This window comes from Alnus glutinosa, chromosome 13 (assembly GCF_958979055.1).
Source record: "Alnus glutinosa chromosome 13, dhAlnGlut1.1, whole genome shotgun sequence".
In the NCBI taxonomy this organism is placed as follows: Eukaryota; Viridiplantae; Streptophyta; class Magnoliopsida; order Fagales; family Betulaceae; genus Alnus; species Alnus glutinosa.
The window spans coordinates 5,411,785-5,555,164 of NC_084898.1; the positions used below are offsets into that span (position 1 = coordinate 5,411,785).

The 143,380-nt window shown below is 34.9% G+C and overlaps 11 protein-coding genes across 25 annotated transcripts; 4 read left to right on the top strand and 7 right to left on the bottom strand.

Annotated features, from left to right (window-relative positions):
* Positions 1-23,115: 23,115 nt before the first annotated feature.
* LOC133853829 (protein neprosin-like) lies at positions 23,116-24,732 on the top strand (the record flags this gene model as incomplete). Its single annotated transcript, XM_062289855.1, has 4 exons — positions 23,116-23,154; positions 23,269-23,322; positions 23,426-23,563; positions 24,361-24,732. Coding segments are annotated over 4 exons (603 nt in total), but the record flags the coding sequence as incomplete, so codon positions are not given.
* A 7,568-nt stretch (positions 24,733-32,300) lies between these two features.
* Positions 32,301-40,590, top strand: LOC133854120 (mitogen-activated protein kinase kinase kinase YODA). Of its 5 annotated transcripts, XR_009896777.1 has the most exons (13): positions 32,301-32,456; positions 33,987-34,823; positions 34,979-35,710; positions 36,267-36,354; positions 36,470-36,532; positions 36,836-36,996; positions 37,138-37,213; positions 37,598-37,657; positions 37,778-37,885; positions 38,050-38,289; positions 38,978-39,069; positions 39,321-40,042; positions 40,221-40,590. XR_009896777.1 is itself a non-coding variant. In XM_062290163.1 (12 exons), exons 2-12 carry the CDS (start codon positions 34,267-34,269, stop codon positions 39,820-39,822), a joined length of 2,679 nt encoding a protein of 892 aa, XP_062146147.1. In that variant the 5' UTR covers positions 32,301-32,456; positions 33,987-34,266; the 3' UTR covers positions 39,823-40,053. The 5 variants fall into 5 exon arrangements, 4 of the variants coding, with proteins under 4 accessions (XP_062146147.1, XP_062146151.1, XP_062146148.1 ...); XM_062290163.1 differs by lacking the exon at positions 40,221-40,590 and having other exon boundaries at positions 39,321-40,053; XM_062290167.1 differs by lacking the exon at positions 40,221-40,590 and having other exon boundaries at positions 38,050-38,220; positions 39,321-40,053.
* An 826-nt stretch (positions 40,591-41,416) lies between these two features.
* LOC133854187 (short-chain dehydrogenase TIC 32, chloroplastic-like) lies at positions 41,417-51,740 on the bottom strand. 3 transcript variants are annotated; one of them, XM_062290265.1, is made up of 9 exons: positions 51,383-51,739; positions 50,254-51,299; positions 46,790-47,021; positions 46,417-46,496; positions 44,281-44,434; positions 44,078-44,156; positions 42,417-42,501; positions 42,024-42,070; positions 41,417-41,873 (listed from the first exon to the last, which is right to left on the bottom strand). In XM_062290265.1, exons 2-9 carry the CDS (start codon positions 50,357-50,359, stop codon positions 41,688-41,690), a joined length of 969 nt encoding a protein of 322 aa, XP_062146249.1. In that variant the 5' UTR covers positions 50,360-51,299; positions 51,383-51,739; the 3' UTR covers positions 41,417-41,687. The 3 variants fall into 3 exon arrangements, with proteins under 3 accessions (XP_062146249.1, XP_062146250.1, XP_062146252.1); XM_062290268.1 differs by having other exon boundaries at positions 41,776-41,913; positions 51,383-51,740; XM_062290266.1 differs by having other exon boundaries at positions 50,254-51,739.
* Positions 51,741-54,067: 2,327 nt separating this feature from the next.
* LOC133854301 (short-chain dehydrogenase TIC 32, chloroplastic-like) lies at positions 54,068-60,118 on the bottom strand. The gene is made up of 8 exons (XM_062290431.1): positions 59,914-60,118; positions 58,740-58,971; positions 58,432-58,511; positions 57,023-57,176; positions 56,821-56,899; positions 55,011-55,095; positions 54,622-54,668; positions 54,068-54,471 (listed from the first exon to the last, which is right to left on the bottom strand). The coding sequence occupies exons 1-8, from the start codon at positions 60,017-60,019 to the stop codon at positions 54,307-54,309; spliced, it is 948 nt and encodes a 315-aa protein (XP_062146415.1). The 5' UTR covers positions 60,020-60,118; the 3' UTR covers positions 54,068-54,306.
* Positions 60,119-62,914: 2,796 nt separating this feature from the next.
* On the bottom strand, positions 62,915-67,145 carry LOC133853643 (aquaporin PIP1-3). Its single transcript, XM_062289637.1, has 4 exons — positions 66,698-67,145; positions 66,066-66,361; positions 63,299-63,439; positions 62,915-63,186 (listed from the first exon to the last, which is right to left on the bottom strand). The coding sequence occupies exons 1-4, from the start codon at positions 67,023-67,025 to the stop codon at positions 63,091-63,093; spliced, it is 861 nt and encodes a 286-aa protein (XP_062145621.1). The 5' UTR covers positions 67,026-67,145; the 3' UTR covers positions 62,915-63,090.
* Positions 67,146-74,500: 7,355 nt separating this feature from the next.
* On the bottom strand, positions 74,501-82,963 carry LOC133854285 (signal peptide peptidase-like 2). The gene is made up of 14 exons (XM_062290400.1): positions 82,704-82,963; positions 81,753-81,911; positions 81,531-81,642; positions 80,588-80,707; positions 80,193-80,344; positions 79,903-80,085; positions 79,591-79,625; positions 78,879-79,035; positions 78,425-78,478; positions 76,370-76,462; positions 76,125-76,267; positions 75,453-75,523; positions 75,213-75,296; positions 74,501-74,924 (listed from the first exon to the last, which is right to left on the bottom strand). Exons 1-14 carry the CDS (start codon positions 82,839-82,841, stop codon positions 74,800-74,802), a joined length of 1,626 nt encoding a protein of 541 aa, XP_062146384.1. The 5' UTR covers positions 82,842-82,963; the 3' UTR covers positions 74,501-74,799.
* Positions 82,964-87,187: 4,224 nt separating this feature from the next.
* Positions 87,188-90,520, bottom strand: LOC133854715 (uncharacterized). The gene is made up of 2 exons (XM_062290970.1): positions 90,267-90,520; positions 87,188-89,505 (listed from the first exon to the last, which is right to left on the bottom strand). Exon 2 carries the CDS (start codon positions 89,239-89,241, stop codon positions 87,724-87,726), a length of 1,518 nt encoding a protein of 505 aa, XP_062146954.1. The 5' UTR covers positions 89,242-89,505; positions 90,267-90,520; the 3' UTR covers positions 87,188-87,723.
* Positions 90,521-93,706: 3,186 nt separating this feature from the next.
* LOC133854355 (UDP-N-acetylmuramoyl-L-alanyl-D-glutamate--2,6-diaminopimelate ligase MurE homolog, chloroplastic) lies at positions 93,707-98,977 on the bottom strand. 2 transcript variants are annotated; one of them, XM_062290515.1, is made up of 6 exons: positions 97,026-98,977; positions 96,476-96,592; positions 96,082-96,144; positions 95,397-95,542; positions 94,797-95,028; positions 93,707-93,901 (listed from the first exon to the last, which is right to left on the bottom strand). In XM_062290515.1, exons 1-4 carry the CDS (start codon positions 98,890-98,892, stop codon positions 95,520-95,522), a joined length of 2,070 nt encoding a protein of 689 aa, XP_062146499.1. In that variant the 5' UTR covers positions 98,893-98,977; the 3' UTR covers positions 93,707-93,901; positions 94,797-95,028; positions 95,397-95,519. The 2 variants fall into 2 exon arrangements, with proteins under 2 accessions (XP_062146499.1, XP_062146498.1); XM_062290514.1 differs by having other exon boundaries at positions 95,969-96,144; positions 97,026-98,974.
* A 6,971-nt stretch (positions 98,978-105,948) lies between these two features.
* Positions 105,949-111,964, top strand: LOC133855059 (uncharacterized). 3 transcript variants are annotated; one of them, XM_062291353.1, is made up of 8 exons: positions 106,111-106,208; positions 106,458-106,572; positions 107,665-107,877; positions 108,311-108,378; positions 108,719-110,381; positions 110,505-110,617; positions 110,746-110,935; positions 111,031-111,964. In XM_062291353.1, the coding sequence occupies exons 3-8, from the start codon at positions 107,700-107,702 to the stop codon at positions 111,615-111,617; spliced, it is 2,799 nt and encodes a 932-aa protein (XP_062147337.1). In that variant the 5' UTR covers positions 106,111-106,208; positions 106,458-106,572; positions 107,665-107,699; the 3' UTR covers positions 111,618-111,964. The 3 variants fall into 3 exon arrangements, with proteins under 3 accessions (XP_062147336.1, XP_062147338.1, XP_062147337.1); XM_062291352.1 differs by having other exon boundaries at positions 105,949-106,572; XM_062291354.1 differs by lacking the exon at positions 106,458-106,572 and having other exon boundaries at positions 105,949-106,208.
* Positions 111,965-116,311: 4,347 nt separating this feature from the next.
* On the top strand, positions 116,312-120,814 carry LOC133854797 (uncharacterized). Its single transcript, XM_062291069.1, has 6 exons — positions 116,312-116,980; positions 118,213-118,463; positions 118,661-119,036; positions 119,129-119,260; positions 119,351-119,526; positions 120,571-120,814. The coding sequence occupies exons 1-6, from the start codon at positions 116,423-116,425 to the stop codon at positions 120,692-120,694; spliced, it is 1,617 nt and encodes a 538-aa protein (XP_062147053.1). The 5' UTR covers positions 116,312-116,422; the 3' UTR covers positions 120,695-120,814.
* Positions 120,815-130,598: 9,784 nt separating this feature from the next.
* On the bottom strand, positions 130,599-135,362 carry LOC133854274 (transcription factor EGL1-like). Of its 6 annotated transcripts, none has more exons than XM_062290386.1 (9): positions 135,220-135,362; positions 134,212-134,545; positions 133,424-133,678; positions 133,024-133,120; positions 132,853-132,867; positions 132,534-132,590; positions 131,562-132,419; positions 131,039-131,482; positions 130,599-130,818 (listed from the first exon to the last, which is right to left on the bottom strand). In XM_062290386.1, exons 2-9 carry the CDS (start codon positions 134,334-134,336, stop codon positions 130,747-130,749), a joined length of 1,923 nt encoding a protein of 640 aa, XP_062146370.1. In that variant the 5' UTR covers positions 134,337-134,545; positions 135,220-135,362; the 3' UTR covers positions 130,599-130,746. The 6 variants fall into 6 exon arrangements, with proteins under 6 accessions (XP_062146370.1, XP_062146373.1, XP_062146369.1 ...); XM_062290389.1 differs by having other exon boundaries at positions 133,469-133,678; positions 135,118-135,327; XM_062290385.1 differs by having other exon boundaries at positions 135,118-135,326.
* Between the last annotated feature and the right edge of the window lie 8,018 nt (positions 135,363-143,380).

Consider the following 143,380-nt stretch of genomic DNA (forward strand, 5'->3'; position numbering starts at 1 on the left):
GAGAGCTCTTATTACATTAGGGTTTCGTATTCCTTCTGTTGAGACCTAGGAGCGTCACTAGAGTCTCTCCTTGACCTGTAATTCTTTACCTATTAGGCCGAGATTCTTTCCTTAATAGTCTTAAAGCGAGATTCCCAGCCACAGATCTAGAATTAGCGTTAGTCCCGAATTTCTCGAGACTGGGCATGATTCCAATATATCCGGGATCGCGTGTAGCGGATCTCCAGTCTGTCATGCTGGCCCCAGGACAATATCTTTCTGGGACTCCTAGGTATTTGTACTTGTAGATTCATATATGGTGGGCCACAGGCCCATAATCACAAGTGAGCCAAAGTGGACTCAAAGGCTCGCAATTTCTGAAATGGGCCGGGCCAAGCGGGATTATTCCCAGCAAGTATAAAGAAAAGAAATAGCAAGAAGAATACATGGTTTAATCTAAATATCAAAACATTAATACAAAATTAGTAGGAATCTCTTAGTATGATACTAATTATATTTCAATACAAATAAAACGCAAATAATTCTGAACATTAGAAAAAAAAAAAAAAAAAAAATACCGAGAAAAATAGACTTCTTTTTTTTATATTAAAATGTATTCCCATAAGTATACATTGTTGAAAATGGAAAGTATAAAGAAAGAAAAAATGGTAAGAAGAATATCTGATTTCTAATTATAAAAATGCATAGAACACAAAGATACAAAAAATCAACAATGTTTTTGATTAAATAGAAACCCCAGATTGAATGAACACCAAATTAAACCTCCACAAAAAAGAAAAAAGAAAAAAAAAGAAGCTAAGTCCTTCAAAAAAAACAAAACAAAATAAAACTATATTCTTCAACACCCTGTTCTTCTTTTGAATGTCACTGCTGAATGCTCTTGATTTTACAATTTAAGATCTTTCAAACCCTAGAGAGAGAGAGGTAGAAATAACCAATCTAAGAGAGTAATATGACTTTTCAGCTTACTTATACGGTTTCTTTATTCATTGTTTTGTTATACGTTGAGACATTACTAATATGTCTAATTTTTTTAGAATTAATGCATGCAATACCTATATGGTCAATTATGAATAGTTAATGTAGTATGTTCTTAATTTTAAATTTTGTCTCTCTTTAGTTTTGGAGAGTAGTAAATTTTGAAACCATAATATTGTACATTAAAAATTTTGAACTTAATGAAATTCCATATAAGGAAAATTTTTGAAATAAAATTTTGGAGAAAATAAATTTCAACCACTTAGAATTGATGCATGCAATACATATTTGGTTGAATATGGGTAGTTAATGTAGTATGCTTTTAATTTTAATTGTTTTTTTTTTTAAAAAAAGAATAATGCGGCTATAATGACACTTAATTTTATAATGTGAAAAGTCCTTATTTTGGTCTCATGAAGATTCACACTTATGACCTTTCGTTAAAGCACAATAAATTTTTTAAAATTATGACAAAACCAGTTCAATATTTAAAATTCACCAGTTTTTGTACTTAAAAGACCGGTTTAGTGTTTAAAAATTATTAGTTCGCGCCATGTGTCATAATTTTATGCTAACTCTAAGTTAGAATTCAGCTTTTATATATATATATATATATATACCTATTACGACTGCAAAAGAGCTTGGAAGCCATAACAGAAAAAATAACATTGATAATGAGCCGTAGTGATGCATCATTGTGATATCCGATGAGGTAGGTGCTTGGTACGTAGAGGATGTTTGGTAGACATCGCAACTGGATTGTTATCTGGATCTAGAAGTCTCCATAGATATATATATAAGGAGGGCATCGGTTAAGAAGATCCATTTAGAGGAGAAGGTGCAAAGGAACCAAAGATTTGCAGCAAGAGCCAAAAAAGAGCATAGGCGTATGTAGCCCATGCATGCTATGGCGTCGTACGTGTGGGTTGCAGAGCGATTGATGGGGGCAATTGTGTATGGAGCGAAAGCTTGGCAAAGATGATGGAAAGGCGTGTGGACGGATGTGCAGTAGATCTGATCACTTTCAAGATGTAGACAAAACAAGAAACAAAAAACAAAAAGAGGATGAAGGAGAAAGAGTACTAGTGGGGTAGCTTTGATTAGTAGTTGGTCGGAGTTGGCTTGTAGGGCTAGGCTGATTTTTTTAATGGCCATGACACCATGCACCAAAAAATCAACAAAGAAATTTGAGAATGCTCACCTGAAAGCGAGACCAAAGCTGACTGAAAGAATCAAAGATATCACACCGGAAACAAGATACAAAAGAAGAAATGATACACATATTTTCACTTCCACACTCTCAAGCTCACTCTTTGATGTGGCAGTGAAAATTTCTATTAAATTTTAGATAGATTACTATTGAATTTTGGATCAAATGTTAATTTTTACTGCTACTTTAGAAAGTGTGTACATGGGAATGAGAATGTTTGTAGCATTCCTCTTACGGAAGAAGTAACATGAAAGTCGAAATTGAAGATGATAAAAGGTGACAAAATGGGAGAAAGGGAGAGAAAACGAGAGAAATGGAAAGAAATGAGAAAACTTACTTCAACAATGGTGAAAAAAAGAAAAAGAAAAAGGCACCGAAGGAAAAGCGGTGACGCGTGAGATTGAGAATGACAACCAAAAAACGATGGACTACGGAGAATGGCGTGTTTGATAATGAATTTGAAAGTGCTATTTTTCCTTTTTTTTGGAATGAAAAAAGTGTTTTTATGCGACATAAAAATGAGAGAAGTGATTTTTATGCGACATAAAAATGAGAAGTGTCCACTTAGGAAAATTGTTTGGTTCTGTGTTCAAATAAAAAAAATATTAAGCAAGCTTATCTTGAGAAAATACAAGCAAATGTAGAACTGACTTCTCACTTATAGAAAAAATGAGTGGCCATGTAGCCACCCTTAGTGAAGAAGAGGGGTGGAGGCACAGCCACTCCTATCTGGTCAGGGTGGTTGCACGACCACCTCTATTTGGTTGGAGTGGTTACATGCATGACAACCCTTGGCCTATTGTGGTGGTCAAACAACCACCTTTGACCAGAATAGAGGTGGCCGCACGACCAATACCCTAAGTGTATTGTGATGGACGTGTGGTCAGCTTTAACCAAGACAAAGGTGATGGTGAGACCATTCATCACCTACGTTGAGGTAGCCATATGGCCACTCGTTTTTCAGTTTTTAATTTTTTAAGTAATAGGTTAGCCACTGTACCTGCAGGAATTAAACACATGACAATTAATAAAATTAGGTTTTTTTTTTTTTTTTTTTCTTTTTTTAAATATTCTAATGTATAAAATATTTAACAGAACTCAAATAACTCCTTTAATATCATAGAAATACAAGTTATGTCCACCAGATAACTAAAAAATACATGGAAATCATGGAATTGCAAAATAACATGTTATGCGCATAGACTTCTCGCTCCTATAAAATGAATCTAATTTTCACTAGCAACGTATTATTATACCCTTTCAAATTTTCTCACCAACCATAAAGAACATCAAACGAAGTACATCAGAGATTACCAAACAAAACATGCCCACCTTAATCTCTACCACAAAATCAACAAGAACAGAAAACAGAATCCCTAGCTGGTTTACTAGGGAAATCATAAACAAAACCATAAACACAAACCCAAACTCTTTGAAAACAAGAAATTCTCATTATTCAAGCAAGCTTCGGATAAGGGAATTGGGGGGTAACTGTTGGGGATAAATTCCACTCAACCCGATCCAAAGAGGAGATAGACATTTAGCAATTACTTCAGGGAAATCAGGTATCAGTTATCTCAGTAAATTGGGATAGGACTCTAATTAGCCCAAGTATAGTTTGATCAATAGTCCTATCTCTGGTAGAATTGGGATAGGACTTATGGTCCAATCAGATAAGAAGAATGATCAGATCAGAAGTCCAAGAAGATATCAGATTAGAAGTCTAATAAAATATCAGAGTCCAATTAGAACTTTGACATCAATTCTAGATCTCGATTAGAACTCTGACAGAAGTTCTAGATCGACAAGGAGCAGGAATTCTAATCCAGCGTTGACTCTACCTCTTTGCCTATAAATAGGCCCATACCCCAGGTATAAACTAAGACTCAATTTCATACATAGAACATTATTTTCTCACAGAAGCTAACTTAGGCATCGGAGCGGGATCCCCGGAAGGGTCCCTAGTTTTTGTTGTATTGCAAAATTATTGAGAAACGCGAAGAACATTGGAGGAACGTGCAGATTCACACCATACCGAAAACTATACCAACAGAAGGTAAGTCCCATTTTGCCTTGTCAATGTGATGGAGTGCATATACATTCAGAATAAAGAGTAAATGAAGAATATATATACTCTGCTTCTTAGCATCACTTGACATATATACGTAATTGGCGTGCAATTATGACTGAATGTGAACAAAAAATGGTGTCATTATCATACCTGTTATCACTCTACGTGCCATGGTTTGATATGTTTCCTTAATTAATTAGTTTCATTACCATGTTTGTATATATGCAAATGATATTTGTACACATTTTTTTGTATACGTACTCACATTTAATGTGGAACCCACGTGGGAACAAGTATAAGTTGTTTTCAAATTTTTGTGTAAGTTGTTACTTGTTCCAACTGATGCTACATCTTTTGCATATCATGTTAGTCATTCTTTTATAATCATCATCATGCCTGCTTGGTTTATTTATTTGTTTCTTATTGTTAGAAACCAGCATGCATGGTTCCCTCGAAAATTTGGGCAATTGGCAATAAAGATTAAGGAAACACTACAAAAAACTCGGTTTTTAGTCACTTGCCGTTAGCCACGTGTATGGAAGTCATACACATAGCTAACTATTAGCCACGTGCACTTAACTACGTGGGTTATGCGTAGTGAATCCAGTTGTTGTTAAATGCACATTTAGCCACGTGGCCTTTTATATATGTGGCTATTTAGCCACGTGACGTTTAGCCACATGCCACCCCAAGTGGCTAAATGCAATTTATTTTCTAAAAAAATTGGGCACTTATAGCCACGTGGCTATAATTTTTTATTCTTTTTAAAAAAAAAGAGAGAAAAAAACAAAACAGAACAAATATTTGTTCTGTTTTTTTTTTTCTCCCAATATCGTATATATACGATATTTCCGGCGTACATCCACGGGACCAACAATCACCCAGTCACCGGCTGCAGAACCCATCAAACCGAAAATACAAAAACCGAAACAACAACAATCCAGTCGCCCACTCCACCACTCACCAGAAATCATCAAACCAAAACAACAAAAACCAAAAATCAGATTCAAAATCCGGCCGGTCCTCCGATCCCTGCATCACCGAAACTTCAAAGGATAAGAGAGAGAGATCAGCACAAGAGAGAGACAGAGAGAGAGTACTTGTGGTCGATGGAGATCCACGGCCGGCGAGCGTGAGTCGGCCGGATCTCCTCCATCTCTGAGAGTCGATCGACCACAAGCTCTACCTCTCGGGTCGTGACCCTCCGAACTCCAGCTCCGTCGTCGACCACGGATCTATCTCAGAATCTCTCTCTCCAGCTCTCTCGGTCTCCCTCTTCCATCTCCCTCTCTATGACTCTGTGTGAAGAAAATGAAGAAAAAAATGAGAAGAAGGAACGACGAGCGTGGGAAAAAGGGAAAGAAGGAAGAAAATATAACAAAATGAAAAAAGAATATTTAAAAAAGGGGGTGGGGGAACTGATAAAAAAAGGAGAAAATTTTTTTTAAAAAAAAAGTAAGGAGAGAGATAAAGAGGAGGAAAATTAGAAATGGGTTAGAGAGAAGTTTTAGCGATTAATGATAATTAGCCACGTGGCCAATAAATAAGTGGCTAAAATTCTAAATCTTAAAATAAATTAAAATAATGTTAATAAATTAGCCATGTGGCACATAAGCCACATGGCTTAAATTTTAAATATAAATATAGATTAAAAAAAAAGTTTAAATAATTTTAATAAATTAGCCATGTGGCTTATGTGCCACGTGGCCAACATGACTAAAATTTTAAATATAAATATAAAAAATAAAATAAAATAATTTTAGTAAATTAGCCATGTGGCTTATGTGCCACGTGGCCAATTGGCAACGTGGTAATTGGCCAAGTGGCACATAAGTCACATGGCTAAAATTTCAAACCTAAAAAAATTTGGAAAAAAAAAAAAAAAAAATCAATTTGGGAAAATTTTTAGCCACGTGGCTTCTCAGACATGTGGCTAATTAGCGACTTGGTAAAAATCCAAGTGGCTAATTACCTACACAAATTGGTGTGCTGTCGCAGGCACCCAAAAATAAAACCTTACTTGTGAAAATATATATATAGCAGTGGAAGTAAGGGTCGATCCCACGGAGAGTAATTAGCCGAGTTTTATGCTACGTGAACAAGGATGGGGGGGGTTTTGAGTATGAAAATAATTTTAAGAAAAATAACAAAGAAACAATTTAAAATATTAATCAAGTAAGAAAACATTGGTCTAAGTCAACTTCCACCATCGGAATCTAGCAACTAATCATCGATGCAAATATATATCAATTCATGCTTGAATATTCACCGTTGGAACTATTTTCCTATCTCTCCTTAGTCGTAGTTAATTAGAAGACAAGCGCTCTAATTAACCCTAACTACTAAACAACCTAAGACAAGCGCTATAGGTTTAATCTAGTAGCAGCCTTAAGAATTAGAGAGATCGATGAAGCGAAACAACACAAGCACAAGCGGTTGCATTTAATTTCGTCGGATGTTCTTCCTAAGATTTAATAATCACTGAGAAGCAGCAAATCATTAAATCTTAGTTACTTCACAGATTGGAGGAATCAAACAATTACGGATTTGATATCCAACCTAGCAATAGATTGCAACGAATAATAAACTAGTAGTACTCCTAGCAATTAAACGAGACAATCATGAAAATAAGTATAGAAGAACATCTGATACTCAAAGCATAAATCGAACAATAAAAACAAATTAGATCTCACAGTTTTATTGATTCCGAGGCTTCCGTTTCCTTCGACCAATTATGAAAGTTTAGCCACGCAGGGCCATGACTCAAAGAAGTTAGAGAAGAGGGGAGAAGATGGAAGATAGATGATGTGTGTTAGAAGGTGTGTGGTGTGTGTAATGGTTCCCCCCTTTTATACATGTTTCATCCCATATGCTAGAAACCTAGGAAATCTCCTAAAGAAAGATATTGTAAATACTATCCTAAAATAACAATACACAAATCTACTAATTAAGGAAAATATTAAACATAAAATAAAGGCTAGGATAACTAGGAAGGTGATGTTTTCAATGGGGACTTTTGTTGCCATATGCTTTCTCGATTCTTTCTTTGTTTAAGTCCCCACAAATCAGCCAAGTATGGAGAGAAAATCAATTTCCTTTGTCATGGAAAGAGATGCTCCTTTCATGTTGTCTTCTTCCACGTGGTCCCCACAAATCTCTTCTTTATTTTCTTGATCCTCTACACATCTTTTCCTTCCTTTTCTTCCTTTTGCTTGACTTTGTATTTATTGCTTGGCTTGGCTGGAATTGATTGGATGATTATGAAAAGTCTCAAAGTAAAGAAATTTCCATATCTGAAAACTTCCGCAATTAAACCGCATCAGAACGTCAACTTCAAGCCCGATTTCGACCTTGATTCATCCGGTATCTCTCAAAACGCAAAACATAAAGGTTGTAGATCTTTTTCTTGGTGTTCCACAGCATCTTGAATCATCTCAATCGGAGATTTTATGAGAGAGTGATGACCAGATTACGAATTGATATTGAAACTGTCCAAAATCGCCCAATTTGCTTTGTTTTGCATTTAATGCCTCAATTTGTATCCTAAATCAAAATATAAGAATAATGAGTACATTTAGGCATTAAATAAATATAAGAGATTAAATATTAAGGGAAAAAATACGACATTTTACATTCTTATCACAAATCATTTAGCCATGTGGCTAAAATCAAAGTTTTTTGTAGTGAAAAATGTAACCAAAATGAACTACATTCGGCTAAATAAAATGCTGAAACATTTGGTGGGGTGCTATAGAGCTCACCAAATGTGAAAAAAAAAAAAAAAAAAAAAAAAAAAAAAAAAAAAAAAAAAAAAAAACATTAAAAAATCTCTAACATTCTCTCTCCTGTCGAAAAGAAAAATTAAATTCTAAAAAAATAATATTTAAATAGATAAGTGAAAAATTGGATAGCTGGATGTAAGTGCTTTTGAAAAATGAATAGATAAAGTAGAGAAATGTGATTTTTTTTTTTTTTTTTTTAGCTGAAATGGAGAATAAATTCGTTGAGAGGAAAGTGAATGCTAAAATGGGCAGCTAAAATCTCTAATATTGCTTTCATCTTAACTCCCTTTAATTCCTTTGATGTTGTTTATAGTTTGCAACAAGAATATTATCAAGCAGTGCAGGCAGACATTATTTGGGAGCCGCCGCAAAAATCAACATACAAAATCCAAAAGCTACGAATAATCAATTCAGTCAAGCATTTGTACAGATCCGAAGTGGCCATGGTCTTCAAGTTAATACCATGCAATTTGGATGGATGGTAATTTTCTAATGTTATGTTAATGCATCTCTTTCTTCTGTATGAGTATTTCAGTGCAATTATTATTTCCATTATTCTTTTTAATTTTGATTTCCTTGGTAAAATTTTCAGTTATATCCAAAAATATTTGCTGATAATAAGACACGAACCTTTGCCTCATGGACTGCAGTAAGCCTAGAAGATTATTTTATCTTCAGCAATTCTTAATATCAAACCATCTCTTAATTTGTTCCACTCATTGTATACGTATCATGTGTATGTGTTTCTTCAGGCAGGTGGAAAGGGCTGTTTCAATATCTTCTGCTCGATCAGGTTTTGTTCAAGTTGACCAAACATATATATCCTCTTGGTTATGTTCTCGGTGATTCAGTCTACGGAGGTGAACAATTTTTCGTTCAATGTAACATATTCAAGGTATAGTCTTGTATAAGAGCAGAAATTCCTATCAGCTTAAGCTTTTAGGATAAGCGGTGTGATTAAACATCATTTATATATACTTGACAGAAGTAGTTTTAATTTCTGTTGTGATCATAGGATCCCAAATCAGGAAATTGGTGGCTTGCATATGACAACTTAGAGCAAACTATTGGGTATTGGCCAAATTCCTTATTTACTGGCCTATCGAGCTCGATCAGCCAGTGTGATAATTAACATGGGGAGGAGGAGTACTTTACAGTGACTGGAATGAAGATAGTCCTCCTATGGGAAACGGTCATTTTGCAGAAGAATGCTATAAGAAGGCTGCTTATTTTCGAGACATTCAAATTATTGATGAATCCAACAACATGGTATTTCCCGAAGAAAATTTACTGCACTATTTAACAGATAGCCCAAAATGTTACTCAATAGCTACATTCGATGCCGAGGACGGAGCATATATACAATGCTTTCTTATATGGTGGTCCTGGTGGAAATTGTGAAGAGTAATTCAACCTAGCTACCCAGTTTCGGAAATTATGTAACCTTATTTGAGGTACAAAGAATAAAACAACTCAATTTTTCCAATAGAAAATACTTAAAATGTAATAATGTGATCATTTTTTGTTAGCTCAATATGTTTTCGCATGACCATGCATGCGAAACACCATAAAAATTACTATGTAAAACGTGCATTTCAGCTGTAAACCACTTTCCAAAATAGACGGTTAAGATTTCACAAAAATAATTGGACGGCCAAAATTTTCCTCATAAAATGCATTTTTAATACGTTGGCTGTCAAGCTTTGGTATGCGCGCGTTGATAATCGAATGGTTGAGAGTTCACAAAATATGGCGTATTTTTAAAAAATGTTGTCAGCGGATTGGTCTGCATGAGTTGAAAGTCGTGTTCAGTTAATTTTGGAAATGTATCCCGTTTATATGCGTCTACTGTAAGATCAGCGTCACGTTTGTTTAAAAAGAAATAAAATATAAAGTCGAGGTTGAAAGTCAAAGTCATGAGCAATGTAATGAAATCATTAGTTATCTTAAAAGCTTAAATAACAATTATGACTGTGTAGTTGTCATATATTAGAGAATTTCAATTTCTAGCCGTGTGTGGTTGTGTAGTTCTCTGTTATGAGAATTAGAGGTGGATCGAGTAATTCTTCTTTCAACAGGAAAAGAAGCCTAATCAAACCTTTTCTTCTTGCCTATCTTTACTAACGAACGTAACGCTAGGAAATTTAGAGAATTCCTAAGCCTCTTTTAAACAATGAGTTTGAGGTAATTTTTTGCATACTGCTTTATTGATGTGTTTTCCTTTAAATAGAGTTCAATAATCTACTGAAACTTGGAATGCAAGTTAGACTTGTATTAGGAAAACAAATACGACTAGACTTAGCTAGGAAAATAAAATAGAATCCGACTCTTTCTGGTAATAAATCAGAATCTTACATGACTTGGAATATTTTCCTAATTAACTTTATAACCTAATGGAAGTAACTTCCTTATTGAAATAGCCACTCGTCTTCAACTCTCATAACATTCTCATATTAATTGCTACTAGCTCATAACACACTCTGTGCCAGATTCTTCATTCTCATTTAATTTCAAAATTTTAACGCATCTTCATCTTACTTTTTATTATAGGTTAAAAAAGGTGTGTGTAAAAAAATCTATAATGCCTTTTTCAATAAAAATGGAATAGTTATTACCGGAAATAAAAGATAGTATAATGGAATAGCTATTCTTACTCTTTAGTTTGGTAACAACTTAATTTTAATTGGAATCCAATCAAAATTATTAAAAAAAAAACCCCCACATTATTTAAAAAAATAAAAATAAAAAACTCAAATTATAAAAAATTAAATTAAATAAAAAAATTAGTCTCCAAGTATGGCTGCGACCACCCCCAGCTCTTTGGTGGGTGCCCAGGCCACCCTCGATGCTCATCTTGGGTGGCCTGGCCACCCTCGACCCTCATTTGGGGTGGCCTGACCACCCCCAAATACTCATCGGGGGTGGCCTGTGCCACCCCCAAATGCTCCAGAGGTGGTGCAACGACCCCCGACTCCATATATGGCTTACCTAAATGAGGATTTGAGGTTTTTTTTTTTTCAAATTATGTCCAAAAGACCTAATTTTTTAAAATTTTTGGTTACCGGTCCGGATAACCGAGTACCAATTAATAATCGCCGATTATTTAATAACCGATTAACCAACTACTTGGTTATCGAAGCCGGTTGGCGATTTTGGCCAACCAGCTTCCCCAGTTACGGTTATCGATTTTAACTAATAACCGGTAACCATAATCGGGTTTTCACTCCTATCCCTTTTATAGGATTTTGGTAGTTGATTCCTTGTAGAACTCTACGTTCAAGGTCGTGTCTCGCGTTGATATCAGTCCCATACATCTTGAGTTTGTATTCATCATTAAATGAGATTTTAATGGATATAGTTGTTATCCATTTAGCAATTTATTTTGTATGAGATTGTTTGGGTGGACATGGACCCATGATGAAATTTGTTCTCAACACTTCGTAATGTATTTTATCTAAAACTGAAAGAAAAGATAAACAAATAGAAAATAAAGACAATAGTGGAAATAATAAAATAAAAATACAAGAAATTTTACATGGTTCAGTCTATGACCTACATCGACAAGATAAAGCCCTAAGGCTACGTTATGCTTTTAATGCTTAATTATTTTACAATACAAAATACTTTTATTTATCGGAGAATTGAAATACGTAAGAATGATAGTTTGATTTGATTACCATCAAACCTAATTACAATCAACCTTATAAAAGGGAAGTAACGTACAATATTAATATAATATATTTCCTTTCAATATATGAAATATATTCAAAGGAAGTAATGTATAATATCAATATAATATATTTCAATATGGGAAATATATTCTCCAACATCTCCCAGCAAACTCAAGGTGGAAAATTTTGAAAGCTTTAGTTTGATTCTTCTTCTTTCTCTGAAGATGGCTGGCAGTGGCGAAGAATGAAAACTTGCTGGAGAGGGCAGCAACGATGACTAGATTTAGGCCTTTAATAACAATATATAGGCCAAGAATCTTCAAAATATGGCTAATGATGGGCCAAAAAAGAAAGTCAATTGTGGGCTAAATGGGCCTAGACCAAACACATAATGGGCTAAGAAAAAGGAGCCAACTGTGGGCTGAAATATGAATGGGTTTTAGGTAACACCTTAAATGCCAAAAGGTGGGCAACTTGGCCTCTTTTGATATGTTTTTTTTTCAACTTTTCTTTACTCGTCTTTTCTTTCAACCGAAGTTTCTCTACTTCTTCTTTCTTTTTCTTTTTCTTTTTTTAACTCCTGGGTCGAGTCTAACCCATATCCAAGAATAAAAACAAATACGACTAGGCCAGATCTAACCGAAAGACAAAGAAGAGTCTTCTTCTTCTTGTGCAATGATGAAATCAACAAAAAACAAGGAGTTGCAGGATCAAAGTAAGACCTGAAAATAGTCATGGGAGGCAGTTAGGAACAGAATCGACGGTGCTGAACCTGGCTGCCGCTAGGCTGGGTCATGGAAGGTGTTGTGGAGGCACTAGGCGGTGATGGAACCAGCCATCGATCGCAATGGGTCTGACAGCAAATCGGAGCGGGCATAGATGGTGGTGTTGGGTGCAAGGCTGGATTTGTCGAAGAAGGTCACCGGACCTCAAATGGCAAATTTGTGGACAACTAGAGGCCATGGGGACAGCGGCACTTTTTGCAGGTAGTTGGCAGATAGAGTTGCCTGAGTGGTTGGTAGAAGGCGCCCGAGAAGATGAAGTTGAAGGCCACGGCAAACCAAAAAACTGTGGTCTTTTTTTTTTCTCGATTGTAACTGAGAACACAGGGTTGAAGTATTTCACAAGCATGCGGAAATTCAGATAAACAAAACTGAGAATAAGAGAAAGTGAACAATGTGCAATTGCAAATTCTAGATGTTTGTTCACAACAAAAGAATCTTATGGTATTGTCACAAGAAGAGAACAGACTCTTTCATATTAGCTGACCGTATGATATAATGGATAAAATTATAGACAAAACCATGAAAGAAAAGATAAAGAAAAGAAAATAAAGCATATTGTCTTGTTGTATGATATAATGGGGAAAATCATAGACAAAACCATGAGAAAAAAATAGAAGCATAAGGAAATAAAGAAAACAGTGATGGTGAAAAAAAAAAAAAGGGTTTAGGATAGAGATAACAGAAGCGTGAAAAGACAGGAAAAAAATAGAAAAACAAAAGAAAAGATAAAAAGAATATTTCACAGGAGAATTAATTTTTGGATCGAACACTGACATTAGCCTATAGCTTTGATACTATGATAAATCATCATTTATCTAAAAAGCTTAAGCTGATAGGAAGAGGTAAATTTAATCATTTAATCAATATTTTAACATTCCCCCTCACGTATGGGTTCAGATTTCATTTTAATATGCGAGGCCCAACACGATGAATATTTAATTGAAATGAGAGGTAAATGATGGAGTCAATGTTCGAACTTAGGATCTTTGGCTCTGATACCATGTTAAATCAATATAAGATATTTCAATGTGGGAAATATATTCTCTAACAGAAACTAGCTCTTTATGCATAGAAGATGCTTACTGATAATTGAATTCATTCCCCATTGCCTTCTTAATAATTTGCAGGCCTCTTGTTGGATCAGGATCCCTTATAATTTAAAAGAAATTTTAGATTTTCAAATTACATAATTTTGACCCTTTTTAGTTATTTTTCAAACTTTTTGATGCTTGAAAATGGCCAAAATTACATACTTTGAGAATCTACCATTTCTTTGGTATATTAAGTTAATAACATTGATCATATATATGATCTTAGATCTTAGATCATGTGATCTAACGATTCCTAAATATCTACTTATAATACTTAGATCATATGATCATATACATATAATATAATGCTTGTATGATCATATGACACAATGTTAAATTATTATATGATCTTATTATATTATAGGAATAATATGATTAAGTATATGAATTATCATCAGATCATATGATTAAGTATTAATTTTTTTCACTTTTACTATTCAAGATACATATAACAAATTAATTATTGCTACATAATATATGTTGACTATTTTTATTTGTTACTTAATAAATAATGTACTATATAACCTATTTTATTCATATTTATGTTTTCGGGTTATACATAGTATACAACTTTTATATATGTAGTTTACTTATATGGGTTTAGGCTATATATAGTATACTAATATGCCCGAATTATTTAATTTATATGTACAGTAACTAAGGAATTCCAAGGAACATATCAAGCCATGGCACTTAGAGTGATAGCAGGTTGGATAATAACCACATTTTTAGTTTTGTTATCTCTATCAATCTGCAGCAGCAGTCGATTGAAAGGTAGAAATAATGTGGAAGCTAAGATCTTGAAATACACAGACAACTGAAGATTCTAAACAAGCCCTACGTCAAAAACATTGAGGTTTTTGTTTCACTTAATTTCCTTTTTCTTTAACTTTAAGCATATTCTTAATTTACTTCATAACCCAAGCAAAATACTTGGATTGCTTAAAGATTTTAAATAGTACTTTTAATAAATTTTAAAGCTGTGTCAAACAAAATTAATCTGTTTAGTAATAATCTTAAGAAAACCCAAAACTGTGTTTTAAGAAAAGCTTGAAAATAAAGCTTTTGTTTTAAAACGCTATTCCATTCCTCAACACAATCTTAAATACGCTAAAGGAAGTTTAGATATATACAAAGAGAAAAGTTAGACTGACTGCGTTATTTTTTTCCGAGAAAAGAAGGCGATATCTTTTACTGCATGCATTGATCATCCTTTGCTTAAGAATCATAGTGTTCAGGTAAAATCTCATAGTTATATGCTTAGAGTACAACATTAATATTACTTAACTATTAATTTCATATATATTGGAAACATACAACCTTTGCAGATGAAACCTAGTGCTTAATTTCCCGAAGAAAGTGGTGACTGCAACTTCACCTGCAGCCAGGCCTTCTGCAAAAGGGTTGAGTATAGGCTGCATGCCCATTCGGTACCGTTCCCATCAAGAGGGTTCGAAAGGAAGACTTGATAGGGGCTAAAATGTTCATGGAAAACACTCATCCAACAGAGATTGAGACCTTTGCTGCATATCATGTTAGTCTTTCTTTTCTAATTACCATCATGCCTGGTTGGTTTATTTATTTGTTTCTTATTATTAATTAGAAACCAGTAGGTTCCCTCGAAAATTTTGTCAGTTGTCAATAAAGATTAAGGAAAATACAATATCAACATTCTCATTCGGAGCCAAGATGCCTAAAATGGGATCAAAATGAACTACATTCGACTCGTTAAAAAGCTGAAACATTTGGTGAGCTGGTACTTAACTCACCAAATGTAGAAAAAAAAAACATTAAAAATCTCTTACATTCTCTATTCTCTCAAAGGAAGAATAATAAATCATTGAAAAATAAAATAGAAAACTTCACTTACAAACCTTGATCTTTCATCATTTTTGAAAAAAGATACCTAAACTTTTAAAAGTTTTAATTTAGAGTATCCATCTTTCAATTTTTTTCAATTTCAACCATCCATTAGAATTTTCTGTTAAATCTTGTCAAAATTCTCAAAATATATACCTCTTTTTTTTAAGAAAAAAATTTGCTAAGATTTAGGAATTTATCAGAATTTAACGGAATTTGCAAAAATAACCATGTTTGAATTTTTGAAAAATTTTATGATTTTTTTTTTAAAAAAAAAATACACAATGGTAGTTTGGAAATTTTGATAGGATTTAACGGAAAATTCTAATGGATGGTTGAAATTGAAAAAAATTGAAAAATTGATATTCTAAATTGACACTTTTAAAATTTGAGTACTTTTTTTTTCAAAAGTAATGAAACGCAATAGTGAAATTTGATAGTTAAAACAAAGAGCTCGATGAAAAGTGCATGGTTTGGAAAAGCAAGCAGCTTATAAAATAGAGAAATGTAATTTGTTAACTAAAATGGAGAGTAAATTTGTTGAGCCGAATTCGAATGCTAAAATCTCTAATATTGCTTTCATGATCTTTTCTCCATTTAATTCCTTTGATTTTGTTTGTAGTATGAAAAAAAAAATATTAGCAAGCAGTCCAGGCGAAAAATATTTGGGAGCCAGCGCGCGCAGACATCAATATACAAAATCCACAAGCAACGGATAATCAATTCAGTCAAGCATTTGTACAGATCAAAAGTGGCCCTGGTGTTGAAGTTAATACCATTCAATTTGGATGGATGGTAATTCTAATGTTATGTTAATATTGCATCTCGTGCTTCCATCGATCTGTATGAGTATTTCAGTGCAATATTATTTCCATTATTCTTTCTACTTCTGATTTTCTTGGTAAAATTTTCAGGTATATCCAAAAATATTTGGTTATAATAAGACACGAACCTTTGCCTCATGGACTGTAAGCCTCCAACTTTATTTATCTTCAACAATTATATATATATATATATATATCAAACCATCACTTTGTTCCACTCATGATTGCATACGTATCATATGTATTTTTTTCAGGCAGGTGGAAATGGTTGTTTCAATAGCTTGTGCTCAGGTTTTGTTCAAGTTAGCACAAAATTTCCTCTTGGTTATGTTCTCGGTAATTCCATTGATGGAGGCGAACAATTTGCAGTATCATGTATCGATCATATTCAAGGTATATATAGTCTTGTTTCAGATTTTTTAAGTGTTTTTTTTTTTTTTTTTTTTGATATGTCCACACAGAAGTAGTTTTTTGTGGTGATAGGATCTAAAATCAGGAAATTATTGGGTTGCATTTGCCAACTTGGAAACAACAGTTGGGTATTGGCCAAATTCCTTCTTCACTAGTCCATCGAGCTCAGATAGTGAGATATCATGGGGTGTGGAGGAGTTTACAGTGACAGCAGTGAAGCTAGTCCACCAAAGGGAAGCGGTCATATTGCAGAAGATGGCTTTACGAAGGCTGCTAATATTGTATACCTTCAAGTTCTTGATGAATCCAACAAGCGCGCTGGTACCTCCAGAAGAAAATTTACTGCACTTTTTCACAGATAACCCAAAATGTTACACCATATATAGCTCCATTTGATACCCATGATATACACCCTGCTATCTTATATGGTGGTCCTGGTGGAAATTGTGCAGACTAATTCCACTCAGTTTTGGAATTTATGTAACCTTATTTCAGGTCGATCTAAAGATCGAATAAAAAAAAAAATAATCAATTTTTCAATAGAAAATGCTTATAATATGATAATGTGATTTGTTTTAATTGTCAGCTCAATATCCTATATGATTGATAGCATATAGCAAGTATATGTTAGGATTGTTGGAACTGTACAATTTGAATTTGTGAAAAGTAAAGAAAATATGGGAGAGAAAAGAGAACTACACCTACATAATTTACATGATTCAGCAGTGTTCTTACGTATGACTAATTTTACTCTCTAAAATAAATGGGGTTATAATATATATATATATAAAAACAAACTAAAATTAAGCTGCAATGAGCTATGGGCTCTGCTCCGCCCGTATGGCTTTTATACTAGAGACGAGTTTCACTTCAAAATGTAAGACCCCGTCTCTAATTAACGCCATATAAATAACATCCCATCTAACTTTTACATATATATATCCTAGCTATCTATTATTTACATTTTATGTAAACAACTTGTAGGCATATCTTAATTGTAAATTGAGATTAAATTCATAAGATAAGGGATAAATCATGTTAGAGAGTATATTTTTCTGTATAATTGTGATTGGATTTGATAGAAGAGTATATGAGATTGATTTGATTACACTAATCAGATTATAGGAGAATTGTGGTAGATAATTAACTATGGTAGTCAAATGACTCAAATCAATGTACTTTGATTACCGTTGACAAATCTAATTACAATCAAATCAATCTCATATATTCTTCTGCCAATCAATTATACGGAGAATATATTGTCTAACAAATCATACCATATATATATATATATATATATAGTAGAGATAGTTGGGTTTAAATGTTTTATAACTACTATTTCAATATAATTAATGAAGTAATTCAATCCCTAGATAACAAACACATGCAGCGGCAGGTTAATTTATTGGATTGATTTCAAACATGGGTCATCATTAATTTTAAGTACTACAATTAATGAAACTAAAACACAATTAGATCATTAATTAACGTGCCGGCCTGCAGCAACATGCGCCCGGCCGGCAACAAGTCCTCGATCGGCGAGATGCCATGATTCCAAGACTACTGTACATCGGCTGCACCGAAGCAATGCTACAACAAGCCTGATAAATTAGAAACAGCTAAATTATATGTAAATGAAATGAATTAAGAGTCTTTTAAAGATGACAAATTAATACTGAGAAAACAAAATCTGAATAATCTAATTTAAAAATAATTATTAAAATTTTAAGAACTGTAATATAAAATTATTTTATAAAATCTAGAAGATCCTGATTCATAAAATGTCAGAAAATCACAAGCAATTAATCTTTAATTGTTCCTTTTTTTAAAAAAATAAATAAATAATAATAATAATAATAATAATAATAATAAGAAAAATTGTTACAATGGAGGATTCTTTCTACTCTTGATTTGAAAGAAAAAGAGAGTGGACGATCTTAAAACTTAAAAAGACTAAATGATTGATAAAACTGACAAATCGGAAATTGCATAGCAGAAGCAGTCAAGATTCTGAGGAAATTGATCAACACTGTCAATTCGAGTCTCGCTCGAACTTGAACCAAAAAATTTGAAATTTGAATCAAACCAAAAAGAATGATCAATCATGACAATGATGAAGAAGAATAAATTGTTAACTCAGTAGGCCAGGAGGGAGGATGTCGGTGTAGCAAAGCCGCAGGGATGTAATCGAGCCGAGCCGAGCCGAGCTGGGTTTGAAGATTTCAAGACTGGCTCGTTTATGAGTCGAGCCTAAATAGTCGAGCTCGAATTCGAGCCGAACTATAAATTGCATGCTCAAGCTCGGCTCATTTAAAACTCGGGCGAGCTCAAGCTCAAGTTCGAGTTCGTTGAAAATGACATTCGAGCCGAGCCGGGTTACTGGACAAGCTCGGCTCAACTAGAGCTCGATTTAGACTATTAAATTTTTCAATGAGTGATCAAAGCAAAATTCAAGCCCAAGTTTATAAACAACCTCTATGCATTTATATATAACATTAATATATAATATGTAACTATATAAGGCATATTATAAAATATAATACATAACTATAGTTTATAAGTAACAAATTAACAATATGTTATTATATATAACTAGAGAGCATAAACTATGGTTTATGTATAATGTGAACAAATAGTAAGTCTAATATATTCTATATAACTAAGTAACTATAATATAAGTATAATATATAACTATTGTTAACTATGTGTGATGTGATATATATATATATATATGCTAGCTATTTAATATTGTTATATTGTTATATGTTAACTATTAATAACTTAATATGTTAATTTAACATACTACATATTGTTATCAAAGTACTATAATTAATATGTAATACTATATATATTATATTATATTTACTATTTACTAATATATATGTAAGATATAAGCGAGTTAACGAGTCGAACTAACGAGCCGGGCGAGCGATCCGGTTGAGCTTTAAATGAGCTCATTTAAAGCTCAACCAGATCGCTCGCGAGCCCCTATCGAGTTTTGTCGAGCGAGTCGAGTATGTATCACTTACTAATCGAGCGGGTTTCTACAATAACGATCGAGTTTCTACAGTATCGAGCTCGAGTTCGGATTGGGTTAAACCGAGCGGGTATCGAGCGAGCTATCGAACGGACTGGTTTATTTACATCCCTAAGCAAAGGCTTTGATCAGAGAAGAACCGCATTGAAGATTCACGTATGTAGATCTTCCATTTTGTGGAGCGGACTGTACATGTTCTTGGAGAAATTTAAAATTTGTGATTGGCGCTCAAAGCCAAGGGAATTGATGAGTACCTCATATGTTGTATGCCATCAAGCCTTTAGAACATGTTTGGTATGCAAAATAGATTCTTGTACGTAATAGAATATGTAACTATTTATTATGTAATAACTATTAAGTTGTTTCGTTTGTTTTTTATTCTTGAGAATAACTATTTTATATGATTACCTATTCCGATCCTCAAAACGAATAATATTTTTCTAAAAAAGGAGAGGAGCAACTACTCATTTCCTGTGGGAATAACACATCATAATTCATATTATTCTTCCAACAAAACCCCCAACAGGAATGACTGAAACAATTGCAACTAACAAAACCCATCATCGTCAATTCTCTCTCTCTCTCTCTCTCTCTCTCTCAACCCCTCAAAACCACAATCTCTCACAAAGCAACTTGAAAACCTTTCCAGCATTTCCCTGGCTTCATAGTCACAATGCAAAAAGAATAGAGGTTGTTCATTGCAATTGATTAGCATATAAGGCTCTGTTTATTTCGACGTAAACACTACAAAAAAACCGGTATTTTGTGACTTTTGTTTTTGTGTCGTTTACAACAAGCAACATTAATTTTTTAGTTGGCGCCATTTATTTTAAAACGATGTAATTTTTATGTCCTTTATAAGTAAAGGACGCAAAATCTTGGTCAAATTGAAAACATTTTCAATTAACCAGGAAAACCTCATTTAAACTGTGTAAAATGGTTTCCCTTTATTATTTCCGTAAACCATTTTAATGATTTGTTTTGTTGTTTTTCTTTAAAAATATGAGAAGGAAATCACATGATCACAATTTCTTAGCATTACATGATTCTTTTATGTTTAAAAAGTATGATTTGATTACCTTAGTTATGTTGTAGTTTAGGGTTTAGCTAGGGTTTATGATTTAGGGTTTGAGATTTATAGTCCTAAGGTATGTATATTAGAGTTGTATACTAAAAGGACAAAAATTTCTTACAAACCGGTTTATAGGAAATTTCATACAACGTACCCACATATAAGATTGACATGTGTCCCTTAGCATTTGAGAAGCACATATTGTTTTAATAGAATGTGTTTCTCGTATGCTATTTTAAGAGCATGACTAGAAATTTCATATATGTGAATTGTATGAAATTTCGTATAAACCGGTTTGTAGGAAATTTTTGTTTATACTAAAATATAGTATTTATATATATATATGGTAACAATATTGGGGCTTATATAGTTAACCCTATTATATAGGGTTATATATAGAAATTTATATTTAGTACTTATATAGAGAAATGCTAGGTTGTACACCTATGTACTCTAGCTTGATGTCCAATACATCCTATGTGGATCTCTTTAAGTTATTATTCTTTCATTTATGTTTTTATTTGTTTAAAAAAAAAAAAACAAACAAACAAAGAGATCCACGTAGAATGGGTTGGATAACAAGAGTATAGAGTTATATAATCTAGCATTTCTCTTATATATATACTGTAACATTTTTAAGTTTTTGGGTTAGAGAAATAATTGTTGTACAACTTTTATACAACTCTAACAACTTTTTTTTTATGATTAACCATTGGATCTGTTTTTCTACATATGGGCCCTAAATATCCAATAGTTAATATTAAAAACAGTTGTTAGAGTTGTACAAAAGTTATACGAAAGTTATACAAGAAACATTAATTACTCTTCGGGTTATACATAATATACTATATATAACTTTTATATATATAGTTTACTTATATGGGTTTAGGGCTATATATAGTATACTATATTTAGTATTTATATATATAATAACATTATTAGGGTCCAAGGTTATATTTAGTGTTTAGATATATCGTAACATATATCTATATATATATATATATATGGGTTTAGGGCTATATATAGTATACTAATATGCCCTAATTATTTATTTTATATATATATATATATATATATATATATATATATATATATATATATATATATATATATTTTATAGTAAGGAAACTAAGGGACATATATATCAAGCCATGGCACCTAGAGTGATAGCAGGTTTGATAATGATCCCATTTTTAGTTTTGTTATCTCTGTCAATCTGCAGCAGCAGTCGATTGGAAGGTAGAAATAATGTGGAAGATCTTGAAATAAACAGACAACTCAAGATTCTGAACAAGCCCTACGTCAAAAGCATTGAGGTATTAATTTGCTTCACTTAACTTTTTCCTGTTTCTTTTAAGCGTACGTATTCTTTACTTCATAACCCAAGCAAACTACTTAGGATTAATTGCTTAAAGAGTTTAAACAGTACTACTTTTAATACATAAAAAGATGTGTCAAACAAAAATTGGCCGGTCTGTTGTGTTTTAAGATAAGCTTGAAAATAAAGCTTTTTTTTTTAAAACGCTATTCCATTAATTTCTCAACACAATCTCAAAAATGCTAAAAGATGTCTGGATACATATATATACAAACAGAAGAGTTAGCTAGACTGACTGTTTTTTTTCTCTTTTTCTTTTTTTTTTTTTTCAGACAGAAGAAGGAGATAAATTTGACTGCATTGATATCCATAAACAACCGGTCTTTGATCATCCTCTGCTTAAGAATCATAGAATTCAGGTAAAATCTCATAGTTATATGCTTAGAGTACAACATTAATATTACTTTAACTATTAATTTCATATATATTGGAAACATACAACCTTTGCAGATGAAACCTAGTGTTTTCCCGAAGAAACTAGTAAATGCACCTTCACCTGCAGCCAAGCATTCTGCAAAAGGGTTGAGTGAGGGCTGCCCATTCGGTACCGTTCCCATCAAGAGGGTTCGAAAGGAAGACTTGAGAGGGGCTAAAATGTTAATGGAAATCACTCATCCAACCGATGCTACCTCTGGTGTATATCATGTTAGTCATTCTTTTCTAATCAAACTTTTATTATTATTATTATTATTATTATTCAGTTTTCAATCAAGATTAAGGAGAATACATCATTCATTTGATATATATATATATATAATATCGATTTCATTATCTAATTTTCTCCCTTTAAATCCTTTAATGTTGTTTAATTTATAGTATGCAACAAGAATACTACCAAGCAATCCAGACAGAAAGTATTTGGGAGCTGCTGCAATACTCAATATACAAAATCCACAAGTTCTGAATGATCAATTCAGTCAAGCATTTGTACAGATCAAAAGTGGCCCTGGTGTTGAAGTTAATACCATTCAATTTGGATGGATGGTAATTAATTCTAACGTTATGTCAATGCATATATATGATCATAGGCATCTCTTTGCTTCTGAATGAGTATTTTAGAGCAATTAATATCTCCATTTTCCTTGGTTAAATTTTCAGGTAAATCCAAATTTATATGGTGATAAGCTTACGCGAACCTTTGCCTCAGTCACTGTAAGCCTGGAAGTTTATTTATCTTCAGCAATTCTTGAAATCAAACCATATATATATCACTTTATTCCACTCATTGGATACGCATCATATGTATTTTTTTCAGATTGGTGGCAATCGTTGTTTCAATCACCTCTGCTCAGGTTTTGTTCAAGTTAACCAAAAACTTCCTCTTGGTTATGCTCTCAAGAATATCTCCATCTTTGGAGCAGATAAATTTGCAGTTCGATCTATCATATTCAAGGTATTAATTTTTGGGATATATATGTTTGCATCACCACTACTATTACTACTACTACAAATTTTTATTTTTTTAAAAAAAAAAAAAAAAAGAAGAAAAAAAAAAAGCGCCGATGAAAAATTTTGGGGGAGAACTTCATTTAAGAGAACTTTCACCATTTTTGAAAAAAGAAACATGAATTTTAAACCGTCTCAATTTAGGGTATTCATTTTTTTTGGAAAGTATCAATTAGGACTCCTCCGTTAGGATTTTCCGTTAAATCCTATCAAAATTCTTAAAATACCCATCTTTTTTTTTAGAAAATAAAAAAGTTGCTAAGATTTAGGTATTGGTTAGAATTTACGGAATTTGCAAAAATACTCATGCCTGAATCTTTGAAACTTTTTTAAAAAAATAAAGATATGGATATTTTGAGAATTTTGATAGGATTTAACGAAAAATCTTAACAAATAACCCCTAATTGAGACTTTCCGAAAAATAGACACTATAAATTGAGACAGTTTGAAGTTCATTTATCTTCTTTAAAAAATAGTAAATGTTTGGTACCCTTAATCAAGCGAAGTTAATTATCCCAAATTGGGCTTTTTTTGACCAACGTATCAAAACGACATAAAATACTTTTCCTTTGATAGATCAACGTACTCTAGCTCCATAATTCACCCCATTTATGCCGATTGGCTTTCCTTTGATTTGAGTATATATATATATATATATATATATATATATATATATATATATATATATATATATATATATATATATTTAAAAGGTTTTTATATATATATATGTGGTGATAATAGGATCCAAAATCAGGAAATTGGTGGCTTGCACATGACGACGTAGAGCAAACTGTTGGGTATTGGCCAAATTCCTTATTTCCTAGTCTATCGAGCTCAGCCAGTGAGATAACATGGGGAGGAGGAGTTTACAGTGCTAACAGCAATGAAGCTAATCCTCCAATGGGAAGCGGCCATTTTGCAAATGAAGACAACAAGAAGGCTGCTTATTTTAAATTCCTTCGAATTATTGATGAATCCAACAACATAACATTTCCCCAAGACAATTTATTGCAATACTTCACAGATAGTCCAAAATGTTACACCATTGGTGAACTCAAAGGAGCAGGCCATGCTTTCCAATATGGTGGTCCTGGTGGGAATTGTGGAAAGTAATTCAACTCACTTTTGGAAATTTATATATATGTAATTACCTTATTTCAAGTCTAAAGAATAAAACAATTCAAGTATATAAATAAAAAGTACTTATAATATAACAATGTATTTTTTTTTTTTTTTTTTGTCAGCTCAGTATGTTATATATATGATTGATAGAACATAATAAATATATATTATGATTGTCGGTGTAATGATCCACCGTCACGATACAATATTGTTCGTTTTTTGCTTCTCTGAACTAAACTTTTGAGGAGATCACCTATCCTGGTACTACTCTCGTAAAAGTTTTCTCAACTGCGGATTCTGATAGGTTCGTGGTCATTATGGCTTTAAACGCTTTGTGTCAAAAAATGTGTGAATATATTTATACCAGGCGATGTGGGACGTCATAATCATCCCCTCTTGGAACCGAGCGTCCCTAGTGGTGACCCTCATGTGGTCACCCCATTATTAATTGGCGTCTCAGTAAGTGCCCGCTAGCGACCCTCATGCATGGTGTAACGCCCCGCCTTTTACAAAAAAGCGTAAGTGAAAATTTCGATTTTCACGTGACATTACGACATCATCAGAGTTATAAATTGACAGCGGAATATATATATTTTTTTTAATAACACATCAGAGCTTCTAACAAAATACTTCAAAATATATAGAAAAAGTATAACTGAATAATTACACATTAAAATAATATTTGTGCCATGTATGGCACAGATGATTTACAAACATTTTATACATACTAACAAAAATATAAATATTATTCTCCGAATATTATAATAATGGACTAAACATATAAGTCCACAAAAATGGGAGGCATCCTAGTCTCAGATACTGCCATCAAGATCACCTAGAGATCTATACAATCTTGATACTCCCCTTCTTCATAACCTGTATTAATATATAATATAGAGAGAAATAATAATAAAAGAATACCTAGTGAGTCCACTGTTTTCAATAATAATATGATTGCTGATTTATTAGAAATAAAGAACACAATGCAATGACATAATAAAATGACAGTTTTATATGCACAGTCTTATTATAAAATAAATCATGAGCTTCTTGCGTTCAATCTTTAGAGACGTAACTCTAACACATAGATTCAAGTAAACATAATTCCATTTAATAAAGTTTAGGAAACGTAATTCCTGTCAAACGTGTTATAAGAGACGTTACTCCCGTTTAGCGAATGATAGGAGACGTCACTCCCGTTTAGCGAGTTCTAAGGAGACGTCACTCTTCTAACAATTTATTATCTTTTTGGCACAGACAGACGTTACTCCCTGTTCCGTAGGCAGACGTAACTCCATACTCTGTTGTTTATTAATATTTTTGGCTCAGGCAGACGTCACTCCCTGATCCGTTGGCAGACGTCACTCCCAACTTTGTAGTAATTAAATTCATTAATTAAAATAACAAAATATACAAAATCCACATGCGCAAATAATTAAATAAAACAGAAACCACAACATTATGGAAATTCAGCATCACCCTCGGTGAGTAAGAAATACTCACAGTTTTCTGCTACAAAGAAAGATCCACAGGAATAATGACTGCACAGTTATATACATTTGATAATATATTAGTATAAAATACTAAGAACCTATTTTAACATTTTATCACTTTCGACTTATAAATCACTTATCTCGATTTCTAATGTCGCTTAAATATTATAACGGCATAAAATAGGTTAATTATATATTACCACATATTTCGTGTGGGCATTATTACGGCATTTATAAATAATAACCAAAACACTCATTTTAGTTAAAATGGCATTATAAAAGCTTTAACATTAAAAAGCATATATATTTATTTTTATATCAAACAAACATAATAACTTACCAAATGTAAATAATGAACTCTATTTCAAAACAAGTGAATAGAATAATAACATTATTTTATTCTTATAAAATCCGAGCAGAATAACAGCATTAGTATTAATAACGCCTAAAAATACTTTTAGAATTTTGGCGGCATAACAGCATTTTTTGTAAAATATTACTTTTTACTCGGGTATCACAATGACGTATTTTATAAATTGTTCGCACTACTTAAAAAGCCCTATTTAAAATACAACACAAAATATTAGATAAATAAAGCTCATGGATTTATCAATATTAAAATAACATTTTATATAAAACTAAATATCCCATTTTTGCATCTTTTCTTCCTTCTTTTTCTTCTACTTTTCTACCAACCAACTACACACACGTGCACCCCTTCCTTTTTGTTTTATCATTTTCTTTTGTTTTTCTTTTCATTTCTACTCTTGCTTTCCCCTGTTCTTTTCTCCTTCCCCGACGCGCGCGCACACACACACAGTAGAAAAAAAAAAAAAAAAGAGAGAGTTAGAGAGGCTTACTACAAAAAGGAGAGGATCCCTGCTGGACCGAGAGAAGAGGGAAGAGATTGGGTAATTTTCCAGAGTTTGGTTTCTTGATTAAGGGCATCCACCGAGAGATAATAGCGAGGAAAATCAGAGTTTTATGCTCTGTTTTTCTGCCTGTCCGTAATACACAAAGGGAAGGGAAGAAAGTGATTTTCCTGAGTTCTCTTTAGGTTCAGTGTGATGAAGAGTTGAGGGAATAGAGTGCACTTCTCTGATTTTCTGCACTATCAAAGGGAAGAAGAGGTTTGAAGAAAGTTGCAGAGATATCAAGCAAGAGAGATGGAGAGCTTCTATTGGGTTTTCTATTCCTCTTTCCTTTTCTTTTCTGTTTAAGGAAGGAGAAACTGCAGGGATGAATTTGCCCAGAGTTTCTGCCACCGTTCAGAAGAAGAGAAGAAGAAAGCTATAGAGGAAAAGAGAGAAACCGAGAGATATATGCAAAGAATCATAAAGAAAGCAGAGATGGTAGTGTGCGTGAAAACGAAGGGCTGCAACTCAATATATAGTAACAGGAAGGGTCCGGATCACTTGGGGCAGAAATGATCTAATGGCTGAAGTGTAAACTTGCTCAGCAAGTTGGTGCGCTGGAGGGGGAATGAATGTAGGCATTAAAATATCTTCAATCTTTAACAAACTAGAGATTGGATTCCAACTAAACTGACGTTAATATGCTAACTAAGTTTTTGCTTAGTTATATTTTTTTGTCTTCTAGTGTCTCAAGAATGATGGGTTAGGATTCAACGTGAAAATGGGAATGCTACACCTAGATCTGGGCTAGCTTGGTTCATGTGCTGGGTTTATGGAGAATTAAAATGGCCCATTAATAACATAATTGAATTTTTGTCCTATTCATAGGTATAGTTTTTAGCGGATGTTTTTAGATAATAAATGGAGTCCAAAGATTATGAAATTTGTTGGGTAGTTAGAGAACTTCGAGACGAGCGTTCTGACTTTTGAATCAATGAAAACGGAGTTCGTTTGACCCTATTATTCCAAAGTTTAAGGTCCGTTTGAGTTTTTATCAAATTAAAACTATAAAGGCTTCTAATTGAATATTTATTTCTATAAATATTCATATTTATTCTTTTTCATTATTATTAGGTCTTAAATTATATTTTAAGATATTTTATTTAATATCTTAAAATACAGGGCATTACACATGGACTTGTGCACGCTCCTCCATCTCAGGCTGGGTAATGACTCTTATACCATTTGTAACGACCCACTTCCACCGTCATGATATTGTCCGCTTTTGGCTCTCCCGAACCAGACTTCCAAGGAGGTCACCGATCCTGGTACTACTATCGCAGAAACACGTTTAACTGCGAAGTTTTAACCACTAAGTTGATAACACATGACTTGTGTTGATACGTCATGTGTTAATTGTATATTTCACGTAACAAATTTAGCTTACATTACTAATTTATTTTGAATAATAATAATAATAATAATAAAATAAATGAATAAATAAATAAAGTAACGGCTATGAGGGGAGGCCAATCACCCCTCATCTAGTGAGAAGCGAACCAGTGAGGGAGAGCTGCACCCCTTTTTTAATAAATTATTTTTTATTCATGATAGATTTGTAATTTAAAATAAATTTGTCACGTATATATATATAACATATGATTGTCACATAATGTGTTAGGCATAAGCCGATTAGTATCAACAACTTAATGGTAGGACATGACAACGCCATTAATTAATTAGATGGGAGGTTGGCGAAAAGTCATATTTGAAGCTAAATTAAAACTTAAGAACTTAATTGTTGAAGTTAAAAATTGAAGAATTAAATTAAAATCTGAAAAAAAAAAAATCTAAAAATTAAAAGAGCTATTTTTGAATTTTTTATTGTGCAATGGTCCAAAACCAACCATTAAACATATTTAACCAACACATGCAAGAGTTCGTTTTGTTTAGTGGTTTCAAATGTACAATTAAAAAAATAACGATTTTAAAATGCAGTTAATAAAAATGTGATTTTTAAAAACGTAGTTAGTATTTGATAAAATTGCAATTTGACTTTAAAAGTCATGCGTTTTTTTAAAAAATGCACCCCTTATCCAATATGAAAACATGAATTTTCTCAGATTTTCAAATTGCGTTGTTTTTTTTTTTTTCTTTTTTTTTCTTTTTTTTCCAAATTCACTCCAAACAAAATATTTTTGCCATTTTAGTTAAAAATATGTCTTTACCCAGCAGAACCAAATAGATAGTTTTTAAACGCTATAACCAACATGGTTGGGTCATAATTTACTCTCTCCTCTCTTTTCGTAGGAGTGAAATAGCAGTCCTCTAATAATCGCTCGCTAATCGCTAACCGCCTATAACTGCTAAAACCGCTTTAAAAACCGCAAACCGCCCTACAGGGGTGGTTAACGGTTTTTACAAAGGCGGTTAATGGTTGTACCGCTAACCGTCTTTATATTATTATTATTATTATTATTATTATATAACTCTAACTCTCTCACTCCCAATGTGCCGCACTCCCTTCCCTCTCTCTCGACTCTCACTCTTTCAATCTGCTCTCATCCCTCTCTCTCTCTCTCTCTCTCTCTCTGCAACATGATTGGGTCGTCGATGAGATCATTGCCAACGACCAGGGTGACAAAACGAAGCCATCATATGTCACATTCACCGATGGTCCAATATGTAGCGATTGGCGATGCGACCAGTGGCCACGAATCAGGTCGCCATGAACCCCATCAACACCGTCTTCAGTGATATATGAGCTCCTACGAACATGTTTTCTTTTATTGCTTCTTAGATATGAATATTTGTGCCTTGATTTGTTATTCTAGGTTTTAGATTTGAATATTTGTGCTTTGATTTGTTATTCTAAGCCTTGATTTGTTATTATAGGTCTTAGATCTGAATCTTTGTGGTAGACGATCTGAATATTTGTTGTATGATCGACGATCGGCGTTGGACACCAACAACAAAAAGTCCCCAAAAAAAATAATAAAATAAAAATAAAACCGTTTGTCGGTTGGCGGAAGTGGTTTGCAGATTTCTGATAATTGCTAGGCGGTTGCAGTTAGCGGTTTTAGCCAATAACCGCTAACTGCAACCGCCTTTTCACCCCTACTCTTTCGAACACAACTTATGGTTCGTTTGAATTAATGATTTCAAAATGTGCGATTTGAAAAAATGATTTTTAAAAACATAGTTAAACGTTTGACAAAATCGCATTTGGCCTTTAAAATCGCCTGTTAGTCTTTAGAATTTTACGTTTTCAAAAAAGCACAATCTTCCATGCGATTTGAAAAAATAGATTTTCTGCGTTTTTAAATTTTAATTTTTTAAAAACACAATTCTCAAAAAATTCATTTTCTACAATTTAGTTTAAAATCGCACTTTTAGTCCTATGAAATTGTTATTTCAAATGCACCCTTACAAGTCAAGGGATTCACACCCCATAACCCAAAGAGACCGAAACCAAATAACAATTAACTCAAAAATAAGTAGCTTAAAAAAAAAAAAAAAAAAATTGGTGAGATAACATTTAAGGAGGATGGTTGCTAGCTAGGGGTGAAAAGGCGATTGCGGTTAACGATTATTGGCTAAAACTGCTAACCGCAACCGCCTAGCGATTATCAGAAACCTGCAAACCACCTCCGACAACCGGCAACCGGTTTTATGTTTTTTTTTTGTTCGACCTTTTTGCTGTAGGTGTCCAACGCCGATCGCCAATTATACAACAAAGATTCAGATCGTCAATCACAAAAATTCAAATCTAAGACCTAGAATAAAAAATCAAGGCATAAATATTCAAATCTAAGAAGCAATAAAAGAAAATATGTTCGTAGGAGCTCATATCTCACCGAAAACGGTGTTGATGGGGTTCATGGCAACCTGGTTTGTGGCGACTAGCTGCATTGTCAAACGCTACATATCGGACCATCAATGAAGGCGACACAGGATGGCTTTGTTTTGTCACTCTGGTCGTTGGCAATGATCTCATTGACGACACGATCGTGTTGTAGAGAGAGAGAGATGAGAGCAGACTGAGAGAGTGAGAGTCGAGAGAGAGGGGAGGATGAGAGCATATTGATTGATTTTTATTTTTATTATTATTATTATTTTAAAACCCTATACCTCCGAACGACGTTGTTTTATATATATATATATATAGGCAGTTAGCTAACTGCCTTTGTAAAAATTATAACTATCCTTATAGGGCAGTTAGCGGTTTTAACGGTTTTACAGTTGTACCGTTAGTGGTTAGCGGACGGTTATTATAGGAAGATTATTTCACCCTTATTACCAGCAAGGCTTAGAAAATTATTACACTTTCAGTTCTGGTTTCAGTAGCAATAAAATATTGAGTCTAAATGTGTGATAATTATTGGGATTGGCTGCAATCACCTGTTCGGATTGTAGTCCGACAATTTATTTATCCAAACAGGCGTTTAAGTTTAAGTAGTTCAAAATCTATTCAGACACGTGATTCTTATAAGAACTTTTTTGTATTATCCGGCTAGTTGCATTGCAATATGGACAGATAATTACAAAAATAAATCTCAATCTGTCTGAATAATGAGCTCTTGGTAAAATATTTCTACAATTTGTCCATCGAAAATAACCACAACCCACTTCAACATTATTATCAAAATAAAAAGTAGTTGATCTATTTTTGAAAAATATGGTGGTATTTAACTAATTTTACACATAATTTTTTTTTAAAATTAATAAATTTAATTATTTTTCTCCTCCTCCATAGTCAGCCATGACGTTTCTTTTTTCAAGAAGGTTCTAATATAATTTCTTAGTATGTGAAACGAAGAGTACTCCAAGACCAAGAAAAAGAACCACAATTGCTTAAAGCATAATGATAATAATATTAATATATAATTTTGGAAGTTGCCGTTAAAGAACACAGCAAAAACAAATATCCCATGCGCCTCGGAACACGTTACGACCGTGTTCCTCCACGCCACTCGTTGACAAAACACGAACACTAACATCATCGTAGTCAGACTGACGGTCGGGATGACCCAGTCCCACGTTGTTAGTATACATCAAGCGTCTCAGGTGGGTCTTCCTGTTTTCAATAATTTTTTTTTTTTTTTTTTGAAGAGTCTTGTTTTCAATAATTAATCACTCAAAAGGTTTCAGACAAACCCAAAAAAAATATATATAAAAAAATAAAAAATAAAAAATCTCTCTCTATCTGAAAAGTGTTTCCTATCTATGAATCTCTCTCTCTCTCTCTCTCTCTCTCTGTCTTTTCAGCTTCTCTGCTTTTTCTTCTTTGGTGTTTGGGACATTCTGAGCTGCTGCTGGTGCAAGACGGTCTTGGTTTTTGGGGCTGTACATATTACACTGTAGTACTGTAAGTGTTTGTTAGGGCTTTGGTTTTGGTGCTTTGAGCTGACTTTAGCTGCAAAGTTTGATCATTTTAATCTGGGTTCTTTTGTTATGCGTGGTTCTGTTGGGGTTTTCAACTGGGGAGGTGTTGCTCACTGTGTTTGAAGGAATCTCTCTGTGCTTTTGTTGCTTGAATTGTGAGTGGTTTTGGTGTTTCCAAGTTGGAAATTTTCAATTTGAGCTGAAGTTGGAGATGGGTTTTGATTTTTGTCATGCTTCGTGATTTAATTTGTGTGAATGAGTTTTTTATTTTTTTTATTTTTTTATTTTATTTTATGGGTACTAATTTTGGTGAATTGTGGGATTGATATTTGTTGACATAAATGGTTGAATAGTTAGATCTGTGTTGAAAGACTCTGATTTGGGTTCTTGAGCTTGAGTGCAATATATCAATATCGTCAAAGTGCCAAGTAGTAAAGGATGGATCTGTTTCGATAATGATATAGGAGTGTCAATGTATAATGTGCTAGAGCAAATTGTATTGCTGAGTGTATATGCATTTTTTTTAATATTTAAAAACTGACATGGAATGAGCTATTGATGTTGAAGAGCTGGTTTGGTTCTCATTGGGAAATGCTTTCTGAATACGGATTAGGCATTGCAAGCCTAAGTTTGCCAATGAAACAGAAATTAGATGACTAAAAATTTAAAGCCGATGAATTTGGGTTGAATGGTTTACAAGGGTTTCATTGGTTTAGCTACTGAGTTTAATTAGAGAAATGTGGGTTCCTTTACACAAACTGATAATTTTAACATCAATGTAACTTTATCCCGAGAATATGGGGTTTTTTAGGGTAGACTGTTAGTGTGATCCATCTTGGTTAGAAAGTATTACTGACTGTTCTGTTAGCTTGATGCCAATCCATTTTGAAATGATGTGTGATTTCTAGCTGAGCATTTGGTGGCAGAGAATGGTTTGCCATGATATTTCAATCTTAGTTGAGATCTGTTAGCAAGTGAAGAAACCTACTAGATAGATTAAGCTCTTTAAATTCATATAACCAAGTAGAAATCCTTGGCGGTTTGCCTTTCATAAGGTACGGTCTAGACAAAGTGGATGGAAAACCCATTTCAATATAGGAATTGCATTCATCCCTGTGGTATTTTGATTGACATGCATCTGATAATCATTATAGACTTTGCAAAGTGCCAAAAATAACTCCAGCTGCCTCCCGAAAACCATGGCAAATCTAACCTCTTTCTACCTTTAGGGTTAACAAACCATGTGTTTGGAAGATGCTGGAAAAAAAAATTCAAAAAGTGCGGGTTTGATAGATTTCACTTCCAGACAAGGGATCCGAGCACATGGGTCTATAGTGGGGCATAGTGGGAATTATCCTCGAGACATTCCATTGTTGCTGCTCATTTGTTGAGTTCTCCAACTATTGTTCATGTATACTTAATTTTATAGGTTTAATATTTGAAGATGTAATATTCGTATCCATTTCTTTGGTATTGTTTTGGGTGAAATCTGACAAGAAATCCTTCTGTACAGGTCCTTATAGAGTACAATGTCTTTTGAGCCACCCTACTCTGGTTGATGCTCCAGAAAAGAGCTGGATGGTTGTCTGTGCTCTGTTTATGTGGAGATTTTTTGGATAAGGCTATTGAATTAGATCTCATAATTGCTGACATATCAGGTCCAAATCTGGTTGTTGACTTGGTGTACATTTTATGGCTTATCTATAACCAAGGAGTGTATTGTAACTCAGAAGTTGGCCTTCATTTCTGTATTTTTTTTTTCCTTCGCTTTTCTGTAAGTTTGTTGCATAACCATGCCTCCATGGTGGGGAAAGTCTTCATCCAAAGATGCAAGGAAGAAAGCAAACAAGGAAAGCTTCATTGATACAATTACCCGAAAATTTATGAGTGCATCTGAAGAAAAGTGCAACAGTAGATCAGGAGGCTCTCAGGGACGCAGTAGTGACACTGTTTCAGAAAGAGGATTTCGATCCAGGCTGCCTTCAAGATCACCGTCGCCCTCAACACAAGTGCCACGCTGTCAAAGTTTTGCAGAAAGATCTCATGCCCAACCACTTCCACTTCCTGGGGTACACCTTCCTAGTATTGGGCGTACTAACTCTGGAATTATTGCATCATCAACGCCAGGATTTGACAGAGGCTCTAAGCCGCTATTTTTGCCCCTTCCAAGACCTGGATGTGTCTCAAACAACAGGGCGGATCCTGCAGATACTGAGGCTGATATAGCCACTGCTTCTGTTTCTAGTGATAGCACAACTGATAGCGACGATCCATCCGATTCACGACTTCTTAGCCCCCTGGCTTCTGACTATGAAAATGGAAACAAAACCACTGCCAACAGCCCTTCGAGGTTAGTCTGCTCTTATGTCATTTAAAGTAATGGTTTTTGTTTTGGGCTACGATGATCGCATAATTGACTATGGTGATGGATGCATCATACTTATATATCAATTCTCTCTCTCCCCTGTTCCATTCCTGACTATTTTTTCTTTACCTTTGCTGAAGTGTAATGCACAAGGATCAATACCCTGTTGCCAATCAAAAGAACTCAAGAGAGATGTTGAAACCAGCTAATCTTTTATTCAACAATCAAATTCCCTCTACATCACCTAAACGGAGACCTTTAAGTGCGCATGTGCAAAATTTACAGATTCCTCCCCACAGTGCTTTCTGTAGTGCTCCAGACAGCTCGATGTCAAGTCCTTCTAGAAGTCCGATGAGAGTGTTTGGGCCTGAGCAAGTTATGAGCTATGGTTACTGGACAGGAAAATCTTATCCAGAGATAGCTTCTGGCCAGTGCTCTAGTCCAGGTTCAGGTTATAATTCTGGGCATAATTCAGTAGGGGGGGATATGACGGGACAGCTGTTTTGGCCACACAGCAGGTGTAGTCCTGAGTGTTCTCCAATTCCTAGTCCCAGAATGACAAGTCCAGGTCCCAGCTCCAGAATACACAGTGGTGCTGTCACCCCTCTGCATCCACGAGCTGGAGGAGCTGCCACTGATTCGCCTACAACCCGGCCTGATGATGGGAAACAACAAAGCCACCGTTTGCCCCTTCCTCCATTAACAATTTCAAATTCTTGTTCTTTTTCTCCCACATATACATCAGCTACAACTTCCCCGGTTCCACGCAGTCCTGGCAGGGCAGAAAATCCTACAAGCCCTGGTTCTCGCTGGAAGAAGGGACGTCTGCTGGGGAGGGGTACATTTGGACATGTATATCTTGGTTTTAACAGGTCCGTAGCCAAAGGAGATGTATGCCTAACTGTTATTTTTAAGAGTAATTCTATATGCAAGACTCTTATCATCCTTTTATCCCCCCAAATGTGACATGGCTTTTGAAATCACCATTGAATTTGAGATGGATCACTATTAAATTTTGATCCAATGATGATTTTAAAAATCATGTCACATTTGGGGGATAAGAGTCTTGTATATAGCATTACTCAATTTTTAATGTATATTTATATATATTGCTCTGCTTGTTTCTCACCATTGCATGTATGACATTAATGATGTTGTCCGCCACAACTTTAGCAATCTAGTATGAGATTGAAATCGGTGGTTATTCTTAGGTATCATGCATCAGGGAATTACACTTATATTTATTTTACTTTATTATTGAATCTTAGATTGATGGTGTCTTCAGACTCAAAATTGAGTTCTATGATTGTTTACATGCCATAGAATTGAAGTTAATTCATTATTTATTGTGTACAATTTCTTTTTACTTATCAAAAAAAAAAAAAAAACTTTTTGCATGTCTCATTTGATTTAATTTTTGGGCCTTAGTGAAAGTGGCGAGATGTGTGCTATGAAAGAGGTAACTCTGTTTTCAGACGATGCAAAATCAAAGGAAAGCGCACAGCAGCTGGGGCAAGTAGGTTTTCTTTGGTAGATTTGGCAGAAATTTTATAGCATAACAACAAGAATATATACTTTTCCTTTTTTGAGAAGTTTGAGGTGATTTCATACTTATCAGTGGCATCTAACAGGAAATTGCGCTGCTAAGTCGCTTGAGGCACCCAAATATAGTACAGTATTATGGATCTGAGAGTGTAAGTTGTTTGTGCCTTTTGGCTTCATTTTAAATATGACTATTCTTACAAGCTTGCTGTGATCCATGTCAAGGAGCTTGTCATTATGAAAAATGATTGGTTATCATTATTGTTTGAACTTCCAAACTACTGAGCCTTTTTGGATGTTGCAGTACTTTATTTTAAGTCAGTAAACCTTGACTATTTACTTATTTAATGCATACCTTTTTAAGGTTTTGTCCACTTAAAGTAATGTTTGACCAATTGAGGCAATTGATGCTTCAGATTGTTTTTAACTTTCTTTTTTCTCGTTTTATTGTGCAGGTAGATGACAAACTATACATATATCTAGAGTATGTATCTGGTGGTTCCATCTATAAACTGCTTCAAGACTATGGTCAGTTTGGTGAAATTGCTATTCGCAGTTATACTCAACAAATTTTGTCAGGGCTTGCATATCTACATAATAAACACACTGTCCATAGGTGAGTTTGGTTAATATGGTTCCTAAGTTTGATTGTTCTCTGAACATTATCTATTGGTTAATCTTGTTGGCCTTTGTGTTTTCATCATTTTGGAACGTCATTTGTGGTAATTGGTAATTTGTAATTTGTAACTCTGATTAGGGACATCAAAGGAGCAAATATTCTGGTAGACCCCAGTGGCAGGGTGAAATTGGCAGATTTTGGGATGGCAAAGCATGTAAGAGCATTCATATGCAGTTTTTTGTAGTTTCTTTGTAAATCCTATCACACCAACAAACAATAACATGTTACACTTAAGCTGATATAATTTCTTTTGTCAGTACAGTTGGTTTCAAAAAAGATGGTAACATTGATATGTTATGCTATAGATGAGAAGAAATGCTGCAAAAGCTTTATCAGTTACTTAGATCTTTAGACTTTCTCAGAGAAGAGCGGAAAGAATCTGGTTAAAAAAATAATAAAAAATTTTACTTATCAAAAAAAGAATCTGGTTAAAAATGGACTTGCCAAGTGGGCACTAAGTAACCTGGTTTAGGTCAGATTTGAATACTTAAACCATGACTTCGGGTTCTGATCTAGCTTTTCTGAAAATAATTTGCAGATTACTGGGCAGTCTTGTCCTTTGTCATTCAAGGGAAGCCCCTACTGGATGGCACCTGAGGTCAGCATTGTTTTCTTGTCACACTCGTGTCACCCTATTTTATGTGCTTCCTAGTAATAGTTTTTAGTTTCATCAATTTACCTATCAAAAAAAAGTTTTTTAGTTTCATCAATTGTGTAGGTTATCAAGAATTCAAATGGTTGTAATCTTGCTGTTGATATATGGAGTCTTGGGTGCACTGTTATAGAGATGGCTACAACAAAACCACCGTGGAGCCAGTATGAAGGGGTTAGTGAAAACTGGATACTAAGGCTTAAATATTATGATTTCTAGTATATTGCATTCAAAGTATGCAAGTCCTTAATAGTAATAAAATCCATTTGTCAGTGAAAGCTGCATGGCAGACATGGATTGTTTTAACATGTTTTCTTGTGTTGTGTGCTTCTTCAAAGGTTGCTGCTTTGTTTAAGATTGGAAACAGCAGGGAACTTCCTCCAATTCCTGATCATCTATCAGAGGATGGAAAGGATTTTGTGAGGCTGTGTTTACAGCGCAATCCAATACAGCGTCCTAATGCTGCTCAGCTTTTGGAGCATGCTTTTGTTAAGAATGCTGCGCCACTGGTAAGACCCGTTTTGAGTGCTGATCCTTCTGATGCACCACCTGTGGTTACAAATTCAGTGAGATTTCTGGTACAAGCATAATTTTTTTTCCTCTCAGAAGTCATGATCAATATATTATTGATGCCATCAGCTGCATATATGTAAAGCATTGTTGTTTATTATTAGTCTGTTTTTGAGAGGGTTTCCAAATTTACTTGATCTAATGATGGAGTATCACAAAGCAGTCATACTTTGAGAACTTGGCTGAATGGAATTTTAGAATTTTCATTTGGCAGAAGGGTAAGTGAATTGTTGCATCATTGTTTTCTGATCTGTTACATAATGATTGCATAGATGTTGTGTATCTATTTCAATGTTTGTTCACGGAATCAGTTTATAAGTTGACACTTCCAATGCTTCCAATCTTCTTCATATATTAGTTTGTGACTATTATGTGGAAACAAACACTTATATTATGTTACTAACGCTGACGCGGTTAGCTTGTCAACTTCCATAACTTAGATGCAGAAACACGATTATGTGTGTGTTATGTGATTTCTAGATATTATACTAGTGGTTGAAGTTGTATGATACTTTGGTGCCTTTCAATTGTAGTTAATCTGTAATTCCTGAAATAAAGAATTGGCTAGTTAACTTAATGCTGGTAAACTTGTCCGGATCTTTAATTAGTTCCGTTTGTTCTCTTATCTGTCTGTTGCAGTTTCTGTTGGTCTGCCTTCAGTTAACAGTTGGTTTACACACTAAAATCTTCTTTCAGGGCATTGGAAATGCACGAAGTCCTTCATGCGTAGACTCAGAAGGAGTGGGTATCCATCAGTCTAGAGGCTCAAAAGCTGGTTCAGGATCCAGGTCTTCTCTCTGCCTCTGCTCATAGACGCATACACTTGCATAAAGTGAAGCCTAGGATGCATTATTAATGTAGTAACAAGTTAAGAACTAATGGCACCTGAGTGGTCTCCTGATGCTTGTACTTTCTATGAAGACTGAGTCACTTCAGGCATTTTTGTTGACATCACATAAGGCCGTCATTATGTGGGCCTTTCATGACCTTAATAGTCATTTCCTCCACTAAATTTTTCTCTTTTTCCTTCTGTTTCCAGTGATGCCCATGCGTTAAGGAATAAATCATGCCCAGTTTCTCCCAGGAGCCCTCTTCTACATTCAAGGTCACCACAACATACAAGCGGAAGGACATCTCCGTCTCCCATTTCTAGCCCTCGCACTGCATCTGGTTCATCCACACCCCGTGCTGGTGGTAGTGGTGCCATCCCATTTCATCACCCACAGCAACCAGCAACCTACGTGCATGAGGGTGTAGCAATGATACAAAGAAGCCAAAACAGTTTCTATGCTAATGGCAGCACCCCCTATGTCGAGCCAAACCCTGACCTATCAAGGGGGATGTCACAAGCTTCTTATGCCTTCCGTGATATAATTTCATCTGATAATGGTGCTCTTGGAAACCTACCAGGACGGCCTCTCCGAGGGGACACCAGGGAATTGTACGATAAGCAGGTCTTAACAATGGAACACTTAAAGCAAAATTCTTCCTTGGAACTTAAGCCCAGCTCACCAATGCTTGGTCGTAACAATGGAATCTGATTTACATGTGAATACCTGACAAGAGCAAGATTCCGGGCCATGTAAGATTCTTTCCAATGCTTGAAGGGCATCATATTCATGGCCGATATCACAAATTTGTACTTTAGCAATTCAAGTTGGGGAAGTAATTGAATAAGTTTGGATCTTTTGGAAGCCTAAATGATGGGGGAGAGACATGATATTCTAATTCCCTCAGTACTCAGGTTGATTAGTTCAGATGGTAAGCAATAATTGTAGCAAACAAGGCTATGATTTCTATGTTGGCATTGATTGAAGCGTTCACCCTCATTTTCAGTATTCCACTGTTATTGACAACTTTGTGTATTTTCCAGTTATCAACTTTAATCACTTCATAGGACTCAAAAGCTGATTGCAAAATGAAATCTTTGATTTTGCAGGAAAAAAAAAAAAAAAAAAGATGGTCTCTGAAGATCCAACAGTCGGCAGTTCCTTACAATGAAGAACATTTCTGCATGTGTAAAGAAATGTACATTTTTACCACACCTGAAAAACAGAAAAGGTATAACAGCAATTATGATATGGACCATGAATATTTTTTGCATTGTTCTCTTTTGGAAGGGGTGATTGGTGGTGGCAGCAGCAAAGAATCTTTTGTACAGAAGGATGGGGGATTAAATTAGTCAAGATTTTGTAAAGATGGCAGGTGAGAAATTTGCCAGGCTTGTATCAGCTAATGGGCTGTAATGCTGATACTGTTGTAACTACATTATACCTACATCTAATTGAAGAAATCTAGTTCATATTCTATGTCTTGCTTTCAAGATGCTAGAGACAAGGTAAATGATGGGATTAGCCCCAATGACAATTTTGGTTTAATAAGTTGAAGGAAAAAAAAAATTGATCAATTGAAAAACCAACCTGAAAACAAAGAATGCTATAAATAAAAGCTAAAAAGCTAGAGTAATAATCATTTAGGAATTTCTGTGGTTTAATTTTTAAAATGATGTATTCATGCAAATACTGATAGTCCTGTATTTAGTGTTGAGTATACAAGTATGAGTGTAGAAATGTTAAATCTCACATTGAAAAGATGGTAGTAGTTGTGTTCAAACCTACAAAGTTTAAACTTTTGGGAGCACTACCTTAAGCTTAAACTTTAGGGTTGAGCAGCATTTGAGCGAAGTCTCTCAGGGTTGATTGTGGCCTGGCCACCTTCGATTGGCTTTGGAGTGGTTGCGGTTACCCACAATATTCACGTTTACTGCCTTTCTTTCAAAAGAAAAATTCAGGGAAAAAAAAAGAGAAGGATAAATAATATAAGAGTTTTTAGTAATTTTTTATTCAATTTCAATTAGAGCATATATGTTGTCACCAAATTAAGGAGTAGGAATAGCTATTTCATTCCACAATCTTCTATTCCCAATAATAACTATTTATTTTTGTAATGGAATACTTATTCCGCATAACAAACGAGGCCAAGGGCTTCAAGGATCAACCAGAGTTCTATTAACTAGGTAAGGGAATCAACTCTCTTAATTCAAAAAAATACAACAATTAAGCATTAATCAAGTGTAAAGTAGATTGAGCATGGATTTGTCGAAAATTTGATTTCGATAACACATTACGAGATTAATTAAGCATTCAAGACAGATTTGCCATTATTAAGAATGCACTTTAACAAGGTATTAACGAGTCCAAAGTAGATAAGACTGGTACTGCTACATTCCAAACAAGGATTTGAACCAACGAACACATCTGTTCACAGGGTAGTGTGCTGTGCTTCTTCTATTCAAACTGTTTTTAGAGCACAAACACTGAACTACTGTAACTTCTTGTTCAACTGAAAAACTGTCAATCTATTCTAGTTTTATCAGTTCTTATTAAAAGGACAGAGAGAGTACAACTCAAGCGAACGCCTTAAATCCCAACTGGTTTTGCGTCAAGCTCAAGCTGAAGTCCCATAACTTCTTTGCCAATTCTGCATCATTAGCCAGAGAGCTGGCTTTCGCTTTATTACTGTCCATGAAATATTCACCACTTACTCCTTTAACTTGTGGATGCAATGCCACATAGCATTGAGTTGCTGCTCCCTGGAACCATGGAAATGAATCAAATAAGCGACCATGCATGCTGCAAGGGAACATTTGAGTTCAAGTGAAGCTGTTCGAGTGTATTTTGTTAGGATTTACAGGTACACTTTCAAGAGTAGAACGTATTAATATATATACCAGGATACGTACCTCATGAACACTTTTAAGCACATATTTACCAAGTATACTACCAATAACTGCATTGAGCCAAAACAGTAAAATATTAACATAAAACGGGACAATTTCACATTCTGTGAAAGCAGTTAAAAACTCACGGTCTCATTATATTGGTATGGCAAAGTTCCATATGATTTCTATGTGGAAACCCGTAATAAGCCAATGTGTAGAAGAGAACCTTTTTCCTAGTGAGAAGGTGCAATAACTAGATGTTTTTCACTATCGTCAAAATAGCCTAGTTCCATAATTAGACGTATGATCCAAGCATACTAAGACAGAATTGTGCAGGTATGAATTAGAATACTTGGAACCTGATCCTTAACAAAAGGAGTATCGAAATATAAGTCAAATGGCTAAGAGGTTTACCAATAATGAAACGGGGGACACGCAGAATATTTGTAACAATTGCACCTGGATGAACGGAATTAGCAGTTATCTCCACCCCTTCTTCCTGTTTAAAAGAGAGAAGAAACCAACAATTGCGGATTACATTCTGCCTCACATGATAAAATGACTAGATGGACTTACTATTAAAATATAAATTAAATTATTAAATTCATCATTTCCTATTAATTTAAATTTTTGGAACAACCGGTAATTTAACATGGTATCAAAAGAGAAGTCCTGAGTTTGAACCATGTCTTCGTCATTCACCTCTAATTTCAATTAAATATTCCACGTGTTGAGCTTCATTTATTAAGGAGAAATTCGAGCCCACGCGTGAGGGGGAGTGTTAGAATATAAATTAAATGATTAAATTCATCCATTCCTATCAACTTAAACTTTTGAGATAACTGATGATTTAACACTTACTAACTGAAACAACAGTTAAACGGGATGTCCAAAGAGTTATTATCATTACTGCCATGAAGAAAATATTTTGATCTTACATCATGATCTCTATATTACATCAAATGGTGGCAATCTTCAGTATGTAGGTCAGCATAGCAACTAGGTTTCATTTTCATTCATCAAGACTAGGTAAATAATTATCGATACTTCTATTACTGTGTATGTATAATTTCTTTGACCTGATACTATGCGCAAGTATTCAAACTTGGTAAAAGACCCTAAGTTTTACAAGAGCAGGTGAGTTCAATCATATGTACCTAGGTGACAGTTTCCCTAGCCCGACACCCAGGTGCCTTCAGGAAGTTTATGGCAGGCAAGGCAATGGCAGTGAAACAGCTACCTGTTTGAGCTTGAGGATATTATGCACACCAAGGATGTGTTGCTAGCCCAGAGTCAAAATGTACAAATTATCTTTATCATTTATAAATGAAGCTAACAATTCACTGCTAATAATAGTTAAGATATAATATTATACTATACATAGAATGCATTCAATTGGCTTACCAGTAAATTCAAAAAAAAAAACAGTATAAGAGACATCAAAAGAGAAAAATACAGTGCTTAGCTGCTGAAGATGAGAGAAAAGGGAAAAGAACAGTGAGAAAAGCTCTATAAGATACAGTCCTCATTTGGCATATTATGATTACGAGCATTTAAGTAACATTCCTGCACTTTCTCTGGGGGATGAATTTTTTTAACACTTCAATTTATTTATCTCTACTCCTCTACTTTTTATAAGTTTAATCATTTGGATCACAATTTAAGAAAATGAAAAATTTAGACTGCAGTATGATTTCATGTGCACCACTTGTGAATCACCGCACCTGGAAGGACAAGGTGTTACCAAGAAATTATTATGACAGCACCCAAATTGGCAAACAGACGACTATATAAGCAGATGCGTCTTAAAGAAAATTATTTCCATGACTCCCCACATGTTTAGTGACATTTCTTTGTCTTTGCAAGCTATTTATTATTTTACTGACAAAAGACATGAACAATGTGTGGCTTTGCAAAAGCTTTCCTTGTCAGTTAATTCAGGAACCAAACATATTTTAGGCTATTGAAGAAAACATGAAATTAAAAAAGAATCTTAATAAGGAGGATAATACATGATCAGATACAATTGCCTCCATATATGGGTTAATAATTGATGGCTTATATGCTTTAAGTACCTTCAAGCGCCTCGCAAGCTCATTAGCATGCAAAATGTTGGCAAGCTTTGATTGCCCATAAGCAAACCACATGTTGTATCTGTTATTGTCAAGTAAACATAAAGACTTAGGAGAAGAGACATTGCTATTTATGAGCAGCTCAAGCCATAAAACATATGCTACTTAGAGGTAAGAGTCACCACATTGTCCAGTAAAAGTTTTACCCTGATTCATCATTGATTTTATCAAAACGAATCCCTTCACCAAACACAAATCGGTGACCCATGGATGATACATTAATAATCCTCCCCTCTTTGTTGCTTTCACGAGCAGTTTTTTTCATGGTCTCCAATAGAAGGTTGGTCAAAAGAAAATGACCTGCAATATGGTATTAAGACCTCAAGCACTCATATCCACTCATTTGAAGAGTAAGTAACAAGTATATAATTCACAAAATCTTTCTTAAAAATGTAATAATAAGTATTTCCCTCCCCCCCCCCCCCCCCCCCCCCCCCAAAAAAAAAAAAAAAAAAACTACCACCCAATTTTCACTTGCACGTCTAAACTTTAAATCGCTGCAACTTAGACCTTAAATCGAAGTTTCAGTTACAGTTTGCCACTTCGTCAAATTTTGCCATTATTTTGGATGGAAAACATTCCCACGTGCACTTGAATCCTTTGAAATGACCATTTTGCCCTTACCATGACAATGGATGGAAACACTTGGTACAAATTGCATTCACAGTTCTATCGTCGAACTACACCTTTCTCCAGTGCAGCTTGCACAGCATTATGAGCGAATATCTTATCGAAATATCCGTAATTCTATTGACCTCAAAAACATTTTTTTCCTCTAAATTCTTAAACTATAAAGGAAACATATTTCTATTCTCACTAGCAGAATTTCGGTTATAGATATATTGTTGTTTTGAGAGATGAGTTCTATCTATAGGGAGCAACTCAACTCTAATTTATTTTGCTCTCATCTCTTTCAATATGCGATCTAGATTTTGCCACATCACTTAAATGCAATTTAAGGGTCCATAAAAATTTTGGGTATGAATTAGTTCTTTCTCTGTAACAAAATAAGTTTCATGAACAAAGAACTGAGGAATTCGTTTACATCTGATTCATTCAATTAAATTGAAAACAAAATTGAACCTGCCTAATCAATAGGGAGAATGAAAGCTAAGGAATTCGGTTTACATTGAATCGGTGAATGTTGGACTTGAAGTGAGAGTGCTGGTCCTAGAGGGACTCGAACTTGGCCTTACAGACGTTGCAGGTCCTAGGTGTTGCTACGACATTGTTTGGGGAGCCTTTCTCGTCGTTCTCAGGGACATCTAGGGTATCGGCAGTGGAATCTTCAGACTTATTGAGCGGCTTGGAGATCAAAGTTAGCGAGGAATACAAGGTCGAGAAAATGTGGCAGGAGTTGAAGAAGCTGTGTAGGAGGTCGAAGATGGAATGGTTCTGTTTCTCTTGCTGAGCGTTGGTTGAAGTGTTGTTGTCTTTGGTGTGTGGTAGTGGAAGTAGGAGGATCAGTTGCCATGGTAATCGATCATGGGTTCCTGTTACAACTTGAACTTCTAGTATTTGGTGAAAATGATGACAATTATTAGACGGGTTTTGTGGGTATGGAAACTGGGTTTTTGAATCCCGACCCAGTTGAAAATCTCAGAAGGAAAGAACATTGTCCTTTCGAATCTTGTTTTTTTTTTTTTTTGTAAGTTGTCCTTTTGAATCTTGAGCAGCATATGTTTCACTCTAAGGGGTTCTTAGACCGGCTGATAACAAACTGAAAAATTCAATGATTTTTGAGGCCTGTGCACAGACCCCCTAGCAAGGATGATGTTTTCTATTCAGATCAGCCCAAGGGCAACATGGTCCTTTCATGATCTGAAATAGGGATAAAATGGTCATTTAATAAGAGCACAGATCCATGTGGCACGTGTAACGGTTTCCCTCCAAATTAATGACAAAATTTCATGAAAGGGGAAAACTAGAACTGAGATTTCGATTTTGGTTCTGAGTTGCAACATTTTAAAGTTTCGAGTTGCAAGTGCATGAGAATGAAGTGGCACTTTGAGAAGGTAAAATACAATTTACCCTTTTTGTTTATTTACCAAAGAAAACTGTGAAAACTCTATAGATAATATAAGGGAACAATGCAACTTATTGGATCTTGGGACAAGCTTTATTTCTGATTAAAAAAAAAAAAACTATTCTGATTTACCAGAGGAATAAATAAAAATGGAAATTCTGTAACTAAAATTTCCCTGATCACTGTCAACACTGCTCCCCATGTAAAAGATTGTTGTAGCCTTAAGACATATCAAAGAAACTTATGAGTAACATACCTAAATGATTAGTTGCAAATTGCAGTTCAATGTTGTCTTGGGAAAGCATGAATGGACTCACGATCACCCCTGCATTGTTACTTTCAAACATAGAATAGGGAATTTCACTCCTTATTGTCACTTTCAAACATATATAGCTTTTTTAGCAAGTTCAATGAAAGAGCAAACTGAAACAAAGAAGGAAGCAACAAAAACTACTATGGTCAAATATGCATGTCAGCATTCATGCACCACGCAGAGACATGATTGCATGCAATCCCATGCACCGTCTCAAGAAAGGGGGGGGGGGGGGGGGGGGGGGGGGGGGGGGGGGTGGGGGGGGACTGGGGGAGGAGAGAGAGAGAGAGAGAGAGATTCAGCTTACTGTGCTTACATGAGGAGATTCAGTGGACGACCCAATTCATTATAATCTGATGCAAATTTCCTCACCGATCCCATTGAGCTAAGATCTAACTTCATGACATCAATTTTGGCATCGGGGATTTCCTTAAGAATTTGTTCTTTGATGTTCCTACCAGCATCCATGTTCCTTACAGCCATAATGACATGGACACCGCGCAGTGCAAGAACACGCGTCGTCTCTACACCAATGCCACTTGATGATCCTGAAATTCAAATCAACGTAAGAAGTAAAAATACCCCAATAACGAAGGCTCATAAGATCATAGCTGTTATTAATATATGCTAAGGTGCCAGCGCGAAAGAAATCTTTTGAGGTAAAGTCTTACTATAAGGTTTTGTCTAGTCCTATTCAGTCTTCATTTCCGTGGAAAAGTATTTGGAAAGTTAATGTTCCCCCGAGAGTGGCTTTCTTTGTTTGGACGGCAACTTTAGGGAAAACTTTAACTCTGGATAACTTACGAAAGAGAAACATTATCGTGATGGAATGGTGCTCTATGTGTAAGACCTCTGGAGAATCCATTGACCATTCGTTTCTGCATTGTATGATTGCTACAGAATTGTGGAGGACGATTCTGCAATTGTTTGGGGTGGAGTGGGTAATGCCGAGGTCGGTGAAAGATATGTTGGGGAGTTGGAGGGGTCAAAAGGGTAATCGGACTTTGATACCGATTTGGCGCATGGCTCCATTGTGTTTGATGTGGTACGTTTGGAGGGAACGGAATGCACGCTGTTTTGAAGATTGTGAGTGGTTTGTTGAATTTGAAGAGAAAGATGCTACAAATGTTGTTTTTGTGGAGAGAAAAAATTCAGTTAATGCATGAATGTTCTTATTTTGAATTTTTAGATAGTTGTTCTCCTGTTCTTTATATTAGGGGTTTCTTGTATACGTCCTGTGTACTATGGGTTGCGCCCCTTTGCGCCTTTTCAATATATTTTACTTATAAAAAAAAAATATATGCTAAGGTGCCAATTATGAGACCTTAGCATAACATTTTTCAGAAATCCCGCATGATACTAAAACTAGACCAGGACTGAAATCAATCAATAATTATTTCCAAAGAAGCAGATTACCAATCAATGATAAACACCATATTGTACCTGTCTAGACCAACTCGCCATGCATCATGTATTAGCTCGGTTTCCATAACTCCGACAACTCCATAAAAACTCACACAACCATGATTTATCACAAAAATATCATAGCAAAAGCACCAAAAGTTATCATCTATCAGGACTTTTTCCTGAATCTCACATGAAAGAACTATCTTGTAGAAATATTAAATTGTATCTTGCAGTGGAGAGTTGCGGTGGATTCCAAATTTGGTAGTTTGTTGGGTGAGTGGTACTCCAACGAGCCTGTAGGTGCCTATGAGGTGGGGCTGTGGAAGAATATCAGGAAAGGGTGGGGGATTTTCTCTGGTTTTACTAGATTTGAGGTGGGGGATGGGGTTAGGACAAAACTTTGCCATGATCTGTGGTGCGGAGATATGGTGCTGAAGGAAACTTTTCCTGTTCTTTATTGTATTGCTCAAATGAAGGATGCTTATGTTGCGGATAATATGGAGGTTTTGGGCGGCTCTATTCAATGGAACGTGAACTTTGTTAGAGAGGCGCATGATTGGGAAGTGGGTGTCTTTGCCTCCTTCTTTCAGGCGCTACATTCAGCCAAGGTGAGTAGAGATCGTGCAGATAGGATCAGATGGGTCCCTTCCAATAAAGGTGTGTTCAAAGTTAAGTCCTATTTCAGCTCCTTGGTGGGCGGTGAAGGTAAACATTTCCCTTAGAAGAGTGTGTGGCGGACTCAGGCTCGAGGGCGGCTTTCTTTGCGTGGTTGGCAGCCCTAGGAAAGATTCTTACAATGGATAATCTCAGGAAGCGGAAAATCATCATTGCAGATAGATGCTACTTGTGCAAGAGAGTGAGGAATCTGTGGACCACCTTCTTCTTCACTATGATGTGGCTTCCACTTTGTGGAATCATGTTTTTTCTCGGTTTGGTATGTCTTGGGTTATGCCTAGAAGAGTTATCGATTTATTTGCATGTTGGTGGGAGGCGGGAAGGTCAAGGAGTGCGGCGGTTTGGAAGATGGTGCCAATTTGCATTCTTTGGTGTGTTTGGAAGGAGAGAAATCTTAGGTATTTCGAAAACTTTGAGAATTCTTTGGAGGATATTGTAGCCTCGTTTTTTCATATGTTGTATCTTTGGACGGTTGCCTTTTTGTCACCCGTGTCAATTAGCTATTCTGATTTTCTTGTTCGTTTTTCTATGCCTTCTTAGGCGTTTCCTTGTGTATACTTCCAGTGTACTTAGAGGGGCACCTTACACTTTTGATAAAAATTCATTTACTTATCAAAAAAAAATTGTATCTTGCACACCAACCCCCAAGGATGATCACAAATGGAAACAGAAAACTAAATGATTCAAATTTCATCAAAACAATAAAATCATTTTGAACGTAGTCATATCTTTTTGCTTCACCAATTCCCTTGTAAATACTTCTAGTAGGAACTAATACCATTAGATAGTAAGCTGAAAATAACAACAATAGCAACTACATGGCATAAAGAACAAATATTTTAACGATTTATTCCTAGGGCTGGCAATTTTTGACACGACCCGCGAACCCAACACAAAGTTAAAGGGTTAGGGTTAAGCTTAAAAAGGTTTTGGTCATAAAAGGGTTGACCCGTTAGACCCGTTTAATAAAAGGGTCGTTACAGGGTCAACCTGCTTGACCCGTGGGTCAACCTATTTGGCATGTATACTTAAAAACATTTTTTTCAATATTAAAAATTAAATATAAACAATCATGTTACCTCTCTCTTTCTCTCACTGTCTAAAGAGTAAAAACTAAACTAAAAAAAAATATCACAAAAAACAAAACTAGTCTTTTTCTTTTATTAAGTTAGAACTTGAACAAAAAAGGCAAAAACTAAAAAAAATTAGCGAAATTTTTTTTTTCTTTCAAGTTTTCGAACTTAGAAGTTGAATCAAAACAAGTAAACAATAAAACAACTCAATACTTTATATTTCAACTATGAAATAATATAATTATTCAAATAATATAATTTTTTTTTAGTTTAAATTTGTAATTTTATTTTTATTTTTATAAACTTTATTAATAAACATGTCAATCGGGTTGGGTCAACCCGTTATTTAGTAAGGTCGCGTTAGGGTTTAAGAATTTGACCCTTTTATCTAAACGAGTCGTATCAGGATTGACCCTTAACATGTTGGCGGGTCAAAAGGGTCGGGTCAACCCGTTTTGACAGCCCTATTTATTCCCCCCAAAAAAAAGGAAAAAGAAAGAACTCACAGTCCTGAATGAGATTTCCCATTACCTGAAACCACAAATTCCCAAAGAAAAAAATATATATGCAATAGCTGAAATCAGAATAAGCCAAGACTAGTTAGATCCAGATGAAAAGAAAAGACCTGTAACAATGGCGGTGAGACCAGTTCCATCAATTCCTTGGGTAACTTCCTCTGCTGTTGAACGGCTTGAGAACCCAGATGGCCCTTTCCAGCCAAAAATCCACATCTTTTGCAGAGACAATACCAAACAAAACAATCTCACAAACTTACAACTGGCTCTATGACTATACTTTTATACAGGCATACAGCCAAGACCCAACATAGCTGTGGCAGCATAGTAATCCTCAGACTCTTAGCCCGAGTTTTATTTTTATTTTTTATTTGGAATAAATGCAAAATTGGTCCAACTGGACCTAGACCCCATAATTCTTATCCTTTATTCCTATCAACTTATCCCAACTACATTTATCACTGCCCATCGGATGACCCTAATCCAAGAACTTTAGATTAGGCTTCCTGCCCCTACAGTTATCATCAACTCCCCCCTTGGAAACAACCCTTGTCCTCAAGGTCGAGCTCAAGAAATTGTTGATGCAGAGAATCAACCACTTCCCAGGTGACATCTTCAAGGGGCAGATTCTTCCACTGGACCAAAGCCCAATAACATATTTAGCACCTTGTTTGACCCATCTGTAGTCGCGGATAGAAAGGGGTTCGAGCTATGGCGTATGAGAGTCTGAAAAGGGTGGAAGTTCAATGGAGATTCTGGAGAGTCCCCAATTTTTTTCTTAAGAACGAAAATATGGAATACCGGATGAATCTTTGCGGTGTCCAGCAAGGCCAATTTGCAGGCTACTGCTACAATTCTTTCAATAATTTGGTACGGCCCAAAGAATCGACCGGCCAACTTTTGATGGGCTCGCCGAAAAGGATGCTCTGTCTATTATAGGGTTGCAGTGTCAAATAAACACAATCGCCATTTTCTAGTTCATAATCCTGCCGCCTGTTATCTGCCTGATACTTCATACGATTACCAGCCTTATTCAAGTTCTCCTTCAATGCCTCATTAATTCCTCTCTTTCTTGCGACTCTTTTTCCACTTCCTCCACAACAGAAGCTCGACTCAAATAATTGATGACAGTAGGCGGTGGTATGCCATAGAGAGCCTGAAATGGTACATAGAAATCATATTGAGCTTGGTGCGCTGAAGCTTGAAATATTCTTTCCAAAAATTGAATCTGTCACTTACCATAGCTTTGGGAATTCCATGGAGGCGAACAATATTGGCCGCAAACAATTCTGAAATCTTCTTCACCGACTATGGATGTGTCAGGGAGATGAAATGGGTGTATTTGAATAATCGGTCAATCACTATCATGGTTGCCTTCTTCCCGGCCTATGGGGGTAGGCCATCCACAAAATCAAGGGTTACTTCCTCTCATACCTGCGATAGAACCGACAAGGGATTCATGCAGTAGGTCGCCGGAGAACATTTGCCAGCGCCAGCACCCCTCGTTAGCCTCACCATCCTCCGCGGTGCCACCACCACCCTTTCATGGCGCCACCACCCTCTTTTGCCCCCACCATCCTCTGTTGTTCTTGTCACCCTCCTCTATACTCTGCCACCCTTCATCGGCACTACCCATCCATAGTCTGTTAGAATATAATCTCATTTTTTTTATTGCTAATTAATTATGATTATACATAATTAGTAATTGATTGTTAAATTTTTTTTTTGTTTTTGAACAAATAATTAATTGTCATGAATCTAATTGTGTATGCGTATAATTGATATAATTTATGATTATAAGATCTAATTGTGTCCATCAAATCATTACAAGTATTTGGATCAAATTAACTCATTTATATTTAACATGACATACGAGTTGAAAATGGTCGTGTTCGGGTCATCCCAACACAATATGTATATTAAACGGATTGTGCGTGTCGAGTCACCCGTTTATTTAAACGGGACATGATAAGGTTAGGATATTGGACTTGTTTAATTAAATGGGTTGGATTATAATTAATTCGTACAACAATATACAGTATACTTATGGTTCGATACAACATGAACCCAATACATAAACCCAAATTGCCACCCCTAATTATATGCTTATTGATATGATGTGTATTAAGCAAGTAGGAAGGAGTCCTCTAGTGCCATCCGGGCTAAATGACTCTTGATAAAGCCTATCCAAATGCTGCCAAGACTAAAGTTGACAATTTTTTATACGACTCGCAAACTCGACACGAAATTAAAAAGTTATGGTTAAAAAGTATGACTCCTTTAATTAAATGAATTGGATTAGAGTTTACCTATATAGTTTTATACCTATACTTCGACACAACTCGAATCCGACGCACAATATAATGACGTTTAATAGAATCTGTCAAAATTTTTAACGGAATTTGACTCTATGGATCAATTTGTAAATTAAGCCAACCACAGGGATCTCTGAATTTATGTTGATACCACAGGGAGTAATTTGTAATTTAAGCCAACCACAAGGACCAATAGTGCAATTATTCCTAATTATTAAGATTGTACTTTAACTAACTATTAACAAGTCCCCGGTAGTTTAATTAGATAAGACTAAGGTCAGTTGACAATTTTTCATACAACTCGCAAGCCCAACACAAACTTAGCAAGAAATTATCGAGTTAGAGTTGAAAAAGTAGTCTAATTAGATAAAACTAAGGCCGGCTGGCAATTTTTCATACAATCCGCAAGCCCAACACAAACTTAACACGAAATTATCAAATCAGAGTTAAAAAAGTAGTCTAATTAGGATAAGACTAAGGTCAGCTGACAATTTTTCATACAACCCGCAAGCCCAACACAAACTTAGCAAGAAATTATCAAGTAAGAGTTGAAAAAGTAGTCTAATTAGATAAAACTAAGGCCGGCTGGCAATTTTTCATACAACCAGCAAACCCAACACAAACTTAACACGAAATTATCAAATCAGAGTTAAAAAAGTAGTCTAATTAGATAAAACTAAGGCCGGCTGACAATTTTTCATACAACCCGTAAGCCCAACACAAACTTAACACGAAATTATCAAGTTAAAGTTGAAAAGTCTGACCTATTTAACTAAATAGATCGAGTTAGCGTTGACGTGTACAATTTTATACCCATGTCACGAAACGTGACATTTAGGGTTAGTAATTTTTACACGACCTACAAACCAAACACGAACCTAACACAAAATAGCAAGTTAAAATTTAGGGATGGGAGCTATTAGCGCTAGCACTGTTCAGGTGGGCTGATTAATAACCAAGTCGCACCCACCTTGGTACGGGTGGGCGCTTGGCCTCAAAGGTAAGGTAGGCGAAAGATGTACATCGTTTCCACTAAGGTTCAGACCTTCAGTATAGGATTTCATACTTTGCTTTCATTTCTCATTCCATTTGACAAAGCTCCTCTCCATGCCCCAACTCAGCTGCTATAGATCTCCCATCTCACTGTTGCTACTCATCGTCGTTGTGCTGTTTACACTAGTACCATACCTGAGAAGCAGACGGTTAGGGGAGAAATAATTGCCTGCCCGCAGGTGAGAACGAGCGGTGCCTCAAAACTGCACACCGTCTAGGGTGATGAAAAAGGACAGCCATGAGACAAAAACCACCCATTCAAGGCATATACATTATAAACATCATGTTTAATTAAATGAACCGAGTTAAAATTGAGACATACTCTTATACACATGCATCGATATGACCTGAACCTGACATGCGACCATGAATTGCTACTCCTAATTAAGACTGATGCTGCTACATTCCAAACAAGGATTTGAATCATGGATATCTCATTCAAAAAATGGTTTGAATCAACGAACACATCTATTCACAGGGCAGCGTGCTTACCTTCTATTCAAACTGTTTTAAGAGCACAAACATTGTACGACTGTAACTTCTTGTTCAACTGATATACTATCTATACATTCTAGTTTTATTCGAAATATCATTAAAAACGTAAGGCAGTCTGCCTACCTTCTATTCAAACTGTTTTACGAGCACAAACATTGTACGACTGTAACTTCTTGTTCGACTGATATACTATTTATACAATCTAGTTTTACTCGAAATATCATTAAAAGCGTAAAGTACTTCCAAGTGTACATGAAGAGTTTCATCGGTTCCTAAAAGGACGAACGCCTTAAATCCCAGCTAGTTTTGGCTAGTCAAGCTCAAGCTGAACTCCCATAATTTCTTTGCCAATTCTGCATCCGTAGCCTGAGAGCTGGCTTTCGCTTTATTACTGTCCATGAAATATTCACCACTTACTCCTTTAACTTGTGGATGCAATGCCACATAGCATTGAGTTGCTGCTCCCTGCAACCATGGAAATGAATCAAATAAGCAACCATGCATGCTGCCAGGGAACATTTGAGTTCAAGTGAAGCTGTTTGAGTATATTTTGTTAGGATTTGCAGGTACACTTTCTAGAGTAGAACGTATTAATATATATACCAGGATACGTACCTGATGAACATTTTTAAGCACATATTTACCGAGTGTACTAGCAATAACTGCATTGAGGCAAAACAGTAAAAATATTAACATAAAACGGGACAATTTCACATTCTGCGAAAGCAGTTAAAAACTCATGATCTCATTATATTGGTATGGCAAAGTTCCATATGATTTCTATATGGAAACCCATAACCCAATGTGCCGTAGAGAACCTTGTCCTAGTGAGAAGGTGCAATAACTAGATGTCTTCAGTATCATCAAAATAGCCTAGTTCCATAATTAGTAGTATGATACAAGCATACTAAGACAGATTTGTGCATATAGGAATTAGAATACCTGGAACCTGATCCTAAACAAAAGGAGTATCGGAATATAAGTCAAATGGCTCAGAGGTTTACCATTAATGAAACTGTGGTGACGCAGAAGATTTGTAATAATTGCACCCGGATGAAGGGAATTAACAGTTATCTCCACGCCTTCTTCCTGTTCATAAGAGCGAAGAAACCAACAATTGCGGATTACATTCCGCCTCACATGATAAAAATGACTAGTTGGACTTACTAACTGAAAGAGCAGTTAAACGGATGTCCAATGACTTATTATCATTATTACTTCCATGAAGAAAATATTTTGACCTTGCATCATGATCTCTAAATTGCATCAAATGGCGGCATTCTTCAGTATGTAGGTCGGCATAGCAACTATGCTTCATTTTCATACATCAAGACTAGGTAAATAATTATCGGTTATACAATTATATTACTGTGTATCTTAATTTCTTTGACCTGATACTATGCGCACTTATTCAAACTTGGTAAAAGACCCCAAGTTCTTTAATTCAAAGTTTCAAACTAGCTGCTACAAGAGCAGGTGAATTCAATCAACTTCATAATTTATTTCTAGTGCTAACCGAACAACCGATAATGTATTAATTTTCCATTAAATCAAGTCTCACTCAGACACTGTATCAAGTAATTTTATTAAATGGATGACTTCAAACTACCACTGTGCTTCTTAATAGTCCGTGGCAGCACATGCACCTAAGTGACAGTTTTCCTAGCCTGACTCCCACCCAGGTACCTTCAGGAAGTTTATGGCAGGCAAGGCAATGGCAGTGAGACAGTTACCTATTTGAGCTTGAATATCATGCAAACCAAGGATGAGATGCCAGCCCAGAGTCGCAAACTACAAACTATATATATCATTTACATATTTTCGAGAGTAATGCTAAAAGTCCATCTTTTGTCACTCTTGTATCCCTCCAAAAATGAGATGGCTTTTAAAATTACCATTGGGCGTGTGATTAATTACTATTGAATTTTGATTAAATTATGATTTTAAAAGCCACTCCATTTTTTAAGGGATACAAGAATAACACGAGTGAATTCTAAAATTACACAATTTTCGATGAATAATAATTTATTGAAGAAGAAGAAAACCTTGCGTAGACGAAAAGTATACAAGAGAAGCAACGACACTAATGGGGTCGAAAATATAAAAAAAAATAAAAAAAAATAAAAAAATAACAAGATATACAAGACCAGAGGAAGAGGAATTAGAAACAAAAGCTACAGCCTAAGAGAGAAATACAGTGCTTAGCTGCTGAAGATGAGAAAAGGGAAATGAACAGTGATCTAAAAGATACAGTCCCCATCTGGCATGTTATGATTACCAGAGAACTTAAGTAACACACTCCTGCACTTTCTCTGGGGCATGAATATTTTTAAAACTTCATTTTATTTATCTCTACTCCTCTACTTTTTATAAGTTTATACATTTGGATCACAATTTAAGAAAATAAAAAATTTAGACTGCAGTATGATTTCATGTGCACCACTTGCGAATCACCCGACCTGGAAGGGCCAGGTGATGCCAAGAAATTATTATGACAGCACCCAAATAGGCAAACAGACAACTATATAAGCAGATACATCTTAAAGAAAAATATTTCAGCGACTCTCCACATTTTAGTGACATTTCTTTGTCTTTGGAAGCAATTTATTATTTTAATGACAAAAGACATGAATAATGAGTGCCTTTCATAAGCATTTCCTCGTCAGTTAATTCAGGAACCAAACATATTTTAGGCTATTAAAGAAAACATAAAAATAAAAACAAAAAGAATCTTAATAAGGAGGATAACACATGATCATATACAATTGCCTCCATATCTGGGTTAATAATTGATGGCTTATATGCTTTAAGTACCTTCATGCGCCTCGCAAGCTCATTAGCATGCAATATGTTCGCAAGCTTTGATTGCCCATAAGCAAACAACATGCTGTATCTGTTATCATCAAGTAAACATAAAAATTAGGAGAAGAGACATTGCTATTTATGAGCACCTCAAGCCATAAAACATATGCTACTTAGAGGCAAGAGTCATCATATTGTCCAGTCAAAGTTTTACCCTGATTCATCATTGATCTTATCAAAACGAATCCCTTCACGATACACAAATCGGTGACCCTCAGATGCTACAATAACAATTCTCCCCTCTTTGTTGCTTTCACGAGCAGTTTTTTTCATGGTCTCCAATAGAAGGTTTGTCAAAAGAAAATGACCTGCAAAATGGTATTAAGACCTCGGCCACTCATCCACCCACTTGAACAGTAAGTAACAAGCATATAATACACAAAATCTTTTTTAAAAATTTCGGTTATAGATATATTGTTGTTTTGAGAGATGATGTAAACGGATCTATCTATAGGGAGCAACTCACCTCTAATTTATTTTATTCTCATTTCTTTCAATATGCGGTCTAGATTTTGCCACGTCACTTGAATGCAATTTAAGGGTTCAAAAAAAAAAATTGGGTATGAATTAGTTCTTTCTCTGAAAAAAAAAATTAAATGAACTTCATACACAAGGAGCTGAGGAATTCGGTTTACATCCAATTAATTCAATTAAATTTTCTTAATTCAATCGAGTTGAAAATAAAATTAAACTTGTCTAATCAATAGGGAGAATGAAAGTTGAGGAATTTGGTTTACATTAAATCCGTGAATGTTGGACTTGAAGTGAGAGTGCTGGTCCTAGAGGGACTCGAACTTGGTCTTGCAGGTGTTGCTACGACATTGTTTTGGGTGGCTTTCACATCCTTCTCGGGGACATCTAGGGTTTCGGCAGTGGAGTCTTCAGACTTATTGAGCGGCTTGGAGATCCAAGCTAGAGAGGAATATGAGGATGAGAAACTTTGGCAGTAGTTGAAGAAGCTGGATAGGGGGTCGAAGATGGAATGGTTATGTTTCTCTTGCTGAGCATTGGTTGAAGCGTTGTTGACTTTGGTGTGAGTGGTAGTGGAAGTAGAAGGATCAGTCACCATGTTCATTGATCATGGGTTCCTGTTACTACTTGAATTTATAGTATTTGGTCATTTATAAGAGCACATATCCACATGATTGGCACGTGTAACGGTTTCCATCCAAATTGACAACAAAATTTCATGAAAGGGGAAAACTAGAACAGAAATTTCAATTTAGGGTCTAAGTTGCAACAATATAAAGTTTAGAGTTGCAAGTGAGAATGAATTGGCAGCTTGAGGAGGTAAAATGTAATTTACCCCTTTTTCTTTATTTACCAAAGAAAAATGTGGAAACTCTATAGCTAATATAAGGGAACAATGCAATTTATTGGATCTTGGTACAAGCTTTATTTCTGATTAAAAAAATAAAAAATCTATTCTGATTTACCAGAGGAACAAATAAAAATGGGAATTCTGTAACTAAAATTTCCCTGATCACTGTTCAACACTGCTCCCCATGCGTAAGAGATTGTTGCAGCCTTAAGACATATAAAAAAAACTTATGAGTAACATACCTAAATGATTAGTTGCAAATTGCAGTTCGATGTTGTCTTGGGAAAGCATGAATGGACTCGCCATCACCCCTGCATTGTTACTTTCAAACATACAATAGAGAATTTAACTCATTGTTACTTTCAAACATATATAGCTTTTTAGCGAGTTCAATGAAAGAGCAAACTGAAACAAAGAAGAAAGCAACAAAAACTACTATGGTCAAATATGCATGTAAGCATTCATGCAGCAAGCAGAGACATGATTGCATGCAGGCCCATGCATCGTCTGATGGAGAGAGATAAAGAGAGATTCAGCTTACTGTGCTTACATGAGGAGATTCAGTGGACGACCCGATTCATTATAATCTGATGCAAATTTCCTCACCGATCCCATTGAGCAAAGATCTAATTGCATGACATCAATTTTGGCATTGGGGATTTCCTTAAGAATTTGTTCTTTGACGTTCCTACCAGCATCCATATTCCTTACAGCCATAATGACATGGACACCACGCAACGCGAGAACACGCGTCGTCTCCACACCAATGCCACTTGATGATCCTGAAATTCAAATCAACCTAAGAAGTAAAATATGCCCAAATGTGCAGAACTCACCAATTACTCCAGCCAATACCAGGGATATAAACAGAACCAACCTAGTCCAGAACCAGAACCATCTATTTGCATCACCCTCGTTTTTCCTAAACAGGAGTTGAAAGCTTTTTCCCCCTTTTTCTGTTTGTGTGTGTGTGTTTTATGCTAAGGTGCCAATTCTTAAAGAGCTAAATGTAACATTTTCAGAAATCACGCATGATACAAAAACTAAATCTCTTCCAATTAGACCAGGACTGAAATCAATCAAGAATTATTTCCAAAAAAGCAGATTACCAATCAATGATAACCACCATATCGTACCTATATAGACCAACTCATCATGCATCATGTATTTGCTCAGTTTCCATAACTCCCACAACTCCATAAAAACTCACACAACCAATGATTTATCACAAAAAATATCAGAGCAAAAGCAACAAATTTATCATCTACCAGACTTTCTCCTGAATCTCAGATGAAAGAATTATCTTCTGGAAATATTAAATTGCATCTTGCACACCAAAACCCGAGGATGATCACAAATGGAAACAGACAGCTAAATGATTCATATTTCATCAAAACAATTAATTTGTTTTAGGCGTTGACATTTCTTTTTGCCTCACCAATTCCCTTGTAAATACTTCTATTAAGAACTAATACCATTAGATAATAAGCTGTAAAGAACAACAATAGCAACTACATGGTATAAAGAACAAATATTTTAGCGATTTATTCTTTCTCCCCCCACCCCCCCAAAAAAATAAATAAATAAATAAATAAATAAAAGAACTCACAGTCTTGAATGAGATTTCCCATTAGCTTGAAAAACCACAAATTAAAAAAAAAAAAAAAAAAAAAAAAAAAAAAAAAGAGTCAAAACTAGTTAGACCCAGATGAAAAAGGAAAGACCTGTAACAATGGCAGTGAGAGCAGTTCCATCAATTCCTTGGGTAACTTCCTCTGCTGTTGAACGGGCTGAGAACCCAGATGGCCCTTTCCAGCCAAAAATCCACATCTTTTGCAGAGATAAAATACCAAACAAAACAATAATCTATAATTTCTACACAGCCAAGACCCAACATAGAACTAGACTCTTATAGGTTGTGAGTCGTGACCCACCACCCGGCGCAATAGCCGTTGCATTTATGCGTTATTTTTTTAATTTTTTATTTATTAATATTTTATGCGATATTGTGTTATTAATGTGATGTGATGTAATGTGATGTGATGTGGATCAGCCGGGTCGGGTGGAATCCTCTGGTGCCATCCGGGCTAAATGGACTCATGATAAGCCCACCCAAATGCTTCGGTAAGCCAAAGCCAAAGCCAATGCCCACCTACAATGGAAAGGTCTGGGTTGCTACAACGTCCTTCAAAATAAGAATAATTTTTTTTATTTAAATAACTTTATAAAAGGTATTGAATTATGCGTCGTTTTGAAATAAAGATACTGAATTAGCAAACGTCTCAAATTAGGGTATATAATTTGACCTATAAAAAAAGTAAAAAATGACCTTACAATTTTTTCAATAAAACAAAAATACCCCTATAAATTAAAAAAAGAAAAAAAATTATTACGAAATTTTTTATTTAAAAAAGAACTAAATTTTTTATTTTTTATTTTATAAATAAAAAAACGAAATTTCTTTAATTTCTTTATTAAAAAAATATTTTTTTAAAATTAAAAAAAAAATGTTTTTTTTTTTAATTTTTAAATTTGGCCACCCTTGGTTTTTATGTATTTAGTTTTAGTTTTTTTTTTTTTTTTAAAGAAAATATATATATTTTTTGTTAAGGGTATTTTTGTCATTGGATGAACATTAACAATTTTTAGAAGTTTAGGAGAGGAGGGGGACATTGTCCAAATTAAAAGTTTGGAGGGACCTTGTCATTAATACATACAAACATGTAGGGAACATGGACATTAAAAGTACATCAACAGGGAATAATACAAGAATGAAAATTGATGATGCAGTTGATCACACAACTAAGTTTAGTCAACGGATGCCTGCATTAAGGGTAACAATAGTCGAAGACTTATCGGCAATGAAACTCCGTCTTAAATGCTTAAGTTAGCAAAGGAAAAAGTATGACGTGATAAGAGAGTTAGGATGATGGACACCCACAACGATAATGTAAATATTATAGATAATGAATTTATTTTGAGTATGAGAGACCACAAGTAAATCTAATAAGGGTAAGAAACATACAACAAAATAACATTTGTCAGTTCTCAATACCCATCCCTTACATTTGTCCCCCCATTTGTACTACTACTTGTTTATGAAATCAACACATAAAGGATTTAGACTACAACTAGATTACTACCGATAAGCTAAAGTCAAAAGAAGATAGATAGATAGATAAAGTGATAGAGTTCTGCTACTGCAACTCAAAAGACCTATTTCTTCAAGTACTATATGTAACACTTCGGTCCTATATTGGAAAGATGAGTAGCCCACATAGAGTGGGTAGCTTATAAATGTAATCATGAGTGCTAAATCTCGCATTGCCTAATTACTAAGTGAAACTGGGCTTTATAAGAAATTCTAAGAAAATTTCAAATTGACTAGTCCTTTTGGAGTGATACCACAGATGTGGCAAGCGTTTTTTCCTAGGTCATTAAAATGGTATCAGAGCCATCTAGTAATGCCAGGTCATGTGGTACTGGAGCATCGCATGACGTGGCCAAGTTTAAGGAGTGGAGTTTGTAACACTCCGGTCCCATATAAAAAAAATATGAATAGCTCACATAGAGTGAATGGTTTATAAAAATACTCATGGGTGCTAAGTCTCACATTGCCTAGTTACTAGGTGAAACTGGACTTTATAAGGGATTCTAAGAAAGCTCCAAATTGACTAGTCTTTTTAAAATGATAACGCAGATCTGGCTAGCGCTTTTCCGTGAACTGTTACACTATGTCTTTAAACTCGTTAGAGAATTGGAAACTTTTTATATTGCTTCACTTGCATCGCGTTTCTGTGGCACTCTATTATAGAGCATTCACAATCACAGATTTTCTGTATGGGAATGGAACTATGGTTGTGATTATTTGCTTAATTGGAGTGGTGATATGACTTTTCCTAATGCATAGTCTTCACTGGTGGGTTGTTGGCCTTCTTAGCCAGATTATGAGCCTGAAACCATGGTTGGCCATTCTTGCTTTCTTTGTAGTGGAAGTTATATCCTCTATCCAAGTAGCCACTTTGCTGACATGGCTGATTGAGCTATGTGGTTTTGTTTTGAGTCTTATCATTTTCTCTCAGTCTACAACAAACAATATTATTCTATCAAATATGTAGGAATCTGTCAATTCGAGCTTCCAATGGACTAGTGGGGGTTCATCCCATTAGGATAAGGATTGCATCTTGGAGTAATTTAAGGGGCCAATTCTCATCTTTTGGAACGGTAGGTGCACATCATCTTTCATTTCAACATCTCAACCACCTTAAATGCCTTGCTCTTTTTCACATCCTAGATCATTAGTATTTGATCTTACTTCCGTAACAAAGTCTTTGATCATCATCAAGTAGGATAAAAATAACGTAGATTCTGTTTACCTTTTTTCTGAGTCCATTAAGTATGTTCCCAAAGTCCATTAAGAAAGTTATGGCAACACAGGAAGCATACGGCTTGCTTGTTTGTACAGTAGATGAAAACCTTTGAACATTTTTCTTAAAACCCACTTCAAAGTTTCTAAGGTAACTTAGAAGAGGGACATGTCATCTAATGGATGTTTAAAATGCAAAACATTTCAACATCTGGTTTACTTAGAAATGAGTGGCATTCCCCCTCCTCTGAAAAGGACAAGCCCTTCTCAACCAATTAACATGCCTCTCCCTTGGTCACACAGCTCACATGCTAAGAACACAACAGTGTATTTATATATACAAGCAAACTGGGGAAATGTAGCATAAAAGATTAAAGAATTCTCCATTAAAAGCTGTCACAAACTTAAAATATAATTTACACACATAGTTAACATCTCAACACCAAACACAGGAAAGGAATGGCTCTGAAAATACACCACAAAGTAAAAAAGAAGAAACAGAGAGATAGTTTGACATCCAAGGAGGGAAAGAATCTTAAGCCCTGCTCTTGAAAGGAATGGCTCTGATGACTATCTGGTGATACAAAGCAGCAAGAGCAGCTCCGATGAAGGGTCCCACCCAGAAGATCCACTGCTCAAGCAGAGAGAGAGAGAGAGAGAGAGAGTATTATAAATCTCATCCACTTAAGAGCACAAAAAATAAAATAAAAAGGTTCTATAAGGTTTTTCATCAAAATTCTTACATGGTCATCCCATGCGTGGTCTTTGTTGTAGATAATGGCAGCTCCTAGACTCCTGGCTGGGTTAATACCAGTTCCTGTGATGGGGATGGTGGCCAAATGAACCAAGAACACTGCGAACCCAATGGGAAGTGGAGCCAAAATCTGCAGATATGATGAGACACTACAACATCAGAATAAGAATATTTGATTTAATGCATGTTGATTTTCTGTTTTGAACTTTTCAAATCACACATACATATGGTAGTTTGAAGAACTTGTGAGGAAACAAAAGAGAGTAGGAACATGAGGGAGGGAAGGGCTCATACAATTCAAGTTCCAATCATAAACCATCCACATGTCATGTGATTGACAAAGATAGATGGACAAATAAGTTGATATATATATGTGTCCACGATTGGAATATGAAATTGTAAAGAAGCCATGCTCACCAAAAGAGAGACTCCCACAAGAGACTCCCACAAGGGTAGCTCAACTGCTAAAATATTATCATAATTGTGACAGAATATTTTCATTGTGTAATGATATTTGCACATCCATATGGTTAATGATGTTTGAAATATCATTACACATAAGGATTGTTGTGCAGAAATTGTGCACCTAACACCCCTCATTTTCATTATATTTTTAGCATATTATGAAGGGAAATGATATTTACCCAACACAATTTACACAACACATATCCACATATCCCCTTCAATGTCGGTGGGTTGTGTAAATGTTGTATTAATTATGTTGTGTATCACTTTCCTATTATGAGAGGAAAGGAGGATTTTGTACAATACTTTGGTGCACAGCATTTGCACAACAAGACTCATACCAAAGTATTACATCATTTGAGAATCAACTTTTGAAAGAAACCCCCCCTCCCTCTTGATTAAATTAAGAGTTTTTAATCAAAAAGTGTCTCTTGATGTGACATCAAAAAGTGTCTTCTGATGTCAAAAGAATTATCTGATGTGACATCAGAAGACACTTTTTGATTAAAAACCATTTTTTTTAATTAAAGGGGGTGTTGGGGGACGGGAAAACCGTTACCCATTTTCCCAAAAAACCAACTTGACTTGATCCTTTGACTAGTTGATTCTGACCAAAGTGAATATTTGCATCATAAAAACCTTGTTTGATTCCCACCTTCCCCCTCCCCCCAAATTTTCCCCCCACCCCCGGGCCCACACTCAGCAGACCAAAGAACAAGGCAAATGACCAAAAAGGACCCCAAATTTTAAAAGCCCCTGCATCGTTCATCACTTCATCCAGCTTTTCTTGAAGACTTGGGGTCCTTTTTGGTCATTTGCCTTGTCCTTTGGTCTGCTGAGTGTGGGCCCGGGGGTGGGGGGAAAATTTGGGGGGAGGGGGAAGGTGGGAATCAAACAAGGCCAAAGTTATCAGTGGGAAACATCAGACAATTAGTTCGAATCCTTTTTCACATTGAAATGGCAGGAATTAAGTACTATAAGGATAAAGCTAATGATATTTGTACACACATTGTGTATACACATATTGTACACACACTCACATTTAGTGTGGGTGTAGAACCCATGTATGTGGGTAGGTCCCACACCAAACGTGAGTGTGTGTACAATGTATGTAGACACGATGCGTATACAAATAACACATCTCTAAGGACAAAGTTAGCAGGCTAACATTTCTACTTTCTACTAAAATCCCTGCCACGTCAGCATGAAAAAGGATTCAAACACATTGTCTTATGAATCTCATATGATATATATATTGCGTAAATAATCACTTTGATACAAGAAAATTGACCCCATGACTTAAACAAAAACCAAGCTCATTTTTATACTAGCAGCCTAAGAGAAATGATTCATTTCTCGGTATTTCTTTTATCTTTTTACTTTTCAAAATTATCGTTGAATTCCACGCATGAACCTCTCATATCTAATGATGATTTTGAAAAATAATTAAAAAAGAAAAAGAAAGGATCAGGAGCAGGATGCATATTACATCTCTTTCCTAATCCAAAGTGGTGGAGAGAAGCAGAGGATAAGGGTCTCAAAAGAAAGTAGAGAGGAAACTAAAGAATTCCTGAAGGAGCCACGACAAATTGCTTTATACTACTTTAACATGATGTGGGTCTCACACCCACGAGGTCTCACCTAAAAGAATTCTCGGAAAAATAAAGACAACCTACCGGTACCCACCACAGCATATATATATATATCAGGAAGAGAGAGAGAGAGAGAGAGAGAGAGAGAAACCCTAGCAGGAAGAAAAAGAAAAAGAACAGAAATCCAAAACAATCAGAAAAAAAAAAAACTATAAAGATGCATACTATATAAGCGGATATCCATGTATAGCTTACTTTGATAAACAGAAACCTTTTCTTGGTTTTTTTTTAAAAGAAAAAAAAAATTATTTTGTTAAGTTTGTAAAATAAAAAACCAGCTTATTTTGGAAAACAAATATCAAGGGAAAGGGAGAGCTAGGAAATCAAATACTCAACTTTTAGCAACAGGTCCCAAAAATAACCCAGAATACCCACTTAAGGTAGTAGTAAATACAACCAAACTAGCAAGCAAACAAGAGGAAAACCTGGAGAAAACGAGTACTTTTTTTACAGAGGCTAGGAAGTAGAACAAGAGATCATGAAAAATCAACCCACAATTGCAAAAAGCTTCAAAAGCAATATAAAGTTACAAAACATCAAAAGCAGTCTAGAAGCTCTCAAGCGAAAAAATTAAGACAGAAGAGACATCATGAAGTTTAAACTCAACAAAGACATTAATTAAGAGCAGAGAATACATACAGGGACGTGAGAGTCTCTGGCGCTTCTCTTGGCATCAGTGGCAGAGAAGACAGTGTAGACAAGAACAAAGGTGCCAACGATCTCAGCACCAAGGCCATCGCCCTTGGTGTAGCCATGGTTCACAACGTTGGCTCCACCATTGTTGATCTCGTATAGGTTGCTCTCGAAGCCCTTCACGACACCAGCTCCACAGATGGCCCCAAGGCACTGCATGACCATGTAGAATACAGCTCTTGTGAGGGAGAGCTTCCTTGCCAGAAGGAGTCCAAAGGTCACAGCTGGGTTGATGTGTCCCCCTGTTTCAAGAAAGCACAAATATTTGATCTTTTTAGCATCATAGCCTTTTTACAAGAAGAAATCAATTCCAGAGTGAAAAAAAAAAAGAAAAAAGAAAAAAGAAAGTCCCATCAAAAGTTTAAACAAGCAGTGATTTAACGTCACAAATATGTGTTAAATCCCTAGAGCCGAAAGCTTAAAAATAATTTTAGCTGATAAGAAAAAGTATCAGCAAAAGTTTGAGGCAAAAATAGTACAAAAATATAAATTAAATGAATTTAAACTGGGAATAAATGATGATTTAACGTATCAAAACAAGAAAAACCATAAAAAGAAGAGAAGTGAAGGAAGCTAACCTGAAATACCAGCAGTGCAGTAGACAAGAGCAAAGATCATACCACCAAAAGCCCAAGCAATCCCTTGGATACCCACAGAAGCACACATGTTGCCAGAGCGCTTAACACCCATCACAGTCAAGATGGTGATGTAGAGGAACAAAAAGGTGGCCACGAACTCTGCAATCCCAGCCCTGTAGAAGGACCATGAGGAGAGCTCACCTGGCTCAAACAGAGGAGCTGGAGGTGGCTCCTTGTAGTCCTTGTCTGTCTGAGCTGCTGTGCCCAAGGGCTGCCTCTCTGCGTACTTGTTTGCTCCAAGCTTAACATCCTCTTCCTTGCCCTCCATGGTTTTACTGATCACTACCTCACTGAGCTCTCTCTCTCTCAAAAAGATGCTATTTTTACTACGCACACTCAAAAACAAAGGCTGTGAAGTGGGGAGAAGGGAGAAGGGAAGGTGGCTTTATAGATGGGAGGGGGGTGGGAGTCTATTATTTAGCTGAAAGCAGAAATGGGTTGTCTTTTTCTATTTTTCAATTAAATTTTGATCATTATTGTTTTGCTTTTAGTTAAGTGATTTTAAATTAATCTTTTTCTTAAGGAGGGTAGTATTAGGGGATAGTTCTGGAAAGAGCAGAGGGATGTTGACAGGTTCTGGTTGAGGGTTGGTGCCTTTCTTTTGTTCTTATCCTCCACAGGGTGTCATCATTTTTTATTATTTTTATCTCTCAATGGATTTTGAAATTCTGATGCACTTGATTAGCTGTTCTGGGCCATTTGATCATTCACCTAATCTTTTAATTAAAAAGAATGCCTTTGAATAAAGGTGTTGGTTGTGGTCACATGTGGTCAAGCTCAGTGAATTCCAGCACTTGTGTAAAGTGTATTTGCTTAAAGGAAGTGGAAGCTTACTTCTTCCTCCTGCCTTTTTCTCAAAGTCACTCATTTAAGGGGGGGAAAAAAATGAAAGCTTACTTCTTAGATTCTTTCTTTTATCTTCTTTCTTTTTCTTTTCTTTTCTTTTTTTTCTTTTTGGTATTTTTGGATTGAAGGTCAATACTTTGTTTTTAACACAAAATAGAATTGTGTACTCAACCCATGGCATCCATAATGGGTTCAATAATATTTACAAGGAAAAAAAAAAAAAAAAAAAAGAAAGAAAATGGATTGAACTTTTAAATATGGGGTTAGGCTTCATCTTCTTGTTATTTCTAAGCTGAATTCATTTTCTGCTCTGGGAATGTTAGCAGTTTTCTATGTTTTTTTTCAGCCCCAACTCCTAACAATTAGTTAAATGGTTTGCTATATCTGAAAGTATTCTCTTTTATTAAGCCTTTTATTTGCTGGTGAAATTTTATTGTTAGATGGTTTTCACACTCATTTTATAGTAGCGTATTTTAAATGACTGACATAAAAAAATCACTTAAAATACATCATGTCGGTCGGTACATTATTTTATTATTTTTCTTGTATAATTTTTTTTAAAAAAATGATAATTGCATCACTGGTTCTTGGGGTTGGTCTAAATTACGAATCACTCCTTTAAACCCGTTTTTCGTCTACCAAGTTAACAGAATTCGTTAGTTTGTCACGTCATATAAATAGTGAGACAACCTCTAAATATCATTTGTATCGTAATCCACTCACGGACTCTGTTAATTTGATGGACGAAAAATAAATTCAAAGAGTGATTTGTAATTATAATTTATCATAAAAATTTTATAAATATTGTTATAATTATGAACCCGTGGTTCAATTATCTTAAAATAAAAAATAAAAAAAATAAAAATAAAAAGAAAAAAAACATGTGCCCTCGGGTGAAGGGAAAAGGTGAAGAGTTGTGATTGCGTGAAGCAATTGAAGGCTTGCCCAAATCTTTTGTTTTTCCTATTTTGTCCTTTTTTGGCCAAAGTAACGGGAGTACTTTGAAGTTTCAACGGTAGAGACTTGGAGCAATCAGAGCCACAGAATAACGAGTAATGGAAAGCGAATCCTGTGGCCGAGAGAAAGTGGCCGTTTTGTGACCGTTAGGAAAGCGACACCCTTGTGCAAGCACGTGGCAACGGCTATGTATGACATAATGAATAGTAATTACTTTTGCACTTCCATTGAGTTTTAGGGTCCATTTCCAGAGAAGTTGGCCATCATGGCATTGCATTCAAATATTTTATAACCCAATTTGGCATAATGTTCTAAAGAGAAAGAGGAGAAATTGGTGAATAAATATTATTGTGCATAATATTTATACAACTATTTATATTGGTAAAATATACATAAATTGTATCGATGTGAGTTGTTGTGTAAATATTGAGCAAATATCATTTTTTAAAAAGAAAATGAGAAATTTCATCCTACTTTTATCGTACCAATATCCATCAATTTTATGTTCATATGGTTAACATTTTTTTTTTTTTAAAAAAAAAAAAAAAGTTAATTATAGAACGTATTTGTTCAAGCAAGTGAGCGGGTGGAAAGTCCATAATTTACTTGAGCAAGTAAGTTTCATACGAACATTTTCATATTTGTTGTTCGGAGTGCTAAAATTCATTATCCATTTTCCTTTCATTTTGGGGTTTTCTTTTTCGTAAACTAACTTACACAACATGACCATTTTTCCCTTTTATTTATTCGCACAACAAAAAAAAAAAAGTGTTGTTAGGGACACTACAACTTTAATTACAGGTACATTATAAAATTACGTCAGTTTATAAATTCACGTGATACTTATTACATCAACTGCTTAACAATTAAATTTGATTATGACTAACATGAGAGTGACACATAAGTTATCACATCAGTTTGTAAATTTAAGTAATATATATCACAATCAACTACTAAATAATTAAATTTAATTTCAACGGACGTGACAGTAGCACGGATTACGTGGGGGCATGTAACTTCAATTTGTGAACAAAATTATAGCATGATGATAAACATTTTTCTAAAATCTAATCCCATACATACAAGATGACAAGATGTGATACAACTAGTAGAAGTCTATATAAATTTAGGTTAATTTTCTTTTAGGAAGACCTAACATGATTGACAAAGAGTGGATATGGGACCACATGGGTTTTCTTTTGTATTTCTATTTTGTCCTCCATTATTATTATTATTATTATAGTAGTAGGCTTGTGGGGCTCATTGCAACCATCTTTTTCAGCTTTTTTGTATGGAAAAAAAATGAGTAGGCAGATGTGGGAGACAACTCATGGTTTCTTGTGCCACCCTAGGCTCACATGCAGCCCTCAATGGCTCTGCCCCACCCCCAACCATTTGGACAAACACTATGGAAAAGGAGAAGGAGCAGAAATCAGGAGGGATTCATTTCATGTCACCATGTCAGTGTCTTGTATTTTTCCTGTTTTCGTATTGTCACCATGCTCGATGCTCACTGCCCCCACCCTTTCACCTTTTGTAATTTCTCAAGTGGCTCTCATGCAAAATGACCTTTTACACCATCTCCAACAGAATTTTTTTAAGGCAAATGATTCATAACAGTTGAAAAAAAATTATATTTTAGCCTTTTAAATTACTATATATTTTACAACTAGTCTCACAAATTGCCAACATACTTCCTAAAACCTTGAAAAAATGTTTCATTTGACAACGTATTTCCATATTACCCCTGTCACGTGTCATTTTTTAATTTTTTTTAAAATGAAAGTTAAAAACTTAAAAGACTAAATTTTATTTTTAAATTCTTTTAAGAAAATAGAAAATAGGGTGTTCAAGATGGCCCCTTCTTGGAGAGGGGGGTGGCTGCGCGCCACCTCCCCAACCCCATAGGAATGCCTTTCGGGCCACCCCAAAATTTATTTGGGCCTAAATTTTGGGGTGGACCAAAAGACATTCCTAGGGGGTGGGGGGTGGCGCGGCCGCCACCAGGGGCCAAGGGTGGCCGCATGGCTACCCTCGATGGCCTGGGGGTGGCTTTTGGGCCACCTTAAATGAATTTCAGGCTCATTTAGGGTGGCCTGAAAAGCCACCCCTAGGGGGTCCCCGGGGGGGGGGGGGGGGGGGGGGGTGGCGTGCTGCCACCCCATTTTTCTTTTTCTTTTTCTTCTTTTTTTTTTCTTTTTTTTTTGTACTTTTTTAGTTTTTTTTTTTAAAAAAAAAAAAATTATTATTATTTTTTAATTGAAAAATGACACGTGACAAGAGTAATATAGGGATATTTCACCAAATATGGCATTTGTTTGGGTAGTTTGAGAGGCCGGAGTCGGAGTGTTGGCAGTTTATAGGGTTAGTTGCAAAACAAGTGGTAATTTGGAGGGCTAAAATATAATTTTCCCTCATAGTTATGAGTCATTTTTCATCTCCAGTAGAATAGGCAAAATAGATTTTTTCTTTCTAGTATAAATAGTAGTTAAACATTTAAAGAGTTTGTTATTTATGAGTCATTTTTCATCTCCAGTAGAATAGGCAAAATAGATTTTTTTTTCTTTCTAGTATAAATAGTAGATAAACATTTAAAGAGTTTGTTATTTAAAGCATTCCTAGGAGCCATTTTTCATCTAGGAATGCTCTTATGAGTCATTTTTCATCTCCAGTAGAATAAGCAAAATAGATTTTTTTTTCTTTCTAGTATAAATAGTAGATAAACATTTAAAGAGTTTGTTATTTAAAGCATTCCTAGTAATCTCACCAAAATAGTTTTTTAGATATTTTGGTGAGCCAATTTGATGAAAATTCTGAAAAACCAGTCCCAGCAGCCTCACATTTTAACCAAAAAAATTTGTTGACTGAAATTACTAACCAAATTAGATAAGGCATTTTCACTCAACAACCCACTCACCAAATTTTGTTTCATCTTTCTCTCTCACATGATTAACACACTTTTTTCCTTTTTTCTCTCATTTTCTTCTCTCATCTCCCATCTCTCACACGATAATGTCTTTATTTTATGGATATGAATGATTTTTTGTAAAAAGATTATATAGAGAAAAAATAAATAAATATGAAAAAATTATTATTTAAATGGAATAGTGAATATTGACTAGTTAAAATGGTGAGGCTGCTGGGGGAATTTTAATAAAGTGTCTCACCAGAATAGAAAAAAGCGATTTTTAGTTATTTTGGTGAGTAAAATTTGATAAAGCTACTAGGAATGCTTAGCTTTAAAAATTGACTAGCTAAATCAACAAAAGTATATTTTTAGAGTTAAATTTAGAGAAATTTTAAAGAGCACATTGTGATTGCTTTTACAATTTTAAAAAAATTATAAATTCTCAAATTACGAAATTTAGGCCGTTTCTAAACATCGAAACGCTTGAAAAATGTCATCTTTTAAAAATGATGCATATTACAATTAAGAATTGAGTATATTTTCATTAGATACTTGCTTTCTACGTTATAAAAACGTTTTGAGCTAAAAATTGTCTTTTAGATTTAAGAATAAAAAGGGTCTATGCAAAAGTATTAAAAAAAAAAAAAAATCTCAAGTAGATGGGAAATGCTAGGCTTACAAAATATTTTATTAAAAAAACTCTTACAAAGTGACGTGGCACAACATGATTGATAAGAAGATAGAATTTAAATTTTGAGAAATTCAACATGTTTGTGCCACGTCACTTTGTGAGATTTTTTTTTTGTAAAATATTTTGTAAGCCTAGTATTTCTCCAACTAGAGTATGCTTTTGACTTTTTACCGATTTGTGATGCTCACTTTTTACTCATTTGTATCTACTCTTAATTTTTGGCAAGTGCTTATTTTAGAATATAAGATTTTTTATATTAGACACAATTTGTTTTTACATAAAATATTTTCAATGAAATTAATTTTTTTTTTATTCAGTTAAAAATATTTTTTAGGGTTCGGTTAGTATGAAAAATCAACGGCGGTTGAAAACAGCCGATGACTTTCGACAGTGGCAGAGAATGAACAACGCTAGAAAGTGCGTGCGAGAAGAAGAAGTTTAAACTCGTAAAATGGTTTACAGAAATAAAAAAGAAAGGGAAATGATTAATGTACTCGTGCATTGTGGTAGTGCACTTGTTGTGCACCATGAGTATTTTGAGCATTTCCCAAAAAGAAAACCCATTTTATGCTACTTAAAGTAAGTTTTTCTAGTTAACTAAAAAATATTTTCAAGAATCATTAAATGATTATCTAGAAAAATATTTTTCTAGATAAAAATGTTTATGAATATTGTTAGAGCATTACAAGTTCCCTTATAATTGTGGTACTTATTACGTCGGTCATTAAAAAATTAATTTTTTTTCATCTTTAAAATATTGTCATATGATTTTATAATGAAATTGTAGTAAAATATGTAATACACAAACATTTTTCTTTATATTTTGAAGTTCTCACAGGCTCCATAGTCCTGCACTATGGCCAATAAAAATGGCTAACATGCTACACCTAAGCAGGCAATCTACATTTAATCCATTTTAATTAGTGGGAAGCAATCAATTGCCATGACTACCTTAGTTACTGATATTTTAAACACATCTGTGCTTGGAATATTATGAACTGCCTGGTTACTGCTATAAATCATGATGGCTTAATCATGGCATATGATGAACTAACAATCTTTTTTTCTTTTTTTTTTTTTCTATTAAGTAATGCTATTTTTTATATTTTTTTTTATTCAAATGATTTCTCATATTAGTCATTTAAAACAAGTCACGTCAACTTAAATTTTGTGATTTCTCTTTGATTATGTGCTCTCTTAGACCCTCTTTGAAGACGTGACCTCACATGGACTACTAGTTTTTATTGTCGTTTTTTTTCATCAATGCTAGCCTAGTTGTGGCTCGTCAATTTATTGAGTAATACTATTTTTCACACCCATTTATCACATTCATTTTACACCAAATTACGTAACGTGTTTTATATGACTTATCTTGTCCGTCACTTAAAAAAAAATAAAACTACTTAAAAAAAGTCACATCAACCTAAATTTGTTTATTTCTCTTTGTTTCATGTGCTCTTTCGAACCCTCGTTGAAGATCTAGCCTCGCATGGATTGCAAGTTTTTATTTTGTCAATTTTTCATCAATGTTGGCCCAATCGGGGCTCGACCTTTTCGATGTGAAAACGACATTTTTGATAAAAATGGGATAAATGTGTGGTATATCTTGTTTTCTTTAACATTTGCTAGAAAAATAACATGTCATTATCTTCTATTATAATCAAGAGTATAATAATGATGCATCATTCTCAAGAATTTGTTTATATATAATTAGAATTTGTTTATCTTCTATTATAATCAAGAGTATAATAATGTGTCATAAACCTGGATACATGCAAGTTATGCCCGAATTATTCTGGTATAGTTCAAAATACCCTTGTATATTCTTGTTGGCTAAAGTTACTAAAATACCCCCATTGAAATTATTGGCTAACTAATTATTATGAAATTGACAATTTAGATGGCCTTTCACAATCAGGCTAAGCATTTGCTCAGCTTGATTGATTTGATTTCAAATTATTGCAATTGGGATTTCTTCACCACCATGCACAATTTTTAAATTTGGCTTTTCTCTAAATTTTTAACAAAACCCACAAAAATTACCATTTGACAATCGCTCGATCAAAAGTTAAATTTAAGATTTCTTAGAATCTCTAAATCTAGAGAGCTAAAAAGTGAATGTTAAAAAAAATTTAATATTAATTTTTTACATTAAATGCTTCAAAAGGTTTAGCTTGAGTTGAATTCAATGCAATGAATGCTTTTAGTAGTTAAGTTTATTAATAAATAAAAAATAGTATTTATTTAAATCAGAGAAACATTAACGAGTTTGTTATTTAACAGCTTTAAAAAGTGACTAGCTAAAACAACAAAAGTAGATTTTTAGAGTTAAATTTAGAAAAATTTTAAAGAGCTTATTATGAATGCTCTGGCAGAGGTAATGTGGAGTTAAACACCATGGAAACCACCTCCAACACCAACATTCTTCCAGTAGTTATTAAAGCAGAAGAGGAGAATTCAAAATGTTAAATGCATACCATTCTTAATTGATCATAAGCCCATGGGTTTTTTTTTTTTTTAAGGGGAGATGAAGAAAAATACAACATTTCTATCTTATGCTAAGGGTGGTGAGTTATTTACCAGATTCCTAATGATCAGCAATAGGCTACAAGCACTACAATATGATACAAGCTCATCATCTTATTTTTCTTCGTTGGATTCTTGACAGTGATGGAGTTGGATATGTGGACAGGGTCTTACTGGTTCTCCTCTGCTCCACAGGACTTTGAGATCACCCCTCTTCTTCCCCAATGTTAGGAAGGTCCCTGCATATGTATAAATTGATCAGGTAACTGTACTATATTAAGGGTTTGTTTGAATTTGTAGTTTCCAAACGTGCGTAAGTGTATAATAAAATCGCAATTTGGCCTTTAAAATCGTGCATTTTTAAAAATACACCCCCTTGCATGCGGTTTGAAAACACACTCCAATAGATAAACTTTCTGTGATTTTGCTTAAAATTGTACTTCTGGCTTGCAAATCGTAAGGCCAAACAGACTTTAAGCCACTCTGAAATCCAACATGGTTCACAGTGGTTGCTGCTGCAAAATTACCTAGTGTGAATGGAACGATGTAAAGTAGTGCTGGTTGGCCATGCCCATCCATCAAGTTTAATGCCACATATGTAATAAGAAGACCTGCCATAAATGCCAAAAAATTGAATGTATTATGTTCACAAAGAAGGGAAAATAAAAAAAAATCCCTGCTATATGAAAGACATGAAGATAGACGACAGGAAACGATATGTATAGTTAACAAAAGAAAGGAGATATATTAAGTTAATTATTTCTTACCTAATCCATATGCAAACATTGCCCACAAGAAGTATCCAGCTCGTAGAGTTTTATTTGCCAGCCAATCATACCTGCAAGGACACCCCAAGGTATTGACTACTTTTCTTTTATAAAAGTATTGATTAATTTTTTTTGATAAGTAAAAGTATTGATTAATTTAAGAGCCCAATGATTGGAAAAGAATCACAAGCAGAGAAGTAATGAGGATTCCTCATTGTTCTTCCACTAGTTTAAAGCATGTTACTATGGGACAATTATGACCCTTTGGTGAATGAAGAAAAGATGAAGAAATTTTGGAATCTCACAACTATTGTACTTAGAATTGCTTTTACAAGAACTCAAATTTCTCTCTCTTTTCTTGCATCTTCTAGGTCAAACGAGGGAGCGTTTTGAGCATCAAAAACAGAAAGGAAGAAAAAGAATCAACGCCCAAGGAAGAACAAGGAATTTCTAAGATAAAGAAGTCAATTGCAGTATCTTATTATTATGGTTCTAACTCTCTTAGAATTAACCAACTTTATCACTCAAATCAATAGCTCTTTGAATAAAATTATTATGCCTGAACTCCATAAAAGCTAGAAATTCAAACAATTTGATTAAAGCTGCCCAATGTGAAAATAAAAAATGCTAATTATATATATATATATTGCAAAGGAGAAGAGGAGCTTTAACCTAAGAGAGAACGCTATCAGCAATCCAGGTAAAAGGATGTCACCAAATCCTATGATGCTGTAACCACCCCAAGGATCAAACATGCGTGGGATCTTCAGTAGCATTGGGATTCCATCCTCTCCACTTCTATCACCACGAGCCACCTGTTAAAAAGATATATTTATTGGTACACTCTTCAGTGTTTGAAGCCCTAGTGGTCCATTTGTGGGGATCTAGCAAAGAGTAAGATTATATTGATTACTTACCACAATCATCACACTTTCATGGAAAAACTTCGTAGAAACAAACACCCAAAAGATGTCATACAAGAAGGCACAACTGAGTAGAACTGTACCCACCTGATTAACAAATTATTCAGAAGCATGTCAGAAGAATAGTTACTCAATTGTCAGGCATATTGATGTTTGTCAAAACCATTCCATCTAGACCTCTTGACATGAAGTAAACTAATCAATTAACAAAATATTTACAAATTACAATCGTCAAGGATTATTTATATACTCCCACCATATCAAAAATAGATGGTGTGCTTTCTTTTTTGGATTGTTCCAAAGTAGAAGAAAGTTTCCAAAACGAAAGCATTCATCCATTTAACTTCCCATATAAGCCTTAAATCTGAACTCATCTTTCTTGGGACATCTAAGGACATGTTAGGAAGAGTATTTGTTTTATTAAAATGTGTAGAACCATACATATCTAAGCTTACGCAAATGTGACCACCTTCATATACTAGGTTCACACTTTCAACATCCTTTAGTCATTAAACAATAAAATCATGAAACTTCCAAAACGATGCAAAACTATACTGCAACATAAATTCATGGCTTTGAACTTAGCTTGTGCCACCAATAGCCCCATCTAACCAACCCAACCAGTTCACTAGCCAATTCAACCAAGTTAAAAGAAAACAGCTCATAACCACCAAACACGAAATGGAAATGTGGAATGGAAACTTATACAAAAACATTGATAATAAGAAATACACAAAAAGAAATTCTCTATATCCTTTTCCAACTTCAGCAAGTTAGATGATAGGTAGCATGCCTCCCAAACTTAAAAACCATTTGTAATGGTGCTCTGTTAAGCAAACTTTAAGGGTTTCATGCAATACAGCAGCACATAAGATAAATGCTCACATGATTTTTAAGTATCCCACACCTAATAGAAAAATGCAAGGTGTTCTGTTATCCGGTTCGTATTGTAGCCAAACTTGAAACCCAACTTGTTCAGGTTAGAGATGAGCTCAATCGAGCTGGCTGACAAACTGAACTTCAGTTGTTCACAAGCAGTTTGCTTGCTTGCCAATTTTAGCTATTAGCATCATGCACAAAGACAACAAAAACAAAAGAGTAAAAGTGAACATTATTTCTTTCCCTAGAAGCTGTACTCTGGTTTTAACATCATTAATAATATTAAAAAGAAAGGTTGCCTTATCTATTTAAGATTTCAAAATCGTTTAGTGTATAAAAATATCTTCTGCATGGATGGCAATGATCACAACTTCTAGAGTCTCATAGCTCTTTCCATTCTTTGGATATTTTTACTTTTTCAGTAATTATAGGCCTCACTTCTAAGATGTATACCAGCTATCAACAGCAAAATTTGTAAAAATTCAACACCACTACTACATTCGTGATGATTATATACAATGCCGTAAAAGATCTCAGCAAAAAGTTACTCTCCACATCAGCGGACTAGGAGCGTCAAACACATTCAACAAAGCCAATTTGCTCTCTAATGTGCAAAAATCTGAAGGGTCACCTGCTCAAATTTTCTGTAGAAGTTTCAAAAAGATGAATCTGGATTTGTTCATACACGGTCTCATACTCCTTAATAATGTAACATTATTGTTACACAAACACATCAGAATAGTTTACGCTAGCTTACCTTTGCATTTGCATTCTTTGTATCATTGAAAAATTTATCAGTGGATATTTAATAAAAATAAGTTATGGGATGTTTGGGTGCATTGTTTTTCAAAAACAAATTCTATTGGTATTCGCAAATTTTCAAAAACAAATCAGATTTTATCCAACATTTTCTAATTTTGTCTCAAGAAGTCAAACCATCCAAACATCTTTTTCAACTTTATTTTGCCTCGGAATTCACGCAATAAATTATAGTTGAATTTAGATTTCAAAAAATCAAACACCAAACGTGCCATTAAAATTTAAGTTAACCTTATTTTTCTCATGGCATCACTATAATTGCAAATTACTGGTTTATATATTTATTTATAAAAAATGTTAGCCTCCCATAGAGCTATTAACCACCAATAAAATGACATTCTGAATAATTACCTTGAGATTGGGTACATGGACAATTTGAAGAACTGTGATTATCAGCGCAATTCCCTGATGGAATAACAAATAAATGAAAAGCAAGTATTAGTTGAATTCTGCCCTTATTAGTACTTGTAGCATAACAATATCCTAAAAATGAATAAGATAACTTGGAACAGTTCTCATGCCACTTGTCTACATCTGTTTGAATTAGGAGTAATTAGCGTGCCATCTAACAACATATATGAATAACTACAGCAACAAGCAGAAGATGCAAAAGTGAGCATTACTTGACAAGCGACACTAATCCTGTAGATTGGGTGATCTCTTTTGGCATCTAATGGCGATGATACAAAATAAATTTTGCATATGTACCATCAATAATTGAAAAATATATATATATATATATATATATATATATATATATATATAATCATTGAAAAAAAAACAACATAGTGAAGTTTATCCTTACAAGTATATCTTGACCTATCCAGGCAAAGGAGACATTTCGATAAACTGCCCAAACAACAGCAAATGCTATGCATAATGGAGAAACAGCCAAAGTTAGGTATGACACGGCTCCAAAGACAGGTACTTTAATGTATGATTCTCCACTGCGTTTGAACCACCTGTGCAAGCAATAGTAGATTTAGTTCTAGACCTTGGAAAAATAAGAAACAAAACCTCTCATCTAAATGGACACTAAATCCTCTATATAAGTAACCTAATAAGAAAACATATACAAACACGAGAATGAATACAAAGGCAACTGAGTATTCTTTGTCAAAACTACAAAACCTTTACAGCATTTTTTGAGTTATGATTTCAAAATCTGGTACATTCTTTCTTGCATATACTTAGAAGATTGGTAAATGGTCATAACATCTACTTTCACAACAAAAGAGCTTTATTATTTGTTGGCATATTTAAGCTTTTACCAATCACGTAATGTAACAGTATTCAGGTAAGGAAAACATGAAATTTTAGCCACTGCCAGTTGGGGTTTATCAATTGTGCCAACCCACTAACAAATAACAAGACCTAATCTGAGCCTCCCAGGCGATGCAATAATTGTACCAACAAGCAGCAAGTGCCCATGTGGCTGGTTAGTTTCTCAGATGCAGATTTGTGTAACATATTGAAGGCCATTTGAGTCGTTTCTCAGTAAAAGATACTAATTGTACCTTGACAATAAAGCAACCAAGCAAGTTTGCAAGCCCTGCATGTACAAGGAACTACATAGTTAAAATTGACTCAGAAACAACAGAAAGAACAAAATGTAAACTAAAAAGAGGAGAAAGCAACAAAGACAAACTAAGTCTCATATGTTCAGATTCCAAATACTACAATCATAACATAGAGAAGAAATTTTACTCAAGGCACATATTACATTTGTGTCTATGTGTGTAATGCTTTCAGAGTGCTTATATATATGTGCAAGTATTTACACAAGCATGCAGACAAATATGACATTAAGAGGTAGTAAAATATATTACCTCTACACCACCTATGCAGAAAAGAACAACCAAAAGCTCAATGAACCAGAGTGACATAAGTTTGTATAGTATAACCAAGAAGCATGAAGCAATAACAACAAACAGGACAGCAGATGTTATGTTGATGTCCACAACACCACTAGTAACAATGGCTTTGGTACGTGGGATTTCGTCTGCAGCATCCTACAAGAACGAGTTAAACTTGCAACCCAATCAGTATTTATAGCTGGAAGAAGAACAATAGGTTATAGAAGGTTAAATCTATTTAGCTAAGAATAGCAAATGGTGACCTTTAGCAGCTTCTCCTGTTCAATAGCTGCTTCTCTAGCACCCCATGCGGACCAATAAGATGCACACAAGATGGTACCAACTGCCATCAACCATAAAAATACTTCTGCTATGTCGACTACCGGTCGGAGTGGAGAGTATAGCTGCACAGACACTGCAGAAAGACTAAAATTTTAAGTAAGCTATATAAAAGCAAGAGTGATAATCTATATATATATATATATGCACACACATATATATCTGCAAAGATGCTAGAAATTTAGTCCCCACAGAAATGAGAACCAAATAATAATTAGATATTCAAAGCAACAAAAAAACTATGCTGAACAAAAGATCACTTTTGCACAACAGATTTTAGTATTTGCTTTGTGGTTATGAAGAACGAGGAAATGCTTACCTGATGTACTATTCATAAGCATTTTTTCCAAGCTTGCACCAGCATCTTGCGGGAGCATGACGACGGGAATGCGTATATCTAGATCAGTTTCATTTGGCTCACAAACCATCTTGTAAAGTTCTGCAGGAAAAAGAAACAAGTTAAAATACAAATTGAAAAATGGTGGCAATATTGACCTCTAGCTTTCTAACACATCTCTTCCATGCTGCTTCAGAATTTCATTTGGACCAACATCTAAAAAGTTTACCCCATCATAGATAATCAGTATAAGACCCTAATACACGTTTATGAAAAATGGGATAATCTGATTTGTGATATACATATCAATTTTCACAGGCAGTATAAACATTTATTTTAGGGTAAATTACATTTTCCCCCTAAAATACCGTCCCAATTGCACTTACACCTCCAAACTATGACTTATTGCAACACGGACCTATAAACTTCCAAAATATTTCAAGTTGCCCCCCATGTCAAATTTGGATGTTATTTTGAATGAAAAACGTCACACATGACTAACACGTGGATTTGAAAATTTTCCAAGTGACTAATTTGCCACCATTTTGTGTGAAAGCGTACGGTTTAAGTAATAGTGATAAAACAAAATTAACGCAAAAGCCCTAACATAATAGGGGGGATGACCGTGTGGCCAACCCCCAGCAGACAGATGTGCAGCCACCCCTCAGAACTGATGGGGGTGAACACGTGGCCACCCCTTTGCGTTAACTTTTTATTTTATTTTTTTTATCGACATTATTAAAAATAATGTGTTTCCACACAAAATGGAGACAAATTAGTCACTTCAAAATGTCTCCAACGCACAGGCTGGTCACATGTGACATTTTCCATCCAAAATAACGACCAAGTTTGACACGAGGAAAAAAAAATAAAAAAAAAAAGAAAGAAAGAAAGAAGAAGAAGAAAAAGAAGATATTGTGATTACCTTTTTGGTTATTTATAATGAGTACAGCTTTAGCACCAGCAGCTTCTGCAAAATTTGCCTTGGCTGTGAATTTGCAGAGGCCTCGATCCACCATTACAACATTTCCAGTGAGCTAACAGAATCCATATCAAAGTACCACACACACATTGGTATTAATAAATACATTTTCTTAATGGGCATGATCATATACAAATGTCTATTGTATGAAGAAGAAAAAAAAACCTTATTCTTTGGTGCACTACAACAATCACGAGGGTCTGAAAGTGTAAGACGTCTTTGGTTTGCATTTTTCTCCTTTGACACAATGGCAGTGCCAAATCGAGCACCCACGCCAACAAATTCGGCGTCCTCTATGTCATTAACCCAAGTTTGAACTTTTACCTAACAACAGCAATTTTCAATCAATGGATGAGAAAATGGGCCGAACTGAATTAAGGAAGGATACTAACATCAAACTATTAGTAAATAACCTTCACGTTATAGCTAAACAAAAGCATGTGCATTCTATGTCAATCTACAAAGCAAACAAAGAAAGAAATGGAGAAGGTTCTCAATTATGGCACAAAAAGGTAGACAAGTTTTGGCTTAATTCTCACTTCAACTTTATAAGATTCATAAAGCTAAATCGCCTAAAACATTATCATAATCCATTACCAATTCAAAAGCTATTACCCACTATATAAAAAAATACAAACCCACCGACTGCAAAATGCATAGATAAAACATTAACTAAAAAAATACCAAAGCCCACCCTAATTTGTGTGTGATAAGAATGAGCACAAGTTTTGGAGGAGGCAAAAAATGGAAATATACTTTCACTCACTAAACGAAACTAAAACTAGATCCCTACCAACTTTGAGTCTTACAAAGCTAATCAATAAATAGAGGAAAAAAAAAAAAAACACCAACCAAAAGGAAAGTAGAAAAGAAAACCAAAAAAAAAAAAAAAAGTTACAATTATAAGCTGATCTCCATTTGTGGGTAATCTCCAAATCAAAACAAAAAGAAAAGGAAATTTGATATAATTATACTCACCATAATTGTAGTTTTCCAGATAACTAAACCAAACAAAGAACCCAGAATATTCAATTAAAAAAAAAAAACACAAATTAAGCAAGACCCAGTTGTTAAATCACGGAAATAAGAAATGGGTATCAGAGAAAAAGCTCTAACCAGAACAAAATCGTTCGCGCAACCGGGCTTTTTGGGAGCCAAATCGTCTTCGTGAACTATATCCCCTGCTCTCACACTACAGAACAGTGAAATCACACCCAGAACAAAGACCACCCAGCAAGGCCTCCACAAATCCATAGATTCTTCAGCTCCCTCCACGCAATTCACCAACCCTCTTGGATCCTCTTCCTCTGCATCACAAGCTCAGAACACAGAGACGCAGAAGAAAGTAGGCTTTGGGGGTTGGTTTTTCTCTCTTTGTTAAAAATAAAAATAAATTAATTAAATAGTAATACTATTTAATAAAATATAAAATTGTTCATTTACAAACTAATATAAATAAATATGTATAAAAATTAAATAATATAAAAATAAATTAAATACTCAAAAATTGTTTTTGGATCTACTGGATTAGCATTTTGCAGAAACGTTATCGTTTGTTTTGTTTTTTGTTTTTGTTTTTTTTTTTTAATTTTATTGTTAATTATGATTAAAATAAATATTATGGCGAAAATGATTGTATCAAGGTTTGACTCAAATACTTATCAAATTTTCCGTACACATCCTCATCACGTGGTTGGAGACGGCGGCAAAATACGTTAACAACATAATTAATCATGGTTAATTGTCGGTGTTGTGAACTTTTTTGTATTTTTGTGCTTTTAATTTAAAAATAAAAAATAAAATGTTTTAATATGATATATATAGGTGAAAATATGTTTTATTGTTTGTTAATGTATTTATTTTAAAAATAAAAAATAAAAAATTTAACGGACCATAGACACATGGTGTTATGGGCAAGAATGAAAAATCAAATAAATCAAATTTTTAAAAGAAAAAAGAGTAACGTTGCTTTTTATACCGATTTCACATTAGCTGACGTGATGCATTTTAAGTAAATTTTTTTTTTTTTTTATGTAACTGATATTAAAAACTACTTAAAACGCGTTACGTAGGTAAAATGAATATAATAAATAAATGTAAAAAATAGTATTACTAAAAAAATAAATGACCTGAAATGGATGTGAGAAATTAGTAGGCTCGGCAACCCATTACAGATTCAAAGCAACTCAAGCAACAAAAATTAAGGAAAACTTTACTTATAACTCTTGATCTTTTATCACTTTTGAACAAATGTACCTGAACTTTAAAACTTGTCAATTAAGGATATTCATCTTTCAATTTTTTTAAATTTCAATCGTTCGTTAGATTTTTCCATTAAATCATATCAAAATTTTCAAAATACCCATTTGTTTATTTTTTAAAAAAAAATTATAAAAATTTTCAAAGACTCAGACATGGGTATTTTTGCAAATTCCGTTAAATTATGAACAGCACCTAAATCCTAACAATTTTTTTTCTTTTTTCTTTTTCTAAAAAAATGAAGGGTATTTTGAGAGTTTTAACACGATTTAACGAAAAATTTGAACGAATTGTTGAAATTGAAAAAAATTGAAAGATTGATACCTTAAATTGACACTTTTTTAAAAAATTTGGGTATATTTTCTCAAAAGTAATGAAATATCAGGGGTTATAAGTAAAGTGCTCTCAAATATAAAATGTAGCCTAAGAAAAAGTTTAAGTATTTTTATAAAGAATAATGATTCAATGCCACCTAAATATACAACTTTTTACCACCTTGCCACATAGGCAAGGTGGTAAAAAGTTGTATATTTAGGTGGTAGTGAATGACTACTCTTTTATAAAATAAGAGTATTCTTGTATGAAAGTAAAGTTATTTTTCAGATATGCATAGATTAGATGCCTCACAGCAATATATTTTTCAGCAAAATTTGTTTGTGTTTTATTTCCTATTTTATACTTAATTCTATTTTATTTTATTTTTTCTAATAAAACAAATCCGTAACATTATCATAAAAGAAAGATATTGAGCCAAAAAAGAGTTCGTCTTTTCTTAATTTCAAACTCAAAGACAAAACTAATCCGGCCAAGGAATATGATTCTCTCCCAAAAGTGAAATGGAGAATATTTATTTTATAGTTTAAATTAAATTTTATTGTATTTAATGGTAAATAATATCATGCCATTTAACATTTTAAAATGTTGTGGCAACATATATGTCATGTAACAAAATATACAAATATAAATTTAATTCGAACCATAAAACAAAGTTTTAAATTTCACTTGAAAACGAGAGGATCCTCATCCTCTCATCTAGTCATTACAAGTGTGTTCGGGACAGGGATTCTCTCCATTTGAATCGGAGAGGATCCCGTTAATTTTATTTGAGGGGTAAAATTATTATTTTTTATTTTTATGGACAATTTTATCTTTCAAATAACACTAACCGGATGTAGTTCAAATGAACTAAACATGATCCAAATGCGTGTTTTTGGGTGTTTTTCTTGTTTTTAATTTAAAAATGTGTTTTGATGGGAGTGAAAGTTGTTTTTTTATTTCTAGAAGTATTTTGTATTTGAATTATTTGTTAATATTTTTATTTTAAATAAAAATAAAAAAATAAAAAAATAAAATAAAAGGGGCCCAAGCCATAATCAATTTATTTGTGTTTTTTTGCCGTGAAGTCCTCGACATACAACGTTGAAGATGGACATTGTGTTCTTTGTTGGTGGACCAGAGCACGTGGCAATAACCCAACGAATACGGAATACCAGTCCCCAATAAGAAATTGACAAAAACAATATATATATATATATATATATATATATATATTTTGGTCAAATACAAATACAAAAACAATATCATATATTAGTTAATATTTTTAAAAATGATACTTTTTTTTTTTTATTTGAAAAAATGTTTTAATGTAACATAAAAATAAAATAGTTTTAGATATTTTGTATTTCAAATATTGTTAATATTTTGTTTTTATTTTTAAAAAAAGTATTATCAAACAAAGACGATAAGCAGCCGAGCACAATAAAAACAAGAAGAATCATAGTAATTTGTTTACGTTTCTTTTTACCTTAATTAGGTTGTTTTATACTAATTTAAGAATATATTCTTTTTCAATCATAAAGTTTCTTAAATCATGTCTCTAATTTTATGAAAAGAGAATAAGTAATCACTAAAAAGTTACTGACGTTAAATTTACCGAATTGGGTGGCGCCAATTAAGGTGTAAGTAGCTCGAAAGTATCTCACATTACTAGGTGGGTAAATTATAAAAGTGTTTATGAATAATTTTTTATTATGTAAAATTAAACTTTATAAATAATTTTAAGAAGATTTAATTGCAACTTGGCTAGCTCTTTTAGATTAAATATTGACGGGCGTTTTTCAAGTCATTGTCTAATCAATAATATTTTGGTGAGATATAATTACCTATAGAGAAATGCTAGAGCATCTACTGTGATCTTTCTTGAGTCGTTCTGTGCTGACCTGACAATCTTTTTTTAATAATAATAATAAATAAATAAAGAAAAACTACAGTTTGAAACCAGTTATTTCTCTTTCCTCTTTTCTCTTTCTAAAAAAAAGGGTGTCGGTGTCGGGACAGAGAAACTCTAACATTTATTTTATTTATAACCCTTCTCATTACCCATGTCACATCACTTGGTAACTTTAAATGATTAAATTCATGGTGTAAACTCATAGCATAGCATGATACTAAGTAATAATCCCATTGGGCCATTAGGACATAGGTCAACAACCACCCAGATAGAATAATTGAAAACTGGTTTAGAATTCTCCATAAGAAAACAAGGCTTCTGATTTTATTTTATTTTTGCTTTTTTTTTTTTTTTAAATCTCATTTTGACTTGTGGAAATGCTTGCCTCCAGGAACTTCCAAATGCAATCTAGAAGCAGCAATTAAAAAGTAAACCAGAATATGAGACCAAGACCAAAAATTCAATTGGAAAACGTCAATTTGTTAATGCTTTTCAAAGGGTATTTTTTATTTTTTGTTTAAAAAGTGTTCTCACGTGAAATAAAAGATGAAAATAGTTTTGAATGTTTCGTATTTTTTTTTTTTTGTTAATATTTTTGCTTTGAAAAAAAAAAAAGAAAAAACCAAACAAAAGGGAAAAAGAAAAAGTGTTATCCAGCAAAGCCATGATCTCAGCAGCAATCTGACTAGCAAAAATCATTCAAGCCTATGGTTGATTGATTCAGATGGACAACTTAAAGACAAATGCAAATGTTCCACTTCACCCATGTGAGTGATCAGGGAAGGGCCTTGAAGTCAACCTTTTAACAGTCTAACTTGGCAAAGATTCGAGCAAATCTTTCTTCAATCACATCTCAATCAGTGGAAGGCAAGATTTAGCTTAGTGGAGAATTTTACCAGAGGGTATAGATTATGTCTTCTTCTTGTTCTTCTGTTCTTTTCTTTTCTTTTTCTTCTTGTTTCAAGTAACTTTAAAAGCTTCAGTGGGAAACACCATGACCCGATTCGTTCCATTCACATTCAACAATATAAACTATTAGCACTCAACATTAATGTCACTAATGGATCAATCCCAAATCAATAAAGAAATAAATATTCCACTTAACCAAGTCTTGTAACACAGTTGAGGCATATATCCAGCTGCAAAGGCTTTCTTATGTTGTTGGATTTTAGTTACAATCTCATGGGTACTTTAATAGGAAGATATTTAGGCACATACCTGAACCAGGACAGAAAAGTAGACCTTCAAAATTTAGATTCAGATACCCCCACTAAGGATTAAAAAGCAGATGCTAGACAATTGAATGAACATTCCACCTCTCTCACACACCATTCTTCATACAATCAATCCCATCATGATCTAAAGAGAGAATTTATAGTCACTTTTCCTGGTACAGAATAACCCCCTTTAACATTCCCTCCCAAATGAGGAACTGTTCAAGTTCCCAAACCTTTTCCTCTTTCTACTGATAGAGAAACCTCAATCTGAGTTGAAGCAAATCAAGGAATAAGACTTTTTTAGTCAGCAGGGTATTGGAAAGAATGATCAGACAAGTCATCATAGGCTCTATATTCATGGAAACAAATGGAGATGTTTTTTTTTTTTTTTTTTTTTTTTTTTTTCTGTTTAGTGTCCATTCCCTTCAAACTACTTTGGAAACAAACGACTTTCTTGTAAGTCTGAGATTTGATACCCCGTGAGTCCTGTATCAGGAATACAATTGGAATGCCTGTGAAAGTTGTTGGCAGCATATTGTTCTGATAATGCATGGTTTCCCCCAGAAAATCTTATTGCTCCTCCATTCATTGTTAGACCTATTATGTTGTGATTTTCTTTGGGTACATTTTTCCTAGTCTGATGAAGTGGTGCTTGGAGTCCAGCGCCAATGCTTCTTGAGGCTGGGATGATGCTTTGGTTTAGAGCAAAGCTTCCTAGTCTTTCTTCTTGCTGCATGGCAGAAAACCATCCGCGATTAGCACTTGAATTAATCATCACATTTGCATCTTCTGAATACACATCCCTTTTGTTTACATCAGTTCTTGGGTGAACATAATTGCATGAAGAAGTCTCAAGCCTGTAATTCTCTACACAGGGCTGTGGTAGGACAGTTGGTAATGTCAAATACATAGAAGAAGCCACCTGATTAGAGGAATTAGAAAAAGAATTTGGGTTAGCAGTTAATCCCAACCTTTCTCCTTTCGCCTTTTCAGCTGATGGCAAAAATCCAAGTCCTTTTGAGCAATTGTTAAATTCAGCAGTCCTTTTGCCTTTTACAGATCTCTCTGAAGACCCATCATTGCAGTTTTGAGCTCTTAAGCCTAAAACAACATTCTTCTGATGTTGCACTTGTACTGAGTGACCTGACTGAAAATTTTGAATGATAGATGGCACCAACCTAGTTTCTCCTTTTTCATTCGCTATTGATGCCATAGATCCAGTAGTTTTGCCATACTCAACTTGATCTTCAAGGGCCTGACAGTGATTCTTCGAACCAGCTGCCTCATTGCTATCAATACACCTATTCAGAGATCCATGATTGGAAGTTCGATCTCTCGTGCCGGACTTCAAATCTTTTTGAGGTTGTACAATGTCCTCCTCAAAGTTGTTTTGGTGTTGCATTTGGTTTTTCCCCCTTCCATACCTGCCTTTTCTACTTTCTGCTTTTGGAGCAGTATCATCTGCCACCATTTTTTGCATTTCCTCCCTCATCCATCTAAACAAGTTTTCTCTTGTACTTTTAAGATCCTCCAACAAGGACTCCATGAAGATTTTAACATCATCCAGTGCAGCAGCAGGATCATAAGCATTAGTATTATTCTTCTTTTTACCAAGTTCTCCATGAGAATCCCTCTCCATCACATTATTAACTAAATTGTCATTTCTTCTCCTTTCAACATGCATTTTTTTAGCTTTCCTAAATTTAACTTTTCCCCGGCCGGTGCCAGGAACATACTTGCCCTTCTGATGAACTCTATCAGTACCTATGGCCTCATCATTTTCATCAGAAGCAAAGCTGGAAACTAGTTTAAGCTTCTTGAGAACCGGCTGGCTACTTGAACTTGATTTGGACTCCTCGCTTGAAGAGTCAAACTCATTTTCTCTCCTCCTAATCTCCCACCGCTGCTGAAATTTCAGTTCATCATCCATATTAGAGCTTGGGAGCATCGTTAAAATCAAAGCTTTACAGGTTGGAACTATACAATCAGTGAAAGAAACAAATAGCTACTGCAGGATGGATTTAACCCCCTAAAAACTTCTTCAATTGGTTTCTTGAAGTATGAAAACTGTTGGATAAAAGTACTGCCACCAAAATTGGAGCTTAAACAAGTCACGATCCAATCAGTGATGTGTAGAACACCACCTCTCAACCAAAAAAGTTCATTGAATTGTGCCTGCAAGGATATCAATTTGGCTTCATCTTTCTTCCATCTTGCAAAGAAAGAACAATCAAAGATTGATCAGAATGATTGAAGGGGACAGAAACATAGCAGTCATCAAAACTTTCTCACCAAAAATTATATAAAATATAAATGAACCAGTGGGGGTAAGGACTTAGAGCAAGATAACACACTTCTTCTCCAAGTTTTGATCTTGGAGAAGAAAATTCAGATGGTTTTGCAAAACCTACTACAGGATAGAAAACCAATATAATCAGATTTTAGTTTTCTAGTTGTTCAAACCAGCAAAGAATCAGCAACCAGAAATTAACACATAGAAAATACAAGATGTAAATGCCAAAGCTCATTTGGTAAACAAGAACACCTACTCTTACAAGTTTTAAAATCCCAATTTTTATGCTCTGACCCACCATGCAAACAATGAAGAAAAAGAAATCCAAATTATGAATTTTCAAAAAGTCACTGCTTCTCAAACAGCAAAGTCTAAAAAGCAATAAAGGCCTAAGCATAAGAACAATATCAAAACTTCACACACAAAAAAAAAGAACATAAGAACCATAGGAAGGGCATCAAACAATTAGTTCAACTCAATAAGAATATTACAAAAAGAAACAAAACAGGCAGTAAGTTTTAAGTTGAAGAAATTTCAAATATTATCTACAAACTCAGAAACATGCATGATCAAAAGACGCATCAAACAATGGATAAAAGATAAAAACAATATTATAAAGAACACCAAATAAGCAAAAAAATCAAAAGGGGTTTTTATTTTGGAGATAGACATTTTCTAACCATTTATCAGCAGATGAAATTTGGTGCAAAGCAAGAAACTCCCATCCTCATGAGCTATGATCAAAACCTCCATGTTTCACTGCAGCATTTTTTTAATTTTTTCCCTATGAACTTATTTCTCAAGCTAGCTCTCTCCAAAAGGTAAAAAAAAAAAAAGAAGACCCAATGCATATTTTGCTGTCTGTATAAATGTTTTTTCTATTTGTACACAATGAGTTGCTGCATTTGGTGAGTCAGTGAGTTGGGTGGAGAGTGGCAGGAGAGAGTTATGGGATTTCTCACTTTCCAATGAGTTGGTCTGGTGGATGATTGCTAAGCTCATCATTAATGGATTTTTTTAATTATTGTTTGGAGAAAAATATTTATGATTTTTCCATCAAATTCACAACCCCAACGCTTCTTATCTGTTTCCACCAACCCAATCTTTTCAAGTTGGGAAACAAAAGTTTGCCTTGCCTTGTTTCCAGTTTCTCTTTTAAAGATGAATGATTTATTAAGTAGATTGAATATCGTGAGCATTCATTCTTTTTCTATTTTAAACAATATGATTGTTCATATTACATCCACTATTTAACAGCCACATATTATTACTTAGTTAAGATACATTTGGGAGACTTTGTGTTATGAAAAAAAAAAACCCTTTGATTCCCAAGTTCGGATTAGGAACGTCTACAATTTCAAGGAAATTTTAAATTCTCAAATTATGTAAATTCAAGCCATTTTTTACATCAAACGACGTAAAAAATGCTACATGTTAAAGATATAACATATTATCGAGGTAATAAAAAAAAATCATTTCAAAATGCTTTTTCTTCACTTTTAAGTAGACGTTTCTTATTTACTAAACCAAAAAACAGTTCATAAAGTATAAGAATCTGATAAAAATATACCCAATTCTCATTGTTAACATGTCACATTTTTAATATGTAGCATCTTTCATGCCGTTTGATGTATGAAACGACTTAAATAGGCTAAATTCACATAATTTGAGAATCTATAATTTTAAAGAAATATGCAATGGTCCAATAGATATAAGGATGTTCTTTTAATTGAGGTTTAATTTTTATTAATTAAAAAATCAAAATTAATTTTTTATTTTTGGCAGAAAATATCCCTACATAAGTTTTTATTTTTTATTTTTTCTTGATAATTCATTAAAAACTGGTGAGCAAAATACAAGAAGTGGATAGTTTCTTTTTCCTAATAAGCAAACTAAAAAAACAAAAAGAAAAAAGCAAACAGAAGAGTTTTACGACAATAAACCACAAAAGGGTCTCTTCATTTTTTTGTCACTAAATTGGAATACATCCATTATCACTTGTTTACAGGTGGTGTCTTTCCATAGATGGCTGTATTCAACATAAAGTGTAATGCGTTATTTTACATTAATGCCTAGTGCAAGGAAGGTAAGAAAAGAAAAAAGAAAATTATTTTTTGCCATGATTTTGCATCTCAAAAGTGCGTTTGAAGAGAAAAAAAAAAAAATACGTGTTAGAACAGTTTCTGAATTGGCGACACAAGCTTTAGAAACTGTTGATAATCTCTTTTTGCAAAATCAAAGAAGCAATAAGAGTACTCGCTGGGGGGTGCCAGCCGTTCCCACTTTGATGCTTAAGTCAATTTGTCTGGTATAATAACAATAGTGCTTCAATAATGATTATTCCATCCATCTAATACCTGGAAGTTGGCCTATATTTATACTGAAGGGTTGAAACGGTTAACCCTTTGAAATGAGGGAGAACATCTCTTTGATTGTGGTCTCTGGAACGTGGGTTACTACACGTCCCGGACTGCAAGTCTTCTGATAATTCGGAACATGTACACCCATGATTGGACTAGTGGCATCTTTGTGGATCGTGGCCAAGTATCTCGGATTGTCGCGGCTTCTCGTTCTTTGACAGGAAGTGGGCTGAGTCTTGCATTGGACTCGACCGACGGGCCTTTTTTTTGAATTAGGGGTGGGCCTTAGTTGGACTTTCAGGCCCACTTCCCTTTTGATAAGGGCTTTCTGAATTCCAAGCTTGTGGAACCAAGTTCATTTAGGCCGGACAGACTGGTTGGGCCCAAACTTCTATAGTGGGCCCGTTTAGGCTTTGGGAATGATAATTCTCTAACAAAACGTAACAAGAAAGGATGTGCATTTTTTAAAACGTACTCTTTTCTAATTTTATTAATCGCTTTTAAAACTCATGCTTTTTGAAATCATTATTTATTATTAGTTTTTTCATTTTTCAAACCACCCATTTAGAAACTGCTAAAACTAAACATAAACTTAAACTTGATGCGGCCACTTGAAACTTAAAAACTTGTTATTCCAACACGTCTCTTGGTCCTCTTATCCTCGTACTTTTCAAAATTACTATTAGATAGATGGAGTCCCTGTGTGGGATTTATATGGACCCCACAAATCCAATAATGATTTTGAAAAGTGGGAAGACTATACATCCGCCCCTTGATCCTTCTTCTGTCCTCCTACTTTTTAAAATCGCTAGTGGATATGTGGAGTCACTGTGTGAGATTCACATGGACCCCACAAATTCAATAGTAATTTTGAAGAGTGGAAGAATAGGAGATATAATATATTGCCACACATGACACAACCATCGACTCTTTTTTTTTTTATTAAACAAAAAATACAAAATCATGCAAATGGGTTGAGATTTGCTTTATAAATATATATATATATATATATATATATATATATATATATATATATATTTAAAAAGTCATAATTGTGTCAACAAGTCTTTAGGCGGCAAAATATCATTTATCAAATAGGAGAAGGACCACGGGAAGAAAGGAATCATTTCTCTACCAAGTAATATTGTTTTTCTTTTCCCAAAATCATCCTGGTGACTAAATGATGGCCATAAATAGTCAGCAAGGCATATTCATTAAAAAAAAAGAAAGAAAAAGAAAATAGTCAGCAATGCACTTGAGAAGAAAATAAATAAAGTAGGAGCATAGGAGTAATTAATTAATGTTAGTCTTGTACTCGCACAAACTCAGAAGGGATTACATTTTAAATTCCATTACTCATACCCTTTCCAAGTTGAATTCTTGGTTGCCATAGAACCCCACTAGCTTCATGCCCTAATTTTATATGACAGATGATCTTGCTTTGCCCTTTCTTTAACACCAAACTCATACTATAAAAAATTTGGGGGACCAGAAGAATTATCTGTCAACTGTAATGAGACCAACACACAAATTATACTTCTCATCCAGTTCTGTCTTATCCTGCATAATCGCCACACCTGATCAACAGTCTTAACTGCTGCATTATCAAATGAAAAGAAATTTTGATGCCGAGGAACCCCTTCAAGGTAGGGCCCCTTTGAGACCCATCCCTGTTGGGTAAACCCTGAATATACAACACTGCTCATAAGAACCGTGTATCAGGTAATTGAAGCAGTACCATTTTGATCTTAACGCTGAACTTCAAGAAACAGGCTGATTTGCTGAATTAAATGTATAATTTAAACGTTCTAAAGTATGTGATCAGAATAATTATTTTACATGGTGATACAGTGCTTGGTACATACACGTTGCTTACAAAATTTTACCTTCAACTCCTCATTGGGGCCAGATTTGTCAAGTTCCTTGGTGCTCAAGAATCTCGAACATCCAGCCGCCTGCCGAGAATAAGAGTTAACAAGATCTCCATCCAAGAATGATTCTCAATTATTGGAAAAATATGAAAAACTAAGATCTATGGTTAAAGTCAATCATTCATGAACCATCTCTGTGCTATTAGACAGTAGCTACTCACATTACATCTGAACTAAGCAATCAATATTACATGGCTAAATTTACAGCAATCACGTCAAATAAATTCTGTAAGAGCGCCACCTCCGTCAACCAACTTTGAGTACAAAGAAAAAGAGAACAAATAAGGGTTATGGGTTTCTGTCCCAAGCCTCAGAGAACAAACTATCAAAATAACCTACTGAGCCAGGTAACATGACAGTATCACTCAAATTAGTGAAGAATTGTACTACTGCAGTTGACTTTGCTGCTTCCGTTAAAATTCGTGTCATCGTGTCCGCTAGAGATTCTATTATCTCGTGTTAGAGATGCCAAAAAGACGAAATTAGATTTAGAGAAAGAAGCAAGACATATTGATAAATGGTGCGCTACCTTAACTATACAAACCTTCAATCAGGCCCATAAGTTTTTCCACAAATTTGTGCAACAGAAATTTATTTGTATGATGAACTCTGGTTCTCATATAGCGGGTTAATTTTTCTCAGTTTTTCCTATTCCTTACTCTTTTTTGCTTTCTGTTGTACATTTATTTCCTGACTAAGCCCCGCACTATATATTCAACAATCCAAACTCATCCAGCTTACACACCCAAGAGACCTAAACAGTCGCATCACCAGGATGCAGTCATATTCAGAAATCATAAGATCCATTGAATAAATTCATGAACTTTACATAACAAAGAAAGTTAATTACTTCTCTAAATATTCAACATCACTTCAGAAAGTAACTCAAGATCAATGTATCATGTGGAAATATTCTTACCGCTCACTTTTCAAGCACGGAGCACCAATCAACAGCCTTCAATTATAGGGTACATAAAGTGTCCATCAAACCAATACCAACATGGTCCTCCACTGTCTTGAATTCTTTGAAGGAATTGAAGGAGATCTGCTACTTAGTTCTTATACATGCAATCAGCCAAATCATCTGCAAAGCCTTTTCTCTTAGAACACCTCCATACGGCTTTTAACTACATCAATGACTCTCTGGTAACCTGCAGAAGCACAGGCAAGAAAAAAACACAATTATCTAATCATGACCAATAAACTACCTCTCTAAACCTTTTCACGCTACATCAAATGGTAAAGGAGACACGTATACTCTAATTTTAGTATTATTATTGTCAAGCGTAGATACACTTCTCTGTTATTGCCTAAGTCTCTGTTGCGAGATATTTATGTAATGAATTAATACCTGTGAGGCTTCTCATCAGATAAGCCAATTTTAGCTAATGAGTCAAAGGCCTGAACTAATCAAATAATTAGACTCCAACATCAATGGAAATATCATCAAACAATGATAAACCAGTAAGTTCACAGTATATTCTAGTGAATTACTAGAAGTCATAGCTAATTAAATTACCTCCATGGGAATTCACTAGTGTCTATCCCAGCTTGGTGGAGCTCATCAACGTACTGCAATGCTTCACGGCACTCTTCCCGGTCATCAAAAAATTCCTTTGTCTCACCTTCTATCTGATGTGTTTCATGGCCTTTGCCAGCAACCACCTGCAGCATAAAAGAAGCAGTATATTAAACTTTTTATTTATTTATTTTCGTCTAAAAAGAAAAAGAGCTTAGCAGCAAATTGTGAGAGAACTGGAGAGCATCATTAGGGCATCTACAGATTACTAGTCTCTCAAACACACGAGGAGCAAGGATACAGATCTTTTCTTTACATCTATTTTTAAACTACAGGGGTAATTTGAAAGTCACAAGGAATAAGGAAAATATTTAAACTAAAAAAATAATTACAGTACCGTTTCATTATTTACAGTTTGAAGTTGAATTATTTCTCCTTTTTTTTTTCCCACAATCTAAATTTTTGCTCCTCCCCTCGCCCCTCGCCCCCCCGCCCCCCGATTTCTATTTCTTATTTTCTTTGCATAAATTTTAGAATATAAAAAGAAATAAAATGGAGCTTCAAGAACTTACAACCAAATCACCCTCCTCGCCCATGGCAACAGCACAACGTACAGCCACCCGTCTAATATCATGCAGGAAAAGCCTATGACCATTTGGAAGAGGTGGGTAGTAATCATTCTCACCATGTTTCAGGTAATCCTGCATTGTCCATCCTACGCCAGCCAGCATATCATCCAAAACATCCACTGATGAAGATGAAACATCCAGGCATTAGCATAACGCTTCCAGGAATTTAATCCTACAACTTAAAATTTCTTTGCATTTTGTTTCCAGTGGTAGACAAGAAGAAACGCACGTGCGCGCACACACACAGAGAACAGTCACGACGAAGGATGACCACACACACAATGCCACAGCTAATCCTTTCTCAAATATGTAACAGTTCTCAATGAGGAAAACTAGAAACCTGCTACATCTTTTAGAAAATATTAGCATCTTGAAAAGACCAGTAAAAAAAAAAATCTTGTTCTAGGCTAGTGTTGGCATACATTCCTTGAAAGTATTCACTGTACATACATGGATCTTCATTCTTTGGATTATCAGATGTTAGAATCGTCACATCACTTTTATCTGTTGCAATCTTTGTCATCATGGGTCTTTTCCCCCTGTCGCCCTCGCCAACACAACCAAAAACTTCACAGAAAGTATGAGTGTTAATCAGAAAAGGCAAGATCATTCTGTTGTATACAATGTTATTAATTGCAGCTGTAACTTTAAACAATATCAAAAACTATTGGTGCTAGACTAGACACTTAAGATGCTTCTAAGCATTTTAGTACTCAAAAAAAAAAAATTGATCAGGCAGTTTGCATGACAACTGCAACAAGAGGAAGCACCTTCCTATCTTGTGAACTTTAATGCTAATACCACAGTCAACCTAGGTAACACCGCTTCCTTTAGAAATAGTCAAAGACTGCAGAAGGCAGACAGCCTAGTTACCTCTTGCTACAACACAATTAGCAATCACTTCTGTAGGCTTTTGTTGTGTGTCTATGTGCCTGTGTTTGGGTGTCTGTGTATGTACATGTGTGCACAGAATAAGAATAAAAATTAAGTACAAGCATACCAGTGATAATCCTCCTTGGTCCAAGCTCTCTTACAGAATCAAGTAGTCTAGACAGGGCATCAGGAGTATGAGCATAGTCCACAATCACTCCGAATGCCTGTTCCTCATCAATCAACTCACACCGTCCTGGAACTGCATCAACCTCTTCAATCCCTCTAACAATGTCCTCCAATGGAGCCCCAACCGCAATCCCAACTGCCACGGCTGCAAGAATATTATAAATATTATGCCTTCCAAGTAACCCGGATGAAATCTCCAGAATGCCATGAGGCGTATTAACCAAAACCTGTGTCTCGAACAGAGAGAGCTCAAACTTCAGCGGGTGAACATCCGCATTCTTATTCTCCATTGCAAAGGTCACAACAGGCACATCTGGGTTTCCTTGTGCTATAAAGAAAGGTGCATTTGGATCGTCAATGTTGACAACTTTCCTGTTTCTTTCGGGGTCCACCATCCTTGAAAATAGTTTAGCTTTGGCATCCCTATACTCCTCCTCAGTCCCATGAAAATCCAAATGGTCCCTCGTCAAATTTGTGAAAACTGCAATATCAAAATCAACTTCATCACACCTCCCTAAGGCTAGTCCATGAGAAGAAGCCTCCATGACAACCGCTTCAGTCCCGTTATGAAGCATCTTTGCCATCAAATTCTGAACCAAAACAGCATCTGGGGTCGTGTTAGGCGACTCCAACTTGTTATCCCCATGGATATAATAAGCAACCGTGCTCAACATCCCAGTTCTCAATCCCATCGATTCATACATGCCTTTTATCAAATATGAAGTGGTCGTCTTCCCATTCGTCCCCGTTATCCCAATCACCGCCATATTCTTAGACGGGAACCTATAGAAAGATGCGGCCAATGCCGGAAGAACCGCATTGGTGTCTTCCACAATCACCAATGCCTTACACCCCAAGGTCTCCTCTATATCAACCTCCTTGCTCGCCACCACCGCCACTGCCCCTCTCTTATCAGCCTCAGTCAAATACAAATGCCCATCAGTCTTCCTCCCAACACAACAGATAAACAAGTCTCCTGCGCAGACCAGCCTCGAATCATGTTGAATTCCCGTAATCTCTATCTCTAAATCACCATAAACCGAAACGGGCACCACCTTACTCTCATCCAAAAGCTCAGCTAAACTCATCTTAAATTTGGGTTCGACAATCCTAGTCTTAGCTTTCCCATAACTATCAAAATCCAAATCAAACGAGGAATTTAAAGACGACCCACGATTTCCATTACCGAATTCAGTAACCTCGTCGCTGAACTTCGCCGACCCACCTTCGTCCGAGTCCTCCGAAACCACTCGAAGCCCCTGAAGCTCGTCGATTTCCTCCAAATCCACGACCTCCTCGGGCTCCAACTCTTCGATTCCCTCACCCTGCTCGTTCTCTTCCTTCTTGGGGTTCGGCTTCAGAAGCCCCTTCTTCACGAACTCCTTGCGCTGCAAGGCAATGGCCTTGTCAATATCGCCGAACAAATCGTCCCCGGAGTCGTCCTGATCGGGATTTTCCGCTGGGTCTTCCACATCAGCAATGGCGGAGAGGTACGTGGACTGGTTCTTCTCAAAGTCATCCTCTTGGATCTTCCGGGCTCGCTCGGCTTGGCGATGGATTTGCTGGAATCTAGACACTCCGTGCCCGGAATCCTCGTCGGCTTCGGGTGGGTCGTCGTCTGACGGCTCAGGGTAGAACTTTTTGTCGCGTCCGACAGCGGTGGGGGCTCGAAGAGTGAGAAATGGGGAGGAAGATAGAGAAAGATGGTCGGGTTTGGATGGGACAACTTGGGGTTTTGGAGAGAAGATGTGGGGTGGTGGAGGAGGTGCAGAGAGCAAGTGTGGGATAGAGAGGAAAGTGAAGGCCATGGGAGAGTGTGTGGGAGACACTCAAGGTTTTAGAGTTGCCGGTGATAGGGGGATAGGGGTTTTGTTCTTCGTCTATCTACTACAGTTTAACGGCAAGTGTCAACCGTCAACTCTCTTCTTCTTTTTTCTTTTTTCTTTTTTCTTTTTTTTTTAAAAAAAAAATTATAAAATTTGAAATTTGAAAAAAAAAAAAAATGTTTGGACGTTGGATTGGCACTTAGGTCAATGTTTTTTTTTCGGATTTTGGGAGGTTTTATCTCAATACGTTATAAAATAATTATAGGTATAGATAACCGATACACATCCGTCTCTTGTAGGGTTGGCAATTTTTGACACGACCCGTGAACCCGGCACGAACACGACACGAACAAATCGGGTTTGGGTTTGTTATAATCGGGTTCGGGTCATAATCGGGTTGACCCGATTATAATCGTGTTTGGCGGGTCAACCCGCCAACACGATTATAACCCGATTACGTGGGTTGACCCGGCAACACGATTATAACCCGATTAAAAAAAAAAAAATTGAAGGTAAAAACTAAAATTGAAGATTGAAACATGTGAAAACAGTGAAATTGATGCCGTGTCGGGTTGGGTCGTGTCGGGTAAACAGGTGACACGTTTATTAGTCGTGTTTGTCGGATTGTGTTCGGGTTACCCGATTATTAATCGGGTCGTGTTCGGGTCGCGTGTCACAACCCGATTAATTATCGGGTCGGGTTCGTGTCAGCCCCGTTTATGTAATCGGGTCAGTCGGGTTGACACGAACCCAACCCGTGAACCCGAATTGCCAACCCTAGTCTCTTGTCCTTCTTTTATTCGTTTCTTTTGTAAATCCATTATTGAAGTTGTGTGCATTTTGTTGTTGGTCTCGAGCCTAGTGTGGACTTAACTACGTGTGCATCTTTTTTTAGCTTTATTAGCATTCGGGCCTTAGAAGTCTGTTGGTATATAATATGGTCATCTTTGTGTTTGTAATCTCTATCTCTTCAACTGCAAACCGCATAGATGTGTGTATATATATATATTTTATGATTTTGAAAATGTATATATGAGCGGGATGTGTATCACTCAAAACTAAAATATTAACAAATAGTTCAAAACACAAAATACTGAAAATTATTTTTATTTTTATTTCACATAAGAACATGTTTTTAAACAACAAATAAAAAACATACCCTCTAAAAACATTAACAAACAAAACAATTTGCTTACTTCATAGCATATAAAGGCATGAATTTACGCATTTTCAACTAATTGAGGTGATCATCTTCATACATTGAACGACACTACCTTTTATATGAAGTGATCAATACAATTCTACTTTGAATTTTGTAGAGTCCCCACAAATTAAATATCAATATTTACAAAATTTAAATTAACCCATTACTCTTGCCTTGTAACCTTTTATATATATATATGGAAAAATTACAGTTTAGCCCCCCAAATTACCACTCGTTTTGCATTTAGCCCCACAAACTGTCAACACTCCGACTCTGGCCTCCCAGACTACTAAAACCTTTAAAAAAATGTCTCATTTGATGAAATATTCCAGTATTATCCCTGTTACGTGTCATTTTTTAATTAAAAAATATTTTTTAAAACTAAAAAAAAAAAAACTAAACTAAAAAAAAAAAAACTTAATTTTTTTTTTTCAAAAAAAAAGAAAGGAAAATGGGGTGGCCTGTGAGCCACCCCAGTGGTCGGGGGGTGGTGCACCCTAGGGCCGGAGGTGGCCGCGCCGCTACCCCCAGTTGCGGGGAGTGGAAAAGCCACCCCATATGGATTTCGGGGTGGCTTTTCAGGCCACCCCAAATGGATTTAGGGGTGGCCCGAAAGCCACCCTTATGGCTCAAGGGGTGGCGCGCGGCCACCCTCGGCCCCAAGGGTGGCCGCGCGCCACCCCCCGAGCCTTAGGGGTGGCTTACGGGCCACCCCGAAATCCATTTGGGGTGGCTTTTGAAAGCCACCCTTAGGGCTCGAGGGGTGGCTCAGCAGCCACCCCCAAACCCCATATTTTTTATTTAAAAAAAAAATTAGTTTTTTTGTTTATTTTTTAATTGCAAAATGACACGTGACAAGGGTAATATAGAGATATTTTGCCAAATGGGGCATTTTTCAAAGGTTTTGGTAGTTTGGTAGGCCAAAGTCGGAGTATTGGTAGTTTGTGGGGCTAAACGCAAAACGGGTAGTAATTTGGAGGGCTAAAATAATATTTTTATATTATATATATAATATTATTATGTTTCCTCGAACGTTCGAATAGTTCTCTCGAACGTTCGTAGAAACACTAGTGCGAACATTCGAATAACCTTCCCCGAACGTTCGATGGTTGTTCTAGCCCTTATCCTTATCCTCTCTGGAACGTTCGATGCTCTTGGATGAACTATTGACGTGTCATTTCCATGAATGTTCAAAGTACGTCATGAACGTTCGAATGTGTTTGAAGGATAAAATCCTACTCGCCCAATCTTATTCACTTCTTTTCCCCTATAAAATACAGTCTCTCCATTGCGTTCTTCATGCACCATTCCTTCCCATGCACCCTACCCACCCCATATATTGTGTGTGTGTGTGTGTGTGTGTGTGTGTGTGAGAGAGAGAGAGAGAGAGAGAGAGAGAGAGAGAGAGAGAATGAGAGAATGATAAATTTTGAGGTTACTTCATCTCATTGAGGTAAGCCTTGTTCCTAAGCTCGTTTTCATGATTACTATTACCATTTCTTTATAATTGTCAATTTTTTTCAAGTTCTTAGCATGCCACTATAGGTTTAGAAAGTTGTCCATTTTAAAATTATTTTGATTTCATGACCTATCATGTTGATATGTTTTTTATTAGGGTGTTTAAAATCATAGTTAAGGTTTTATACGTTTTGGTTAGAAGATCTAAGTCTTTCGTGCATTCTGGTACTATTCGAACGTTCTATGACCCTTGGACGAATGTTCGATACCCGTGGATCAAACGAGATCCTAAAGGCCAAACATTCGAAGGTGCCGAGAATCACTGATTTAGAGTTTTAATAATAGTTTAAGGCGTTACGTGTTTAAGTAAGAATTTGAATGGTTATTTATAATGTTAGGACATATTTCGCAGTAGTGAGAATTCAATATGTTCGAGCTTGTGGATGAGCGGACAGGGCAAGTAAATATTTACAAAATTGGTCTCACCTTAACATGCGATATGTCAGCAGACTGAACATATTTTATTTCCCTTAATGATATGTCATAAGCCTACTAAATTTATATAATATCCTTATAACTGTTTCAAGATGAGTATTACCTATTTTTGAATAAATGAACTATATTACTTGTATCGTATGATATGGTACACCGATAGGTGCGGTAGAATGGCCATAAGCCTACTATATGGGCTTAATGGGTTACTTTTATGTTATATTGAGCCTTGGATCTAATGGTTATTTTTGTGACCAGCGAACCATGCTTGAATGAAAGTCACGGTTACGCCTTTACTAATAGCACGGGCCAACTAAGGTCAGACTCAGTCGAACTACTAGTATATGACGGTATGCATACATATATGGGGCAACGATGTTATATTACAGGTTCCTTGGGACAACACCAACCCTGTCGATAAAGGATTAATATATTAGATAGACCATAAGGAAGACAACTATGACTAATTTATATATAACATATTTTCCCCACATTAAAATACTAGGGTTTGTCACAAGAATTATGCTCTACCCAACTTTTAAAACTAAACTACCTTTTATTATGCATAATAACAAAGGCAATACACCTCAATTTGTGAAAAACCTATGTTTATGATTTCAAAATTATCTATGTCACTTAAAGCTTATTACATAACCAGTTTCTTAATGATTTATTTACTAAGTCATAGACGTCCGTTGTTATTTTCCTTTCCTCGTTAAACACCTCGGTGTTTACGGTTTAACATATCACTAGCATTTAAGAATAGAAAATTATTTAGGATGAAGACGTCAAGAGAATGGTTCATAATAGCAGGTTTGGTTATTAAAGTTTGTTCTAAAAATAATAATGGAAAACTCTGAGTTTGTAATCAATTATATGTTTGTGAATGATTTAAATAAATAACCTCATATCATGATTTAAATAAATAATCTCATATCTGCATTATTTTACCTTGGTAAGTTGTTATGGGTAATTCCACTAGACAATTACCAGTTAGTTGATTTGGAGAAACAGTTAGTAACTTTCCAAGTGAAGTAAATATAATTACATAATTTTGGGGGTGTTATAAATTTATTGGATCCACTAGTTTTGGTTGAACCAAATTGGATCCATTGGTTTTAGTTACCAAATTGTTCTCTACTTGTATTTTGGATTTTTAATGATGATGTTTATATATTGTACCAAAATTTATCCATCCTAAGTTTTGGGACACTTTAAGTTGTCCATGAAAAAAAATACCATCCAATTTATAATAAAGGCAAACATTATCATAAATCTCAAAAATTATAATTAAATCCTCAAATAATTTTAAAATATCATAATTAGACCTTTTTGTCAGCTAAATAAAAAGAAATCACTGACAAGATAAGAATATGATGAAATAGAGATTATCCATTTCACAGTACATATTTTATTTTGTTAATGTACATGGAATTGTATTATTTAAACAATAAATAAATGACATGCCAACATATTCATCATGTAACAATATATAAACTATTGGATATATAAAATCTAATATAAACTATGAAATAAATCATCTCTAGTTCACTTAAAATAAAAAGGATCTTAATTCAATTTTAATCGGCATGATATATGTCACATAGATAACTATTTACACGACATAGCCACATCAACTAAAAAGTTCATAAATTTTATTGTTTTGACGTGGCAATGCCACATTGATGTCATCCCAAGCCACAATACTAAAAATAAATAATTGAATAAATTTCATATCACTACTATTTTCATGTGAGGTAAGTAAACATTGATTTAAGTGGATTACCATTAACGATTAATCACATTAACCACTAGAGAAATTAACTTAGCATGTCATTATTTTTTTCCCAATCAAACTAACATTAAAGCATTTGATTATAAGTTTTGGGTTATTGTTTCTCTCTAGGTTCGGGAGAGAAGCTCTCCCCCAACTCATGGTAGAGATCTTGCTATTTCTTGTGAGGCCTCACTCCGCCACCGATGTGTCTTTTATGGGAGGAGGGATGAATTTTCTTCCCTCCCTCCTCCCTTGTTCCCTAGCTTGTTCTTCTTCTTCCCCTTGTGGTTAACAAACATGGCCTAAATTTTTCCAATGTTAACAATCATTGATTTCTAAAAACTTTTGGAACCGTGATTAAACTTATTTTATTAGCTATATTAAAATAAAATTATATTATTTAGCAATTATGATTTATGAGGTATTGAGTTTAGTTCATCTTAAATGTGAGATTTATGGAAATTTGTGAGACTACAAAATTACTTTTTAACATGTTAAAAAAAGAGTCCCAATATATATATATATATATATATATATATATATATATATATATATATATATATATATATATATATATATATATATATATATATATATATATATATATATATACCGGGACTCTTTTTAAGTGAAACGAAAAGAATTCATTTTACGGTCAAAATTTTGTTTTGTTATATTTAACGGTATATAGGATAGCACATCATTTAAAATTTGTAAACAATATAACTACATAATTACGATGTGTCCATGTTATACTACTATATACACTATTAAATCTATAAAATTTAAATGGAACGATGAAACAAAATGGAAAGGAAAGGATCATAATTCCCATTTACAACCCTCCTCAATGCTCTTATATGGTCTCGAGTGAGCCACAAGTATAGTTAAAACGACAATTTATGTTGTACGGCTCAAAAATAGTTAGAAATTTTTTTTGAATGCTACATTTTTATTCTACTTTTATTTCACTTTATTAACGTGTCACTGCAAATCAACATTTCCTTTTAAAAAATAATAATTAAGAGCTAACTAGCATTTCAACATCAATAAAATGAAATAAAAATAAAATAAAAATTTGGTGTAACTTTGACTCATAAAAGCAAGCTAAGGGAACTATCAATCGCATTCTCAAGCCTATTATTGCATTTAGGTTTGTTAATTGCTGCCTTTTCCCAACATGCTGCCATAATTAAGACATAACATCAACACAAAATTTTCCAACTTTTTTATGTTTTGGGTCTATTCTATTATAGTGTGACCAAAAGAAAATGACGTGATTAATGATTATCATAACATATAAAGACATTAATTTATTCTTCTTAAAACTTAATTGTATTCATCGTTTTCATGTATTTAATGACTCATACAACACGTTGAATTCATGAGAACCATTAATTCTAATTGAACCAAATTATCTATGCTTGGATTCTCATCTCGATTCTCAAATTACGTAATTTTGACCATTTTTAGGCATCGAAACGCTCGAAAAATACCACTTCTTAAAAATGTGGCATGTTACAGTTGAGAATCGAGTATATTTTCATCAGGTTCTTACACTCTATGCTGTAAAATAATTTTGAACAACAAATTGTTTTTTGATTTTACGAAGAAGAAACATATCTACAAAAGTGAAAAGTAAAAGCTTTTTGGGAGGAAATTTTTTTTTAACTGCCTTAATAACATCTCACTTTTTAACGGTTAGTATTTTTCAAGTGTTTCGACACCTAAAAATAACATAAATTGTATAATTTAAAAATGAACAAATTCTTTAAAATTATAAAAAACCCTAATCAATTTTTTTAATTTTTTAATTTTTTTTAAATCGTTTTGGGACCATTACAATATATGCACGAAAACAATTGCATCCATCTTTATGAAAAGTGATTGAGAAATCATTAATGTCCAATAAACACAAAATTCAATGACCCCCCAAATATTCTAAAATACATTAAATAAATGATTTTTTATTTTTACCTCCCATGGTAAGAAATTCAAAAATTGAATGTTCAAAATATAGAGAAAAAGGACAAATTCAGCTTTCAAAATCTTCTGATCCAAACCAGAAATGTACAGCATAGGGGCCCTATTGACCCTCTTTCAGATTACCTAAGACGACAACGTTTGTGCCAAAATCCCAGAATTGAATAACGAGCTCAACGACACCGTTTGAAGCTCTCCAGAGTGAGACAAGAACTGGATATGTAGCTGGCAATGGAGGCCGGTGGGACTTGCAGAGAAAGAGAGAGAGAGAGAGAGAGAGAGAGAGAGGGAGAGAGGAGAGAGACGGGAAAGCAACAAAACGTACGAGTTGCTTGGGTTGAAAGCTTTCCCCTGGTGGTGGAGTCATGTCTTTGCAAGTCACCGGTCAGTGTCACAATAACTCCCAATCCCATTCTGTTTCTGTCTTTCCTTTCCTGTCCTTCGCTTCCCTTTTCCTCTTCCTCTCACTCTCTCTTTCTTTTCCATTCTCTTATCTCCTCCTCCTCATAATCTTCGTCTTCTTCTTTAATTAGAGTTGGGTATGTTGGTTTTTGAAGATTAAAAAACTTCTGGGCTTTTTTGCTTCTTCACTGCCGCAAATCCCATTTTGATTCTGTACAGACTTGAGCACAGGGCGACTCGGACTTCGTTCTCTGAAGGTTTTTACGCTAAAGGGTCGCTCCTCTTTTCTCCTTTTTCGTTGTTTCTACTCGAAACATATAATAGCTTTGCTCTATACCTATTTCAGGTAATTCTTTAATTCTCTGGGTTTGTGTGTATGTGTGTGTGTGTGTCTTTTGTTTTCTTTTTCTGTTCGGTGTCTCCCAGAAGAATTTTGGGTCAAAACAAATGGACTTGTTTTCATGAAACTCAAGCTTGTACTGTAAATGGAGCGCTTGTTCAAGAAAGATTAGCTAGGGGGCTAAATCTATTTGACCCGGGCCGAGCTGCTTGAGTCACTCAGGCTATTTTTCCTTCTCTTTTTTCCCTTAAAGTACTTTAGGCTTTGTTTTTGGATAAATGACTGATAAACTAATTTTCCATCTCCAAAAGTAGCTTTCATCTTTTTTGCTGTTGTTGTTGTTGTTGTTTGTTTCTGTTTTCCTTTTCTGTTTGTTTCTTTGTAATTTATTGAAGTGGCTTTAAATTTAAGATTTTCAACATCATGTCCATTTCTTCTTGTTCGTATGTGGGCAGCAGCGATTTTCAAATTTTGCATAACAGAAAGTATTTGTCGTTTGCAGCGGGCAACCTTTTCTTAAACAATCTCACGTTATAGGTCTCCTTTTTTAATTTTCTTGTTAAAGAATTAGATATAAATGTGTGTATGAATATGTGTTAACATCCTGGTCCCATATTGGGAAGAGATGAATAACTCATGTAGTGTGAGTGGTTTATAAAGATATTCTTGAGTGCTAAATCCCACATTACCTAGTTATTAGGTGAAACTGGGCTTTATAAGGAATTTTAGGAAAACTCCAAATTAATTAGTTATTTTGGGGTGATAGCGCAGATGTGGCTGACCATTTTCTTTGGATCATTACAATGTGTGTGTGAGTGCAAGTGTTAAATCACCATTTTAATTGAAATGGGGTAAATGACAAATACAAGATTCGAACTCAAGATGTTTCCTTTGATATTATGTTAAATCACCACTTATCAAAAAAGTTTAAGCGGATAGGGAATGGTAGACTCAATCATTTAAATTATATTCTAATAGCAAGCACCTCTATGTGTGTATCTATATTGGAGAAACTATTTTGTAGACACAATTTGTATGCTCTTTAGCTTTTGATTCTGTAATTTCTTTTAATTGCTATTCATTCTCATGGTTTGGCAGTGTAATTGGACGAAAATATTGTGCGACAGCTGAGCATGTCATCCGCTCATATGGCAAGGAGATCACCTAGGAGCCCTGTGCCAGTGTTATGTGAAAAATATCAGTCAGGCTGTACGTGTACCTGGGATTTATATAGCCTCTTCGATTTTGGCCAAGGTCATTCCAATAGGAAGCTGCTTTCTGATCTGAGGCATTTGAGTAGTCATGCTGTTGGTAAGAATTCTTTGATCATAAGGATAATTTGATGTATGAGTTTTACCCCGACGCATTGCAAGAGAATTGTAAAATAAAATTGTTTTGTATGAGTATCGTGTCTGATTTCGCGTAGATGCTGTGTTCTATAAAATTTTCCAGGCATAATTGTAATATGTTGAGAAGAACCTTATATATATCAACATTGGGAGATGGATGGAATAGTTACTGATGGACATTAATCGATTTTTAATTAGTCATTTTTCACAAATGTTGTTAGTGATATAGATGAATGCTGAAATGTAAGGGTGAAGGAGTGTACCTCGACAATGTTTTGCATCTCTTAAATAACTCTGTGGTTCTGTGTTACTTTTTCCTCTTGAAATAAATCCATATTCAACAAGTCAGAAAACTTCATTTTTTTTTAATAAGTAAATTAATTTTTAATTTTCAGGCAATGCAAATTTAAGGAGCAGGCTTGATTTGCATACCAAATTTAGTGAGAAGTGCCAAGGCATTGATGTAAGTTCCATCAACCTACTATTTTTATCAGACTTTCACTTTTTTTTACTGGTATTGAATACTTCACTAAAAGACTGATACAAGATGCAGATTGCAGAATGTATGTTGACCATTTTCTTTTTTTGCTCTGTTTGATAATTTTTTCCAACTTTTTCAAGACAGCATATGTAATAGAGTAGAGAAAATTTCTTCTGTTAAAATCGGCTTACTAGTCCAGATATTTCATTTTTCTTTACAATTTGGTTTAGTTGCCTAACTTCTATAAAATGATTTTTTTTTCTTATTATTGAGTAGAAGAAAGTGTAGGTAGATTCTGATTAGAAACATTTAATTTGTCCAGGATAGGATAGACAACAAAACTCAGACAGTTGATTCTGATAAGGCAAGTCTGAAGTGGCTTATGAAAGAAGAGATGCCCTCAGAGCAGCAGACAAATAAGAAGACTGCCACTGCTAACATGAAACATTTACAGTCAAATTCCAAACCTGTTGGTAACTTACCCATAAACCATGGAAAGGCAAACAAAACTTGTCAGGGATCATGTCATGCACCTGGTCATGGTTGGAAAGGAGTAGGGGATATGGATCATCATCAACCTTCTCATCAAAACTTTGTGGATATATCTTTAAGTAAGCTAAACCGTTCAGCATCAAGAAAGGCATTTTGCAACGAGGTGCATCCCAAAAATAGTAGATCTATTTTTGGTTGTAAAAGTATTGATTGTGTGGATTATGACCAGCTGAAGGTGATTAATGGCCAGCTGGTGCAGATGAATGAAGTAGAGGAAACCAAAAATCAGAAGTTAATTCATGGAAAATATCTCAGCAGAGATGGGGCAAACCACCAGCCTAAACAATTGTTGGATGCATTGGAGATTTTAAATTCGAATAAGGAATTATTCATAGAACTTCTACAAGATCCAAATTCTCTGTTAGTAAAACATATCCAAGACTTGAAGAATTCTCAGACAAAAGGACAGCAGACTAGATCTTCTTCTGGAGCCAATTTGTCAGAGCATTGGACAAGTAATGCAAGACAACGTGAAGAACCTGACAGCTTGAAATCTTGTGATAGATACCTTCCTAAAGGAAATGGTGATTCTCAACCTTCAGATAGAATAGTAGTCTTAAGTCCTGGCCCAACAAGCATACAAAAATCTTCCGAGAGAATCAGCCCTTACTTTTCCCAGCAATATCCTTATAGCTTGAGAACTAAAGGACAGAGTGTGAGACCGAAACTTTTTTCATTTGGTCATATAAAAAGGAAGTTGAAAGATGCTTTGGGCGTTAACAAAAATGAGCAGCACTGGACTGCAATCGATGGTAAATTAGAAAAATCTTCCTGTGATTGCCAGGGTTCACAAGGTGGTGGTAAGGGAATAGGTATCCAGATTGTTGGAAGAAATTTGCCGAGTAATGTCCTTGATATTGGTGGAATACCAACATCTTCTCTTGATGTCAAGAAAAAAGACAAGATAAAAAAGGCTAAAGATTTTGAATTAAACAGACATGAAATTGCTGCAACAAGTGAAGGCAGTTGTAGAAACTCAAACTTTTCACTTGTTGGCCATCCCAAGGAACATGAATCTGACCTGTCTGCTATGCCTTGGAAACATCACTCTGAGATGAGACATAATGGAAATGAGGATGTGGATCTTTTGGGAAAACCGGTGCCAGAGGCTTGGGTGAGGAACATCTCTTTCCAAGAACATGGCCTCCTGCCTATAGTTAATCCTGGAAGGGAGAGGGAACTAGGCTTTACTACTAGAAAGATGAGATTTTCCCCCTATGGCCATTATCAAATGGTCAATGAGAACAGGACCAAGTTTCAGAAAGAAAATAAAAACAGCTGCTTAAGTTCATTAACGCAAAACATAGAAGCTCTACCATCAGCTGATACTGAGAGACAAAATGATCAATTGCAAGTTTTTACAACAAAGCCAAATATCTCAAAGAGCCATTTTGCTGATATGAAAGTTAAAGAAGATGATTTGAGTCCTACAGGTACAATACTACTAACTTCTGCCCTTCAATATGCTCATTTGTTCTCTATTATTTGAACAGATAATCATCAAACTTCTTCAGGTTCTATGAAGATCATAAAAACTAATGACCCTATATGACCAGGTGAAACTAATCCTCTGGAAGTGGCCTTTGAATCACATAGCACACACCTGGGGGGAAGTACTGATGCAGCCAACAAGTGCGAGAAAAATGGATATTTGGAGTCCTCAAGATTGGTAGGTTGCTTCCTAATAATTCTCTTTAAAATTACTTGGTAGTGTTTCTATCTATCACCGATTATCTGTTTCCTTTTGTTTTACTCTTCTCAGTTCTCATTAATGTGCTAAACTGTGTCCTTTTTTAGCTTTCATCTTCGGAGAATAAGCCATCAAAATTTATACCAGAAGTTTCTTCATCAAGTCCATCAGGCGTTCAGAGATTGGCAGATTCTACTAGCCTGAAAGAAAAATTGGAGCAGTCTGGTCCAGTATGTGTTCTTGAGAAGGTTTTCAAAGAAGATGTCACTAGCCCTGAAAGGAACATACATCAACCTGGTAGGGTTTCATATCAGGAAATGAGTAGTAATATTATTATTTGTTCTCTACTTTCTTAATTCTGCATCTGAAATAACCTAGTTAAACTTCTGTAGCTAAGTTGCAGGTGCAAGCACTACAAACTATCATTGAAGACCACTATTCAGCTGCTCTTCCCCCTTTGGGCCCTAGAATCAAAACAACTATTACTATGGATAAGCATTTGTCCTCCTCTGAGTATATAAGTGCAGTGTTACGAGCTTCAGGCTTGAATTGGGATGAACTGTCAGTGAATTGCCATTCATCAGAGCAACTGCTAGACGGATCCTTATTTGATGAAATGAAGATGTCAAACAACCAATTCTGTGGTGATTTTCCAATCCTGTTTGACTGTATTAATGAAGTCCTGGCAGAGGTTTGTCAGTATAGTTCTGGATGCTCCAGTTGGCTATCATGTATCAAACCAATAATTCATCCACTTCCAGTAGAAAAAAATGTGATTCATGAGGTGACAAAACGTGTTGATTGGTACCTTCTCTCACAGCCACCACCACAGACATTTAAGCAGCTTGTTGAACAGGACTTGGCAAGATCTAGAACATGGCTGGATATCCGAAATGAAACTGAAGTTATTGCTATTGAAACTGTAGAAGGTGTCTTAGAAGAATTATTGATGGAAATCGTATTTGACTTGTATATTTGAAGCATTATAGATTCATCTATATTGCACCAGGAATATTCAGCAGCTCAGATGGGTTAACACAACTGGAATTTTCTCTTATTCTCAAATGTCACTGGCCTCCTCGGACTCATTGCTTGTATTCAGAGTTTGAACATCACTTGGCATTTTTTATGATGCAAATTGTGTCAAGATGGGATAAGAATGAAGTCTTTTGCTGACATAGAGAAGGTCTGTGAGAGCACCTTTGAGACTGTTACATGGCTCAAGAAAAAAAAAATGCTACATCGCTCAAGTTTCCTGTGTTCTGTATAGTTTACTCTCAACCTACAAAAGCTATTAATCATAGGGTTCTGATGAGTTTTCATCAACCTTTGCCATTTTGTCATTCTAAAAGAATCCCGACTGGATATAATATATTTCATCAATATATAGCATGCAATTTTTTTTCCATTCTTCCCAATACTGTTCAGAGAGGTTTTGACTCATTCTAACCACTATTATGTTAGACCTTTAATTACCATTGTTTGTATGTAAAGACACTTACGCACTAGTTGTAACAAAATGTTTAAAAAGTGTTTTGCAGTTTTGATGGAGGTTGTTAGACAAGTTTGCTTATATGTGACAAGTGTTTTCAATTTGGAATCTAAACACTTAGTTTTCCTTTCAATTATTAATTGTTTTAGGCATTCCATATTTGCGTGGTAGAGATGCTTAATCTTCCCTTTGCTTTTCATCTATACAGGCATTAGGCATACGAAGAAAGATATAGGGGCTTCTTTTGCTTTATATTAGTTATAACCTAGCACTAGCACTATGTTGCTTGCAGGTAATTCTTGACAGAGCTGCTGCCTAGTTGTGCATTGGTAAGCATACTAGTCTTGATGACAAATGCTGCAGCTTTATGTTTTTTTGGGCATTCACAATATCAACTGTCCACCATCTTCATATTTGAATCTTATGTCCCATGATTAATTCTCCGTAATGAACCAGATTGATATGTATGTGCATTGCTTTCCAAGCATGATGTTTTACTACTAGGTAAAATTCTTATCTCAAATTCTTTTTGTTGTTATAAATAACATTACATCTGATAAAGATGCAATCCCCATTATTAGTTTTATCTTAGTGCACTACAACTCATGACCACGAGACCCAGTTACGATAAAACCTGTTACTGCTAACGCAAGAAGTTTCAAGTGATGATAATGATGAGATCTATCAGTTTCTTTTTCCTTCCCCCTGCCCTCTCAAAACAGGAGTGGTTGGAATTTGTTATACAATTATATAGGCTTTCATGTTGGGGAGGAAGGCTATACTGCTTTGTAAGCCTTTTAGTTTTGATTTGAATGGTCAAGGATAAGGATGCATTGTTGCGAACAATATGAGATGGCAGCTGGAATTTGTGAAACCCTCTCTTGATTTGTTGTCCTGAGCAAAGGTACAAGGAGTAGGCAGCAGACTGCTTTTTGTGACTTACTGGGGATTTAAAGTGAAGCATCTCTTGCATAGGCTTATGCTCTTACTTTTTAGATTGCTGTTCAGTTGTATATTTAGTGTAGTTGTTTTATTTATTTATTTTTATTGTTTTTGGCTTTTTTGGACAGTTCATGCTTTAGGAAATGATACTTTGTACTTTTGTTTTTGGGGGTTTCGCTTATATACTTACCATATGGAAGGGTATGTATTCTTTCCTTTTCTATAAATTTCCTCTACTTTTTAGAAAAAGAATTAAAAACATAATAAATTTAGAGAAATGTTACATGTACTTTCAAGTGCTTACTCTCTGATGTGATAGTAAAAATCACCATTGAATTTTGGACGAGTTAATCTGTATATGATATATCAATAATGATTTTCACTGTCACATCATTAAGTAAGCACTTGAAAGTACCTGTAGCACTTCTCATAAATTTAATGTGGACAATATTAGTTATTGAGTAATGGTATTTAGTAGACTGTTATACAATTGGGATGACGGAACAGTGAAAATTTGTCTTTGGATCAACAAGAGCTTGTTAAAAAAAAATCAATGGCTTATTTTCATTGCTGCGTCATCCCAATCATATATCAGTCTACTAAACTGCTTTTCTCATTGTTATTTACTTGTGTTACTTTAGTAGACGTTTGCTTGTTAGGCCCTCTTGAAATGGTTGGTTGCTATTCCTTCTAATTTTCAAGCTCAATCTGACAATCACTCTCTCGTGTGGTGCAAAGCTGAAAATAGGGGATGTTAAAGAAAGCTTATTTAAACTTGAGTTTTGTTGAATATATAACCTATTAACCTTCCATCTAAGAGAAGCATTGTTTTCCCTATCACATATAAACATTAATGGATTATCTCTTTGTTGAACTTAAATGAAAAGTTATCTACCTTGAAAAGAGGCAAATGGCAATTAAAGGTAGCTAATAACCAGTTGGACTCTGTTTGTCAAGACTCGGGACTCTCTCACACAGACCAGGAAAAGTTGTTTTCCTTTCTAATTTAATTAGTTACATGGTTTTGAAAGAACTTGCATTCTTGCTTTGTTTATAGTTCTTGGACGAAAAAAGGAGGCTGGATTCAGGACAATGGCTGCTAAATACTCAAAGAACACAATCTTTTTACTGTTGATAGCAATTGCTCTTCTTTTAGATTCAGCTGCAGTCCAAGGATGGGGAAGATTATCTAAGGAAGAAGATTTGGAGCTGGACAGACAGCTCAAACTTATAATTAAACCTGCAATCAAGAGTTTCTAGGTAAAGTATTGACTTATTCGGTGATCAAAACATTGGTTGTAAGTCCATGTAGCCTGCTTTTTAGTTATCTTCAATTGGTGTGATTTTGTGAACAACAAAACTGGCATTAACAATCTCGTCAGCAGAGACTTCCTGACATGATTACTTCAGAAGGCTACTCGAGAGCCTCGTCTGCAAAAGCATCATGACATGACCTTCACAATAGTACTCCAAGGAGCCTCGACAGCAAAGGTATCAGCTAGTTGTCCTGACGAGAGGATTTGAGAAGAGTCAATACCAAGTTTTAGATGGTGGTGATAGAGTACTTAGCATCAGTCTCACCACTAACTTGTTCTTAACATTGGAGAAACTTCCTCACTACACAAACACCACAACTAAGAAGAGTCCATGATATGCAGAAAATTACAAATACCTTGAATCACAATCACTGGAGGGGACTCAGATGGCCCATTGCAGCAATTTCAGGCCCAAAAATAATTAATTCAGCCCATCTCAGCCCAGTCCCCATGTCCAGAACTCAAGCCTTCCAAACCCTTTCAAAAAGTTAATAGGATTCTTTCAAAAAGAAGTAAAGCCGGACCCCAATTTGGGAGGACAAAAGGAGGAAATGGTGATTTTAAGAGTCACATTAATTTTGAGAGGATAAAAGGTGGACAAAAGGATGACGTGTAGCATTACTCCTTGCACAAGGAGTAATGCTACACGTCATCCTTTTGTCCACCTTTTACCCTCTCAAAATTGATGTGGCTCTTAAAATCACCATTGGATCAAAATTCAATAATGATCTATCATAAATTCAATGGTGATTTTAAGAGCCACATCAAATTTGGGAGGACAAGAGGATGATGTGTAGCATTACTCTTTGGCAAGTGGATTAATCGAATCAAATGAATGATTTTTTTTGGGATCAATAAAAGAATCCGTTAAAAGAGAGAAAAAAAAAAGAAAAGAATGAAAAATACTAAAAAAGTGCAGAAGTGATTGATATAATATAAAGTAAAAAATAAAAAAATTTAGATTTTTTTATTTTTTAAAGAAAAAAGTTATTTTTTTAATGGTTATTTTTTTGATTGTTTAAATAATAATAAAAAATGATTGATGTGATATAAAAAATATGAATGTTTTAGTTTGACTTTTATTTAGAAAAGTTCATCATACGATTTACTTTTGTCTTAGCTTCGTAACTTAGATTTAGGTGAACGTTGCAGTTAAAATTTTATTTTGTTGCATTTAACTATCTGTATGTATAATATTACATCTTTTAATAATTTAAATGTCATAACAATATATACATAGTAGAACTTTTTGATACACGTATAAGCCCATACGGTTCACTTGTCTTAGGGTTCGTTTGGGTTTGCGATTTAAAAAAATGCGATTTAAAATCACGATTTTAAAATGTGCGATTTAAAAAAAATAATTTTTAAAAACGCTATTAAGTGTTTTGGCAAAATCGCAGTTTAGGATTTAATATAGCAAATTAGCCTTTAAAATATTGCGTTTTCAAAAAAGTATCATCTTACTTGCAATTTGAAAAAATAAATTTTTTGCGTTTTCAAATCGCAAATTTTAAAAACGTAGTTTCCAAACGATTTATGTTTTGCGATTTGGTTTAAAATCGCACTTACTGTCTACGAAATCGCAATTTCAAACACACTCTTAGCTTCATAACTTAGTTTTAGGCGAATACTTTTATTTTACGGTTAAAATTTTGTTCCGTTGCATTTAACTATATTTACGATATTACATCTTTTAAAAATTTAAATACAATATATATATATATATATATATATATATATATATATATATATATATATATATATATATATATATATATATATATATATATATGCCCATTAAATATATAAAATATAATAAATCTCACCATTTCACTTTATCAAATTTGTTAAACCCTATTTTGATTTATTTCTCTCAGTTTTATTCCACTTGACCCGACCAGTCGACCACATATTTGTAGCCCCACTTCCCGCCAATCTCCTAAAACCCTACAAAAACACTTTTTTAATCTTTCCTCGTCGGGCTTAAACCCTAGCACTCCATAGCCACCACACGGACCTCCACACAAAGCTATGGCGATGGATCCAAAGGCTGTGAAATCAGACCTGGTTCTGATCCTGGACTTCGGTTCTCAGTACACCCACCTCATCACGCGCCGAATCCGATCCCTCTCCGTCTTCTCCCTCTGCATCTCCGGCACCTCCACGCTCTCCAACATCGTCGAGCTGAACCCGCGCGTGGTCATACTCTCCGGCGGACCACACTCCGTCCATACGACGGACTCCCCGTCGTTCCCGCCGGGGTTCCCCGAGTGGGCCCAGGAGAACGATGTCGTCGTTTTGGGCATCTGCTACGGACTCCAGCTCCTCGTCCAGCGGCTCGGCGGCGAGGTCCGGGTCGGCGAGAAGCAGGAGTATGGGAGAATGGAGATCCACGTGGATTCGGCTCCGGCCCGGGGGCTATTCGGGTCGAAGCGTGTTGGGGATAGGCAGGTGGTGTGGATGAGCCACGGCGACGAGGTGGCCCGCCTGCCCGACGGGTTCGAGGTCGTGGCCCGGAGCCAGCAGGGTGCAGTGGCCGCGATCGAAAACCGTGCTAAGAGGTTTTACGGGCTTCAGTACCACCCGGAGGTAATTTGGTCTTGGCTTTTGCTTTGATTTGGAGGTCTGGTGATTGGATTGAAATGGGTTCTTTGATTGGATTGGAATTGGTTTTTGAAGTGGGTTCTGTTTGTTTTTGGGGTGAAAAGCGGTTGTTCTGGGAATAGCTTATAGTGGGTTTTGTTTGTTAAGGATACGTTTCTGAGTTGTGTTTGAGTATTTTTATTTTTTTGTGGATTTTTTTTAGATGTTGAAGTACTTTAGTTGAAATTTCTTTGCTTTGAAGCTGTTGTAATTGATTTGAAATGGGTTTCGGAAGTGGGTTCTTTTTGCTTTTGGGATGAAAGGGGTAGTTGTTTTGGGAATTTCTTATGGTGGTTTTTGTATGTGAAGAATAGGGTTTTTAAATGTTTGATTTTTTTTTTTTTTTTTTGTGTAAGTACTTTAGTTGAAATTGCTTTGGTTTGAAGCGTTTGTAATTGACTTGAAATGGATTTTGAACTGGGTTCTGTTTGTTTTTGTGGTGAAAAGTAGTTGTTTTGGGAATTGCTTTTGGTGGGTTTTGTTCGTGAAGGATAGGATTTTTAAGTTATGTTTGATTTTGTGGGGTTTTAGATGTATGTCGAAATTGCTTTGCTTTGAAGCTTTTGTAATTGAATGGAAATGGGTTTTGGTGTGGGTTCTGTTTGTTTTTGGCATAAGAAGTAATTATTTTGGAAATTTCTTTTTGGTGGGTTCTGTTTGTTAAGGATGATATTAAATTAAACATAATATTTTGTTGGGTTTTAGATGTATGTTTAAGTAAAAAGTATTTATTTTGGAAATTGCTTTTTGGTGAGTTATGTCTCTTAAGTATAAGATTTTAAGTTGTGTTTGATTTTGTGCAGTTTTTTATGTATGTGTTAGTGCTTAAGTCGAAATGAATTGGGGTCGTAGATTTCTTTTGTTTGCAATGGTTTGATTTGACGGTTTGATTATGTTTGTGTATCTCTGAGTGGAAGGCTCACGGTAGTATAATTTAATTCTGATTTTAAATTGTTTATTTGATATGAGAAGCTTGATGGATGTTAGCACTGAGAAGATTTTTTTGTCACTATTCTGCTTGTTATCAGTCAATAAAACTTGGTGGTGAAAAAAACAAGGAATGTAATTGGTTGATTTTTGGAAAAATTGATTTTGTGCCCTTCCTCTCATTAACTACAATTGTTACCGATGAGCTGTGTAACTCTGCTCAGCGGAAAATTTCTCAAAATCTTGTGTAGGTGACACATTCACCTGAAGGAATGGAAACACTGCGGTACTTTCTCTTTGAGGTTTGTGGAGTCACTGCCGGATGGAATATGGAAAATGTATTGGATGAAGAAGTAAAAGTGATCAAAGACACGGTGGGACTCGAAGATCATGTGATATGTGCCTTATCAGGTGGTGTGGATTCCACGGTTGCTGCTACTCTTGTCCATAAGGCAATTGGAGATAGGCTTCATTGTGTTTTTGTTGACAATGGGTTATTGAGGTTAGAATGCAAGGAGCCTTTTTTCCTATAATACCAAAAAGATAATTGGTTCTGTACTTGATTTGTGGAAGCACTAGATAATAACAAATGACGTGAATTAACTTTTCAAATATTTATGTGTTCTATAAGCTTCCTTAATATATCTATTGGTGTCTTTCTCACAAGATGTTTTTTACTATGGTTTCTATTTCCAATAGGTATAAGGAGAGAGAACGAGTGGTGGAAACCTTTGACCGGGATCTTCATCTGCCTGTTACTTGTGTTGATGCAACGGATCAATTTCTTAGCAAGCTGAAAGGTGTGGTAGATCCTGAAATTAAAAGGAAAATTATTGGGAAGGAATTTATTTCCATATTTGATGCCTTTGGCCAAGAGTTGGAGCAGAAACTAGGAAAGAAACCGTCTTACTTGGTCCAAGGGACTTTGTACCCAGATGTGATTGAATCTTGCCCACCACCTGGATCTGGAAGAACCCACTCCCACACAATCAAGAGCCATCATAATGTTGGAGGGCTTCCCAAGGACATGAAACTGAAGCTCATTGAACCACTTAAACTTCTATTCAAGGATGAGGTGTCCATTTCTACCTTCCTAGTGGCTTGTGCATACTCATCTGTTTTTGTTGTGCTGTGATGTTATTTGGTTGTTAATTTTTCATGTATAAGGTCCGTCAACTAGGAAGGATTTTGAATGTTCCTGAGTCATTTTTAAAGCGCCATCCATTCCCTGGGCCTGGCCTTGCAGTAAGAGTGTTAGGTGATGTAACTGAGGGCAATGCCTTGGATATCCTCCGCCAGGTACATGGTGTTTAGCCATGGATGGACTCATTGGCTTTCTTGGTTTACCACTTAATATTTGTTTCTTATGTATTTTTTTTTTTCCTTCAGGTTGATGAAATTTTCATTCAGTCAATCAAGGATGCTGGGCTTTATGATTCAATATGGCAAGCTTTTGCTGTGTTTTTGCCAGTAAGATCAGTTGGAGTTCAAGGTGATCAAAGAACACATTCTCATGTTGTTGCTCTAAGAGCTGTTACAAGTGAAGATGGAATGACAGCAGATTGGTATTCCTTTAGTTTGTTCTTTATATGTTCTGCCGCTATGCATTTTATTTACCTTTTAGCAACCTTTTCTGTATAATTTGGGCGAGTGGGTTCTGGAAAATATGGCCATTTCAATCGGTGGTGAAATGAATATTCTAGGATTCTTAGCTGCTTCCAGTTTCTAATGCGTGTATCGGCATGTACACCAGAGGTGTATAAGTTATGGAAGACTTGTAGCGCAAAAAGGTGTCCCCATTTCTGTCACGAACTTGAGCTTTTGAGCATTTCATTACCTGTATGTATGTCCTATACTTGAGCTTCCTGTATAACTGTAGGTGATAAATCCTCAGTTTTTGGTAATTCTTTTAAACCATAGGCTGGAAGTGCTTATAGAATTCAAAGAACTTGAGCCAGGGTTTGAGACAGCTCGAGATTGAACAGCTTTGACTGTTTATGTCTTCTGATATGTGTGTCTATGTTGGGGTCGGGGTGGGGGGGAATATGTTTTAGACATGTAGGGCTTTTCAGATGTCCATAATGTAATACGTTGAGGTCTGGGATTTATGTTTTTCCTCCTTGTGCCACAAGACTGGTAATTGCAACAACGAGTGACATGTTTCTAGCAGAAGTTAACCTAGGATAAGGCGACGACTGAAAAAATACGTGAAAACCTTAAAGCCAGCACCCAAACAAGCTTTAAGGAGTAAGAGCTAGAGTTTTTTGACTGATGAGCAGGACATCAGATGTGTCACCTCATCTTATGTAGCATATCCTTCTCTTTCATAACTTACCCTTCTCTTCTCCATCCTTGCTGAGATGCATAGCATCAGCCATGGATGGAAGTGCATAATTAACCATCTCATGTTGAACAGAAAAATATTTCCGTTAGATTATATATGTCTTCACTTTCTAAGCAAAGCTTTTATGCTTTGTATTGAGTATTGACTGTTGTGGTGCAATCTTCCCAAAAATTAATGTAGGTTTGCCCTCGTTTTTTCATGAGTGCAATTTTAAGTGCTCTCATATCTAATCCTTTTTCTCCCCTTTGAAATGGTGAGATTCCAGGTACTATTTTGAGCACAAGTTCCTTGATGATGTAGCACGAAAGATCTGCAACAGCGTTCGGGGGGTAAACCGAGTCGTTCAAGACATTACATCAAAGCCGCCATCGACTATTGAGTGGGAATGATGCTGTGTCAAATGCTTTCATTGTTAAGATAAGTGAGTTATAAACTCCATGGTAGTATATGGACCCAGGTCTTGACCATTTTACTAATACATTTAGTTGTTGCCTCCTTTCTGCATCAAATTTAAAAAGATTGGCAAGTAGGAATATGATTCAAGCCGGATTTACAGGGTGATTGATTTAATGCTCTAAGTCTCTGTTCATAGCGATGTGACCTGGTTCTAACCCCATTATGGTTTGTTTTTCCACCATCATGTTTATGGCATAGCCTATATATTCTCTTTTTAGGGTACTCCTGGGAACAAATCCAATGGAGATGGGTGGGGCCTGTAGCTCAAGGATTAGAGCACGTAGCTACGAACCAAAGTCTCGGGGTTCAAATCCTAGTGTTGACTTAGGTAACCATCTCTCTCCCGACCACCTTCCCTTTATGCCTGACCTATCATAGTCAAGGTGGTCTTTGGATTCCATCCTAAAAAAAAATTGCGTACTTTTGGAGGTTCAGCAAGTAAAAAAGAGGTAAAACTACTTCTATTTGTTCTAATCAAGGTTGAATTCACAAAATAATAATAAATGTTAACAAATGTGATCAACTTTCTATTCCAACATTTGAACAAAGAAGCCATTGCATTCGGCCATATGATAATGTGTAGACACCAGATTTGTGCATAACTACCTGCATTGGTTTATCATATCACAATAATCTCATAGTGAGATATTGTAAGAATTTGGAAAAAGGGTGATGGAATTATGAAAGAGAATATTCTAGGATATATCAATGAGTTTGAGAGATGGTAATAAAAGAAAATTTTTCTATCCCACTTTATGAAACTATCATGTGTCTTTTGAGCATGGAAAAGCACATGATTTTTTAATATTTATGTTAAAAAATTATGTGATTCTCACGTACTAAGAGGTACATGACAAATTTATTGACTGGATTCGAGAATTTTTTTTACTAACTGTTGTATAATTTTTAACCCTTAGTAGCACTAATTTTTTACAAACTAGTAATACTAAGGGTCCTATAACTCTTACTATAAATTCTTTATAAACTGGCGTCGTAGTTCACATAGCACTTACTATATCAGTCGCTAAAATGTGAAATATTTATTACGTTTATAAATTGACGTGACAGTCTATTACCCCTCTAAAGTGTTTTATAGCACTTATTACACCAATCACTAAAACATGAAACCTCTAAAGTGTTTTGACTTCCAAAGTAGATGGAAGTTGGTGGTGTGAAAGTTCACCCATGAAGACTTTTTGTTGGGATCAATTTGTATGTTAGTTGGTGGATCTCTTTTTTCCTACTGTTTTCTTGTCCCTGCATCATTGGAATCATTCCTTTCATAATGGAGCTTTGGCAATTATGGATTCCCTCCCTCCAATTTCCATGCCCACTTAGAAGGGCCTGCAAGTTTCATCATTTTGTTGACAGAAAACATCATGGAATGAGATGACCTTAGTTGGGGCCCATCTTGAGGATCATCTTGGTTGTGATTGGGCAAATTTAAATCTGATCAGGTGAGATGTATATCTAAATTTGGTAGAACTCAAATTTCAAAAAGATTCATCAAGATTGTGACTGCCACCAAATTGTAACCTGAAGTGAAATATTATTATATTGGGAGAGAGATTTGGACTGAAACCTTAGAATACATATGATTCATTAAGATTGTGAGTTGTGACAGCCATCAAATTTAAATTAATTATTAAATTAAAAGAAAGATTTGGACTGAAAATTGAGAGGTGATTCCCGTACATCACATGTACAACAAGTGTACAACACCCCTCTCACATGGGGTGGGCCCTATAGTGTGTGGGGTCCACTCCATGTGAGAGGGGTGTTGTACACTTGTTGTACATGTGATGTACATTTATCATTTTCCCTGAAAATTTGAGGGAGTGGAGACAACTAGCATGATTGACAAGGGGACAAAAGGCTTCATTATTTTGCAGAGTCATCCATGTGAAACAAAAGTCATCGCACCATTGAAAAAAGAAGATGGGCTTTTGTTTTTGAAACCACATAGAAGAATAAAAACCTCCTAAATATGTATTTGGATCATCTTTGCTTTTGTCTTTATTCTATTCTATTCAATTTTTTATTTTTTTTTTTAATAAGAAAGTATTAAATGGGATGCTCAAATCTTACCGAAATTTGGACACCATCGCCTCACAAAGAGGGGGCTGCAAAACCCACTTGCTCCTGACAGCTTAGGGTGCAGGTTCACCTGTTTAGAGCAATTGAGTCCCATAACTCCCGCTTTTTGGACTGACTTAATATCAGTGGACACAGATTTCAAACAATTATGTTGTCTAGATTAATGCTAGCAATTTGAGCAGTAAATATGAGAACTCCTATAGGACTTAGGGTTAGTTTGGATTTGTGATTTCAAAAAGTGCGATTTGAAAAAGTGATTTTTAAAAATACAGTTAAGCATTTAGCAAAATCGCAGTTTAACCTTTAAAATCACAAATTAGCCTTTAAAAGTTTGCGTTTTCAAGAAAATACTCTTACCTGCGATTTGAAAAGGCAAATTTTTTTGTGTTTTTTCAAATCATAAATTTTTAAAAATGTAGTTTTCCAACAATTTATGTTCTGCGATTTGGTTTAAAATCGCACTTATTGTCTACAGAATTGCAATCCTAAACGCACCTCTATTTGCTAGAATAGATTTCGAGCAGTCTGCGATTTGAAAAGACAAATTTTTCTGCGTTTTTTCAAATCATAAATTTTTAAAAATGTAGTTTTCCAACAATTTATGTTCTGCGATTTGGTTTAAATTCGCACTTATTGTCTACAAAATTGCAATTCTAAACGCACCTCTATTTGCTAGAATAGATTTCGGGCAGTCTACTCACTTGCTTAAGTAAGTGGACCCCATAATGGTACCTTTACATTTGCTACCCAAATTGATAGTAATCCGAACAGTAAATTGCTGGAAAGATACACCCCTAAAATTCAGACACCGCAATTGTAGGAAATCTTGATTTTTGTTCAAGTTGGTGTATTCAACTTTAAATTGCAATATCTAGTATCTAATTTTCTTTTTCTTTCTTCTTTTTTTCTTTTTTTTTCTTTTTTTTTTTTTTTTTTTTTTTTATTTTTTTTTTCTCTTATGCTCCGTTTGTTTCGATGTAAAATGATTTCCGTCGTAAAATATTTTCGACGAAATTATTTTCAGAAAAAATGATTTTTTCGAAAATATTTTTCGGCGTTTGGTTCGCATGAAAAAATTACGAAAGACGAAAATCAAAGTCCGGCAATTGTCGCCGGAAGCCGGCAACGTTCGGTCGCCGTTGCTGAATTCTAGCAAGCAAGTTTGGCCGGATCTTGCCAAAATGGCCGAATTCCGGCCGGACTCCTTCGAATCCAGACAGATCCGGCCGGATTTGGCCGAATCCAGAGGAGTCCAACCGGAATTCGGCAGGATCAATGACAGGATTCGGCAAGAGCCGGCCAGATTCCGGCTAGCTTCTGACCATGGCCTGAATCTGGTCCGTCAGCTCAAGCGACGGTGACCGGATGTCGCCGGATTCCGGCGCCGGCAGGTTCTTTGTGGCCGGATGTTGCCGGATTCTGGCGCCAGCTAGATTTCAACGACCAATTATTGCCGAATTTCAGCAATCAGATATTAAATGTGCGTGCAAAAACGAAGCGTTTAATTTCGGAAAAACCGTAAATCGTTTTCCAAAAATTAAAGAAGCTTTTACGGTCAAACTGAAAATAATTTTTGTTGACCATTATTTTCGCCCCTATCAAATACTGTAAAATGTCAAAATCATTTTGCAGAAATTATTTTATGCTGAAACATACGGAGCATTAATATGCTTTGAAAAGTTAGAGATTTTTCAAAAGATAAAATAGAAATTTTTTTTTATTATTAAAAAACAATAAAAAATCATTGATACTCGCACCCTCTTTTCTCTTCTTTTTAAGGCATTTTTGTAGGGTAGGTGCCTCTTTTTCCACGGGTATTACCTTTTGATTAAGATATATGATGCCTCTTTTGCCACCGAAAATTAATTCCACCTTTAAGAATTAGGCTCTGCCTTGAGTTTCCAGACCTACAACTAGTCCTACTTTTGAGCTTGAGAAGATTGAATTAAGAAAAATCCGCGTGCATCAACCTATAATTCAAAATAATCAAGGGTTCACAAAACCCTAATTAGTTTTACACTAAATTTCTCGAATGAGAAGAAAAAGAATTCCGAACTATTAGATCATGCAAAACTAGGTTATATATTTTGTTCTTACATATTTAAAATTAGAAAGCCGGTTCTCATGTAGTTAGATCACGTGGAATCACAAAAATTCTTAGTTAAAATAGGATTCCAACGCAGTACCGTTTGAAATTTTGAAAAGAGTTGTTCTTTGAAGAGCATAGTACGATGAAAGTTGTAAGTTATGTTCGGCGGAGAGTTATTGTCTATCATTGGCTCCTATGGTGGAATCAGTCGGGGGCCTAAAAGACAGTGGTTTACCCTGTGGCGAATGTCAGCGGTTTGAGTCCGCTTATCATCTTGAACTCGTGAACTTAGTCGATTTTTACAATAATATTTGTCTCATACTTCTTTGAACATTTTTAATTTTTCTTTGGCTGCACAGTAGTCTATTATTATAACATATGTTGGAGAAACATTGTTTAGGATCGATTTTGGATTACCCTCTTTGAATGATTTTAGGTTAAAAACAAAAAAAGAAAAAAGACAAAAAAGACAAAAAAGGTTAAAAACTATTAAAACCTTAATTTAGTGTAAAATTAGAAAAAGAAGAAGAAGAAGAAGAAAAGGTTACTATGTAAAATTGAACCTTACAATGTTGCTCAAACACACAAGGAGGCCTCCTTGTGTGTCTTTGGTTGCCTAACTTGCATTTTTAGGGAAAACAAATACTGTTTCAATTCATGGGGTTTTAATTTTTATCAAATTACTCTCTAAGATTCAAAATTGATCAGATCAATCCTTAACATTTACTCTGTTATCAAATCACTCACTGTATCTCACTTCTGTTAAATTTTATGACTAAATGTCACATCATACCCAATATAATTGCGACACTTGTATACATTCCACAATTAGTTTCACAACATCAGTTACAAGTCACGATGCATGTCGATGCCACGCCATAAAATGCCACATTATAAAAAAAAAAAAAAAAAAAAAAAAAAAAAAAAAAAAAAAAAAAAAAACTTCCCCTTTAACAAATCAATTAATCTGATGTTAAAAATAATAAAAAAATAATAAAAAAAAAGGTGAGGGAAGGTTTGCTACAGGGGGATGATCGCACAACAACCCTTATGTGGTGGGAGAGGGGTGGTTGTGACTGTGTCTGTTGGGAGGGGGTTGCCACATGGCCACCCTTTCCTAGAGTAGATTGTGGTGGCCGCACAACCACCTCCTCTCACAACAGACACTCCCTTACTTTCTTTTTTCCTTTTTTACATTAAACTTAGTGATTTGTTGATGGGGCAAGTTTTTAAGGACGTGGCAATCAATCCGGTATGTGACTGATGTGATAAAACTAATTGTGTGATGTATACACGTGTTGCAATATTATTGGAAATGACATGGCATTCCATAAAAAACGAGAAAAAAAAAATTAATGAAAGTGGGTCGACATAGAGAGTAATTTGATAATGTATTATACTTTAAGGATCTATTTGATCAACTTTGAACTTCATGGAGTAAATTGATAAAAGTTAAAACCTCAGGGACTTGAACAATTTTTTTTCCTCCTTTTTTTTTTTTAAAAAAATGTATTTCCTATTTTACGTATTTACACAAAACAAGAAGAGTCTGAACCATGTGCCACTGGCTTTGTTTGGTAATACTTTTTTCTTCTCTTTTTATTTAAAAGAAAAAATAAAAACATTAGTAAACAACTCAAAACATTAAATTATCACAAAACACTTAAAACTACTCACTTTTATATCACATGAGCATACTTTTATCAAAAAAAAAAAAAGCTCTAAAGAACATTAACAAACGGACCTTCTAGAATTAACCAATGTAAATCCTTTTCTGTAACATTGTGTGGATACTTTGTCAGCCTTTTGTCAGGAATTAGTTTGCAAAAATAATATTGTGCAGTAGAAAATAAAATTCTCAAATCCAGGAATAAACTTTATGAAGAACAGGCGAAGAGCAATACTATTTTAAAAATAAACTGCAAATCAGAAACACTTACTTGGACGTGTTTAAAAATAAACGGTTACTCTTTGAATATATGGGCAAGATTAAGTTCCTTACTCCTCGACGAAGAACGTGTGATAAATATTTAGATATTCTCATCAATGACTGATAATAACTAAGAGAGCAGGCTCTCAACTTGCTCTTCAAAATTTAAACTTATTCTCGAGAGTTAACTTAAGAATATTAGTTCTTAATAAAAACTAAAGAATTATAGCAAAATAACTTATTTTTGAAATCTACATGCATGTCTATTTATAGGCTTAGAATATTAGGAGACTGGGAGATTTAAGCAATGTGGGACACGTTGTAGTTGAAGTTCTAGATAAACTAGAACTCCCCTATAGTGGTGGACGGCTAGGGCTAGGAAAAACCCTAGCCTTCCACCCTTGTAGTTGACGTATTGGGCCAGGAAAAAATTCCATGGCCCATGCATCAACTGCACTGTTAGTGGGCTTGGGTTTTATCCCAAAGCCCAATCTACCTCTTACATCTGATGCACAGTCTTTCTATAGCCCATGTTTTTAAATAATAAAAACAACTAGCCAAAAAAATAAAAAGCCTGATTTGGTTAAATTAAATTAGCATGGTGAGGGACCTAAAGGAAAAATAAAAACTTGCCAAAATAGGTCTGACTCTTCCAGTCACTATTTAATTACAATTGATTCCACTAAATAATTGTAACTACACTCTAATTTATATTTTTTTTATCAAAACAATTATTCCTTTAAATTTACTTAATTTTGACTTTTGATTCCTCTATGAAATCTTCCGTATAAAAATCAAAGTCAAGATATTCCATTTGATTCTCTACATCTTTTTCCTTGAGTCCCCTGATTTTATATATTATTCATGTACTCGTGAAAGACTTATCACATGTATTTTGTATTGTAGTATCTTATACAAAATGCCCTAGCCAGAGACTTATAATAATTTAATCCATAAAATCAATCTCAATGGGAAATTTCTTATACTTTTAATAAAGGACTTGGGTTCCATCTTGAGAAAAACTTTCTCACAATGTTAATTGCGATTACACAACACATCGAGTATGTTGACCATCATTTTGATTTCACTCATAAATGCGTCAAAGTGATCTACATTTCACATCTGAGTACACAGTCCTCTCAGGATTTAGAATCAATATCATAAGTAACATTAGGCGTATGGGTTTTTCTATTTGACAATATTTTCATGAAAAAAAACTCACAAGGTTCGTTCAGTGCATAACACCTACATATCAACTCGAAGCCTATAATTTCACATAATCAAGATAAATCACAAAGATTCAATGTGTAACAAACAGTCTTCGCAAATGGAATGCCCAATTCCATTACCGACTACAAACTATCCAAAGTTTAAGACTATAAGGATTATGGACTAAGATCTTATATGATAACTCTTTACTTACATCATAGACCGTATTCAATGTAATTCAAGAGTATTTCACATGCAAAATATACATAGAACAATATTAAGCATGTAAAATAACATGTCATATGTTCAAAAACAAATTAGTGAATAACAATTTTATTTATAATAAACTTATATGTCAATAGTGTTGGGATTTAGGGCATAAATCCAAATACTTTTTAATATTATCTACTAATTTTGAAATTTCATTCCTTTTTGACTATTTGACTGAATTCTTACTTTGCTTAAAGTGAGACCACTTTTCCTTTCCGGCTACATTTGGGGATTAAAGCAACTTGTAGCTATTTTATTCCTCTTAGTTTGGGGATTATCAGTAAGATTGAAGTACATGTAGATTTTATATTCAAAAAAATGACTAAAATTTAAATGGACACGGCAGCCAGGACCTCTCAGATTTCTATGCAGGTCTATAAAATAATGGTTTCCTTGCTGAGGACTTTAACAAAAACAACCTAATCCCTTTTACAGCATGTCCTTTTTGTTCTTTTGTGTCTGCCATACACTGTCACCAACAACTGTGCTTTCAGTGTATCTCCTCTTGCACAGTAGCCATGTGCAAAACAAATTGTCCATTTGCTCTTTTGGTGAGCTTTTGTCCTGAACATTTGCATTCATCAACAAATCATTATATATAGGGGATCATATATACTTATAAGTGGGATATTGGTTACTCCTAGGGGGATTTTGAAAATGGTAGAATGGAGAGAGCCAAGAGAGAATCTGTCTGGACAAAGAGTATGTTAAAACTACACTTGAAAGCATTATAAATGTGCTCAAAATATATCATTATAAATGTAATCACTTGGCAGTTTATTTATTTATTTTTATTTTTATTTTTTATAGATGCCTTTGGAAACATAGTAAACAGTATATATATACAAATTACAACCAAAAATATACGACTGGTCAAAAAGGGAGGCCACAAAATAACTTTACCCAAGGAGATCTAACAATGGATACAAAATTTGCAAGAAAGCTGCCTGTCAAACTGGTCGTAGTTGCTCAGTGAGTTTTTTGTTTTTTTTTTTAATGAATAAGTGAGCAATTTTATTAACAACTAACAGCAAACATTACAAACAACGTTCCACCAAACACAGAAACAACACCACAAGAGCAAACATAACTCTGTGGCTACAGACAAAGACAAACAACACAACTGGTATCAAACCAGTATAGACAAATCAATATTCCAGCTTAGGCAAATATTGACATTCTCTTCATTATTCTTGAAGTTGCCTTTGCCAGAAATTCTAGTCCTTACTTCCCAAAAAATACTCCTAAGACTTTGCTCATCTGTTTTTGGTCTTCCATTATGCTTAATCTCATTTCTAGCTCTCTATATATTGTAAACACTGGAGCTCAAAACCAGCCTACAGAGAACACTTTTCAGCTTCTTCGAAATCCACTTCCAACTACCTTCTTCTACCACATTCTGCCAGTCAAGAAGGGGATTCGAAATATTACATCTTTTCATACAAATCTTCCAAATCCGAGAGCTAAAGCTGCAATTGAAAAAGAGATGATCTCTACTTTCAGTACCATTTCTGCAAAAACAGCATTGAGTATCACCTTTGTATCCCCAAATCAAAAGGTGATTACCCGTTGTGAGCCTATTACGAACAACCAACCAAAGCAAGAAGGCCTGTTTTGGAATAGCTTGATTGAACCAAATAAGGGACCACCAATCCACAGGCTGCCTTTTCAATCTCAAATGGTTCCAAGTATCAGAGCTTACAAATATCCCCTTCTGAGCTATAGTCCAGATTGGTTTATCTGCCCACAACCGAACCTCTGAAAGTCTACTCTGAATGATAACCAGCTCATCAGACCTAGCCGGCTTCCAACACCATTCACCATTTCTAAGCACCGAATCCAACTTGGCATCTATTCTACTTTGAGAATCATATATAGGCCTAATTGCTTAGTGAGTTATGTTGAGAGCGCGACAATTTGTACTCTTATCAATCTTCGCGGCAGGCAAGCTGTCAAAAGAGCTAAGGAGACCAAGAATATCAGTAATAATAGTGGCAATTCTCCAATTGGTGGCGAGGTGGGATTTTTGGAGACCAAGTATAACAGATAAAGAATCTCCCTCAAGGATGATTCCTGCATACAAGGGGTTTGCTTCCCTCTAGCTTTTTTTCTCAGTGAATGTCACTTTAAAGAAGCTCTTATCATAAATACGAGATTGTGGGTCATGCTTTGTTAGGTATAGAAGTGCACCACTAATGAAAAAAAAAGAGTACAATATCAGAAGATGTTTACATCTGTTTATTCTCTCTCTCTCTCTCTCTCTCTCTCTGCAGAAATATCCCTAGAAGTTATGATTGTGACGACAGAGAACCTTTCCATGATACATATTATACTGACAATTGAAGCAGGGATTCTAAAACAGCCCTAAGTTTTGAGGGAGAAAACGAGCTTCAACACTTCCTAGTGAATCTCTGAAGTGCTTGCTTGATCATCCCTGCTGATGCAACAACCGATCCCTTGAACTGCAGACAACAAAGATTCATTGGTTTAAAGAGTAATTGTCCATAGTACTCATCCACAAAAGTTGTATTCAAACACTGGAAAAGTTTGGCATCATGCTCGGAAATAGGCTCATTCAAAATGGTCACGGTTAAATATAAAAAATAGTTGAATAATTGTATCCTTTTCAAGAACAAAACAAAAGAGCAAAGCCACACTCTTTTTGTGATTCTGAGTGCATACCTTTGATTTAATGATCAGTGAAAGCATCCCTTCAACAGTAGATGATTGAACCGAGTGACAATCTAATTGGAGATTGCTTACTGCATCCATGATCTCTAACAGCACTCCCTCCCTCGAAGGACATCTCATCTGAATTAGAACCTCTCTATTAGTCATGCTGACAATCACATTATCGGTTAAACCTTCTTTCGGTACAATATAGTTTCTCTCTGGCTCCGTTTCATCGATGTCACAAGCCTTCCTCTTGTTTATCAGTGATTTTTTGATGTCATTAGTTTTGTAGTTGCCATAATTATCAGATGTTCTCTCTACACTATCTTGCGATTTTCTTTTTGTCCTAGCTTCTACCTCTGTCAACTCCCTGCAAGATTCCAACTCTTCAACCCTTCTCTCAAGCTCTTTTAGATATTCTATTGCATTATCAAGTATAGATAATTTGTCATCCTGCATAAACAAGAAAAAAAAAATTTCAATTAGTAATTGTTGTCTATTGCCAACTACCAGGGAATGGAGTTTCAACTACCTTGCTAATTGAAGGAACCATCGATTTTAGAATAAAAAATCTTTCATTTACTTTTTCCCTTCGCCTCCTCTCAGCTAATGCATGGTTCATACCAATTTCATCAGCCTCCGGTCTCCATACTACATCTTTAATGCCATTATCTTCTGGGGAGTCGAGCAAGCCACCAACATGCATCCGAGGAACTACAAACAAAACCTTCTTCAATAGTTTTTGCGGGGTTTCGCCTCCTGGATTTTGACAATGTGCTAAACCTTTTTTATTCCAACTGACAAAACTGGATTCCTGCTGATAATTTTGAAAACATGGTCCCAAAATCAACTGGTGTGAACTCTTTAAAAGGGATGAAAGAACAGTCTGATAGTGCAGATCATTGCTCCGGAGATCCAGTAAGCACATTTTTGTGTGAGTGCATTCTTGAAGGTCCTGCAAACAATGGTCGTTCACCAGTTCACCCTTAGGAACAGAGACAGCCTTTTCAGGTTCTACAAAAGTTTGAGATATACAGTCACTAGAATTCATGGAATGATGGACACAATTACTGAACTCCTCATCCATAAACTGCCAGCTTTGTACTTGAGAAGCTCCCCCATTCATTCCTTCAACCAAAAACGAATCCTCTGCCGGTTGATTGGGCTCAAAGCCATTTGAACTGTTACTGGGAGAAACCATATCTAATTCTTCACATTGTACATGTGGCACTAATTTGATTTCCAGAATGCCCTGATCAAGCACAGCACAAGCAGGATTATTGCCACTCCTTTTGTTTCCTGCACCTGCGGATTTCTTGGAAATTATGGGATGTGGAATCTCCAAGAAAGAAGTTTTAACGTGCTGAATGAGACTAGGGTCCTCCAAAAGCTTCAGAAAACAAATTACAAACAGCAACAAAGGCTTACTTCAGCATGAATTGTAGTAAAACCAAATTTCTAAACGATTTATGATATCAAGTGGGAATCTGAGACAAAAGGTTACCAGCTCGGTCACCCCCAGCTCGACCACACCTCCCAAAAATGGAAAGCATACCACAGTCTGAAAGTTGAAGATATAATGATCAATATAGCTCTTCAGTAACAATCTTTATGCAAACGGTTCAATCATATTAGTTTCCAAGGTTTTAGTGTCCATTGCGAGCATCGATGAAAGTTTTTCTTTGAATTTCAGAAGGGTTCTTATGGGTTTTCCTCTTTAATAAGAATAATGTTTTGAACATGTTTTTAATCCTAGAGTTGAGAGTAATTTTAAGTCAATTTAGAGGCAGATAATTTAGGGCAAAGAAAAATCACATTAGTACCTGAATAGATGCACTCTGAGAAGATGGTTGTCACGAGTCAATCATGAAACCAAAACCAAATAGAAAAAAGATGTTCAGTTTCTTTGGCAATCGAGCATGCCATAGTTTAGTCTATATGTATGAAACTTTATTTACCAATAAATTATTCCCAAACAAACAACAGTACCCTACCTTTGCCAGCAGAGAGCGACTGAAAACCTTACTATCTGCAAAGTGGGCGTTGCATAGCCAGATTGGTTCACCTTTTGCTAACGTTCTTCCAGGCAACCTAAGAACAATCCGAAGCAAGAATTGATGATAGTAAAGACTGGTTGGTAGATGCATACTTCATGATAGATAGAAGTCAACATGGTTATAGGTAGTACCGCAAGGTGATCCTAAGGGGAAAAGGATTACCCTTGTCCAATGCGTTTTTTTTTTTTAAAAAAAATAAAATAAAATAATCGAAATATCATTGAAAAGCGTAGGCGCAATCTAGGTACATGAAGTATAGAAGAGAAACACCTAAGTAGAAGGAGACAAAAGAACAAGAAAATCATGAAAGAGATAATGCTTGAACACGAACACCTACCCTTGTCCAATGTTGAACACGAATGACATGCAAACCAAGTAATACCACTCAGTGTCACTAAGATCTTCAGGGGATAATGCTACTGAAGGCCTTCTAGATTGTGGGTTAGCTTCACCAGCTGAGAGGGAATCGTATAGTTCTCTCAATTGCTCACTCCTCTGCAACCCCAGTTGGTCGGCATTGAGTTCTAAAGCTTGAATTGTTTTCCTTGTCTTAATATCTCCATTGTAGTATCCATCACCCCACTCCAAGACCCTATTATATTAAGAACAGGAAGAATATGTTAGAACTGTAAGAATGAGGAGTTGCTGTTTCTTTTAGTCCAGCACTTCCCCTTTCAAATCAGGCAAAAAAGCAACATCCGAGGACTGAATAAGCTCGATAGCAGAATATGTAAGAAATTTGAAGTACTGGTACAATTGGCACATGTCAATTATCTTCTTCTTGATAAGGAAAGTGCATCAAGAATGTTACAGGAAGAGATCATAATCTGATGTACCCAATTTAACACCACCCACATTATGCCAGATTACACAGAATTTAAGAAACATATTTGAATTTTAAGACTACCATGATGAAAAAAATTTGAAGATGAACAGAACTCTCTGAAAAGATAAACTTATTGCTTTCAAGCCCAGTAAGCACCTAATTAAATCTAGTCAGTACCCATTCCGTACCGATTTCCAAATTCAATCTGACCCAAATGCATAAATCCAGGAAGATTATATTTGGAGAAAAAATTTGACTTTCTAGCCAAAAAGAAGAAGAAGAAGAGAAACGCAGAGTACCCTGGTTGTCTAGCAGAAATGGACCAGAAGATAGCGTAGCTCCACTGGATGCTTCTCACAGCTAGAGCAAGTTTTTTCTTCAAGTTTTCAGGCACCCTCTCTTCCATCTGGGGCCCAGTAGCCATCTTCCAGCATGAAACTTTCAAGCTCAAAATCAAAGTACCCCACGACACAATCTGATCAGATGCAAATGGGTTCCTGATTCTTCATCTCCAGACACCAGAACCAAATCTAGTTCCTTTTGTCGTAGAATATTCACATAAGTACCAACCAAAGCACACGTTTAGCTCAAATTCTTGATTCTTGGTATCCCAACACAGGTTTCTCCCGGTTTCTGCACCAACAAATTAACCATAGCTCAAAACCATCATGGTCTAGCTACAAAAAGTGTGGGAACAAAAAAATAAAAAAATAAAAAAATCCATAAAGCCAAACCAATTAAGATTGGAGTTTGCGGGAAAAGCTGGAGCTACAAAACTAGTAGAAGAACAGGGGAAAAAAAGCAAGCAGCTGGTACTCATTATTATTCGAAGTTCAAGGACTGGTTTAGACACTAACACCCATACTGGACCAGTAGTAATTACTTTCCTCTTTGGTCCAGAATCACACCACTCACTTTCATGAATAGGAGAGATGGAAATCTTGCGGAATGGGATGCTGGGATTTTCTCTAAAAGCCAACTTGCTATTGTCAGGCAACCCAACAAAGACAGCAACAATCCCGCTGAATTTCTCTCTCTCTCTCTCTCTCTCAAACACACACAAAAACAAAGTTTAAGAACAAATTATAGATCTGGGTTTCTTGTGGGTATGTTTGTTTCACCACAAGAATCAGTAAAGTAGCTCAAGAAAAGAGCTTCAATATCGGTAAAAGAGAAAAATATATTATACGTGTTCTTTTTCTCACATTTTCGTTCATGGGCTTCAGAGCTAGCTAGCTAGAAAAATACACACGAAGATTGAACAGCATCATCGGAAAGGTCCATAGAGCTGTTTCGATCCAACTTACATGGGAAGAGAAGAGAGAGAGAGAGAGAGATGGTAGAGCAACAGTGCGCATACATGAATATTTTTTTTTAAGCTCGTCGTATGTGCTTTAATGGTGGGATTTGGTGAGAAATAATAAAGAAAAAACCAAGAACAATTATTTGTTTGATTGTAAAACTTATAGTATTTCCTATTCCCAGCACCCTTATTTTTGTTATTTGTCGGTGTTGTAGAAGAGCGTACTTCACCCGTCACTTTAGCCTTTATTTCACGCATGTGGCTGAATATCAGTCGTACCAAAGCAAAGCAGAGGTCGTTTTCGGAAGTTATTTTTCGGCTCGGCTAGGCTTGATAGCTATTAGCTAGCGCACGACTAATGAAAATTAGACAATTTTTTTTTAAATATTCTTTATATATGTGATTTAAATATTTTTTTCTTTTTCTTTTTATTTTTTAAATATATGCTTGCTCTTTGATGAAAAGAGAAAGAAATAGAGAGAGAGAGGAAGAGAAATGAATAAAGCATTCATTTACAATATTTTTCTATATTTGGGTAAGCACTCAATCTAGATGAAATGCAAAATTTGATGGGAATGTTTTATTCGAGTTTGGTTAGCTTAGACTAAACTGAAGAAAACTCTAAGGTTACGTTTGATATACAGAATGACTATTCTATTAAAAAAATGATTAGTTTTTATTGAAAATAGAAGAATGAGGAATAAAATAACAATTTGCCCATGAGGTAATGACTATTTCTTAAATTGAAGAATAATTATTCATCTCATTTCCTCGTGGGCAATGAGAATATTTATTCCAAGTGGTAGATCGATGCTTATCATATACTCTAACACTAAGATTATTATACTCTACATTTTTCCATTCTTAATAAAAACTATAACATTTTTCCAATGGAATATGATATGAACTTCACCAATAATTGTAATGAAACCCGATAATAATGATGGTTTGAAACCCCAAGATCGTGTAAACAAGATTTGTTAAGCCTTGACCCGTCACCTAACTAGATGAGAAATCAAGACTACGAAGGATTGAAACGCCACACCAAAAAACCTAAGAATCTCTCAAGAATTAAGGTGATAATTTTGGTTGTTTGAATGCCACAAGATTAACTTGATAAGTTCAAAGAGTTCTTTCAAGAACGAATAGGAATACAATACCTCACAATAATAATAATAATTTTCTGAAAACAATATCTGCCTACAAAATTCGTAATGCCCATCTATATACTTGGAACAACCCTTCAAGAATAAGAAAAGTCATAACTACACCTTTAAAAGCAACACAAACATCAACATAAACAAGTCCCCACGTTTTTTTTAGGTCTCTTGGACTTCTAGAGGCAGCCAAAAATAATTAAATGACTAAATTCAATATATTTAACATAACTAGCCAAGACCAAGTTCATTCCCCTATTTAATATCCTTGAAACTCAACAAGTTCACACCCTTTAATGGTCAGACTATGCTGGTCACGTTTTTGCATGCTAATTATCTTCTTCAATTGCTTTGATGACATGGACTAATCCTTGATTATTATTTAAGCCCATCTTGATCTTTTTAGAATCAACCCAATTCTCTTAGATTAGTCTATTTAGTGCTTCCTTGAAACGTTTGGCCCTAAGTTTTGTAATTGGGCCACTAAGAAGTGACAAAGGGTCTTGTGCAACTTGATCAGCTCCATTCCCACGTGTATAATTAGCATGTCCAGTTCCTTAGTTTGCATCAGAATAACCATTTCGCGTACTAAACATAACTTAAGAGCATCACCAATAGTTTTATCTACTTTGTTTTTTTTTTTTTAATCTAAAATGACTAACTAAAATCTACTTTTTCTATGTCAGCTAAATTAAAAATCGAACTCATCTCATTCTACCTATATGCAGACAACACCCAAACAGAAAACTAATTCAACATAGCAACCCAAAATTAACAAGACCCATGGCTGGATCTTCTGGCGGTCTATGACTCCAAGGTCTTCCAAAGCTCCAACTTTGATGACGGCGAGGTCTTCTGGGGCTTGAACGACGGTGGCAGCAAAGAAATCAAGGAGAGAAATAGAGGAGGGGCCGAGGAGGTAGTGGCCGGGAAGGGTCGGAACAAGGGGAAAATAGATAGAAATATCGGGATTGAGAGAGAGAGAGAGAGAGATTAAAAACGAGATGAACTACTAAAATCCAAAAACCATATAACATGCTAGTCGAATGAAGCCATGCATTATACCGTGACCACATGAACATGTTATATGGCTTTCATCCATAGATGTTCCTGTAATCCTGTACACATGTCTGCTTCAACGTACGAAGAATCCATATTTTTCCAAGTCCAAATTCATCCATTTTGTTTTTTTTGGACTTAAAAAGAAAGTATGAACTTACTACTTTTGTTATGAATTAATTATAAATATGTTAAATCATCATTACTTATTGAAAAAGTTTTTTTTTTTTTTTTTTTTTTTTTTTTTTTTTTTTTTTTTTTTTTATGTCTATACAAGAGAGGAAGGAAGATTCGAACTAGTGACCTCCGCTTCATGACGCGTGGTTTCTAGTCGATTGATCAGCTACTCCTTGGAAACTATTGAAAAAGTTTAAGTCGATAGAAAATGACGAGTTTAATCATTTAATTAATACTTTGACATTATCTTATATTACTAATGAAACTACAAGTACTGTTACTATTGAAGTCATGATTATCATTACTATTGCAATTAAATATAATGCGTATTGATTGCATTCAAGTAGATTTTAAGCTTGAGTCTTTTGTACGCCCATAACACCCCCATTAGCTTTTTCGGTTGACGTGAGTTTCGGATTAGACTCGATTCTCCTTTAACTAACCCGGATCCAAAGCAAACGGTAAAAATAAATAAATAAATAAATAAGTGTCCTAATAGCCATTTCAAAATTAATATATATATATATATATCATCTTAGAACGAAATTTCTTAGCAGTCATTTTATTCTTTGTTGAGCCAAAATCATAGGCAAAAATGACAAATTGCTCCAATAATAAAAGATATTTATATGGAATATAGGAAATAACGGCTATGTTTGGTAATATCTTTGAATTTTTTTTTCTTCTTATAATATATTTTTCAGAGACAAAAAGAAACATTTTTTTTTCCGGCCCCCTCAAAAATCATTACTACAACAATCCATTTTTGTTTTCATTTGGAAAAACTTCACTTAATCTTTCTGAACTTTCATCACTTTTGCAATTACCTTTCAAAATTCAAAAACTCTCAATTTAATGTATCGAACTTCTAATTTTTTGCAATGTCATCCATCTGTTACGTTTTTCTATTAAATCCTGTCAAAATTTTCAAAATATCCGTGTTTTTTTTTTTAAAAAAAAAATTAAAATTGCTAAGTTTCAAGCGTAAGTATTTTTGCAAATTCCATTAAATTCTTACCAACACCTAAATTTTTGCAATAAAAAAATAATAATAATAATTTTTTTTTTTTCAAAAAAATAGAAATACTTTGGTAATTTTGACACTCATCCGTTAGGATTTAATGAAAAAACCTAACGAATAAGTGACAATGGAAAAAAGAAAAAGAAAAGTTTGATACATTAAAATGAGAGTTTTTAAATTTTAAAAATAATTATTAGAATAAGAAAAGTTAAAAAAAGAATTAAGTGAAATTTTCACTTTCTGCTTTCATTTTTATGGCCCGAAGGAGCATAGATCTATGTCACATTCGTGGCCGGCATGGGGTTGAAAACCTTTGAAAACATCCACATCTATCTATGGATTCTAGGGACAAAGCATATGTCAATGTATTATTTACTCTCATAATTTTTATAATTAGTTATATATTAATTATGTAATAGATATAAATTTTTTACAAACCGGTTGTAATAAATAGATTATTTTATTATACAGTTTCTATCAATGAACAATAGCAATAATATAACCTTTTGAATTTTATCCTATATATGAACATAGATTATAGACCAAATTACATAAAAAATTTTATTTTTATTTTCTTTATTTTACTTTTCATTTTATATTTTTATAACATTATTTTTTCATTCACGTGATATGATGGCTTTTACGCTGGACCATCTGTAAGATTCTTTTTCACCACAGCATGTTGCAGAAGAAAGACACAAATGTCTGTAGATTTCCTACGTCACACATGGTGACGACCCATGCGGGCCATCCATAATGGGGCATGCATGGTGATGATATGATGGCCTCCATGCATGCTCACCATATGCAAGATTCCTTTTCTCTTCGTATAAATAGCATAATATATATACATATACACTTAGGGGCGGAGCTAGGATTAAAGATTGGGGGCTAAATTGAAAAAAAAAATTTGAAAGGTCAAAACTATAAAAATAACAAAATTTAAAGGTAAAATTAATTAATTATTTATTTTTTTAAGGAATTTTTTTTTTTTTTTTTTGGGGAGACCCTTGGCCTTGGGGGGGCCAGGGGTAGCTCTGCCCATGTATACACCGTTAAAATTATTTCATGAAAATTTAAGCTTTTCACTTTTCAACTTTTTCTTTATTTTTTTAATTATTTTTTGTTCCATAATAAAAAGCTATGAGTTTTTTGTATGCTTTATAAACATTTGTCTTACTCTTATACTATATTGGATTTTGAATACACACGTGCAAGTTGTGTCACTTAATGCAAATCACTGGCTATCGCAAGCACGCGTGTACGTCGCTTAGTCACTTTAAACACACTTAGCACGGCGCATCGTCGCACACGAGCCATGAGCTTATTATTTACGTGTGTATTTTTTTAATGTGTAAAATTGCAATTGTAGCTGTCATATTTTAAACTATTTTACTATTTTTTCAACAGTCAGAAGCTACATTTTTTAACTACCTTTTCAGCGGTTAAAAACTGTAATAAACTGCTTTTGTAATTTATAAAATATATTTTTCTTGCATATTTTAAGGTATCTCTTCCTTCTCTTCTTCTTCTTCTTTTTTGCTGATACTGAATTTCTTATTTAGGGTTGTGTTCAAAATTTGTAATCTGCACACTTACGTACATTCTAGCATGTACGTACGTAGTATTGCACCCTGATGACAGAATTGTTATATTTCTTTTTGCAAAGCTTATTATATAAATAGGAGACATTATTTATCTAAGAGACATATTAATATTCACATTAATTATTATCCAAAATTTCAGTAATTTTTCATATAATTTTTATTTTGCTTTTATTAATTTACGTACTTCTAGGTCTTTGTTTCCAACGTACACAGTATCACAGTAAGCATGCATGTAAAAGGAATGCAATCGTACGTGCAAGATCACAAAGATGTACACAAATATATATGTCTTTAGATTTCGTACCGTACGTCACATTATAATCATAATCGTGAATTTTTCACGTGGCTCCAACTCCAAATGATAAGACATCTCCAATAATCTTACATCTCTTATGATTTTCTACACATAAAAATATAGTTTTACACTTCATTAATCCTACAAATGTAACCAATAATTACACACCTTTTTATATAAGATAGATCGATATACCTAATAATTCCTTACCGTCTGAATAATATCAAGGGTGGAACCAGAAATTTTGGTGAGGGGGGACGAATTTTTTTTTATTGGAAAGACGGACTTGCATAAATACAAAAGTATATAGATATTTATAATCTTCATAGATTTGTGTTTGTGCATATTGTTATTAAATAAAAGCATTGTAGTCTTATATTTAATCTCATGGCATCACAAACATACGGTGGTATAAACAACTAGCAAAATAGCTTATCTAAAAAAAAAAAAAAAAATCTAGCAAAATAGCTTAGAAAAAAAAAAAAAAAAAAAAAAAAACTAGCAAAAAAAACTAAACATAATCTATAAGATCTAATAAAAACGATACTTATAATCGTTGATTTTTTCTCCTAACAATCCTTTAAAGCCTCAAATAACAATGCTATGAGTCGAGCCAAACAATTGTGAAATCATAAATGATTAAACCATTTAACTTGGGTTGCCAAAACAAATATTGTGAACCCAAATGATTGCAAAATAACCACTCAAAAAATTGATTATTGGTTAGAAGTCACTTAGTATAACCACTCAAAAAACCAAACCATTTAACTTTTTTTTTTTTTTTTTTTTTTTTCATCTTCATAGTCTTAAACCAAATTGAGTTTCTAGTTAGAAGCCAACTAGAATATGGAAGGAAATTAAATGAATGGGGTATTTTAGATTTTGTGTTAAAAGATGGGGCAAAACTAAAAAAAATAAGTTAAAAGGGGACACAATATTATTTTGGGGAGACAAAAGTATAATTTTGGGAGGAAAAAATTATTTTTTTAGTATATTTAAGGTTATTTTTAAAAAATTTGGGGGGACATTCGTCAGCCCCTGTGTCTGATGAAGTTGATCGTATGAATAACCTCAAACTAATGAATGTATGCAAGATGGGTCCAAGCGTGAGATACACTTAAGTTAGTAAAGATTTTTGTCCAATGAATAAGAGAAAGGATGCAAGAGTATTGGATTGGTACTTTGGTAGGGTGGATACTCAATATATTACTTGTAAATATTTATAAGAAAACACACACACAATATATATATATATATATATATATATATATATATATATATATATTTTTATTTATGAGAAATGTTTCAAATAAGTAATATATTAGTGTATTTGTAAGATGAGACCATTTAGTTAAAATGGATTCGAGTCATAAACGGATCAACTTGTTTTCAAAAAATAAATTAAGTGAAGAAACCAAAAACCCTGGTCGTCAGACATAAACTCATTTTCAATTTTTAATATTTCTTAGTTTTCTTAACATTGGCATATGTGTGAATGACTTTTTTTTATATAAAAATCTTTTACTAGACTTTTGGTTGTTGCTTATGGGTTTGTTTTTATCTTTGTTGGTTGACTGAATTCTCTAGTTAACTAAGCTAAATTTGATGTGAGAGGAATGGCTTAGAATTTGCATTTTTGTATTCCTCTCGATATATGTTTGTATATGCAGTGGCGGATTTGTTAAGGGGCAGCAGGGGCCATGGCCCCTGTTGGAAAAAAAGAAAATAGTAATTTTTTTCTTCAGATTTTTCTTATGTCTTGTAGTCTTGGCCCCACCACTTCATGAAGTCAATCAGATTGCTCAACTTACGTTAAAACTTGAAAAAAAAAAATGAAAAAAATTTCTCTAGACCATGCTTCTACTTGCTCAACCCCTCAGCCCCCATAGCCTACTACTGTAATTAGTTACTATTGTCATTGTATCAACTTATCAAGTGTCAGGGACTCAGGAACTTCACATCATGATTCATGACATCATTACATGGGAAATGAAGAAAAAAAAAATCAAACTTCTTGTTTACTATCCCCCTTTCTCCCTTTTTGATACTGTTTAGCGTCAGTATGAAAATTTAACTTTTGAAAATCTTGACTTCCTCAATATATTTCATTTCCTATTTTACCCTTCTGCAACAGTGAGGAAACGTTTTCCCCCACTCTAATATTTCACTTCCCTCTCTCTCCCCTTTCACTTCCCTTCGAACCCAGCCCAAAAAGCGATCAAAAAATTGAAAATCTTGACTTCTTGAAGAAGCCAATGCCTTCTAAATTCATGTTTTGCTCATTTTTTACTGTTCATGTCAATCACTTGCTTCTACTTCTTATGTCTTCACTGCTCTCTGATTTCGTTATTTTTCCGAACCCAACCTTTTTCTATCTCCTCTAACACTTCCCTCAACCTCTAAACCGAACCCAGCGCAAAAAGCGACCCTCTCTCTCTCTCTCTCTCTCTCTCTCTCTGTGTGTGTGGGTGTGGGTGTTGGAGAAACGGAACCTAGGTTTTCTTGCCTTGACGCCGCGCCTCTCTCTCCGTTAAAAAAGGAGCGTCTTTTTGGCTTTCTTTGTAGTTGGTTAGCGATTAGTCGGTACGCCCAGTCCCGACTCCACAAACCTCCTCTTGATCATCTCTCGTAAGCGAAACCCAGACGGTAAGCCTATTCTTTGTGAAGTGGGTTTTCTTTTTCTTCTTCTTTTGATAAAATGGGTTTTTTATTTTTATTTAATTTGGTGGAGAACAGAGGATTCAGAAGAGGGTTGGGTCTTTCTTAAAAAAAGAAGAGGGTTGGGTCCGGTGGATAACAGAGGATTATAGAAGAGTGAAATGTTGGTTGGTTGAAAAGTTAATAAAAAT

Excerpts from the sequence above, each read along its gene's own strand:
- LOC133854797 (XM_062291069.1), top strand. The coding sequence starts at position 116,423 with ATGGCGATGGATCCAAAGGCTGTGAAATCAGACCTGGTTCTGATCCTG. Across the intron at positions 119,261-119,350 it reads CCTTGGATATCCTCCGCCAG|GTTGATGAAATTTTCATTCA; the intron begins GTACATGGTGTT and ends TTTTTCCTTCAG. Across the intron at positions 119,527-120,570 it reads GATGGAATGACAGCAGATTG|GTACTATTTTGAGCACAAGT; the intron begins GTATTCCTTTAG and ends GTGAGATTCCAG.
- LOC133854274 (XM_062290386.1), bottom strand. The coding sequence starts at position 134,336 with ATGGCTACTGGGCCCCAGATGGAAGAGAGGGTGCCTGAAAACTTGAAG. Across the intron at positions 132,420-132,533 it reads AGCTGGGGGTGACCGAGCTG|CTTTTGGAGGACCCTAGTCT; the intron begins GTAACCTTTTGT and ends TGTTTTCTGAAG. Across the intron at positions 130,819-131,038 it reads CACTGATCATTAAATCAAAG|TTCAAGGGATCGGTTGTTGC; the intron begins GTATGCACTCAG and ends TGTTGTCTGCAG.
- LOC133854120 (XM_062290163.1), top strand. The coding sequence starts at position 34,267 with ATGCCTCCATGGTGGGGAAAGTCTTCATCCAAAGATGCAAGGAAGAAA. Across the intron at positions 34,824-34,978 it reads ACTGCCAACAGCCCTTCGAG|TGTAATGCACAAGGATCAAT; the intron begins GTTAGTCTGCTC and ends CCTTTGCTGAAG. Across the intron at positions 39,070-39,320 it reads AAAGCTGGTTCAGGATCCAG|TGATGCCCATGCGTTAAGGA; the intron begins GTCTTCTCTCTG and ends TTCTGTTTCCAG.
- LOC133855059 (XM_062291352.1), top strand. The coding sequence starts at position 107,700 with ATGTCATCCGCTCATATGGCAAGGAGATCACCTAGGAGCCCTGTGCCA. Across the intron at positions 108,379-108,718 it reads AGAAGTGCCAAGGCATTGAT|GATAGGATAGACAACAAAAC; the intron begins GTAAGTTCCATC and ends TAATTTGTCCAG. Across the intron at positions 110,618-110,745 it reads ATTTGGAGTCCTCAAGATTG|CTTTCATCTTCGGAGAATAA; the intron begins GTAGGTTGCTTC and ends GTCCTTTTTTAG.
- LOC133853643 (XM_062289637.1), bottom strand. The coding sequence starts at position 67,025 with ATGGAGGGCAAGGAAGAGGATGTTAAGCTTGGAGCAAACAAGTACGCA. Across the intron at positions 66,362-66,697 it reads CTGCACTGCTGGTATTTCAG|GGGGACACATCAACCCAGCT; the intron begins GTTAGCTTCCTT and ends TTCTTGAAACAG. Across the intron at positions 63,187-63,298 it reads ACCACGCATGGGATGACCAT|TGGATCTTCTGGGTGGGACC; the intron begins GTAAGAATTTTG and ends CTGCTTGAGCAG.
- LOC133854301 (XM_062290431.1), bottom strand. The coding sequence starts at position 60,019 with ATGTGGATTTTTGGCTGGAAAGGGCCATCTGGGTTCTCAGCCCGTTCA. Across the intron at positions 58,972-59,913 it reads TCTCACTGCCATTGTTACAG|GATCATCAAGTGGCATTGGT; the intron begins GTCTTTCCTTTT and ends TTTGAATTTCAG. Across the intron at positions 58,512-58,739 it reads CGTCCACTGAATCTCCTCAT|TAACAATGCAGGGGTGATGG; the intron begins GTAAGCACAGTA and ends TATGTTTGAAAG.
- LOC133854715 (XM_062290970.1), bottom strand. The coding sequence starts at position 89,241 with ATGCTCCCAAGCTCTAATATGGATGATGAACTGAAATTTCAGCAGCGG.
- LOC133854187 (XM_062290265.1), bottom strand. The coding sequence starts at position 50,359 with ATGTGGATTTTTGGCTGGAAAGGGCCATCTGGGTTCTCAAGCCGTTCA. Across the intron at positions 47,022-50,253 it reads TCTCACCGCCATTGTTACAG|GATCATCAAGTGGCATTGGT; the intron begins GTCTTTTCTTTT and ends TTTGAATTTCAG. Across the intron at positions 42,071-42,416 it reads TGTCCCCCGTTTCATTATTG|TTATTGGTAGTATACTTGGT; the intron begins GTAAACCTCTTA and ends GGCTCAATGCAG.
- LOC133854285 (XM_062290400.1), bottom strand. The coding sequence starts at position 82,841 with ATGGATTTGTGGAGGCCTTGCTGGGTGGTCTTTGTTCTGGGTGTGATT. Across the intron at positions 80,345-80,587 it reads GCTTATGAATAGTACATCAG|TGTCTGTGCAGCTATACTCT; the intron begins GTAAGCATTTCC and ends GTCTTTCTGCAG. Across the intron at positions 76,268-76,369 it reads ATGAAAGTGTGATGATTGTG|GTGGCTCGTGGTGATAGAAG; the intron begins GTAAGTAATCAA and ends TCTTTTTAACAG.
- LOC133854355 (XM_062290514.1), bottom strand. The coding sequence starts at position 98,892 with ATGGCCTTCACTTTCCTCTCTATCCCACACTTGCTCTCTGCACCTCCT. Across the intron at positions 96,145-96,475 it reads TCCAAAGAATGAAGATCCAT|TGGATGTTTTGGATGATATG; the intron begins GTATGTACAGTG and ends CATCTTCATCAG. Across the intron at positions 95,543-95,968 it reads GCGAGGAGGGTGATTTGGTT|GTGGTTGCTGGCAAAGGCCA; the intron begins GTAAGTTCTTGA and ends TTTATGCTGCAG.